The following is a 144,179-nucleotide window of genomic DNA, read 5'->3' as shown; positions in this document are numbered from 1 at the left end:
CGGTGGTTCAGTTATCCTGACTGGGCCTCATATGACGTCCAGCAGGATAACAGCTGCCGCGCGCTCGTGGGGGCGTGCATCACGGCGATCGGTGGTGTGTCAGTCAGGCACACCGTTACAGCGATCTCGGTAAAGAGCCTCTGCCGGAGGCTCTTTACCACGTGATCAGCCATATCCAATCGCGACTGATCACGATGTAAACAGGAAGAGCCGTTTATCGGCTTTTCCTCATTTACGTCTGATAGACACGAGTAGAGGAGAGCCAATCGGCGGCTATCCTGACAGGGTGGGTCCCCCGTGGATGCCCACACTGGACCACCAGGGACACCACCAGGACCATCAGGGATGCCCACAACACATGGATGACCAGGGATGCCACCCTAGACCGCCAGCGATGCCAGTAAGTGCCCAAATTATGCCAATCAGTGCCTACACGTCTTGCCAGTCAGTCAGTGCCTGCCAGATGTCTCCTCATCAGCGATGCCCACAAGTGCCATCTATCAGTGTCCATAAGTGCCACCCATCAGTGTCCATCAGTGCCACCTATCAGTGCCCATCCCGGACATCCCAACCTGCAAAAACTCATTTCAGGGAGGTGGTAAACTCATTTCAGGGAGGTGGAGCACCCCCCCGTGGCAAAATATTTTTTAAATCACCTTTTTAATATTTTTCCACAGTGCTTCTGGGGAAGGGGGTGGGTGGTATGTGGCAGTGGATGGTGTCAGTAGTCTTTTTTTATTTTTAATAATTTATTTTTTTACAATTTAATTTGTTTCTTAATTTTTTTCACAATGCTTTTTAGGGGGAGGGGGTTGGGGCAGTGGACAGTGTTGGTAAGGCAAGGGATAGTGGTGTCAGTAGTTTTTTTATTTTATTTTTTTACACTTTTTCATTTTTTAGAATTTTTTTACATTTTTTTTTTTTATATTTTTTGGGGGGCTTTGGTGAGATGTCACCATATACACGTGTTAATGTTTTTTACTTCAAAGCAGATTTTACATATATATATATATAAGGAGACTCAACACAAGAAGATTGTTTGTTCTCCAGCGTTTGTGAATTCTCCCATTAAAATCAATGCAATTTGGTCCCCCACAAAATGGCCGCCAGCCAGAGCCCTAATTACAAGGACAGATTGTTTAGTGTTGATGGGGATGCTAGGAGCGTAAGCTGTTTGCAGAGACGTCTTCATAGCTGTTCCCTTTCATAGCTGTTCCCCGCCACACCGATCATTCCCGGGAGATCGGGAGGCGCTTGTGGGTGTGCAGGAGCCGCCGCAGTAATGCGGGAATCTCCCGCACCTCACGGGAGACTTAAGATGTCTGCCATCCGTGCCCATCAGTGCCCACCCCTGCCACCTATCAGTGCCACCCATAAGTACCCATCAGTGCCCATCAGTGCCGCCTATCAATGCCCATCAGTACTACGTACCAGTGCCACCTATCAGTGCCCATCAGTGCCGCCTCTCAGTGCCCATCATCAGTGCCCATCAGTGCCACCTCATCAACTCATTGGTGTCACCTCATGAGTGCCCATCAGTGCCACCTTATCAGTGCCCATTAGTACAGCCTTATCAGTGCCTGTCAGTAAAGGAGAAAACTTATTTATTTATAAAATTTTATAACAGAAACAAAGAAAAACTTTTTTTTTTCAAAATTGTTGGTCTTTTTTTATTTGTTGCGCAAAAAATAAAAATGCCAGCAGTGATCAAATACAACCAAAATAAGGCTCTATTTGTGAGAACAAAATGATAAAAAATTTGGTAGAGTGTAGCATGACCACGCAATTGTCATTCAAAGTGCCACAGCGCTGAAAGCTGAAAATTGGCCTGGGCAGGAAGGGACAAAAGTGCCTGGTATTGTGGTCAATTACCAGCAGAATTACCAGGGTCGCAACAGTCACACTTGCAACTGGGCCCGGCATTCTGCCACTGTGGGGGGGACCCAGCGGGGTTGCTCTTCACACACGGCTCTGAGCGGAGATCGTGTGTCATGGAACAGTAGCACAGAGACACTGGCGGCATTAATGTTCTATTTGCCCATCCATCCTCTCTGGCAGGGGATGAGAGAGGACACACAGCTGATCTCACGGCTCCCCCTTCTCCCCCCTCCCTCTCCTGTGTGTTCCGTGGGAAATGTGAGCTCCTTAGCTTCACACTTGACTGCCCGCGGAACACACAGGAGAGGGAGGGGGGAGAAGGGGGAGCCGTGAGATCAGCTGTGTGTCCTCTCTCATCCCCTGCCAGAGAGGATGGACGGGCAAATAGAACATTAATGCCACCAGTGTCTCTGTGCTACTGTTCCATGACACACGAACTCCGCTCAGAGCCGTGCTGTCCTGAGAAGGCAGACGGCACTGATGGAAATGAATAGCATTCACTGATGAGCACTGTTGGAAGGCACTGATGAGCACTAATAGAAGGCACTGATGAGCACTGATGGGCACTGATAGAAGGCACTGATGGGCATTGATGGGCACTGATAGAAGGCACTGATGAGCACTGATAGGAGGCACTGATGGGCACTGATAGAAGGCACTGATGGGCACTGATAGAAGGCACTGATGGGCACTGATAGAAGGCACTGATGGGCACTGATAGAAGACACTGATGGGCACTGATAGAAGGCACTGATGAGCACTGATAGAAGGCACTGGTGAGCACTGATAGAAGGCACTGATGGGCACTGATAGAAGGCACTGATGAGCACTGATAGAAGGCACTGATGGGCACTGATAGACGGCACTGATGAGCACTGATAGAAGGCACTAATGGGCACTGATAGGAGGCATTTATGGGCACTGATAGGAGGCACTGATAAAAGGCACTGATGGACACTGATAGGAGGTATTTATGGGCACTGATAGAAGGCACTGATGGGCACTGATAGAAGGCACTAATGGGCACTGAAAGAAGGCATTTATGGGCACTGATAGGAGGCATTAATAAAAGGCACTGATGGGCACTGATAGAAGGCACTGATGGGCATTGATGGGCACTGATAGAAGGCACTGATGAGCACTGATAGAAGGCACTGATGGGCACTGATAGAAGGCACTGATGAGCACTAATAGAAGGAAGTGATGGGCACTGATAGAAGGCACTGATGGGCACTGATAGAAGGCACTGATGAGCACTGATAGAAGGCACTGATGGGCACTGATAGAAGGCACTGATGAGCACTGATAGAAGGCACTGATGAGCACTGATAGAAGGCACTGATGGGCACTGATGAGCACTGATAGATGGCACTGATGAGCACTGATAGAAGGCACTAATAGGAGGCATGTATGGGCACTGATAGGAGGCACTGATAAAAGGCACTGATGGGCACTGATAGAAGGCACTAATGGGCACTGATAGAAGGCACTGATAGAAGGCACTAATGGGCACTGAAAGAAGGCATTTATGGGCACTGATAGGAGGCACTGATAAAAGGCACTGATGGGCACTGATAGAAGGCACTAATGGGCACTGATAGAAGGCATTGATGAGCACTGATAGAAGGCACTGATGAGCACTGATAGAAGGCACTGATGGGCACTGATAGAAGGCACTGATGAGCACTGATAGAAGGCACTGATGGGCACTGATGAGTACTGATAGACGGCATTGATGAGCACTGATAGAGGCACTGATGGACACTGATAGGAGGCATTTATGGGCACTGATAAAAGGCACTGATGGGCACTGATAGAAGGCACTAATGGGCACTGATAGGAGGCACTAATGGTCACTGATAGAAGGCACTGATGGACACTGATAAAAGGCACTGATGGGCACTGATTGGAGGCATTTATGTGCACTGATAGGCAGCACTGATAGGAGGCACTAATGTGCACTGATAGGTGGCATTGATGGGCACTGATAGGTGGTACTGATGGGCACTGAGGAACACTGATAGGCAGAACTCAGCCAGTATTGATGGGCTTTGATGGTCAGAATTGAAGAGTACTGATAGGTGGCACTGATGGACGCTGTTAGGCGGCATTAATGAGCACTGATAGGTGGTGCTGATAGGCAGAATTGATGGGCACTAATAGGAGGTATTAATGAGCACTGATAGGTAACACTTGTAGGTGGAAATGATGGGCACTGATAGGCGGCATTGATGAGCACTGATAGGCAGCACTGATGGGCACTGATAGATGGTACTGATGATTGGGGCACTGATTATCAGTGTAAACAATTTACTGACATTCTTGACAGTTAACGGCAGTCCTTTCCTAACACAGACACAGCGTGTGAGGAAAGGGCTGTGGATAACCGGCAAAGGGCCGATGTGATTGCGCTGGATGCACATCCCAGGGGTCATGCAGGAAGCACGGTTTTGGGAGGATGTCCATGGACACCCTCTCAAAATTGGAAGCCCGGGGCTCGGATGGAAGGGGGGCCCATCATGGTTTCTTGCACTGGGGCCCTGAAGGTTCTAGTTACGCCTCTGGAAGTGGTTAAAGTGTTGAAGCCAGAGGCATCCAGGCACCTAGCCTCCTCAGACAATGACGTGCCTGCCAACAGAGGTCTATGAATAAAGTGACACTTGTGGTGTCAGGAGAAATGGGACACACCGTGGTGTCATCACCTCCGATCACCAATCCACCAACTGTCACTCTATTAATGAGTAAACCACGATGCGTTTCCATAGAGACCTCCCCCCCACTTCCCCCGGAAGGCGTGGCCCTCCCGCCGCTCATTGGCTGCGAGCTATTTTCTTCCAAGTTTGAGCAGTGATGGCCCCGCCCCACGGAAGCGGAAGTAGTCCGGAGTGGTGAGGGATCCCGGTGAGGGGGAGAGAGAAGATGGTGTCGTGGATGATCTCCCGGGTGGTGGTGTGAGTACCGATCCCCCCTGTACAGTACACATAGGAGGAGGGACTACAAGGCCCAGCATTCCCACCTCCTCCACCCTGAGACTTGTATATCCTCTATGCCCTCTCCATCCGGGGATCTGTGTCCTCCTCCTTCATTGTTTGTAAAGAGGACCTGTCATGGCCTTAGAGCCCCTTGTCAGCCCTGTATTACCCTGCAGGGAGGGAGAGGCGCCTGTTGTGGATGGGCTGATCCAGATATTTAGGCTGAAATGATATAATAGTAATAATGATGATGTGCTTCTTGGCCTGTCCCCTGGGTTGTGCTCGTTGAGGATCCTTTAACCTCTATGTAGGTGTAGCAGTGCATTTAGGGGCATCCCTACATGTGAAAATTACAGCAAGAAAGTGCAAGCACCTTATATTTATTTATATCATGCTGTACTGAAATACATGATCCTTCACCATGTGTATTGGCACAGAATAGCGAGGTGCATTGGGGTGTTATTACGAATTAATGGCACCACCGTAAGCCTGCAAAAGGAATGCACTTTTTTTTTGTGCATTGTGGGAACACGTATGATTTTTGCACACGTTCCCACATTGCACAATGGTGAACCTGGCCCTTATGCTTCTATAGGGATCAGTGAGATCTCAAGTAGGGGGATTTGCATTTTCATACACCCTTGCTTGTGAATGCGGGTCAGGAGGAGTCCAGAACCTCCTGTCAATGAGTTCTGAATGATCCCAGTAGAATCACAGACTGATGTCATTGATAGGCGCCCCCCCCCCCCCCCCCGGATGTGGGCCCTTCCTGTGTCTGAAGAGGTCTCTGGGTCCCGGGAGTCACAGGTAACCTGAAGTCTGACAGTTGAGTCTCTGCCAACTGCCGCTTCTTCAGGTGGTAACTGACGCAGTCTGCTCCGGAGCTGTGGTGAACTTGGGTGTGTTCGGACTAGGATCTGAACCAATGTGTGTGAGCCCACCAGAAGGCTGTCTCCTGTAGAGGCCAATCATGGGAGGCTGAGGCTATCCCCATCCCACAGCCACACATGCCCAATGTATACATGGGGGTGGCCATGCCCCAACCACAGATGATTGGCCCCTACAGGTCACAGCTTCCTGGTGGGCTCATATCCTAGTTTAAACCAGAGTTCCACCCAAAAAAATGGGAGCTCTGCTTATCTGCGCTGCCCCCCAGTTGCCTGTTTTGACAGGTACCCCACTTCCAAGAGATCTTGCAGCGGCGAGATCACTAGAAAGTTCGGCTTCCCTCGTCGCCAGGCCGTTCAGGCAGTGCCCTTTGCACATGTGCAGTAGCGAACCGGCTTTGAAGCTTAACTTATGGTTTCCGTTACCATGAATGGCGGCGGCAGCACCTGAGAGACGATGAAAGCGGCTGCGGTGCCAACATCGCTGGATTCCAGGACATGTAAGTGTCCTAATAAGTCAGCAGCTACAGTATGTGTAGCTGCTGACTCATAACTTTTTTAGGTGGGGGAGGAGCGGAACTCTGCTTTAAACATGCCCAAGCTTGTCTCTACTTAGGACCATGTCACCATGACCATCCTGTAGCTGGTGGGTTAAGGATCACTAAGACCTCATTCCCTTGGTCCTCCTGTGTTTTATATAATCGTAGGAGACATTGATCTGTTAAGTATAGTACTGTATTTGTTTTAGGTTTACATGCAAAATGTATGTGTGTTTATTGTGCGTTTAGGTCCTGTTCACACAGGCTGGCAGTTCTTCTGCATGGAAGACCAAGTCACTGCTAAGGCAATTGTTTTCTATGCACCCTGTTCACACTGCAACAAAAACTGGAGGTGCGGTGCAGTAAAATGCAGACATGCCTCATTTTATCGCAATGCACAGGAAGGCAATGCACCATGCCTCTGTGCGGCAAAATGAGTGAAGTGCACAAACAATGTTGACAAAAGGAACTGCGTGATGTGTTGAAATCTGCATCACACCACCCCCTTCACTGCGTCTCACTGCAGCTGAATCTAACAGTTGAACGCACACTAAGCCACTCCAGTTTAGTGTGCAGACAGTCTGAATGGCCCCTGAATTGTATTACACATATTTAGGCACATGTACATTGGAACGCTTCTGGCAGCAGAAAAACACTAAACACTGCAAAAAACCAGTTTAGCGCTTAGATCAGGGGTCTTCAAACTGCAGCCCTCCAGTTGTTTAGGAACTGCAATTCCCATCATGACTAGCCATGTTTGTGAATGTCAACGTTTTACAATGCCTCATGGGATGTGTATTTCAGCAACAGCTGGAGGGCCATATTATGAGGATCCCTGGCTTAGATGTTTGTTCATTTCATTGGCCAGAGTACTAGCCATAAAAATAAACGCCCAAGCGCTAAACATGGCTAGTGCTTAGGCATGTTTAAATGCGTTGTTGTGGTTTTTTTTTTTTTTGGTTTTTTTTGTTTAGCCAAAACTTTCCTCTCCTGAGTGTGATTCTTCTGTGTTCAGGTGAGGGACATTTTAACTGCCCCTATATTCTGCTGCTCCTCAACTCGAGTAAAAGCTTGGTATGCTTTGGTCCTTTGGCACGTACTATGTCCCTGAATTCTGTGTTTCCCCTTAACTTGGAGCCTACTCAGTCCAGTGAGGGAAAATATTCTTTAGGGCTTGCTCATACATACAGCAGCCCTGGTGCCCCTCTGAAAAGAAATCCATGGTGGATAACGTTGAGGAGCATTTGACATGTCCCCTCCTCCTCCTGTGCCTCTCTTAACTCTGAAAATGCTTTGCATGTGGTTGTGGCGCAGCCAAATTCACTTAAATGGATCACGTTCATCCGTACCGCTTGGCAAATGCGATGTGCTGTTTAATTTTTGCTGCAAAGCACAGTAGCATGTTTACATTTGAGTAGCTGCACGTCTTTGTTCAGGTGTATGGTCAGAGGGCGGTAAAACTGCAACTCGACCACCTGGTTTTACCGCCCTCCGGCCAACTGTGTGATCGAGCCCTAAATTTGGCCATAGATCAGATCTTGGCCAGTTCAGCAGGGACCGGCTCCATCTATGGGCAGGCCAGACTGCCGGATGTTTTTCATGCGATAGCTGGCAGCAGTGACCATTTTGGTTTGCTGGCAGGGAAGGCTTCCCGCTGGCAAAACACAATAGCGCTGCGAGAGGGATTCCCTTATCAACAGTCAGTGTGGTGGAAGGAAAGGAACCTGCATAATCTATGGGCTACTTTAGACTGCCTTCTAACAGTTAAAGTGGCTCTAAAGCTTAAACATTTTTTACCTTAAAAGAGAAATCTGGGATTTATTTTTATTTATTTTTTTAGGAATCATACTTGCCTAGGTGGATGCTGCATCTGTCCCCCGGCGCCTCTGCACTGAGAACAGAGTGATAAAACACCGCTGATCGTTCGGTTTTCAGAGCTCTGTGAGTAGAGAGCTGTAGACTGCCGATCACAGCTCTCTGCTCCCTCAACGCTTATTGGATCGCTGAGCCGTGGAAGGGGTGGCCAGCTCAAGCTTGCTGAGAGGCTGAGCCAGATGTCAGTCCAGGGATCTGGTGGATCTGGATTCCATGGTTGTGATGATGTGGGCCCTGGACCGACTTCTGTGACGTCAGCAGAGAGCAGACTTCAGCCCGCTCTCTGCTGAAAATGGGTCACAGGAGTGCAGAACGAACTGCACTCCTGTGATCCATAGAAGTCCCAGCCAAACAAGCTTTGGCTGGACTTCTCCTTTTAAATGTAGTCCTTGAATTAAGGTAAAAAATGTTTAGGCATCAGTACAGACACACGCCCATGCTTTTACTTACCGGAGCCCTCATTTGATCCAGCGCTGTGAAAGTCTGCAGCTCTTCCCTTCCCTCACTTCCATGTCTCACTGGCTTTGCTGGGACATCGGGAGCCATTGCTTCCCACTGCTCTCGATCAAAACCAGTCAACAGGGAGCAGGGGATGGGGCCAAATCCCACTGTCTATCATTGGATGCAGCAGCGGGGTGTGGGAGCGAGCATGCACAAGGCACTGGAAAGAGGAGGAGCCAGGAGCGCCAGTGGGTGACCCGAGAAGAGGAAGTTCCATTGCACAGAACAGGTAAGTATAGAGATGTTTGGTTTTTTTTTTTGTTTTTTTTTTTTTTCTTTACAATCATTTTAAACTGAATGCATATGCACAGTGTGCATCATACCATTTAAAATCATTTGATGCATTTATATGTATATATAAATGTCCTATAAATACATATAAATGTATATAATTTAATGCGTTACTGCCAGTGTGATTGAGGCCTATGAGAACATACTCACTTTCTCCTCCGGCATCACTTCTATGTCAGCATTTTGAACCCCTGTCTGCCAGGCCCGGTAGTATGAAGAGCATATGACATATCGCTGCAACCCAGCAATGGGTGCCTGATCGGCCAATTACCGTGCTTTAATGTAGCACTAAACCACACACACACACACGATCACATAGCTCCCAATTTTTACCTATCAGAAAGTGTTTTCCAGCGCTAAACCTTTCATCCGATTTCTAAATTGCTGCCTTTGTAAATTCCAAAAGCCAATTTAAAGAAATAGTAGTGGTAAAAAAAACATCACTTGTGGGTTTAACCAATCTTGATTTCTTTGTACAATTCTCCTTTAAGGGGGTGTGGCAAGGGGTGTGTCCTATGCCTACTTACTTTTGCTGATAGGTGCCCCTCATTCCCATCTCAAAAAGTTGGGAGGTAAGCGATCAGGCCCTGAAAAAAAATAATTTTAATCCTTGGGCAAACCTGTCTCTGTGTATTTACTCATGTATAAAAATTGAAAATGGCAATCAATTATTAAACCTACTTACAGAGAGACAGAATAATTGTTATTGTACTTAACTAGAATGTTACTCATCGAATGTAATGTGTACAGCATGAGTCACCACTGGATTTACTTGAGGAGGAGCTGCATCTGTTTGTATATGATGTATGGAGGCCTGATGTGATAACATGGTGAGAGATCTGTGATGTAACCAAAGATAAGATTTTAGATTCGTAATAGATGCAAAAAACAAAAAAAAGACCAGGTACTTGCAGATCTACAAACTAAGCCATCTCTCATATGCTGACAACACAAATTCTCTATGTTAACAAATGGTAGAGTTAGTATCAGTAGGTGTTTAGTTTTAAGTTCAAGTGTATGTAAGCCAAAAATATAAATATCAATCAACCTGGTATTCATCATGAATGGAATAAATAAAAAAGCAGAAGATTACTATGAGAAAGATGTGCATGCTCAAACACACACTGATTTTAAAGATCATTGTCAGTATAAGGGGTATACTGACTTCACCCAAATTTTTCAGGACTTCAATTTTCTGGAGCTATGCAAACTGCATTGATTTAATCAATGGTCAGAAGGAGGCCTTGCATACATCCTGCAACTATATCGGGGTCAACATTTGAAAGATTTTCAGACCTAGCAGGAGGAGTTCGGTCTACCTACCAAAAGTTTTTTTTTTTTTTTCCTCCAATATTTGCAGCTCAGGCATGCTATCCAAACCCAGTCTAGACATATGCCCTGGGATTATGTTACACTCACAATTCTTAACTAAAGTCTAGCAGCGACATCTAAGAGGGGGCCAAATAAGGCTTTATGTATAATGCACTGCAAAAAAAAAAACGTCAAAATCAAATTCTCCTATATGCAGATCATATTGGCAAATGGATATCGCCCCCCTGAATTGTGGGGCGTGGTCTGACATTCTTTATAATGCAGAACAGGTATCACTTCCTGCAATCTGAGACTTACCCGATTGTTCGTTACATACCCCCCTGAAACTTTTTAAGGGACATAAAAGGGAAACTCCTCTGTCCACGATGTGAAAGGCATGTTGGGATGCTGGTGCTTGAGATGTGGAGACATCCTAAGCTGGTTAGATAATGGACTTGTGGATTGGACAATTAATGTGTCTAGTGTCAATATTCCAATGGAACCCAAGATGTGTAATATGAGGGTGTGGAGGGAGAAGTATATACCACATAAATCTGTATAGCAATCCTTAGACTGCTATTTGTAGCAAGAAAATTGATAGAGCAGAAATGGATCCCCACGGCTCCCCCAACCCACTCTCTATGGGTAAAAACAGTAAATGAAGTCTTTCAAAGAGAGTATATGGTTTATCAACATAGGGGTTGCCCAGATAGATTTACAAAACTGTGGTGCAACAGGCTGGACATGCCAGGATTAACTCCAGTAGAGTTTGTTAGGAACAGGTTGCTAGGGTGAAGTACATAAGGGGGTATTCTCGTGTGGGTGGTTTTTTTTTTTATTTATTTTTTTATTTTTTTGTGTGTGGTAGATAATATTGTGGGTAGTAAACTGTTAGTAGTTGAGGGATTTAAGATAGTGGAAATGAATGGATGGAAAGTATGGGGTTGTCACAGATACAAATAGGGGTGAAAGGATATGTTGCACTTGGAAAGTTGAATTATCAATTACCAAGTAAGTGTAATTTTGGGAAAAATGGGGAGAATCCCCTTCTCAGACATTTAGAGAGTCTTAAATAAATGTTTTATTTAAATAAAGGGAAAAACACTTAATAATGTATTGTATATAATATAATTCAAAGCTGTAGTAAACCACAGCTTTAAAAAAAAAATCCCCTGCAAGCCAATGTAGTAATGTGCTAGTATGCACGCATACTATCACATTATTTGAGACTTGCCTTAAAATGAAGCCCTCCAGTGGCTTGCTGTCACCGCTGACAGGGCTTCCATCCTCCTCTGGTCTCCCGTCTGTGTTCATGGCCTCCAGCTACATGAGTGGCTGGGGCTGCGTTGACGTCACTCCCACGCATTCCACATGGGAGCCCTCGGCTACAGCACAGAGCTGCGCACGGTATGCCGGACCTTCAGAGTGCATGCATCGGCTGCATGGAGTGTGAATATCTCCTAAACAGTGCAAGTTTAGTAGATATTCACTGTACCTACAGGCAAGCCTTATTCTAGGCTTACCTGTAGGAACAAGTTAAAAAACGGAGTTTACTACCACTTTAAAACGTTTTGAAGGGATTGGGTCTCAAGAGGGCGAATGGAGTCTGTCTGTTGATAGATCTATATGTATATATTGTAGTCCATGAAATATTTAAAAACTAGGAAAACTGGAGTCAAAAGTCTGGTTAAAGAGAAGCCCCAGGCTCCTTCAGAAAAAGTGTAAAAGTCAGTAGCCACAAAAAATGTAGCTGCTGCTGACTTTTAATAGGGCACTTATCTGTCCAGGAATCCAGCGTGTCATCACCCGAGCCAATTATTTAATCAGATGTCGGCTGCTGCACTTTGTGAATGGGCCGCAGTATTCTAGGACCTGTGAAGTGACCCAGAAGGCTGCGGGGGAAGGAGGAGGGGTGGGCGGGCCGGCCGAACTTCCGGGTCAGTTTGTCATGGCAATTTACCACCCCGAAAAGGAGCCAAATGTCAGTGGAGAGGGGGGGGGAGGGAGGCAGACAAGCGAAGTTTCCCCCTTTTGGGTTGAGCTCCGCTTTAATGTGAATTGTGTCTGTTTTGTGAAAATGGAAAAGAAAAATTTAATAAAGATGATCTGATTAAGACCCCTTTCACACTGAGGCAGTTTTCAGGCATTTTAGCGCTAGAAATAGCACCTATAAAACGCCTAAAAACTGCCTCCGATGCCACCCGAGTGTTTTCACACTGGGGCAGTGTACTTTCAAGACATTAGAAAAAGTCCTGCAAGCAGCATCTTTGGTGCGGTTTGGAACGCCCTTGCCCATTGCAATGAATGAGCAGCGCTTTCGAAGCGCCTGAAAATCAACTCGGAAGCGCCGCAACACAGGCCGTATTTAACCTCTTCTTTGGGGTTAAAAGCACCCCACGAGCGGCCTAGCCTAAGGGGTCTAACCACTTCCCGCCATATAGCAGAATGACAGCCGGAAAGTGGTTTCACTATCCTGACATGACATCCAGCAGGAGAAGCCGCGATCGCGCGCCGATCGTTGGTGTGGTGTGTCAGTCTGACACACCGCATCACCGATCTCGATAAAGAGCCTCTGACGTAGGCTCTTTACAATGTTTTCAGCTGTATCCAGTCACAGCGTAAACAGGAAGAGCCATTTTTAGACCTTTTCTCCACTCACACTGACAGACGCAAGTAGAGGAGAGCCGATAGGCTGCTCTCCTGATGGGGGGGCGAGGGGCTTCGCTGATTATCAGTGCAGCCCCCCCCCCCAGGATGCCCATCCATGACCACCAGGGTTGCCAATCAGTACCCATCAGTAATGCCTGCCAGTGCCTCATCAGTGCTGACAATCAGAGCCATCAATTGGTGCCCGTCAGTGTGGCCTTTTAGTGCCACCTCATCAGTGCCTGTCAGTGAAGGAGAAAACTTAATCATTTACAGAATTTTATAACAAACAAAGACTTTTTTGTTTTTGTTTTTTAGCAAAAAATAAAAACCCCAGTGGTGATCAAATACCGCCAAAAGAAAGCTCTATTTGTGGAAACAAAATGATTGTGTTTCATGACTGCGCAATTGTCATTTTAAAATGTGACAGCGCTGAAAGCTGAAAATTGGCCTGGGCAAGAAGGGGGGAAAGTGCCCAGTATTGAAGTGGTTAAAAAAAAAAAAAAAAAAAAAAATCACACACAGATTTAAAAAAAAAAAAAAAAGATTGGGATAACACACTGCTGTTGTTGATGGTAAGGCTTCGTTCACACAGGGAATACTATACCATACGCTCATGCAGAGCTGAGTTTACCTGCATGGGGATGCACATGGGGATGTTCCGTGCAGGCACCCCCATTGATGTCATATTGGGACACAGCTGCTGCATGGGCACAGCCGCTGCGTCCCAGTATGACGTCTGTGTGGATGTGTGTCACAGGGTGAGCTCGGGGACATGCACCCGCACACACCTGCACCCACAAAGATGTCATATTAGGACACAGTGACTGTGTGACATTAATAGGACTGCCTGCATGGGGTTGCACGGTACACCTTTGCATTTCTATGCAGGTAAACACGGCCTGCACAATTGTATACAGTATAGTACGCCCTGTGTGAACGAGGCCTAAGATTCTCCAGTTCTGCCCAGCCTCAGTGATGTCATTCAGACACCGGGCTGATCTCTTCTTGTGTCTACAGCTATTAGACTCTTTATTGCCTGACATATCCACCTTCCACAATGGGAAGGTTCTGTTTGCTCTCAGTAAAAACAGAAAATGAATCTGAATACAGAAATTACTATATGGCCCAGGTCATTTAGTCTACAGGGGTTTTACTTGATGAATATTGTGTCTATGAATTGTTTTATTAGTATACAAGCAATACAAGAGGGAGGCCTCAGTCTACGGTGAGTCATGTTTTACATGGCGTCTCTTTGGTAACATGAGCTCTCCTGAATGTGGGACAGGAGCAGTAAACAAGAGTAAGCTGGAGGGATTTAATAGAAGTGATCGTATCAAAGCAGAAGACTTTAGTTGGATGATGCTGGTAAGTGCCCCATGATCATTTGTATACAGGACAGTAGATATGGGTGTTTCTGAAAGCCATATTCTTCAGACTGGTGTGGGGCACAGACAGGTAATTCCCTTCTGGTGTATGTATACAGTCACAACACGGTGTGTTTGTACTGGCATCATCTAACTCTGATGGGTGGTGTATGACGTATGAACCTTGTGTGTATTGGTTGCAGGATACTGTAAACGTATAATAAACACGGAGTACATACACCTGTACCTGAGTGCTGGTTTCACTTTATAGTTTTTGTAAACATTGTATACAATTGTCTGTTCCTAACTTTTTTTTTTTTTATTGTTTTAACAGCCTTTCATTCGGTTTGTTGTACCCAGCATATTCATCATACAAGGCTGTCAAAACCAAGAATGTTCGAGAATATGTGAGTATTTCTCACCTTATAAAGTCCAAGTGGAAGCTCCAGTAGTCAACCTTGTGGTGATTGTGGGGATGCACCGTCTCTCTGCCTGGGGTTCTCTGCTCTTGATTGGATCAATAGCAGTGCAGCCTTTGGCTCCCGCTGCTGTCAATCAAATCCAATGACGCGGGGGGCGGGACCAAGTCATACATACCTGTAATCGGGAGCGGTGATCAGTGTTGTGTCACACATAGCCACGCCCCCCATAGTTAGAATCACTCCCTAGGACACACTTAACCCCTACAGCGTCACCTAATGGTTAACCCCTTCACTGCTATACACATTTACACAGTAATCAATGTATTTTTAATCGCACTGATCGCTGTATAAATGTGAATGGTCCCAAAATAGCGCCAATAGTGTCCGATCTGTCTGCAATAATACAAAACAGATTACAGCGCACACATACAATAATGGCATTTATCCTGCAAGGCTAGTTAAAAACATCTGAACATATTCAAAAATACGGGGGTTTGTTCACACTATATGGTCATATAGTGCTAAGCCCACTTACTGCGACAAAATACTCCGAATTAGTGGGTCCTAATAGAATGAAAGTACCTGTGTCTCAACCATGGGAGATAAACTCCTCTATGTGGAAGAACTTAAGGGATTCCTTCTATGCAATGGTGGCCACTAATAAGAGATAATGTTGCAGTCACGATAAAAATCGCTGATCACCGCCATGACTATTAAAAAAAAAAAAAAAATTAATAAAAATTCCACAAAACTATCCCCTACTTTGTAGACACTATAACTTTTGCGCAAACCAATCAATAAACGCTTATTGCGATTTTTTTTTTTTTCCAAAAATATGTAGGATACGTATCGGCCTAAACTGAGGAAAAAAATTTTTTTTATATATTTTTGGGGGATTTTTTTATTATAGTAAAAAATATAGCTTTTTTTTTTTTTTTTTTTTCAAAATTGTCCGCTCTTTTTTGTTTATAGCGCAAAAAAAAAAAACGCAGAGGTTATCAAATACCACCAAAAGAAAGCTCTATTTGTTGGAAAAAAAGGATGTCAATTTTGTTTGGGAGCCACGTCGCACGACCGCGCAATTGTCAATTAAAGCGACGCAGTGCCGAATCGCAAAAAGTGCTCTGGTCTTCGGCCAGCCAAATGGTCCGAGCCTTGAGTGGTTAAATAAAGTCTGTTGCGCCGCATTTGCATTTTTAGAAGTGTGTGTGTGTGTGTGTGTGTGTGTGTGTGTGTTTTTTTTTTTTTTTTTTTTAATAGTCACAAATTAAAAACACCTGTAAACGAAACGCGGCTAAATGCGGGTTAGCCAATCAGCTTCTAGCTTCATCTTGTTCAACTAAGCTTTGACAGTAAAACCTGGAAGCTGATTGGTTTCTCTGCAAAGTTGCACCAGATTTTGCATGCTTCAGTTGTAGTAAATCTCCCGTGTTGGCTCTTTTGTGTAGAATCCTCTAACAATGAGACCGGAAGCAGGGTGTTCAGGGAAGGGAACAGATCATTTGTGGAACTTTATGGTGTTGGGAGGAAAGCATAATCGTACAGGATAGCTCTGTCTCCAGATTTAATAGGCTTGGGTGGATGTCTTTTGTGTGCTTTAGCTTTGTAACCCTGCATTACGAGTGGCGTTGCATGTTATATTGTATACCTCGTTAAACATTCAACAATGTACAATTCCTTAAAGTTTCAACAAGTTATTGAACCTCAAACAATGTAGAATAGTAATGTTCACTTAGTTTCTGTTCTCTTACGAAAAACCATATAGTATAACCATTTTATAACGACATATAGTCCTATGGATGAGGAGCCACAATTCCAAAAACATATGCCATGCTATGTCTGCTAATTTCCGTCAAGTTACTTTTAACAATTTGATAACGTTTGTCCATATTTTCTTTTCCTGAATTACCAAGGACATGTTTCTGCTTTAATACAGCTGTAAAACCTTGTCTATCAGTATGTTGTATTACACCATTCCAGATCTAATCTATTTCAGTAACTATATGTACTGCTAATATAGGTAGGTATTTCTGTTGGTGTATTTTTATTAGGGCTGTGGAAATTAAAGATTAGTTCCTCGATTAATCGATTAATTTTTTTGATCGATCAAAATTTTTTTGATTGGTACTCATCTCTCTGCCGGCTTCCGGGTCTTCAGGGAGTTCCGTTGGAGATCCGGTGACGTCACAGACTTCGATGTCACCGTACTCCCCCCCCCCTTCCCCGAGTGCCTCCGTCCCCTAACGAAGGGAAGGGGGGAGAAGTCCGGTGACGTTGAAGTTCTGATTGAACGTAAAGTGTATGGGGGAGGAACTACTCATGACGTCGCCCGCTGCTGCCCTACAGAACTAACACGATTGTCGGCTTTACATGCTGTGTTTTTATCATCTTTATGTGAGTAGTTTGTGTTTGAACACAAAAATAAAATCTTATACTTAAACGGTGAGTGCTTAGATCTTTTCTTTCTACCCATGACCTGGCCCCCTCGCTGAGATCTAAGGAGACGTAAGAGAAGTTTATGGTCCGTGTTAACCCTTTTGATACCCGCTTGCATGACCACCTGTTTGCACAGGGGTCCATGCCATAAGGTGAGAGTGATTAGTTAGACCGGAGGTGGAGGGATTGTCACGCTATTGTGGAAAAAAAAATTGCTTACGTCAGTGCTACAGTTTGAATTTAAAACGTTTTTGTGTGAACTGTGAAGTTAAGTCATGGATTATGGAAACTAACTAGTGTCGGGTGATTGTGTATAGTGTATACCACATATACCACTGACTAATGCAGAGTTGCAATGCAAGGAGATCAGCTAAAAGTGTATGTGCGTTATAATTAATTGAAATTAATCGATTAAAAAAAAATCGATTAATCAAACACGAACATTTTAATCAGTAACAGCTCTAATTTTTATGGTACATTTTATTTCAGGTGCGCTGGATGATGTACTGGATCGTGTTCGCACTCTTTATGACAGTAGAAACGTTTACAGATGTTTTTCTTTCATGGTAAGATAACCCCCACACCCCTATCCACCCGGATGTATAAACCTGTCACATTTGCATTATCCAAACAGCATCAACTGTCATCCTCCGGCAGTATCATCTGTCATCCTCTTAATGACCTATGCACAGTGAATTACCTACTTTATTTTACCACTTAGTTAAATGTGTAAGCTATTTTACACTCTAAGGCCTCTTGCACATGATACTCCTGAGCATCTACTTTTTCAGATGTATTTTTTTTTTTGTATGAATTTGCGCGCACTCGCGCATTTTCGTGTAAATGTGTTAAAACGTATTCTTGTGTTTTGGTTCTGCTCAATATGTAAATGAGCATTTGTGTGCATTCGCACGTATTTGCGCGCATGAAGCATAAATTACTGACCAAAAAAGTTGATTTCTCAATATTTTTATTTTTTATTTTTTTGAAGTGTGCATAGACACATTACAATGAATGGGCTGTATTTTAGCTCCGTAAAAAGAAAAAGCTGTACTGAGCTTTTTCAAGCTGCATTGTGCAAGAGAACTTATACCCCCCCCCAAACCAAACAGGGTGCTTGCTTTTGTCTTTGTAAACAGAAATCCTGTACACCAGGGTTATGCAATTAGCGGACCTCCAGCTGTTGCAAAACTACAAGTCCCATCATGCCTCTGGGTGTCATGCTTGTAGCTGTCAAGAGTCTTGCTATGCCTCATGGGACTTGTAGTTCTGCAACAGCTGGAGGCCCGCTAATTGCATCTCCCTTCTGTACACCTTTTTATACTAGAATCTTTTGTTGATAGGGAGGGGGGGGCCTGACTTTAGGATGATGACCTAATGCTGACTTCCATTCTGTTGTCAAATGACACAGGCATTATTTGCTGCCTGGGCACTCCTATTGAATTGGGGGATGTAAGATGACTGAGCCTGAGGCCAGGCCCAATAGTAGCAAAGTGAAACTAGTTTCAGAGGATAGGGTAGTACGCTTCTTAATTAAAAAAAAAAAAAAATAGAACATAGTTTTCTCTAAGCGTCTTTCAGGACAGCCCATGAGGCCTAGGGCTTCCCCTACCAGGACAGGAAACGTGTTTACCCCCACTAGATAAGAGGGCGGTCCTCCAGGCCCCATGTCAGTATTAGTGTTTCCTCCAGACGGGGCGGTGTTTAACATGTTTCCTGGAACTGGTTCCCCTAAGTCTCATGAGCGTGGTTCCTGTGGTGATGGGGTGGTATTCCTACCTTCTTAGGTCCCAGAGCGGCACATCCATTGGGGGAGTAGGTTTGTGGCTGCTGTCCCTGCTTCGCAGTGCATGGGGGAATGCCAGCACCGCGGTGTTCATCTGATCTCCTGCCCGCGAGCCGCATGGCAGCAGTCGGCTTGTTTTCCCTGCTAAACAGCTTGGCTGGAGTATGCAGGGGAAGAGAGGAAGCTGTGCGCGTGGAGGAGCGGAACTTGCGTTCCAAGCTGGTCCACAGGAAGTACCCGGCGGGGTCACCTCTGGGGCGTGTGAAGTCATCAGCAGGCGCCTGAGACGCTAGTTCCGGTCTCTGAACGGCGCGATCATGGCCGATGGGAGGCTGGTGGCTTTAAAAACAGTGAAACCCAGCAGAGGCTGCAGACCACTACAGGGGCCGGATGGAATCTTCTGCGATACCTGCACAGGTAGCGGAAGCAGGCCCCAACACCAGCACCTCACAGGTAAGCTTGAAGTGTATTTAACTTGCTTGCACATCCTGTGAGTGTTCTCCCCCTTGTAACCAGTAGGGACTAGGTGAAGGGGGCACATATTCCTTTTCTCCTGCACGGGGTGTTATGGAGTGTATGTGGCGTAAAATTTATTGGGGTCATTTGTTCTCTTGCTGGCCAAGACTCAGGACAAGACCCAAGCGCAGCCACCAAAAAGGAAATGTGCGGTTTGCGAAAAACAAATTGAGCTCCTCATGGAGCAAAGCAGTTTGCCGAACCTGTATAGACAGCCTAGTTAAGGATAACCAGGTTGTCTCCTGTCAGAAAATGCTAACTTCTGTTTAGTGATGAGCTTGCGTCTACGTTTAGCTCATTTAAAACTCTAATTGACAAGATTCATGTCCATCTCCAGTTAGTTCCTATTGCTCCACAGCAGAGTGCGGAGAGTGAAGACTCTGAGGCTGAAGCCGGATCCGCCCATTCTTCTCCAAAAGAATCAGGGTCAGATACAGGTCCCAGGGATAGAGAATCCGCAAGGGGCTCGAGGTTTAAGTTATTATTGGAAGATGTAGATGACTTATTAAAGGCTATCTATACGACACTTAATATAGAAGAGAAGGCACAATTGTCCATACATGACCTTATGTACAAAGGTTTGCATAAGAAAAAGGCTAGAATTTTTCCCGTGCATAGTTCCCTTCTTGATTCTATCAAGCTGGAGAGGGAAAATCCAGAGAGAAAACCTTTCTTTTCCGGTAACCTAAAAAGGTTTCCATTTGAAGTGGACACAGCGCAGCCATGTAACAAAAATCCTAAGTTAGACGCACCTCTTTCAGAAGTTTCATAAACTCGGACCTAGCGTATGACGATATGGGCGCGCTTTGGGATCCGATGGATACAAGAGGAGATATCCTTCACAGAGCCTGGGACTCGGCCATTGGGAATCTTTAAACCAGCTCTGGCCTCCATTTGTGTAGCCAGAAATTTAGAAGTATGGTTGACACAGATACAAACACATTTGTTGGCAGGTACCTCTAGAGAGCAGATTCTGAAATCTTTCCCTCTCCTCTTTCGTACAGTGGTGTTTTTGGCTGATTCTTCCGCAGAGTCTGTAGGAATGACAGGACAGCTAAAACCTCGGCCTTGATGAATTCGGCCAGAAGAAGCCTATGACTTAAAATCTGGTCAGATGATGCTGCCTCAAAGTTGCGCCTATGTGGTCTTCCCTTTAACAGGAGATCGTCTTTTTGGCCCAGGTCTGCAAGAGGCGCTGGAACGCACGGCCGATAGAAAAAAGGCCTTTCCAGAGAACAAGAAAAGGCCGTCGGCCAGAAAAATTTTGTGGCCAAAGTAGGCAGCAAGGTCCTAGAGAAAGGGACAATAGGCCCAAAAAACATTGGCCAGGGCACAAGGGCATAGGTAGAGGGAGGTGGCATCTTGTTTAACCCTCCTCAACAACCCACCAAGCCACAGTGACCCGTGCCTCCCAGTGGCAGGAAGATTGAGGGCTTTTCTCCCACTGTGGGCAGCAGACACTTCAAGTCCATTCATCCTGGACCTAGTGACCAATGGGTACAGGCTGGAATTTTCTTGCTAGCCACCAGAGCGATTATTGGTCGCCTTCCCTCCCCAAGATCGGGTAAAAGCGAGGGCCCTGGGTCTCCAAGCTGGAGACTTGTTAGATCAAAAGGTCCTAATCCCGGTTGCCCGGTCGGATCAGGGCAAAGGATTTTATACCCATATTTGTCATCAGAAAGCCGTTAGGAAAATATCGTCTTATCCAGAACCTCTGGTCTCCTAGTGGTGGCGGAGTCATAACAAAAGTTATTAGCGCATCTCCAGACTATACAGGACTTCCTTCAGTCTCTAGACTGGTTATTAAAAACAAAGAAGTCTTCCTTAATTCTGGCCCAGAAAGTGTCATACCTGGGGTATAAATTTTTGCTCAGTAGATCAAAACATTTTTCTCCCGCAGGAGAAGGTCTCAAGAATGATGCAAACAATGTCAGCCTTACAGACCAATCAGTTGGTCTCGCTGAGAGAGGTTTCAAGAGCAGTGGGTCTGATGACCACTTGCTTTCCCGCAGTGCCATGGGCAAGATTTCATCAACACCCATTACAACTGTTTCTACTAAGGAACAGGGATGGAGACGCAAGTTCCCTGGAATTAAGGGTCTTGTTACCCTCCAGGGTAAAAAGAAGCTTGTGGTGGACACACCTGCACCTAACAAGAGGTCTACCATGGTCCATTCCTATATCCCAGAGGATCGCAACGGATGCGAGTTCCTGGGGATCGGGAGCCCACCTCAGCCATACAATGGGGGTTATTTACTCAAGGCAAATCCACGTTGCACTGCAAGTGCACTTGGAAGTAAAGTCGCTGGAGATCCGAGGGGGACATGCAAGGAAAATAAAAAACAGCATTTTAGCTTGCACATGATTGGATGATAAAATCAGCTGAGCTTCCACTCATTTCAGATCTACCCCTTAGATTTAGAGCTACTGCACTTCCAAGTGCACTTTCAAGTGCACTTGCAGTGCAAAGTGGATTTGCCTTTCGTAAATAACCCCAAATGGCACAGGGAGAATGGTCCTCAAAGAAAGCAAGTGCTTCATCGAATCGGAGAGCTTCTAGCGGTTCAGAGAGCCTTGCAGGCATTTCGGACGGAAATCGGGGGTCACAATCTCCAGATTCTATCCGACAACTTTGCAACGGTTGCGTACCTCAACAAACAGGGAGGCACAATGAGTTGGATACTTCAATCTATTGCCCAGGAGATTTTATCATGGCAGAAGGGAATCTAGCCTCAATTATAGCAGTGCACCTAAGGGGGACACAAAACTGTCTGGCAGATTATCTCAGCCGCTACCGGTTATGTCTAGACAATTGGTCCCTTCATCCCAAAATCTTTATGGGTCTCGCCAACAGATTGGGATGTCCCGAAGTGGACCTGTTTGCAGATCGGAACAATTGCAAGACAGAAGTTCTTTTCTCTGAACCCAGCGGATCGATGATCTGGCGAATCAGTGGCCATTCTGCAGTTCTGCCTTCCTGCCGATCAGGCTAATTCGGGAAGTCCTCCAGAAGTTTCTTCTAGAAGAAACAGATCTTATCCTAATACCCCCTTTCTGGCCCAAGAGGCCATAGTTTTCCCTGTTACAGACTCTGGTCTCAGAGCCTCCACTGAGTCTTCCTGAAGAGAGAAGACTTATTATTGCAGGGTCCAGTGTCGCACCCACAGGTGGTTTCCTTAAGCTTGACGGCCTGGTGTCTGAATAAAACATACCAAGCTCCCAGGGGTTCTCTGACAAAGTAGTCAAGACCCTGGTAAATTGCAAAAAAACAGTCACTAGAGCCATATATTCCAAGGTTTGGAAGAAATTTAACTGTTATCTGGAAATCAAAGATTAACTCACAATGTTCCTTCAATTTTGGAGTTTTTTCAAGAGGGTGACGACAAAGGTCTTTCAGTTAGTACCTTAAAGGTACAGGCGGCAGCTATCAGTGTTTTTCTCCAATTTTCTCTCTTGGAAAATCCCACTATAGCTAGATTCTTCAAATCAATTTCTAGGTTCAGGCCAGTAGTGGTTAGAAGTTGTCCAACCTAGGACCTGTCCCTGGTGCTTCAAACGGGCGCCTTGTTTGTCCTCTTTTTCAGGAGCAAAGAAGGGAAAGAGTGCGTCTAAAGCCACCTTGGCTAGATGGATAAAGTAAGCTGTTTCTGAAACTTACAAAATTAGGGGAGTTCCTCTGCCTTTTGTCATTGCGCACTCAACAAGAGCCTTGTCTGCGTCTTGGGCTGAGAGGGCTGGAGCCTCACCGTAACAAATTTGCAGAGTTGTCACATGGTCCAGTTTTTCGACCTTCATTAAGCATTATCGCCTAGATCTCCTATCTGCTCAGGAGCAGGCATTTGGCCTTAAGGTCCTTGAGGCAGTTGTCCCTCCCTAGACTGGTAAGTTCTGGCTCATCGTCTCATGGGCTGTCCTGGAAGACGCTTAGAGAAAAGCTGAGTTAGACTTACCGGTAACTCCTTTTCTGGGAGTCTTCCAGGACAGCCGGATTCCCACCCGGTTTTGTCTTGAAGTTATGTGTATTCTGCATATATTTTACAGGGACGTCCTATGGTTCTCGAATACTGACATAGGGCCTGGAGGACCGCCCTTTTTATCTGGTGGGGGTTAACGTGTTTCCTGTCCTGGTAGGAGGAGACCTAGGTCTCATGGGCTGTCCTGGAAGACTCTCAGAAAAGGACTTATTGGTAAGTCTAACTCAACTTTTTCCAACATCTAAACATTGTCCAAAAATGAAAGTGTGTTCCAAAATGATTATAGTTTTTCTTCGATACATACATTTGTAGTGAATTCTGAATGCACTTTTGGTGCCCATTAAGATTGTAAAATGTGTAGCTAAAGTATAAAGGTTGGAAAAGAGCTGTCAGACCATTATAGCGCAGTCTTGTATGTTTGCAGATACTGGTGCCCACTTAATGACATTTTAATACATAATCTCTACATTAGGTGTCCTTTTTTTTTTTCAGTTTTGATAGAAACGAAAGGGAGATAAGTCATTGGCGTATTTGCTAAATGTGTCTAGTTGCTGCTTTACTCTGTGCTCCGTGTTCTGTTTTCATTGGTTCTCATTCTCTGGTTTTGCAGGTTCCCATTCTACTATGAGATAAAAATGGCATTTGTCATCTGGTTGCTGTCCCCATACACAAAAGGGGCCAGCCTGCTGTACAGGAAGTGTATTCATCCTGCTCTGTCCCTAAGGGAAAAGGTAATTAGAGTATCCATTCTGTTTCTCTCCCCCTGTATGTAAACGTATAGCATGCCCATATATCTACCCTGGGGCTGGCAGAGTTTAATCCTTCTGTGAAGTTATAGCAGAAGTAAAGACATTACCTGATTTTCAACAATTGAAGCTTCCACTTGAAGGTACCCTGTCCTGCTTCCAGAAGCTTACTTTATTGCTCGGTTATATTATTCAGCAAAAATTCCATTTACAGTATATCAGGGCCCAGAGATAGTGAACATCTGACTAGAGATAAGTAGATGACTCCTAGTCTTGCTGTAGCATTTAGAAAGTTTATTATGTGATTAGTCCTCTAGGTTTTTAGTCTACTGTCGTATATTTATTTTCCAGCTTTTTAGACTGTTTTTCTTAGATTGTCATGTGGAATGAATATCTCTACATCAGTAAAAAATAACTATTGCACTGAACATTGAAATGTGATGATATACAGTCAGTGTATTAAAGGGGAGGTCCGCCACTGCAAGAATTAAAAGCCAGCAGCTACACATACTGCAGCTGCTGACTTTTAATAATAGAACAATTACCTGTCCTGGAATCCAGCGATATTGGCACGGCAGCTGATGTTTCCATCAGCTGTCGGGTGCTGCCTCCGCCATAGTCAGTAAGGGAACCCGGTAGTGAAGCATTACGGCTTCACGCCGGGTCCCTACTACACATACGTGAGGCACCCGCTGCACTCTCCTACTGGCCTGGCGGCAGGGGGAAGGAGGAGGAAGCCGAGTGGTGACGTCAGCGGCTGAGACTTCCGGAACTGGGGACAACGTACCTGTCAAAGACCAGTATCCACACTCCCCACCCCACTTTTTACCACTTTTGGGTGGAACACCGCTTCCATTTCTGAATCCTTTGTGCTGGTGGTTGTATCAGCTCACTGTCACAGATCAGGGATCCCTCGCTGACTCAGTGCCAGTTCACACAGGGGCGACTTGTCAGGCGACCTAGCCGCCTGACAAGTTGCCTCCCGTTCTGTACAATGGAACTGTTCTAATAGGAGCGACGCAAGTCGCTCCGACTTAGAAAAAGGTTCCTGTACTACTTTGGGGGCGACTTGCATAGACTTCTATACAGAAGTCGTTTTGCAAGTCGCCCTGGAAGTCGTGTGCAGGTCGCCTCGGTGAGGCGACCTGCAAGTCGTGCCTCCCCTGTGTGAACCGGGGCTCACTCTTTAGGGAATGTACATGTGTGGGCGATCAAAATTTAGGTGGGATCGTTGCAGGAGTAAACCGTGACCTTGTCTGTAAGGCCTCCTCATGTACACGGCTGCTGGTAAGGCTTTTTTTTTCAGCTGCCCCTAAACTCTCCTCTGTTATCTTATCAGTACATGTACACAGGGTCGTTTAGTCGTTTCTAGGCAGTTGAGTTTATAGGCATTTTTTTGGAATGCAAAAAAAAAATGCGTTCAGAAGCTGAGTTTACAGGCATTTCAAGCGCCAAACGCTTCTAAACGCGGTAATTCGTGTTTAGCAACGTTTCTTTTACAGGCGTTTTTCATTTTTGGCTATTTTTTTTTTTTTTTTTTAAACGCGGCAAAACTAACGTTTTAAGCAGAATGTAAACAATGGAGCTCTCATTTAAACATTTTAAACTGTGGGGCCCTTTTAGGTCCTGTATGGATTTCAAGGGGGACTTCACACCAATAGAAAAAAAAAATAAAAAATTTGTGCCAGGTCTGAAGTAGTTAAGCATACTGTAATAGTCTAATAAAGCAAATGAAAAAATCAGGTTCTGCAGTCATAGCAACCAGTAGATTCCATCATTCATTTTAGAGCAGACACATAATGAACTATGCATTGCCATAATTATGGTTGTTAATGCATGCTTTAAAGATTTGTGAACTCGCTCTGCAGTGACGATCTGCTTTTCAAGATTTGGCATGATTACTGTGTGTGTGTTTTTGTTTTTTTTGTTTGTTTGTTTTTTAATGCACTTTTGTATGGGGGTTTTAAAATACAACTTCCACATTATCAGAATCCCTACTCTGATTCCCCTACAAAGAGTAATATTTGACTAATATTTATTTTATAATACTGACAATTTATGTGGCACTTTACATACAGTCCATTCACTCCAGTCCTTGGGCTCCCTCCCCTGTCACCATTTTTCTCTTGGTGTCAGAAAAACTTGTTAGAAGTGATTCATGCTGATAGCAGAGGAACGGGGCAGCAGACAGAAATGACGCTAAGGGCTCATTTACATTTGCTTCAACATACATTAAAGTGCCTAAAGTGACATGGGGTATTTGTGAAGCAAAGAAAAAGCAAGGTGTAAACAGGACTGTAAGCTAACCATTTTATTTAGTAACAGCAAGTGTAAATGAGCCCTTAGTGCTTTTAATTGAGACAAGTACACATTATAGAGGGATATGCTTTGTTTATATTTCATGTCTGAGGTTTACAACCAGTATTAACAAAAAAAAAACTTTTAGTAGTGCTTAGATAATGCATTTTGCAGTGACACATTCTTTCATGCCTCTGTTTTATATCCCCCTTTTCTGTGTCTGCTGTTCTGCATGTCTTCATTATTCTCCCATGCTTACTGGGCCATTCACTCCTGTTATGGTCTACTAAGTACTCAATCCTGACTGCTAACCTGTGTTCTTTCTCACATACTTTAGGTGCCTCTTTTATGTGTTAGTTTTGTATGGCTGATAACAGTACACATAGCAGATACTGACAGTGTACAATAGCTGTGTGTAATTTTTTTTCTATTTTCTATACCTGCTTTGATAAGATGACACATGACAAAGACACTTGGTTTGAACTCTGTAGAAGGTTTAGCAGTGATTGTTGTGCTGGTATGGGCCTCTCCACACTGGCCTGTGATATGAGGAATCCTCAGTGATGGAGCTCCCCTCAGGCTACTCCCAGATTCCATCAGCTTCTTCTGTCCTGACCTGTTTCTCAGCTCAGAACAGCTGTGGGAAGAGCGTCTGAGACCTGCAAATACCTCCACGTTAACCTCTTCCCTGCTGAGCAGGACTCATGACCTGAATATGTGTTTTTATTTTATTATTTTTTTCTTTCTAGGAGATAGATTCTTATATTGTACAAGCAAAGGAACGAGGCTACGAGTCTGTGGTCACTCTTGGTCGAAGGGGTCTGAATATTGCAGCTACTGCTGCCGTGCAGGCTGCCACTAAGGTACTTCATAAGTCTATTTGGGAGATTTTCTTATTAAACTACAAAGTGGATTGGTGAAAAAAAGTAATTATTTTTTAAAGGGCTTAAGAAAGCTAAAACCATTCATAAAATGCAGGCCCCAATGTGTAGCCTTTGGAATTCCATGGCATTCTCTCTGGTTAACACAGCAAAGAGAACTTTGATTGAGAGGCTGGTCATATGATCATGACGGGTCAGGTAACTGGGCTTTGTCGTGTGTGTGTGTGTGTGTGTGTTTTTGTTTTTGTGTGTGTGTGTTTAGTGTGTGTTTTTTTGTTTTTCCTATTTCTTTTGTTTTTGTTTTTTTTTTGTTTTTTTGGTGTGTGTGTGTGTGTTTGTGTGTGTTTTTTTTTTTTTTTTTAAATGAATAAATGGAATTGCAATGCAATCTATTCTACAGTTAAAACAAATGCGAACATAAGTCAGAATGAAAATCCTCAACATCTCCAAGTAGATAGGGGCTTTACAACCAGTTTATTTATAGAACAATATCATGGTAGAAACTAGACGGAATACCAAAAACAACATACAAGCTTTTAAAACAGAACCCGTGACTCTGAGGAGTCTAAATTACAGACAGCCACAACTTTCAGGTAACTTGGTTCCCCCTGGTGGTGAATTTTCAAATCGAATAAATGTGTAGTATGGTGTAATTTATTATTATTATTATTATTATTATACAGGATTTATATAGCGCCAACAGTTTACGCAGTGCTTTACACCATTAGGGCAGACAGTACAGTTTCAATACAGGGGGAAATCAGAGAGCCCTGCTCGTTAGAGCTTACAATCTAGGAGGGAGGGTCAAGTTATACAAAAGGGTAATAGCTATGGGGGATGAGCTAATGGAGAAAGTAGTACAGTTGTTAGATGGAGGCAGGATAGGCTTCTCTGAAGAGGAAGGTTTTCAGGGATCGCCTAATACACATGAGCAGACTTTCCGGCAGACTTGGTCCGGCGGACCGGACTCCGTCGGACAATTCGATCGTGTGTGGGCTCCAGCTGACTTTTTTTTTCCCCCCCAAAATTCTGACGGACCTAGAAATAAAACATGTCTCAAATCTTTCCGACGGACTCGAGTCCGGTTGAAAAATCCGCTCGTCTGTATGCTAGTCCAACAGATTAAAACCGGCGCTAGGGCAGCTATTGGCTACTGGCTATCAACTCCCTTATTTTAGTCCGGTCGTACGTCATCACGTACAAATCTGTCGACTTTGGTGTGTTTGTGTGTAGGCAAGTCCGTTCATTGGGGAAGTCCGCCGATAGTCCGTCGGACCAGTCTGGTCGAAAAGTCCGCTCGTGTGTACGCGGCTTAAAAGTGGATAAATGTGGAGACAGTCTGACAGATTGGGGTAGCGAATTCCGGAGGATGGGCAAGGCTCAAGAGAAGTCCTGGAGGCGGATATGGGAGGAGGTGATGAATTTATTCAAAGGACCACGTGTAACAGCTTGGCTAAAATACAAATTAAATTATTTATGGACTTTATTGCGGTAGTAAATTCTTGACGCACAAAAAAAATGTATCCCGCAAGGCAATATCATAATGTGCTAATATGCACTGCATACTAGCACATTATGAAAGATTTGCCTTGAAACGAAGCCCTCCGGCACATAGCTGTACTGTTCCTTCATGCGCTGGTGATGTCTCTGGCTGCTGCTTGCCAGAATAATATTCAGATATTCATTTTACCAACAGGTACGTTTTTTATCATAAGCTTACCTGTAGGTAAAAATCAATGTGCATTTTATTACAACTTTAAAGCAGTAATAAACCCAGAAGCAAACTTTTATTATATTGCAACTTGCCAATTCTTGTGATGTGATGACTTTTTTTTTTTTTTTTGTTTTGTTTTCTTTTTTTCTTTTTTCACCTGGTGCTCCAGCCAGTAAGTTGTCTTTTCAACAGAACAAGTTGTCCTGCATATGTAGCAGTTCAGAGAAACCATTTACCACTGACGGGTGCTTAACAATGGTCCCCTTTTTATTTTATATATGTATCACATTTATCCTATAAGCAAAAAAAACAAAACAAAACTTGTGACTGCTTATAAAGTGTTAGCTGGAGTTCAGCTTCAATTTCTTAGTGTATCAAAGTCTACTAGTCCATCTAACACTGCCCTCCCCCAGACTAACAATGCTGCTGTCCAAAGGTGCCCCCTGTGCTCCTTCATCCAGAGTGGAGCCACTATAATACAGGAGGCGTGTCACTGGCCAGATCACCAGGTGAATACATAAGGGAAAGAAGCCAAAAAACGAATTGGTAAGCTGTAATATTACATTTTTGATTTTGGGTTTAATACTGCTTTAAGGTAGATGTGGACATGATCAATGTAGTTTATGGATGGATAATTACATTATATTATGTGGCAAAGAGTTTGTCATCAAGTATAGAAAATTTAGTTTGGTATGATTGGCTGAGCACAGACACTACAGATCCAGGCAATGCCAGGCTATTCCTCCTGAGGGCTCCAAAAAAAGTTTTTTACTGGATCACACCTTTGCTGTAGCACATAACATGCTGCTGCTTTACAGGGCTATACTTTTTGTATGGCACCCCATGCAGTATGGCAATACACCTACATTGCAGCACACAGTAGTGCGTTGTGTTAGGAAAAAAAGGCGTCATCTGCGATTTTCCGCACTTTGGGTGCACTGGGAGTCCAGGTAGGCCCCTTGCACATAGGCGTCATAATTTACCGATTGTTTACTCAGGTGTTAAGACATGAGTAATGTTGAGTATAGGCGAGTAAAATTCTTCATTACCAGTATTGTAATATAGTCACTTATACTCACATAAACATTAAACGAGTAAACTCGTGTATGAGAGTAAATTACTGCACTCAAATGAGACATTTTTTATTTGTTTTACTGCTCTATACTCAAAACTGTATTACTGATCTCTTTACAGCTGAGTGCAACGTCCCATAGAGAACAATGCATCTCATTTCAGATCAGTAAAAAAACTCAGCTTTTTTTACTCCCGTGTGCAAGAGGCCTTATAGATGCAGATAACAAAGAATTATCCCCCTTGGGAACGTGACTTTCAAGGCGACATGAACACCAATAGTTAAAGTACAAATTTTATTACAAAAGAAATTGAAACATAATGATAAAATCTTGTCTCTGCAAAGACAAATGCATAAATAAAAAAAATAAATTGTTGTGATACATATAGAGATACTTTGGAAGGGAGATCTGTATTCGTATAATGGTTCATTTAACATATTATATGGTCATGCATTTGATAATAAAAAGACCTGTATAGGGTCAGTTGTACATGGAGAAATAGCTGCCCACGAGGTCAATATTACCCCTACGGAGGTCCACAGATGTAAGGCATCAGACAATTTACCCTGGATCACTATGTTTAGTTTCCAACTAAAGAGCTGCAACGGACGAGACATCAATCACACTGAGCCTGGGGATGCCAGGGTAATGCCCATTAGGTAGGGAATTTCTCAAAGGCCCGTGCCTACTATAATGGTTGGTGTCACTGAATTTGCTAAGGTTTATTATTACTATATGTTGTATACTGAAATCTAGCAAAGTTTTTCTGTAACTAATTAATACATTTTTATGTTTAGGGACAAGGAGCCCTGGTTGGGCGTCTGCGCAGTTTCAGCATGCAAGATCTAAGGGAGCTCCCGGATGATACCCCACTAAACTACAGAGACCCACTTTATCCAGATGGAGCTGATCTCCAGCGACGCCCCATTAGTGAGTCATGACTGGGGGGGAATCCCTATATTTTATAGCAGTAGCTGTAAATCTGTTGTTTTTTTTTGTAGTTTTATATAGCTGTGGTTAAGTAACTACCATAAATATAAATCTAGAAAATGAATAAATCATTAAATCACATATTGAAATGACCGAATACTTCTCTCTCCCTTTCCTTTTTTCTTCTCTGTCCCCTGTTCATGGAGGCCCTGACAACTAAAACTGAAAGTCTTGACTTTCCTCTGTGCAAGGCCCAACTCTCATATTTACTCCCTAGATTGTCTCCCGGTTTACCGCCATTATACACTTACACCCCCTCCCCAATTCCCCTTTCCTACCTATTGGTGTAGGTCATAGAATGTGTATTGTTACTGTAAACCTAACTTATATTATGCCATACATATTGATCTGAGTCATCATAACCGTTACTGTTTTCTATGGCTCATAGCCACACTCGGTACCTTTTTTACTATGTTGATTACATTTGTACAGATCATACAATATATCTTCCAAAACTTTAATACAGACCTTTTGATAGTAAAATTACCAAATACATTTTCAGCATTGAAAAAAGAACCATAGGAAAGGATCAAGCAGTCAGCCTGCTTCGTTTTGTGACGTTGACACAGCTGTGCTAGCTACAGGTTATAATAATGTATGCAGTCTGTTCAGCGCTGGGATGTGCTTAAAAATAGTGCAGTGAATTGAAAATAAAAGCAGCTGTCTGTTTTGGACCCAGACATCTGCAGGTAATCTGATTTGGCTCTGCCTTTATCGAAGGATGCCAGTGCAGACACTTTATCGGGGGGGGGGAATTTACTAAAACTGGAGAGTGCAAAATCTGGTGCAGCTGTGCATGGTAGCCAGTCGGCTTCCAGGTTTTATTGTCAAAGCTTCATTGAACAAGCTGAAGTTAGAAGCTGATTGGCTACCATGTACAGCTGCACCAGATTTTCCACTTCCAGTTTAGTAAATCTCCCACTATGTAATTTATTATGGTGAGTGGGTTACACCAGAAGTGTTGCTTTTATCTGCCATGTTTTCCTGGTTTAATCCAGCAGACAGAAGACACTTACGTATTAGCAGGGTCAGTGTAACCAACTGAAAGAAGGCAACAGAATAGAGCAAAAGTTTAACAAAGTTGTTCTTTCAGGACAGTCTACTGCAATAAGGGGATTTTCATTACTCCTGGAGTTCTACAGTAGTAAGGAAGTTGTGTGTTTTTGTTTTTTTTTTTTTTTGTTTTTTTTTTTTTCCTGTCGCCCACACTACTTTCCAAGTATGCCAACTACAGGCATAAAAAATTCAGTAGCACGTGTAGAAAGTAGAATGCGGTTTATCTGCCTCTGCTTGTGGTTTGGATGCACTATTTTGGAAGCAACAGTGTTGTTGAAAGTAGTAGTGGGCTTGTGGCAGGATATGGATCTTGTCTGCAATGTCAAGTTTTCGGGGCAGTAATGAGAACCATACTGGTGTGAGTGGGTTGAGTCAGTGGATGGGGTCTTGCGTATTTGAAATTAATACGGTACTATTGTGCCTCCTATAAGCAAACCTGTTTCTTGGCTAGTATGGTCAAAGTACAGGTTTGCTCTTTGTACCTTCCTTGAATAAGGCAGGGTGTACAGTACAAGAAGGGGCGAGAATTTAAAGTTTTCTTTAAAGTGCTGAATTATAAAGCTTGTCAGAGTTCAGAAAAAAAGGGGACAGCGAGCTGAAGTTATACTCTGGAGAGCTCTAATTAGAAGGAAGGGACACGCCCCCCTTCACATGGCACCCAGGAACAGAGCTGAGGCTGTCAATCAGCTGGAGTTCCCTCCCCATCACCATTTTTCTCTTGGTGTCGGGAAAACTTGTCAGAAGTGACTTATGCTGATAGTAGAGGAACGAAGCTGGAGACAGAAATGACAATTAGTGCTCTTAATTGAGACAAATACACACTATAGAGGGATATTCTTTGTTCATATTAAAGCAAGTGTAAGCCTCGGACATGAAATATCAGTTAGACTGATAAAATTACTTTAAAAATCCAGTTTCGATGACGACATGGAATTTTCCATCTGTTTACTTTCTACAGTACTTTATTTTGCTGGTTTGGGAGTCTCTATGTAATGTTGAAGTGATTTCTTGGGATTTGCTAAAACTTGTTTTGTGTGTTGGTTTTTTTTTTTTTGGAAGGTTATACCACTCAGTCCCAAGCTGACAGTGACTCTATGGATGAGAGGTGGTCGGATTCAGAAAACAGAACTTCAGCGAGAACACGGGGCGGTTTGCCTTCAAAACCATTGCAGAGGAGCCAAAGCCTGAAGGTCAGCAAGAAGAAGGGGCTGAGTAGAGAGGTGAGAATCGGCCTGTTTACACTATGCTGCTGTATTGTGCTTGATATGCAGAGAACACCGCACTTAAGCACTGTACAGCATGCCATATAAATGGTCCTGTATTGCTGTATCTTGGCGCCCTTTACACAGTCCTATGTTATGCTAGATCACACACATCATGTGGTTGTGCATACATTTTACCGCAGAATGCAATAGTACTGGGATGTGGGCATAGCATGCTGCTGTTTTGACTAAAGGCAAAAAAGGCTAAATACAAAACAGAAATGGCTACAAATGCGGATTTACCAGCCAATGGACTTTCTATGTCTTGTCCTTTGCACATACTTGCCATACTGCATGTCTAGGCATGTGACTTCACATTTTTCTATCACAGTTTTGCAGCATTCTGTGTTACCTGCCTGCTGATTTGACAGTGTGCCAATATATCACCAATGGGATGATGCACTTTGTAGCTCAGTAAGTAGCCAGGTGAAGCAGGAAGCCTCAGTAGCGAAAAGTAATGATACCTGCCAGGCTATGCCTTGTGGTAGAGATATCTAAATCACAATATGGGCTGAAATATGTAGCGTAGAATTAAAGGCAAAATTATTATTTTTTTCTTTCAACTTTTTCATGTTGTATCAAATAAGGGAGGGTTATAACCCCTGTCTGCTTTTTGTTACCTTATCCCTTGTAAAAGAAATAAGCATGACAGGTCCTCTTAATGTAGAGATCTGGGGTCAGAAAAATATAGATTTATTTATTTTTATTTATTTTTTTTGCTTTAAAAAAAAATTGTTTATTTCCACCCTAGACCAGGAGTGACAATGTCACCTTGTCTGTCTGGTCCTGCAAGGCCATAGAGGCGATGAAAGACCTTCTGGTCTTTTATCGCCTCTGTGACCAGGCATCTGCACCGTCGGATCGTTTCTCGGGCACACTGGTAAAAAGGTTAAGTCCGAGAAACAGTGGCGGGAAAGTGAGTATGAGCTGCTTGGCACGCATTCGTGAGACAGCCACTGGCTGAAAAAATAAAATACCGGCGTTATGGCTGCCATAACCCCTGGTAAACCACTTCAAAGCAGCAATGTATATATACATATTGTGGTCTTGAAGTGGTTGAGTACAGATTCTCAAATCCTTTAGTAAATCGGCCTTGATGTGGTGATATTGACATGTCATGTTCCTAGGTCCTCATAGCGGTGTTTAACGCTTTCTATTCTGATCCATGTAGCTGTTTATTCTGATATGGCAGTACATCCATAATAATCTGGGTATAGGAGCTATATAATACAGATATGATGTGAGGTAATGGCTGTGTATTTGACATATGGATGTCTTCTATCCTGATTTTCATGGCTGTTTTTAAATGTTGTATACCCTGACCTTCATTGCTGTTCTGTGTTACCCTGATCTTCATGGCTGTATTGTGTATATGTATTTATTCCCTGATTTTCATGGCTGTATAAGAGCTACCCCTCCCCATCCAGTCTTTACCAACCCTGCAGCATTTCATTCAGTGCCTGACCTCTTGTAATTGTGTGATGAATTGCAGGCATCTGTAAAGAGCAGCAGAACGCGAGTGAAGAAGAAGGTGGTTCAGTCTGATGCAGAGATGTAACCAATGGAAACTAGGAGTATACCGGAGGAACTAGCTCCACTCGTGCCCTCAATAAAGAAAGCTGAAAACACTGAATTTTATTTTCCTGCTCACACTGGCTGTGTGTTACAAGGCATGCCTTCACAGTGTGCGTCGTCTGTAAATATTGGATATGTGTTGCTGTCTGTCACTATGTCTGATGGGATATGTCCATGTATACAAGTACATGCAGATCTATGGATATGTCTCTCTACAGATACAATTGTTTTTTCTTTAAATTTCCATTTATCCTTTTGCCTGGAAAGCCATAATTCTCATTGCTACCAGTCTTTAGATCATAATTCATCAGTAATAGCGGGAGTGGTTTACGGAGGCCCCTCCCTCTGCTGTACAGTGCTGTTAACCCATGACTACATGGAAGGGCAGGATTCCTGTAACAATTTAAATGGATGGGGCTAAATCCCTTAACTCTCTATATATTCTATCTGTTCCTATCACATTCCCTTACTCTTAATTCGTTAATTTTTCATTTTGGGAGAATAAAGTCTTACTTCCAGGCATCCAGGTAGAGACTAATCTCTAATGAACTCGGTTTGATTGGAATTCTGCATGTTTGGAACTGATGGGGAAATTGCCACTTCCATTTTAAGAGCGATTTTCTTATGCAATTCCCCCATACCCTGCATTTTTTTTTTTTGTCTATACTAAACTTTTACACCTCAACCAGGAGTCAGAGAAGCCGCTACACTGCTGTACACCACCATGACAGACTGCGCGCCTCCATGCACGCTTCATTACTGAACAACTTGTGTAAGACTGCACTACAAACTTTGTATGTTGAACACTGCCAAAAAATTTAGTATATGTCTCCTGTACCATATAAGTGTGTTACTCTTTATTGAGTTTTTTTTTTTTTTTCCTTAAGTTTTTCTCACTTTGGGAATTGGGGATTCTGGTTCTGTCTCCTGAAGATCTTTTATCTTTGCTGTTTGATCCCTTAGATGCACCTTCCGATTCTCAGCATTGGGCCACATGTTCTAGAGACTTTCATGCTATGCATTTTTCGTAGTGAAGCAGCTGACGAAAATCCAAAGAGATGTGAGCTGTCTCTGGGGAACATGCAGCTCAGGATTGACTTATGTGTATAGCAAACTTTTAATGTGTGTCGTCGCAGCATCAGAATTCTGGAGTTTTGCAGCTAGACAAGCCTAAGGGCTCTTTCACATGGGGCGGATCAGTGATGATCCGCCCCAAGAACATCCGCTTGCTCAGCGGGGATCGCTCCGCCGATCCCCGCTGAGCAGGAAGATGACAGGTCCGTCGCTGCACACTGCAGAGACGGACCTGTCAGAGCGCCGCTCTCCCCTATGGGGGATTGGGTGATGACGGACCGTAGAGTCCGTCGCCACCTGATCCGATCCGAAAACGGATGGAAAAGTAGAGTTTTCCTCCGTTACACTTTTTTGGATCAGAGCGGGTCGGATGTCACCGCTGACATCCGACGCTCCATAGACCTCCATGGAGTGTCCATTCAGGTCCGCCTAAAAAACTGACAGGCAGACCTGAACGGACAGTCCGTGTGAAAGAGGCCAAAATGTTCCATACTTTGTTTTATATAGTACAGCTGAACTCATTTCGGGCAAAAGCTGAGGGAGGTTTGTAGTTAGTGCAATGTGATTGCAGAGCTCTACTGTCATTGCCAGTTTTGGCATTTATTTACATGTGTGGGTTTATTCTTTGAATAATGCAAAGAGCCTAGTCACTTTACTAAAATCAGACCAATATAAAATGGATTGTGATTGGTTGTTGTGGGTCCATCAGTTTTATTCCCTGCTCTTGTTTTAGAATAAGCCCCGTAGTCATTAACAATGCAGTCCTGCAGACATTGTGTTCCATATACATAGATTTTGGGTGCCCATTAGCGGGGTTTTGGGAGTTTTTGCCTTTTAGTAAAATGTTACACAAGGCCTGAATGAGCTGTTAGCACCTATTGGTGCTTTTTGCATAGATCAGCATAAATCTACCTACACTAAAGTACGAAGTCACCTTTTATTCAGCACAAGTAGGCGGGGCAGACAAATTCTCAATAAATGGTGTTCTACATCATGTTCTGTTTTGTCCTTTTGTACCCAGTAAGAAACAATCAGTTTGTTGTCTTGTGGGAAGTGTTGTATAGAAGTTATTACAATTTGAAGTTGGTCTCATTGGATACATCTTCAGCCTTTACATGCATAGCCAAACAATGAATCCTACTTGTATTGCATTTGTTTTTTCCCTGCCTTACTAAATCAAGATTGTCACAAGATGGAATTAGATTTTATAGGGAACCCTATGGTTGCCACCTCGTCCCTTTAAACCCAAACACATATTAATTACACAGGATCTGTGGCTGATTAAGGTGGTAATTAAACTCACTTGGTGCCTTATCTGCATTTAATTAGCCTCAGAACCTGTGTAATTCAAATGTGTTCGGGTTTAAAGGGATGAGGTGGCAACTCAAGGGAACCAGCCTTTGCCTAAAGTAATACAAGCTTGTAGTGCAGGCACCTTTTAATGCCAGCAAGTAGTTGTAACCTAGCATGGCAGGAAGCTGCACACCACTGTTGCATTGGGCATAACAAACTTTATTGTTCCAGCTCCTCTCTCTGGCATGCTTCACCCCCTACAGGGGCTTGATTGTTGAGATGTGAGCATCTGATATTGTGATAGGTATGGGCCTTTGAGCGCTACAGGGGACACTAGGTACTTGTGTTGGCCTTTAAATGATCTGTACACAGGGTTCTTCTCAAACCAAGACTAACCTCAGTCCCCTCTGCATGCTATGCCCCACCGCTGTCAGTCAGATACACAGCATGTTCTGTCACCTGAATGACAGGGGCAGGCTTGGCACTGGGAAGGGGTAGTACTTAATCTTGACTTGTAAAGTGTTGCGTCTCTGTGTACAGCCTTGGTCTAGGATTCATGGGGATCCACAGACTCCTGGATTTCTAATGGGATTGACCGATGTCTGCACTACAGACTTTATTGTTGGCTTAAGCACACTTAACAAAATCAAGTTGTCAGAAGGTCAGGTTTACTTTAGGCTCCGCTGATTAGCGATGGACTACCAGCCACAGGGCTTGTTTTAAAGATCATCTCCAAGCAATACGTGAAAACTGACAAGAAGTGCCTTAAGTTTAATCAAGTAATCTTAATATATGTTTTTACGCGTCTGTTTCAGCAAACCTGTGGCTTTTTGTCTCGTTACTCTTTGCTGTGCACATTCCCCTTTCTCTGTCTGAAACACAATAAGAGCTCTACAATACATTTGCAATCTCAGGAATTGGTGTTCCCAGAATTCAAATAGTCAAGTGGGCTGGTGCCCTCAAGTTGTGTATGGGTGAAAAACAAGGCCTGGGCTAGTAGGATGCACCTTTTTTAAGGCTTTTTTACATTTTTAAAAAGTAAATTTAGATTTCTAGCATGTTGTAGAGCTGGGCAAAATATTTGATTCATGCTGTAAACTATTTTGCAATCAGAATATAGTCACATTGTGCACAGAATACTTTTTCTTTCTTGCAAATGTGCCTCTGTTGCTTGCCGGATACACAGTTGCTGTACACTTCTTCTTTCAGTTATTGTGAAGGTATGTGTGTACAACATTTTTTGGGTGCACTAATTTATTTTAACTGTTTCATATTTGTTATTTGAATAGTATTTGATCATTTTGATTTAAACATTAATTTGTTGTACTGATTTAAACCAATAATTGCAATATTTGTACGTAAGAAAACCTTTAACACGCTAACCTTTAAAATTGGACCCTTCTCCATTTGGAAATTCAAAAACAAATTTGATTTTATATATTGTGTATCTTTGTTGTTTTATGGCTGTACCTTGAATGCGCTATTGATGCCCCAGTAGAAATCTTCATACACTGCCATGGAGAAACTAGATGCATAGAAACCTGGCTCTGTAAATGAGCTGTAGTTAGGAGCTGAGAGCCGTGTCTGTAAGTTTGTAAGCCACATCTGAACATACTCAAATGCTCTGTACATGTTAAAACTATAAACTAAATATACATTTAGTTGAGGGGAACCTAAACCTGACTTCTATGTAACACGTGATTTTCATGTCTGGATTGGCAGACAATGTGTGCAGGCAACTAAACAAAGTTTTTATATAGGACTTGTATAGATGCAAGCCTCCTGGCTGAGAAGACCACAAAAGCAGAAGCTTTTTCAGACCACATGCTTATTTTAGATCTGGGATTCAGTGAATTGGTTCAGCTTCACTGCCCTGGAACCAGCAAGTGGCATCTAAGTTGGGGAGAAGCCAATACCAGTACAGCCTTCTCCATACAATTGTTTTGCCCTGTTGAAGGTCCTCTTTAGGAAGATGCAGAGGGTGATCTTACCCTTCATGTGCAGGCTATTCACTCTTTGCTTTATAAATCTTTTACCACCTGTAGGATATTTTGGAAATTCCAATTGCCCACAATGGTGTAACGACCATGAAAGTCTTTTGTTTATAAAGATACAGAACATTGTTTTATGTTTATTTTCTTAGTTTTTCTTTTTGATCTGGGAAAATTTTAGTTTTGAGAGGGACTTGGGAACATGTTAATTTTGGGAGGGACTTGAGTTACAAATTTGCACTCTCTCCCTTGTCCTAAAATTCTGATCCCACGTCTATGCAAAAGAGAACTACAAAGGTCCTTTGTCTTTTGTCTTTTGTTGTTTTTTTTTTCTATGTATTTATATATGTTAAATGTCTACTGTAATATGAAGCTGCTCGGTGTTCTGTTAATGGAACAGCGTAATGATTTTCCAAATGCAATGAATTCCATGTATTGTGAAAATGCACATTCATTATGCAGGTGCCAAAGTTTTAGCGCCTCTGGTGCTGTCACCTGATGAACAAAGTGTCCTTTTCTCTTGTCAAATCTATGTTTACAAGATGATCCTTATGTAGCTTGCGGTCTTCACCTCAAGTGCCTGCTATTTTTTACCAGTTTTATATTGTTGGCAACTGTTATCTTTTTTTTTTTTTTGTTGATATCCCTGTAAATAAACTTTTTTTTGTTTTTGTTTTGGTTTCATTGAAATTGTGTAGTTGACTTCTTTTCTATTAGCTGATTATTTTTAAGTGAAATGGTTGATGTGAAAAGTTGTGGGGTGTGTTTTTTTTATTTTTTTTATAAATACCTTTTTGATAAGCTGGATATGTATGCCTGATCATCTTGTGGGTGATGCATGCTCTAATTTATGGCAGTGTGTGTGTGTGTGTGTGTGTGTGTGTGTGTGGTCAATACAATGTGAGGTAAAAGCAGGTTTTGGTCATAGTTACAGGTACAGTGTGCTTGGGTTACTTAGTGTTACTAAACCCAGGAACTTGCATTCACTATATCTGGTCTCCCACAGTACACAGAACATGGTAATGCAATTATTTTAGTAAACTGCTAAATGCCTTTTCTCATCAGCAGTACATAAGTCTTGTGACTTCTATAAGTGTCTGGTTAAAGCTTGTAGGAGGAGTTAATTATTTTTACTCTTGACTGTCCTATATGGCTGCAGGACCCCTGACCCTCTGGACAGTGCTGATGGCATGGACTTTCCCAAGAGAAAAAGATTCTAGCAATACACACCAAACTGAGCAACTGAGCATGTGCAGCTTGACCCCCCCCCCCCCAGGCTCTGTTCTATCAGCAGATTGGGGACAGTGGGAGAAGGGGAGGTTAAGAGAAGATCAAACATCCTTTTTACACAATGCAGGAGATTAATCACTTCCCGCCCGTCCTATAGCAGAATGATGGCCGGGAAGTGGTTCAGTTATCCTGACTGGGCGGTCATATGACATCCAGCAGTATAAGCCATGACCGCATGGTGATCGGTGGTGTCAGTCTGAGACACCGCGTCTCCGATCTAGGTAAAGAGCCTCTGACGGAGGCTTGTTACCATGTGATCAGCTGTGTCCAATCACAGCTCATCACCTTGGGACATGTAATACAGAGGTATTGCCTTTTTTCCCCCTCTGTCATGAGGACTTCCTCCCTGCCATTTTGGGTATTGCCAGTTGGTCCCATGAACCCATTCTTCTTTTTTCTGATGGAATTCTGCTCAAGCTTGGCTTGCATAAACACAGTCACACAAAAGTTCTCTGAACTTTCGACTGTCAAGAACGTGGTGATGTACAACATGTACGACGGTACTAGAAAAGGGAAGTTCCATATGAAGCGCGCCACCCTTTGGGCTCCTTCTGCTAATCCAGACCGAATGCTTCCATCTCGTACTTGATTCTGAGCATGCGTGGTTTTTGCGCGTCGGAATTGCATACACAGAATTTTCCGATGGAAAAATAGAGAACCTGCTCTGTCTTTTGCTGGCTGTCATAAATGCTTCTGCCTGTCCGATGTAATGTACATTGAGCCTAGCATGTGCAGCTTTTAGCGTGCATTAACCCACATGATCCATGCTGTGATGGTGTGACTCCTGTGTGCATGCACGGGAGTGGCGTGATCATGGCCAGGCCATTCATGTGGCTGAAGAGATGGAACACAGAAGGAAGACTGAGCGAAAATGGAAGTGCCTGGGACCTGCAGAATCAGTGACAGTGCTGGAGGGCACATTATAGCATTAGCCTGCAGGTGCTATGATAAAAAAAAAAAAAATAATTACTACTGCTTTAGGAGATGACAGCATTTCGTTAGTAGGCTTCTAAAAGAGGGAAGTCAGTACTGCATCCTTTCTACCAATTAGGGGGTAGAGAAGGTTCCTGCAAAAGTGTACTGGACTGAAAATTTCTACCTCAAAAATTTGCCATGGAGAGTTCCACGTCTGGCTTGATAGAAACCAGGAGCTCTGCATCTGATAAGGAATTGGGTAAAGGTAGAGGACACCTTTTGTGCCACCCCCCCCCCCCCCCCCAATGGTCTCATTACAACACAAGCTGAAAATGTGACATATCCTTGCATGGCAAAGAAAAAGGATTCAACAGTGAGATAACTAGTCGCAGATGCATGTGATGGCTCTTGGAAAGCCTCACAGTAGTGCCATACTATATAGTTGAGTGGGAAAAGGAACTGGAGCGTATAATATCACTAGATTGCATTACTAAATCATTTATGTGGACTCATAAATTGTCCACGGCCAGTAGAATACAAGAAAATAACTTTATTATCAAGCTGGTACCAATACCTGGTAAGATTGCACAGACTATTAACTCATTACCCTTTTGGTCAGCTGTATTTGACAAATACAAATCTATAACGAGTGCAGGAAATGTCTCAACTTCGCAGATTGCATTGCTGTCCATCATCCCAAACTCTGTTAGGGGATCAAGGAGGGTCTCTTACATTTTTTCTTAATGGCTGCAAAGGCTGTCATACCAAAGTATTGGAAATCTTCTGACTCCCTAAAATAGTGGAATGGGTGGAGGAGATGTAACACCTGCGGAGAATGGAGGAATTGACTGCATTGTTAAGTGATAACTATGAGAAATTTTACTGCAGTGTGGTCACCGTGGATATATTTTTGTGCATCCTTGGAGGTGAGGGAACTGGTTGAAGATGAATATATTGTAAAAAAAAAAGTAAAGCAGAATAGGGGCGTAAAGAGGTATGTGTCCCTGAATAGGTGTGTGGGGTGGGGGGCGGCAAAGTTGAGACAATGATATATTACTATTTTTTTCTCTGTTTTGGCTCTTTGTAGGATGAGTGGCAAGAACCTTTAAAATACGAGGAATATAAGCATTAAGGTGGTCTTCTCATGATATTAATAGTTGGTCGCATTACAGTTTGTATAATGAAATCTAAGGACTTGCTCTTTCTCTTTAAAAGTTTATACAAATGTTGTGTTAAATTTGGTGTAAAACTTAATAAAAAATATATATAATTTGCAAAAAAAAAAAAAAGTGGTCACACACATATATATATATATATATATATATATATATATATATATATATATATACACACACAGTATCATACAAAAGTGAGTACACCCTCACATTATTGTAAACATTTTATTATATCTTTTCATGTGACAACACTGAAGAAATGACACTTTGCTACAATGTAAAGTAGTGAGTGTACAGCTTGTATAACAGTGTAAATTTGCTGTCCCCTCAATAACTCAACATACAGTCATTAATGTCTAAACTGCTGGCAACAACAAAGTGAAAATGTCCAAATTGGGCCCAAAGTATCAATATTTTGTGTGGTAACCATTATTTTCCAGCACTGCCTTAACCCTCTTGGGCATGGAATTCACCAGAGCTTCACAGGTTGCCACTGGAGTCTTCTTCCACTCCTCCATGATGACATCACGGAGCTGGTGGATGTTAGAGACCCTGCACTCCTCCATCTTCTGTTTGAGGATACCCCACAGATGCTCAATAGGGTTTAGGTCTGGATACATGCTGGGTCAGTCCATCACCTTTACCCTCAGCTTCTTTAGCAAGGCAGTGGTCGTCTTGGAGGTGTGTTTGGGGTCGTGATGTTGGAATACTGCCCTGCGGCCCAGTCTCTGAAGGGAGGGGATCATGCTCTGCTTCAGTATGTCACAGTACATGTTGGCATTTATGGTTCCCTCAATAAACTCCCCAGTGCCAGCAGCACTCATGCAGCCCCAGACCATGACACTCCCACCACCATGCATGACTGTAGGCAAGACACACTTGTCTTTGTACCCATCCTCTGTTCGCCGCCACACACGCTTGACACCATCTGAACCAAATAAGTTTATCTTGGTCTCATCAGACCACAGGACATGCTTCCAGTAATCCATGTCCTTAGTCTGCTTGTCTTCAGCAAACTGTTTGCAGGCTTTCTTGTGCATCATCTTTAGAAGAGGCTTCCTTCTGGGACAACAGCTTTGCAGACCAATTTGATGCAGTGTATGGTCTGAGGACTGACAGGCTGAGCCCCCACCCCTACAACCTCTGCAACAATGCTGGCAGCACTCGTACGTCTATTTCCCAAAGACAACCTCTGGATATGACGCTGAGCACGTGCACTCAACTTCTTTGGTCAACCATGGCAAGGCCTGTTCTGAGTGGAACCTGTCCTGTTAAACCGCTGTATGGTCTTAGCCACCGTGCTGCAGCTTATTTTCAAGGACTTACCAATCTTCTTATAGCCTAGGCTATCCTTATGTAGAGGAACAATTCTTTTTTTTTTTTCAGATCCTCTGAGGGTTCTTTGCCATGAGGTGCCTTGTTGAACTTCCAGTGACCAGTATGAGAGAGTGAGAGCGATAAACACCAAATTTAACACACCCGCTCTCCATTCACACCTGAGACCTTGTAAGACTAACGAGTCACATGACACCGGGGAGGGAAAATGGCAAATTGGGCCCAGTTTGGACATTTTCACTTAGGGGTGTACTCACTTTTGTTGCCAGCAATTTAGACATTAATGGCTGTGTGTTGAGTTATTTTTGAGGGGACAGTAAATTTACACTGTTATACAAGCTTTACACTTACCACTTTACATTGTAGCAAAGTGTCATTTCTTCAGTGTTGTCACATGAAAAGATAGAATAAAATAGTTACAAAAATGTAAGGGGTGTACTCACTTTTGTGAGATACTGTGTGTGTGTGTATGTATATATATATAAAATGTATTATTATACAGGCTATAGTGGCAACAGTTTGCACAGCTCTTTATATAACAGAAGATGACCGTCTAGCTACAACACCATAGGATAAAAGAGGGATCAGAGTGCAATGCTCCTGAGTATAGGGAGTCTATTCACTACTAGTCATTCAATCTATGCCATGCTCACTTTTGTTATAAGCTGACAATTAGAAAAAGAAAATGTTAATAAAAAGAGATAATAAAATACAAACAGTAAAATGAATGGTGATGAGTGATCATGACTCCTCCAGACATGTAAGTGTTATCAATCCAATAGTGAGGTTGTATACCTTTAAACGTAGACACGCCCCACAGAGTCTTCTATTGTCCAGTAAGAAATAGAGGCTCGACCGCTCACCCCCAATGAGCGCAGAGAGAGGCGAGTCCACTACTTCCGGGTTGGATGGAATCAGGTGAGATGATGGGACTCTTGTATGGGGGAATCAATTAATGGGGAGCAGAGGGAGGGGGCGGAGCCGGGAGATCTACACTGTCAGCCCCGGGGAGAGCAAGGAGTGTGCATGGATCGGGAACCTGGGGGAGGGGGGAGGCTGTGCATCAATGGAGAGCGGGGTGATCACGATCTCTCTGCCTGTGCTGTATATACACAACACAGGCAGAGAGAGCGTGTCATTCATTATATACAGCGCAGAAAAAGAGAGAGCCTGGTATGTATCATAGACATAGAGTGATTCTGTCATTATATACAGCACAGGGAGAGAGGGATCATGCCATTATTTATATAGATCTATATATAGATATAGATATAGATCTATCTATATCTATATATATATATATATATATATCTCAAGGAAGGGATCCTGGTGTATGCAGGAGATGGAGATCCTTTCATTATATACAGCACAGGGAGGGAGGGATCCTGTCATTATATATACAGCATAGGGAAATGATCCTGTTATGTACCATGGAGGGATTGTGTCAATGTATACAGAACAGGGAGGGGGGATCCTGTCATTATATACAGGATGCTTATCATCTATATGAAGAAATGTGTGTGTGTGTGTATGTATGTGTGTACACACACACACACACACACACACACACACACACACACACACACACACACGCACAGAATGTCTCTGCTGTTTTTCAGAGATGTCTTCAGATCTGGAGGAAGAATTAAACGCTCTGTTAAGCGGGGGAGCTGCCCCACTACCTGACCAATATGATATGATGTCGGAGAGTCCTCGGCCCCTTAAATTGAGACACAATGTCTGCTACATTGTGGTGGGTGTATTACTAAATGAGCAGGTGAGTTACTTTGTGGTTTCTGTAACATTTGTCAGAAAGTACTGTGTATTTTTAACAAGTGACATAATTGTGTTTTTTTTTTTTTTTTTTTTTATATCATTTGTTGCTGATCTCCCTTGGCTCCTTTGCAGCCATTTCTTGTCTATGTGCGCTCCAGCAACGGTTGGGTCATGCCCATGCAATGTGTGATGTGACAGGGTGACAATGCAGGATACAGAGACAGGGTTTGAACTAGAAATGCCTAATCCAGGATCAATAGATTTTTCTTTTAGTGAAAGCTGCAGATTTAAAATACTGAAAATGTTTGTTGAAGTTACTGTAACATGTTAAAGCCGCACTGTCAACGTAAAAGACCATCACTCACCCCTTTGGTGGCCCCTGCCTGCTATCTCCTTCCCATTCCAGCCTATGTCAGCCTCTTCGGCATTTCATACTTTCAAGGGTTCCTCCATGTTAAAAAAAGGTTGAGACAGGTTGGAGGGTGAAGCAGACATCTGACCCTCCTGGAAGTGACAAATGCTAAAGAGATTTGCAGAGGCTGCAGCACTGGAACAGACGGAAGTTGGGGGACGCGGTCATTACAGGGTGAGTATATTGCGAGGTTCAGATCTTTGCGTGTCGGGAATACACACAATATGACATGCAGGGAAACGCACTGCCAATTAGCAGAGAATCGGCATCTCTAATAATTGTTAATGGTACCCCTACGCATCTACATATGAACTCCTTTTCGTGCACACCCAGGGCCGCCATCAGGGGGGTACAGCCGTTACAACTGTAAGGGCCCGAGGGGCACACCCGGACCAGAAGATGGCAGGACTGGTGAAGGGGATCCATGCTGTGCAGTATAGAAACAATCTCACAGTTTCTGCAGTTCTTGTGTCATTGATTTTAGACATCAAGCTCTGTACTGCCACCTCTGGCTACTATGTGCATGTGCACCCCTCGTGTGACAGTGATCTGCCTGTACTATGCTTCTTAGCAACATGTCAGCTTTGTAAAAACGAGCTGGGACCAGGTAGGAAGCTACAAGTAGGGGCTGTGAAGGAAAAGGAGGGGGGCTGCTTGTGTGTGTACACATTTGTGTATGTGGGGATGCCATTTATATATATATGTGTGTGTGTGTGTGGGGGGGGGGGGGGGCTGAAATATATACAGGTGTGTGTGTGTGGGGGGCTGATGTATATACAGGTGTGCGGGGGGGGGAGAGCGCTAAAATATATACAGGTGTGTGTGTGGGGGGGGGCGCTGACATATATACAGGTGTGTGTGTGTGTGTGTGTGTGTGTGTGTGTCTGACATATATACAGGATTGAGGGGGGGCTGAGTGCATACAGGTGAGGTGGCCGGTGTGCACATTCGGTAGGGTGGCCCATAGGCAAGCCCTGGGGAATGTTGGTGGTCAGGCTCGGGGGGGGGGCAGGTCTAAAGCTGTGTAAGGTGCCCAAAAATTTCTGATGGCTGCCCTATGCACACCAATCGTTTTTGGTGCAGCATGTTTTTAGGGAAGAGTCAAGGACTTCTGTTCAACGTTTTCTGTGTGTAGGGCACACCTTTTAAAATGCCCGTGGTCAGTCGCACCTGTAGGTGTAATCCAAACCTAAGGCTAAGTTTACAGCTGATTAGCCTTTGAAAAGCAATTCGTGGTGGATTGGAGGGGATCCTAAATGCATGTTACTTTTTTTTTTTTGCGAATGACAGTTTACCACGGGAATAATGCGTCGTGACCCTGAGCCAAGGTATTTGGCTCACAGTTGCAGTGCGGCTCCACTGATTTGAATAGGGGAGTTTGACAAGTGGTACTGCCTGTCAACTTGACGTACCACGTTAAGTTTGTTTTGAAGCATCACAGGCACGGCATGTGAACAACTGCCCCTATGCCGTATTGTAGGCTTCAAGTGGGCGCTAAAACTGCAGCTCAACCGCCTGTTTTTACTGCCCATGCGAAGAGGCTCTTCTCTTGAAGGGACTGGAATTTAGGACTATTTATTACCTTTATAGACTTTAGTTTGTGCAAGAACAGTGCACAGCAAGCATTTACAACATATTTGTAAAGATTTTAGCAAGCTTTGAGCAGATTTGTTAAAGCATTTCATGAGAAAACTTTATTTCTAATATGGTGATGGATAACCTAGCTCTTAATGGGAGTGCTGACTGTCACTTTAACCAAGCTGCTGATAGGTAACAGTCACACTCCCATTGAGTTAAATCCCATACAGGAGTTACATTTGTGCTTTAAAGACTTCAGCAAAGCTGCTCAAAAGCTTTGTAAGGCCTGTTTCACACGGGCTTCAGCTTGTATAAGTGCAGTGTGAACAGCAAGCTTTGATGAAGCATGTGCAGAGATTTCAGAAAGCTTTGTTCAAGCTTTCAGGCCGGGTTCACACCATCGCCGCATGCGGCTCCCAGCAAGGGTCACTTTAAGCAAGCTTCATGAAGTGCTGAAGCCTACAGCAACTTGTTCAAAGTGGCCATCAGCAATCCCATTGGGATCTGTGTTCAGCATTTACAAACTGGAGCTGAACGGTACTTTTAATTCTTCAATAAAGCTTGCTGAAAGCTCCGCAAATGTTTTATCAAAGCTTGCTGTTCCCACTGCTCTTATATAAGCTGACGCCAATGTGAAGCTTGATGCACACACCTCTCTTCTATAGGCTGACACCTGTGTAAGCCAGGCCTTAGGAGAACATAGATGGGACTTTATGAATTCTGGTCAAAGCTGGGTCCCTTCATGCTCCTGGGGCAAAGGGCCTAGTAGCGATATTTGGGATGGTACTCATTTAAGAAGTTGCAATGCAAGTTCTTACAAGAAGTTGCAAAATTTTGTATATATATTATAATTTGTGTTCTGCTCTGCAGGATGAGGTGCTGATGATGCAGGAGGCCAAAGCTGAGTGCCTAGGTACCTGGTATCTCCCCGCTGGACGTCTGGAGAGAGGTGAGACCCTGGTGGATGGCCTGTGCCGGGAGGTCAAAGAGGAGACTGGATTAACCTGTGAGCCCATCACTCTGCTGGCTGTAGAGGAGAGAGGAGCCGCCTGGGTGCGATTTGTATTCCTCGCCCAACATACAGGTACGCAGAGATGTATTTAAAGTATATGTTCATCAAAAACCTCCAGATGTTTTAAAAGTTCTGCATGGGTGTGAGTATCTTCTTTCCTTCTTATGAAGGATTCTCCATTCAGAACTAAGTTTTTCAGTCCTGAATGGTGTCCCCTTTTTAACATATGGTACCTGCAGGCTTGTGCAAAAAAAAATGGGCTATTATGTGTATGTGGTAATAATACCTTGAGTAGTATTTGTTTCTATATTCCTTCAAATGTATATTTGCCTTCACATAACTCTTGGTTTCACATGCAATTACATGCATACAATTTGCACACGTATGCAACTGATATCTTATGCTTATACAGGTAACATTTGTTAGGTAGCACAGCTGAGTGCTGAGAATTAGTGCTCTGCATTTTAATCGAACTGCCCACACTGTGTAAATTTTTGTTTATTGAAAATCCTACAAATATACAACATAATAAAAACATATTTACATATATACAGAATAAATAAAAATATATATAAATAAACAAAAAATAGCTTACTTCAGCATAGAAAAACAGAAAATGGCTTTTTTGACAGAAAAAAAAACATTAAAACAACTAAATATACAAACCAAGACACATGTTGTCAGCGTCGAACCTAACCTCCACCTAAACACTCCCTCAGGCTAAGAAACGATCACACATTTATCCCATGCATGCAGCCTTTTTTTAAAAATCTGATTGTAACAAAATCTAGGTGATGTGAAAGGACAGAAAGAAAAGCCGCACACCCAGAGATTGAGAGAATGCAGCTACGGCCACCCAACATTACTCCACGCCCTTGTCCAGGCTCTTGTCCAGGCCCTTGACCGCCACCTGTCCTTCTCAAGGCCCCAAATCTTCCCAACCTCACCCAGAATGTTGTGTACCACCACCTCAACAGGAAGGACTTTTTTGTGAGTGGAAACCTGACACTGTGCATTCCACGGGAAGTAACGGACTACTAAGCTAACTAAAAAGAAGTGTCTCAAAATCCAAATCCCAAAGGGTCTCAAAAGACCCGTACAATCACTCTGCATAACTCAAGCACGAAAGGAAAGGGATACCCAGACCCCCACCCATCCGCTTATAGACTTCTACATTGAAGGGGCACTGAGGCAAGAAATGGTCCATGGTCTCCACCACACCGCCATACTCCACTTTTGGTCACAGTTCTCCACTGAGCGATGCTTAAGGTTGCCCATCACATGGGCAACCTTAAGCATCGTCTGGCCAAATCCCAAAACTTTAAAGGGATTCTCTCCAGATTAATCAAATGCAGACCCTCCCTCATAACAGGGCCTGGCCAATCCCTCAAGGCCAGTGGCTCGCTAAAGGCAGATTCAACAACCCTCCTTGCCAGGGACTTCCTAGCAAGAGACTTCATTTCCTCTGCCATCACTTGCCACTGCTGAAGCATTTTCAGGCAACAAGCAACCCACACTGTGCCCACACTGTACCTTCCTAGCAGGCTATAAATTAAGGTGTTTGCTCTTTTCTCTTTTAGTAATGCTTGCCTCATCATTTTTCATGACCCCAGAAAGAAGTAACTTTTTCTTTACCTTTTTTTAAGACTACAAGAGTTGCATAGATGGAATATCATTTAAAGCAGATGTGTCAAAGCCACAGTGCCAATAGGACATAGGTGCAAGGGGTAAGGGTGCAGAGCTCCCTCTACTGGTTGTCATGATAAAACTTACAGTATGTGGCTCAGTAGTTGTAGTTCCTAACTGTAGTTCCATCTAGGTTGAGGTGTAGCTCTTGCCTATGTGAATGTACTTGCTTGTTTTGTATTATGACATGCTCTCACTATGATCCTTGTTTTACTTCTAGGGGGCTCTTTAAAGTCTCCGGCCTCAGCAGACAAGGAATCTATCCAGGCCTCCTGGTGGGACAGGGTTTCCCCTCTGCCGCTGCGCTGCAGAGATATCCTTCCTCTCATAAAGCTGGCACTGGAGTACAGGAACCAACCTTCGCACCCCTATATGCTACCTCTGCTGTACCCTTCCCCATTCCTCATCCTGCGGATGCTCCTAGTTTGCTTAACTACCCCAGGAGAATTGTGGGTCCTGCAGAGTGCCAGTTCCCCTGCCCGCCTACCCACTGCTGTCTGTGCCACCCATGGGGGAAGCCTTCTCAACCCCTTGCGCAGCCTGCTGCAAGATCCCCCCAAATCCTACGGCATTTTAGGGGTACAGCATCAAGGCGGGGATGGCGCAGATGGAGTTTGTTTAACCGTCATGGGGGTCTTCAATGGCCTTAAACCACCTCGGGTCAGAGTGCACAGTCTCAGCTGGGTACTGATGGAGAATGAAGAGCTAAAGAATAGCATAGAGAAGGCAACACTCCTGCCATTATACAGCTGAGTCTCAGATGTGTAGGTGTGTAAAGAGCTTTGCATGTATACACCGTTGTGCTGTGAACAAACATTATCATACTTGTATAATAAGGCGAAGTAGATTGCCAGAATAATGTAAAAACGAATCCGATTTTACTGGAGCTAGGCCAAAGGAAGGTGAATTTCAAATAGTCGGGCCAAGCCATTTTGCCTTATTGCATAAGCCTGATTATGTGTATGCTTTGCCTTATGACTAGCTAAGCAAGGCCTGTGGGGGCCATCGCGTAATAAAGCCATTATTGTTTTACCTTAAATAAGGGCTTGAGCAAGGAAATAAGTCAGGATAGAGATATTGCTCAAGAGAAGTTTAGAGGTCATGAGAAGCTTGAATGATATATTATTTACAATTCAGGGATACAGAATTTAAGCACAGTTGTAATGCATCGGTTGCAGCCTTTTTGTGGCATGCATCCCTTTACTGCCCATTCAAAACTGCTATGGTATGGGGCAGAAAATGGCAGACATACTGTGATTGCAGCGTGTGGGGCCATACAAGAGACTGCTCAGGCATGGGGATATTTAAGGAGGTTGTAAAGTCTAAAGATTTTTTACCTTCATGCGACCTACGCATGAAGGTAAAAAATTTAGTATGCAGCTTCCCCCCAACACTAGCCTGAGCGCGTGATGTGCACGAGAGCAGTTGCTGTCCTGGCTGTCTGCCTCCTTATTGGTTCAGACACAGCAGCCAGAGCCATTGGCTTCTCTTATGGACACAGAGTGGGGCTCGGGAGCGAGCTAGCACAAATGCCCCCATAGCAAGCCGCTTGCTATGGGGGAACTCAGCAGGGGCAAGGAGCCCAGGGGTCCGAGGATTGGGGCTGCTCTGCACTTAAGGCTTCCACATAAACAAGTGGCGTGCAGAAGCTTGCAGTGATGCCATTCTTATATAACAGTCAGGATGACATCATCACACACTGATTCTACAGTTATTTAAGGCCTGATTGAACCCTCTTAATGTATTACTGTAAAGTAGTCAGGCAGCATATACAGTGTTATTATACAGGATTTATATAGCGCCAACAGTTTACGCAGCGCTTTTCAATTTAAAAGGGAAGACAGTACAGTTATGCCCTGTACACACGGTCGAACATTCCGGTACAGTTACAATTCAATACAGGAGGAATCAAAGGGCCCTGGTCATTAGAGCTTACAATCTGAAAGGATATAAATATATTTATGTATATGTACATTTCTTTTTTTTCTATCAGCTAAGTGCTACATCAAGTGTTAAAAAAACCACTTGTGCTGCAGCACATAGGAAAGTTGGACCACACTCTTAAAGACACCACTCTCTAGCTGTCCGACACATCCCACTGAACACTTACAGTGCATCCAGAAGGTAATCACAGAGCTTCACTTTTTCCACATTTTATGTTACCGCCTTATTCAAAAATGGAATCAATTCAATATTTTCCTCAAAATCCTACAAACAATGACAATGTGAAAGAAGTTTGTCTGAAATCTGCAAATGTATTAAAAATAAATATCGCACCGCCCCCTTGGGGACAGCTTGGATTTACCTGCTCCTCTGCATCGCCGTGACCCTGTAAACGTTCCAACCAACCTGACACTCTGGGTTCAGACATTATTGCAGCACCTTTCAGTAATAAGACAACACTCAATGAGTTTATACTCTATTAAATTTTACTGGAATACTTCAGATAAGATATTGTTGTACAGGCATACCCTACTTTTAAGTACACTATGGGGCTTATTTACTAAAGCTGAAAAGTGCAAAATCAGGCTCCCTTCTGCATAGAAACCAATGAGCTTCTAACCCCAGCTTGTTCAATTAAGCTTTGGTAATAAAACCTGGTAGCTCATTGGTTTCTATGCAGAAAGGAGCCTGATTTTGCACTTTCCAGCTTTAATAAATAAACGCCATTGTGTACTTAAAAGTGGGGTATGCCTGTACAAAGGAGGTAATGATTCAACTGAGCTTTAAAAAACAGCACAAACTCAGCAGAATGATTCCTCCGGTATGCCAGTTAGGACCGTTGACAAACAACAGGATAATGTATACACATATCTACAATGGTCTGATGAAACAATGATTGAATTCTTTGGCCTGAATGGCAAGCATCATGTCTGGAGGAAACCAGGCACCGCTCATCCCCTGGCCAATACCATCCCTACAGTGAAGCATGGTGGTGGCAGCATCATGCTGTGGGGATGTTTTTCAGTGGCAGGAACTGGGAGACTAGTCAGAATCGAGAGAAAGATGAATGCAGCAATGTAAAGAGACATCCTTGATGAAAACCTGCTTTAGAGCGCTGTGGACTGCAGACTGGGGCAAAGGTTCATCTTCCAACAGCACAACAACCCTAAGCACAGAGCCAATATAACAAAGGAATGGCTACAGAACAACTCTGTGAATGTCCTTGAGTGGCCCAGCCAGAGCCCAGGCTTGAACCCGATTGAACATCTCTGGAGAGATCTGAAAATTGGCTGTGCACCGACGCTCCCCATCCAATCTGATGGAGCTTGAGAGGTCCTGCAAAGAAGAATGGGAGAAACTGCGCGAAAATAGGAATGCCAAGCTTGTAGCATCATACTCAAAAAAAAACTTGAGGCTGTAATTGGTGCCAAAGGTGCTTCAACAAAGTATTGAGCAAAGGCTGTGAATACTTATGTACATGGGATTTTTTTTTTAACATTTTTTATTTTTACTAAATTTGCAAAGATTTCAAACAAACTTCTTTCACGTTGTCATTATGGGGTATTGTTTGTAGAATTTTAAGGAAAATAATTAATTTAATCCATTTTGGAATAAGGATGTAACATAACAAAATGTGGAAAAAGTGAAGCGCTGTTATATGGAAGAGCAGCAGTCGGACTCTCCTAGAGCTGTTAGTACAGGATTTTATTTTTTATTCGTTTTGCAAAGAAAATACAAATCAGTGCCTCTGGGCATACGCAGCTCAAAACAACAATAAGAAAAGAAAACATAAGATTACATAACATAATCTAACAAAACAGATGCTAAATACAAGATTGTTGCTGAGAATAATCTATAGTATCGGTCGTCTTTGATGTTCAATCGGTTAGGATTATATGCACCTTTGAAGCTACTGGGTACACAGTTAAGTCATAATGTCACTATAGAGCATAAGTCCACAAACACTGGATGTATCCAAAAGAGCTTAATATCTCCGGCAGAAAGCCTCCTAATTTGTTTTTTTATGATGGAATATTTGAAGGGTAGTAGGATAAGTTGGGTTTTTGGTGGAAGGGGGGTGTAAAGCACAATGAACAAATTTCATTTGGAGGAAGAGGAGAGACGAGAGGGTATAATTAGAAATAAAAATTTTTTTTTTTGGTTATCATTTTGTTTTTTGTTTTTTTAAGAGGGGGAGATAGTGGTTATGGATAAGGATGTATCTATTTTGATAAATACCGTATATGAATATTTGTGATATGAATTCTGTTTTAGTGGATATGTTGAAAATTAATAAAATTTAATAATACAAAAAAAAATATCTCAGGCAGAAGCTGTCAAGGGAGATTCAAGCCAGATATCCCATGCTTTAGAGAATATATTAGGACATCCATGGGAGAGGTATGTTGCTTTATATAACGGCAATACAGCATTCACTAAGGACTGCCAGAAAATTATTGGTACAGGATTTTTAACACTTGCTTCAGCACTTAGCAGGTAAATAAAAGGAAAAGATAGATACATTCTCTACTGTAGCTGCAGCCTGACTGCATTACAGTATTACAAGGATTCAATTGGGCTTTAAAGGCATAGTTCACCTTTACCTAAAACTGCCTATTCAGATAAGGGACATCAAAAGATAAAAACAAACTGCAGCTTTGATCAAAGTTTAATAAAGCCCTTGCTATAGGTGTAGGCCATTTACCTACTTCATGAAGCCTGACTAGAAAACATCTAGGATGTTGCTAAGGGAAGCCTAATGTTACTGTTCACCTTCATCATCAAAGGAGTAACATTAGGCTTCTCTTAGCAACGTCCAAGTATTCCAGCCAGGCTTCATGAGGTATGTAAATGGCCTGCACCCTGTAGTGTATTTAGGTTTTGTGCTGCCCTAGGCCTGACTAAACTTGTGCACCCCCTAATTTAAATATGACCCACCCCTTCCTGTCAAGGCCACACCCCTTGCTGTTTAAGACCCGCCCTGAAATTTTCAGGTGGGGGCACTAGTTCTGAGGGCCTTGGGGGGGGGCAGGCAATGGATTCCCTTAATTTGCATAGATTTCCTCTCACTTCCTATGGGGCAGGAAGTGAAGAGAAATCTCTGCAACGGGACAGGGATGGTAAAAAAAAAAAAACTGACAGGGGCTATAACCCTATCCAAAACGGGAAAAAAAAGTGTTGCCTATAGTTCTACTTTAAGCACAAATTTCCGATAATTTTATGGAGAGGAGTAAGAACATATAACCATGTCAATAGTGCAGCAGAAAACATAGCACAGTGAGGAAGGTTTGTGGTCCAGGAGGATAGGACAGTCAAAATTAGACGCCCCTCACCACAGTTGCGGAATGCCGGCCTCCCACATACCGTAAGCAGTGCGGCCGCTAGACTAATTTCCCTCTCAGCCCACTCCGCCCCATAAGACTGGCGCTACACTAACAGTGTAGCACAAGCCGGCGGGGACTCTTTCCATGCTGCCCCCCCCCTACAAAGTGCTGCCCTAAGCCTGGGCCTTGTTGGCCTAGGGCAGGATACAGTGTTGCCTACACCTATAGCAAGGGCATTATTTAACTTTGGTCAAAGCTGCACAGCTTGTTTTTATCTACAGACTACTTATCTGCATAAGCAGCTATTTGATGAAGGTGAACTAACCCTTTAACTTCTGTTATGGCAAGTAAAGGTATGCCCTGCAATTCACCGGTATGTGGAATCAAGTCATACAGCACTTATTTCATGCCTGAGCCCTGCAATATGTGAATCCATCATTTGCCTTTCTGGTGGCTTGTGCTACTATGTGTTCACTGATTTCTATAGAGCTGAAATGTTGAAGTTTAGCAAAAAACAAAAATTCCCTATATCTTTAGCGAGCTAACTTACCTGTAATGAAGTATGTCCCATGTTGTGCAGACATCTGGATCCTGGAGAAATCTTCTTTGCAGGGATGCCTTGTGTTCTTCTTGTCTCTCTTGGTTATTAGGCATTCTTTGAAATAGTCATGGACGAAGACCTACCTTCTCCACTTTTTCATGTAACATGATCTGTGAATGGGGGAGAGAATCCTGGGACTCATCAGACTCCCCCCCCCCCCCCATTCACAGATAGTGTTACAGAAGTGAAAGATCATTTATCAATGATGTTTATCGGGAGGTAGGTTCTCCTTGGAGACATTTTTACAGAAGACCTCAAACTAACTTCTGCATCACCAAAAGGTCTGAGACCGGAAGAGGACGGGGCATCCCTGCAGTGAAGATTTTTATTAATCCCTGCAGGATATTATTATTATACAGGATTTATATAGCGCCAACAGTTTGTGCAGCACTTTACAACAGTAGAGCAGACAGTACAATTACAATACAATTCAATACAGAAGGAATCAGAGGGCCCTGTTCATTAGACATCCTTCATTACAAGTTAGCTCACTAAAACGATTTTGTTTATGGTTGAATTTCAGATTTAATTTTATGTGCCAAATGGGTCCTCCTGCTGCTTCTTTGCAGCCTGGTCCAGCCAAAGAATTTAAACTGAATGTGATACTTTATGATTTACGGCAGGGATCTACAATTAGCAGACCTCCAGCTGTTGCAGAACTACAAGTCCCATGAGGCATAGCAAGACTCTGACAGCCACAAGCATGAGGAGGCAGATGCATGATGGGACTTGTAGTTTTGCAACAGCTGGAGGCCTGCTAATTGCATATCCCTGATCTATGGCTTTAGCCCTAGTTCACACCTATGCAGGTTGCAGTTTGCATATCCCAGGTGCATTTTGTGTTTTTCAATACACGTTTTTGATCCATTGAAGTCTATGGAACCAAAAACCAGAAAAAAGCCCCTGGCCCTTTCCATAAAATGCACAGATGTGAACTACATCCATAGGAAACCAAGTTAAATGGACTGTAGTGTGTTTCTGCAAAACTGAAAACGCACTAAAAAATGCAAAAGTGTGGACCAGGTCTAACTTCTTGACATGATTCTACTGTTGACAATTTTGGAAACACCTTTTTATGGCAAAGCTGAACTGTAGCCATTTAAAAAAAAATGTAATGGATTGCAGCTGGCCTGTTTTTTAATAGAAAAATGTCATCCCTATGTTAAGTACTTATTGGCTTCAGTATCACTTGATCAAGAATCAGCTCCTGTCCAGCAATCTGGCTGCACAGTGGCAATACAGGTGCTGATCTATGGGGGAGATTCAGGAAAACATGCTCTGCCTACTCAGAAATGCCCATTGCATTGTCTGCTATGGATGATAGGTGGGGACTGTGATTCACAGGAGATCAGACATTCCCCATGCTACCCTGCGAGGGCTGTCAACAAGGGAAAGTGCAAGTGATTCCATATAGAAAGCCTTCGCGTTAATGGTTAATAAATAAATTTCATACCATACCTCGGCAATAGAATTATAATTGTACTGGGGTGGCTACAAATCAGCATTAAAATGTGAAAGTTGTGAGACAATCATTACATATTTAAAATATTTTTTAGAAATATATTTTATAAATGCTAATCCAAAAAAGTGCTGTAGTAATTTTGGAATTAGGCAGATCTCAGAACATCTAATGCGGCTCCTTAAAGCTATTTTTTGCAGTTTGTCGCTTGCTTTCAGTTCCTACCAGCTAGACGGAGCGCACCGGTAGTACCGTCAGGCTTTAGCACTACACACAAGTCAGAAGACCACGTCCTGCTAGCTTGAGTTCAGCACTGAGAGCTTTCTGTCTACATTAGAGGAACACTCCCCACAGGATTGAGCGACATGGTACACTGGGGAACCCCCTGCGTATGCTTATCTATAGCCTGCTTGAGCTGCTTAGTTTAATTATTATGAGCTGTGCAATATAACTTTACACATATAAAGAATGATGTAAACCTTAAAGTGGAACTAAACTCATCTCCTCTTGCAGGCGTCTTTGCCTCATCATTTTCCAGGCTTGGGATCTTCAGCCACCTTCATCGGGGATGAGCCGAGGCGTGTTCTGACACAAGTCCGAACCAGCCCAAGCTTATCCTGCCAGGAAGCTGTCAAAGCAGGTCAATCATAGATAGTGGAGGCATGCTCTGCAGTTGTGTGTTTAAATGCCCCTTGCCTACATGCATCTGCAGGGCAGGGAATGCCTCCTATGCCTTGCTGTCTGTTGTGATCGCGTCCTGTTGGATAGCTTGGGCGGGTTTGTCCAAACATGCAGCTCAAGCTCATCTCTAATCTTGATTTGCCAGAATGGTGTAACTTCCACGCATGTGCACGGGAGTTCATGCTAGCAGGCAAGTTTGTTTTTTTGCAGAAAGGACATATGTCTCTTTTGCAATAAGGAGTGTGCCTGCTCACATTTTAATGTTATAGTTTAGTTCTGCTTTAATGTAAGAGAATATAGGATATGTTGTAAACCTTTATATTTTCATAAAGTGTTGTACAAATTTTGTTGGTGTGCTTGAATATAGTAAACTATACAACCTCCACCCATGTGTATGTCATTTTATATGTATGTAGTTGAAGAGGTAGAGTGCTTTTAATACCCATGTAGTTGGAAAGGTATGGTGGTTTTAACATGAATCTGCAGTTTTTGAACTCTCCTGCTTGGAGTAGCCAGATTTTCCCACTCATTTTTAAACCAGTACTGGAAAAATGGCAGATGAATCGCTGCTAGGGGCCATTCAGACAAAAAGTGGTACATATAACACATGATAAGCAACACCCCAGAGCAGACAAGGGAGAATGGACATATGAGGTTAATTAAAACTGGAGAGTGAACCCGTGCATGGTAGCCAATCAGTTTCTAACTTGAGCTTGTTCAATTAAGCTTTGATGATTAAAAAAAACAGGAGCTAATTGGTTTCTGCACAGCTGCACCAGATTTTGCACTCTCCAGTTTTAGTAAATCAACCCTCATCTGAAGCAGGCCATCACAACATCTGCAATCTCACAACATTGCAGAATGGTTTCCAAAACCTGTCCTTGAGTCTCATGTTATTAAGATGGTAAAATTGCATTGCCGTGACCCATCACCAATATTGGATAGGAAGGTAGAGGAGAAATCACCGCTCCAGGTGTGCCAAGGAGATCCCACAGCAGGTAACGCCACAGGTGCTGGCCCGGCTCACCACGTGACAAACAAGGAAGAGGTAGCCGCACACCGCAACGGGATACCACTAAAACTTCTCTATTGTAATGCAGACAGATGTAGTCACAGGAATGACGGGAAGGTTAAAGCAAAGCTCCACCCAAAAGGGGAAACTCCGCTTGTTCGCACCCCCCCCTCCACTGCCATATTTGGCACTTTTTTTGGGGGGGGGGACAGATACCTGTTAAAACCAGGTACCCGCTCCCACTTCTGGGTAAGGTTGCCACGATCATCGCACAAAACTTCTGGCCCAGCCCCCCCAGCTGCCTTCTGGGAGACGCATAGGTCCCAGAAGACAGCGGAACCATTCAGAATGCGCAGTAGGAAGCAGGCTGTAAAGCCGCAAGGCTTCACTTCCTGTTTCCCTTAATGAAGATGCCGGCGCCTACACCCGACGCCGATTAACAAATTGGCTAGGAGTGCCGACACCAGTTAATTGGCTAGGGGGTGCTGACAGGGAAGTGTCCTTATATTAAAAAATTCAGCAGCTACAGTATTTGTAGCTGCTGGACTTTTATTATATATTTTTTACAGGCCGGAACTCCTCTTTAACATGTTTCACACATCTTGTGCTTAGTCATAACTGAATATTGGATATATGAGGTTACCAGGAAAACATGTACTAAACACAGGAGTTGACCACAGGTTTGGGATCATTTCTGTAGATCCTATGTAAGGCAAAATACTAAAGGATAAGTGCACTTTAAAACAAAGTGCAATTATCCTTTTTGACCACCTTTCCCTAACCTAGCAAAACCCCCTCCTACCCCACATACATACCTCTATCTAATGGCCATGGTCTCCAGTGTTTGTTCACATTCTGACTGTGCCCGTACATGGGTTTGGTCAGGGGCAAAAAAGGGATGGATGCACTCTGTTTTAAAGTGCCCTTATCATTTAATGTGGACTCCAACTCCCAAATCCAATAACTTTTTTTTTTTTTTTTTTTTTTTAGGAACAGAGTGCTATAACCAATGAAAAAAAAATACCGATCTAATGGTCTGTGTGTTGCTGTTTGGTTTGATTTCCCCTAACTTCATATAAGGACAAGAGGTGATAGAAAATCTCTATAGTGGGAACACAGATTATAACAACTTTTATTCCAAACAAATGGGGATGTCATGTTATTATTATTACTGTTTGCCTTACTTTTGTCCTGCTGTTACAGGGGCAGGATGTCCTGCTCCCTACCATGGGCTCATTGGAAGTATCTACTCTTCTCATTTATCAAAACGAAAAAATAAAATATAAAGTTACCGGTGCCACTAGTGAATTTTAAATGCTAGCAAGATCAAAAATAGTGTTTTGTTTTTATTTGGTCCTCCTGAACCTAGTAATTTTAAAATTTTACTAGAAAAATCTGCACTTCTTGTAACCAAGGAAAAATGTCCTCACTTGGCATTTTCTGATTCATACGATTGTTTCACAATTCAGTATTAATTCTATAGGCAATCATGACAGAAGTGAAATAAAATAAAAGTGCAGCGCTAATGTGCAATATTAGAATGAGCTAAAATTGAATATTGTGTAATAAACAATGAAAAGAACTTGAATAATAAAAGACAATACTTATGAAAAAACCCTTAAAAGGGACATGACACACAGTACAAATATATTGTGTACAAAAAAAGCGAACGTGATATCCACAGGAAAGAAAGTCAAAATGTATGAATGAATCCAAGTCCATAAATGAATTGTCATGGCATTATTGCGACTTCAAAAGGAGATATATAGAGAGGTTGCGAGTAGATAGTCCACCACCAATTATGTGAAGGCTTACCGGAAGGCTTAGATTCAGAGAATGAGTCAATCGAGCTTATGGTGCAACACAGCAAAAATTGCAGGCATCCATATAAACTACCTCTGGCTGGGAGTCAGATATTCCTATGGTCTTTCCAATGGCTCTCCAGATTAGTAACCCCCCAAATGGTTAGTCGAGGAGCAAAATAATTGTGTGGTATGGTTAAAAAGCAAAAAGATAGGAGGGCTACATAGTGTAATTCCATTAAGAAAAAGGAGTATTTTATTAAGTAAAAAGAACACTCACATTTGTGAAGATAAAAAAGTGCTTTGGTAAAATGTGACGCAAAGGCATCAGTTGAGCCCATCTGACGCGTTTTGTCTAATGGGACATCATCTGCGCTTTTTTAGCTTCAAAAAAATGTGAGTGTTTCTTTTACTTAATAAAATACTCCTTTTTCTTAATGGACTTACACTATGTGGCCCTCTAAGAAAAAGGAGTATTTTATTAAGTAAAAGGAACGGGCTCTACTGATGCCATTGCGTCATGTTACCAAAGCGCTTTTTTATCTTCACAAATGTCTGAGTCCAAGCCTTCCGGTAATCCTTCACATAATTGGTGGTGGACTATCTATCTACTTGCAACCTCTCTATATATCTCCTTTTGAAGCCACAATGATGCCAGGACAATTAATTTATGAACTTGGATTCATTCGCATGTTTGATTTTCTTCCCTGTGGATATCACGTTCACTTTTTTATATATAATATATTTGCACTGTGGCTTTATGTACTGTGTGTCATGTCCCTTTAAGGGTTTTTTCATAAGCATGGTCTTTTATTATTCAAGTTCTTTTCATTGTTTATTACACAATATTCAATTTTAGTTCAATCTAATATTGCACATTAGCGCTGCACTTTTATTTTATTTCACGTTATTTGCAATTGTTCTTTTACTGTGCTGGCTGCTGTTCACCCTTTAAAGAGACAGCGTGGTATATTCTTTATGTTAATCATTACAGAAGTGAAAATCCTAGGATAATATAAAAAGATATGAAAAAATTACACTATTCATTTTTTTTTTTTTTTGAAAATCTTTTTATTGAATTCATTTTTTTTTTTTAAATGTACTTTATATGTTACAGTCTTCCATACATCACTGTAAGAATGATCCCATAAATTTACATTAAATTAGGTTTCTGAACTTACAAAAAAAGCCATTACAGAAATGAGGCAATGCTTTTTTTATGCAGAGTTTTACATAAAAACATACTTTAGGATATTGACCCCCTTCACACAGATTTAGAGTGTTTTTCAGAAAGATTTACAAAGCACGGACTATTAAAAAGGAGGATCAATCACATTTCTAATATTACCTTGTACACTGTGCAGTCAGATAAAAGGATTTGTGAGCCCCTCTCTGCTCATTATCGAAATACGCATAGAATTATTACAGTAAAATTACACACATATTACACGCATATTGCACATTTACAAAGTTGGAGAGTGGTAAGGCATTTGGCGTAGAATACATCAAAACGAGTATTTTTGTGGGTCAAATTAAGAAAATGCAACGGACAGTAACACTTCTAATGGTTAATTGTAGCAATAATCACAGCAAATTTTCCAAGCACAAGGTCCCCTTATCTGGATAATTATCATAAAACGTCACTATGAATGGCAGCGTCTGGAACAATGCTGAACAATATACTTCCCACTGCCAGAGAAAGGCCCTGCATTTTGCACAGAGCGTGGGAGGCTTTCTAAGCAGGGTGGGGGATGGAAAACCACTGCTCTTTCTTCATTTATTGCTTTGTAAAAGGGAATATTTATAATGGACCTGTTTATTATAAAATGCACCACACATCTATTTCTGAATAATACCAACCACCCACTTACAATCTATTTACAAATGATAAAAAGGTGCTCTGGGAGGACGGAAATGTAAAAAAAAAAAAAAAAAAAAAAAAGGATTTTGCTGCAAGAGAAAAGGGGTCAGTGTCCACATCTAGAGAGGAAGAAGACCTCATAAAGATCTCTTGAAAGCCTCTGGACATCAGTATACATGCCTTTGTATGCTTAGGGGCCGGTTCACACTGCTGCGATGCGGGAACCCTGCGAATCCACTGCGGGTTCCCGCATTGCATGTTTCCCGGCGGCAGTTCACACTGCCCTATGCAAACTGCTGGGAGTGTAGGTAAAAGTTAATGACACCCCAAAATCAATATCGCAGTACAATCTGCAAACTCGGACAGGAATCGGATTGCATGTGTGTGAAAACCCATGCGATCCGATTCTGCTGCGGACAAAAAAAAAGGGTCCTGTGCGAGTTTGATGCAAATTCAGCTATACAATCTTTATGGCTGAAATCGCACCACACAGAGATCGCATGTGATTTTCACTGCAGTACGAATCACATCTGATCTCTGACATCGCACCAGTATGAACCGGCCCTTATTGCAGCAAGTCCTCTACAGGTCTCACAACCTTGTGTATAAGAACGTGACTTCACTTATGCATCTTTATGTCAACTACAGCCATAACCACCTAAAGACCGGAAGGATGAATGACCAGGCCATTTATTGTGATACTGCACTGCGTCGCTTTAACTGACAATTGCGCAGTCATGCGACGTTGTACCCAAACAAAACTGACGTCTTTTTGGTAAAAAAAAATAAAATAAACTTTTAAAAAAAAAATCCCAATAAATGTATATTGATTGGTTTGCGCAAAAGTAATAATGTCTACAAAATAGGGGATAGATTTATGGCATTTTTATTATTCATTTTTTTTTAATAGTAATGGCAGTGATCAGCGATTTTTAGCGGGACGCGACACTGCGGTGGACAATTCGGACACTTGACACTTTTTTGGGACCAGTGACATTTAGACAGCGATCAGAGCTAAAAATAGCCAATGATTACTGTATAAATGTCACTGGCATGGAAGGGGTTAACACTAGGGGGTGATCAAGGGGTTAAGCGTTCACTAGGGAGGTGTTTCTAACTGTGGGGGGGAGTGTACTGACCGGGAGTAGAGAGAGATCGCTGTTCCTGATCACTAGGAACAGCAGATCTCTCTCTCTCCTCCCGTCAGAACGGGGATTTGTCTGTCAACATTGACAGATCCCCAGTCTGGCTCTCCGAGAAGCGATCGCGGGTGGCCGGCAGACATTGTGGCCGCCGGCCATGTGCATCGGCTCTTACGATGCGACGCTGGCGCGTGCCCCCTGTACCCCTCAAAGCATCCGTCGTACAGCTATGGAGATTCACACAGGGGAGCCAACCTGCCGCCGTAAAACGACAGCAGCTAATCGGCAAGTAGTTAAAGTAGAACTATAACCAACATGAAAAAAAAAAAGGCTTGCCTAGAGTAAGGGAGGATTATAACTCAGCTAAGGTTTATTTTTGCCATCTTTGTCCCATTGGGGAGATTTCCCTTCACTTCCTGTCTCATAGCCAAACAGGATGTGGAAGGAAATCCCTGCAAATGAAGGGAATCTCTTTGGGACCCCCAGGTCACCAGAACTATCCCTATTGGAAGATTTCCTCTCCATTACTTTTCTGGGTTCAAGAAAGAGAGGGGTAGCCCCCAGAAGTTGCATATCTAAGATGGAAATGTAAAGCCCTTGCGCTACTATGCTAAATACGTGGATAAATTTAATTAGTGAAAACTTAAATAAACGTGATCGAATCCTAAAGTGCCTATAGTGCATAAATGTGCAATCACAAAATAGACAGTAACTGCCTGCAGCAGAACCTATAGTGTATCACAATCCACTCACAATGATGATTATAAAAGTGATTCCGCGCTACAGTATAATAAATGATAATAACAGATAATTGAATCATTCAATAAATAAATCAATAAAAGTGTCAAAGCTTGCTACAAGGTTAAATTAGTGTACACAGTGTTAAAAATAAAAATAAAAATTCATGTATTCCAACAAATCCAGGGCAGGTGATTTAGAGTATGTTCAGTCTCTTGACCACATTATCAAAAAGATGTGAAGTTTTTGTCCATAAATAATATTAAAAGGAAGGAATTTTAGTCTTCTAATATATTTTAATAGATCAAAAAGGAAGTAGGGGTTAAAAAAGGGTTAAAAAAGTCTACAAGTAATGGTCACAGAGCCCTCACCTTCATACACTGTCCAAAACTGCATATATTGGTGATCTAAAGTCCGTTGTCTGACGTTATTTCAACTTCCACCACTAGGGGGTCCTCCGTGCCAGCATAAGCAAAATGCAATTAACCAAAGTGTCAGCATAAAACCATATATACGTAAAAATGTCATCCGTTGTATTTATTTCCACCACCAGGGGGTCCTCTCCTTCATCCACCAAATCTCCCAGATAATATTGCACATCCAAAGTCTTCTTATACCTTGTATCCTCCGCAAAAAGGGGGGGAGGGACGGCAGCAAACAAGGGTGGGAGAGAGAGAGAAAAAGCCCCAATAGTGTAGTAAGGTTAGGATACACAGGTTTTATTATAAGGTTTAAAAATGGACTCTTACAATGAAAAACAAAGAAATAGGGATCCCCTGAAGAAGTCACGTGATGACGTAACGCGTAGGGAGTGGCCGGAGAGACTGAGCGATACCAGGAAGTGTTGTGAGAGCGGCGCTCAGACGCCTTAGCAACTGTTTATGCCTATTTCTTTGTTTTTCATTGTAAGAGTCCATTTTTAAACCTTATAATAAAACCTGTGTATCCTAACCTTACTACACTATTGGGGCTTTTTCTCTCTCTCCCACCCTTGTTTGCTGACGTCCCTCCCCCCCCGTTTTGCGGAGGATACAAGGTATAAGAAGACTTTGGATGTGCAATATTATCTGGGAGATTTGGTGGATGAAGGAGAGGACCCCCTGGTGGTGGAAATAAATACAACGGATGACATTTTTACATATATATGGTTTTATGCTGACACTTTGGTTAATTGCAATTTTGCTTATGCTGGCACGGAGGACCCCCTAGTGGTGGAAGTTGAAATAACGTCAGACAACGGACTTTAGATCACCAATATATGCAGTTTTGGCCAGTGTATGAAGGTGAGGCCTCTGTGACCATTACTTGTAGACTTTAACCCCTTTTTAACCCCTACTTCCTTTTTGATCTATTAAAATATATTAGAAGACTAAAATTCCTTCCTTTTAATATTATTTATGGACAAAAACTTCACATCTTTTTATCTTTTTGATAATGTGGCCAAGAGACTGAACATACTCTAAATCACCTGCCCTGGATTTGTTGGAATACATGAATTTTTATTTTTAACACTGTGTACACTAATTTAACCTTGTAGCAAGCTTTGACACTTTTATTGATTTATTTATTGAATGATTCGTTTATCTGTTATTATCATTTATTACACTGTAGCGCGGAATCACTTGCATATCTAAGATGTCTTAGAGAGGTGAAAAGACCTCAGCCTGGACACCAACCAGGCCATGCCCCCAATATGTTTCATTTCGCCCCACGGAGCTTCTAGTGTCCCCTTTGGAAAATTTTCACTTTATTACTTTCTTGGGGGCAAAAAGGCTGGACTTGCACGATTTCAAGCCCGCATTTCAGTGCGAGTTCAGGGGCGATTTAAAAGACATCTGTGTGGGTTCATGCACAGATGTCTATTGAAATCGCCCCTGAAGTTGCCAAAAGTAGGGCAGGAACTACTTTTGGAAAATCGGTGCGGCGCCGCAATGTTGGCGTTGCATCGACTGGGACAGTGCCTTGCCGGCAATAGGATGTGAATGGGGGCTCAATGATAATGGTAAACAGGACAAATAAGTATTAAGAAATGACAGGTGTTCTAATCCAACTCCACTCTATCCAAAACTAACAAAAAAAGTTTTTCCTTTGGTTATACTTTAAAGGGGTTGTAAACCCTCGTGTTTTTTTCACCTTAATGCATCAAGGTGAAAAAACACCTGGCAGTGACCGGCCCCCCAGCCCCCCTGTTTTATTTACCTGAGCCCTGGAACTTGACCCGACGGGGACGCACTGTCTCTCTGCCCGGGGGTTCTCGGCTCTTGATTGGATAGATTTGATAGCAGCGCAGCCATTGGCTCCGGCTGCTGTCAATCAAATCCAATGACGCTGGCGCCGGGGCAGGACTCGGGAGTACACCCGCAAGGTAACCCCCTCAGGAGAGTGATTCTCCTAGTGGGTTATCTGATGTGGGGCGGAGCCGAGAGAGCCGCCGGGGGCCCCAGAAGAGGATGTTCGGAGCCACTCTGTGCAAGACGAGCTGCACAGTGGAGGGAAGTATGACATGTTTGTTATTTAAAAAATTAAAATAAAAGAACCCTTACAATCACTTTAAGAGCAAAGTAGTTTGCTATCTGGGCTCATACAGACACGCTATCAAGCAGCATGAGCACACCCCAGAATACGTTTATGAAAGACACAATCTGTCAAGCATGTACAGTGTATATATATCAGCACGCCAGGTGAGAATGCACTTTCAGGTGGCACCCTGGAGGCAAAGGGCAAGATTGTCATCTTACTTTTTGACCCGCAGCTGGATGAAGAGCCTACAGAACACGTTCCATCTTGTACGCCACTAGGTAAATGAAAAAGCACTGGCTATGCATGTAGTGTTCATTGTACAGGGTTACCAAAGAAAATGGGTAGTGAATATTAAAGTACAAGTTCTCTTACAGAGAAAAAAAAAATACACACACACACACAACACAGCCTATTCTCCCTTTTCTCCTAACCAAAACCTGCTTGCCTCTCCACAACAGCAGGTGCCTCATCCTCTGTCCCCTTTTTTTTTCGCCCCCACTTCTTTAGTGCTGACAAGCGCGTCCAATGTAACTCTCCATAGACTTGAATGTGGTTGTTCTCCCAACACTAAAGACACAAGGGGTATGGTACAATATAAATCTACGGGGAGGCACTGCCCTGGAGCAGCCAGTGCTGAAGATGATTTAGGTCTCAAGGATGTAGACCGCTGCTGACATTTATTTATTACATGCGCTTGCATAGCGCCATCAATTTACACAGCACTTTACATATACTGTATACATTCAGGGAGCTTACAATCTAACAATAATACATACAATAATACATACACATACTAGGGCCAATTTAGACAGGAGCCAATTAACCTACCAGCATGTCTTTGGAGTGTGGGAGGAAACTGGAGTACCCAAAAGGAAACCTATGCAGGTACAGGGAGACCATGCAAACCTCAGAATGGTAGTATCATGTTGGGATTTGAACAGACGACCCTAGCGCTGCTAAGTGAAAGTGCTAACCACTTAGCCATTGTGCTGCCCTGCCATGGCAGGACTCTAGGTTAGGGTGACTTAGATTATGGGATCTTGGTAGCATGGGCTACCAAGATCCCATTTTTTTTTAAGTGAACTTGTAATTTAGGCAATTTAAAAATGCCAGTAAACATGGTCAAGAAACACTAAGCACTCAACTTAGCCCCCAGCTTTTGGAGTTGTGGTGTAAATTTAGAGCCACACACCTTAAACCATGCCTTGTGCTAGGGGCTAGTACTGCTTTTTCAGTAATCCAGAAATTGAATCAGTTCATGGAAAAAAGGTCATCGGCACTCAGGACTTCATAGGATTTTTTTTAAAAGCCTAACCCCATGTTTAATGTCCCTTTAAATAGTTTGTTTGGGCCAAGCTGGCCCAAACAAACTATTTACTGCACTAACAGGTGCACTTGCTGGGCGTGCTGTGTTCTGTAGGCAATAGGAGGAGAACTTCCCGTCCCACTCCCAGAACAAAATAGAGTCGGGCTGTGCGCTGCTCAGCCATTCACAGGAAACTTTGTATTCTAAGAATGAATACAAAGCTTCATTTGACTGGCTGAGGTGAAGAGGTGGGTGAATGATGTAATGCTATCCGCCTCAGCCAATCAGAGAAAGCTTTGTATCCATTCATAAGATGCAAAGCCTCCCATGAATGGCTCAAAAGCACTCAGCCTGTTTTTTTCTGGGAATGGATCAGGAAGTTCTCTCCTACTGCTGGAACACTGCTGTATATTATTATACAGGATTTATATAGCGCCAACAGTTTGCGCAGCGCTTAACAAAATGAAGGCAGACATTACAGTTACATTTACAGTATATACTGTATGCAACGAAGGCAACCTACAGTTAATACAGCAAGCTCACCTGTTAGTGCAGTATATAGTTTGTTTGGTCCAGCTTGCCCCAAACTAACTATTTAAAGAGACATTAGGGCCTCATGCACAGGACAGTTTTTTTAACTCTCCTAGAAGCCAGCAGCGTTTTTGCAGAAAAAATGCCCGACGCTTGTGTCTAAAGCTTTCAGGTTTCAAGCTCTTGGGCGGTAATTCATTTCATTGGCCAGAATAAATTATTTATTCTGCCCATTGAAATAAATTAACGCCCAAGCACTAGCGTTTAGCAGCTTGAGGCTGGGTTCGCACTATTGTGAATTGGATGCGACTTACACCACATCCAATTCAGAGAACATTTGCAAACATGTCGTTTACAATGGGTATGGTTCACATATGTATGTTGCATCCACACTCCACATTGCACAAAGATCGTGTGAGTTTTCTAGGCAGGGCGGTGCGAATTGCAGGCACATAATCTTCAACGGGAAAGCATCGGATTCGCAGAGGTGTTCTGTTCTGAACAGGAATGCTCTCCACCTCCTCCTACAACTTCCTCCTCTCCCAGGTCAGCTGATCCACAGCTACAATGAAGAGGAACCGCTGAATGAATCATTTTTTCTTTGCACAGAAAATGGAGCTGCAATTTGCACCGGACTAGTGTGAGCCCAGCCTCAACTCTGCTGCTCCTGGACGCACTGGCAGTGGGGTTTTTTTACTGCCTCTATAAGCTCCTGCCACTAAACACTGCTAAAAGCCTATGTGTGCACGGACACATAGGCTAACATGGAGGGGCATTTAGAGGCAAAGAGAAAAAAATAAAACAACCAGACACCCCTAGAGGAAGCTGTAAAAATGGTTCAGTGTGCATGAGGCCCAAATGTGGAGTTAGGCTTTAAAATAGTACAAAAAAAAAAAAAAAAAAAGAAGTTCTCTCTGGGCTTTTTTCTCAATCTCAGAGCCTGGCTTTGCTACAGATTAAAAGAGTTTTCTCATTTTTGTACTGCTGGTTTAAATATTAATAAAATATCTATTTTAAAGAGTTCCTGAGAAGTCTTGAGTTCCAATTTTTTTTTCTATGGACCGATTTAACTCCTGGATTACTGAAAATTAGTATTGTGGTTTAGGGTGCGTGTTCTGAAACCCGGGGTCGGCAACCCGTCAATCGCAGATAGGTGAAGGTTATCTTGCGTCTCTGCATTGCCAACCCCGGTCTAAGCTGCTCCTCCCCAGTGAGATCTCTATCATGAGGAACATTGCTGGGGGGTGAATTGCACTAAGCAGAGGGTCATTTTGGTGGTACTTTGTAGAGTGGTCTGTGTGTTAGGGCTCGTTTACACTAGGGGTTGGAGGAGGGGGGGGCAGTAAAACCCCTCAGCTGAGCTGCAGTTTTACCACCTCCCAACCACTTTACCTGCAGAGGCAGTGCAATGTATTTTTCTATAAATAAAAAGGCGCACCCCGTTGATCTTTGATCTCCTTCATGTTGTTCAGGCAGATCGCCACCTCTTAAAGGTTGCCTACTCCTACTCTAAATCAGCTCAACCGGGGTGCCATCTGAGGTCATCAGGGGTGCCACTGCATTTTGAGGCCCTAGAGAATAAAATGGCAATCATTGCAATTTTTTATGTCACACGTTACATGTGTAGCTTTTTTTCCAACTACATTTTTGTGGAAAAAATACACTTTTTGGAATTTTAATGCAAAAAAACACAATTTCATAATACAATATTTTTGTAAAAGATGATGTTACGTCTATAAAATAGATACATGTCACGCTTTAAAACTGCGCATGACTATACAACGGGGACAAATGCTGTAAATTTTACTATCCATAGGCGGCGGTTTAAAAGCCTTTACAGCAGGGGCCTCAAACTGTCGGCCCTCCAGCTGTTGCAAAACTACAAGTCCCATCATGCCTCTGCTTGTGGGAGTCATGCTTGTAACTGTCAGCCTTGCAATGCCTCATGGGACTTGTAGTTTTGCAACAGCTGGAGGGCCCCCAGTTTGAGACCCCTGCTTTACAGGTTACTACTTTAGATGTACGGAGAAGGTCTGGTGCTAGAATTACTGCCCATGATCTGATGTTCACAGCGATACCTCATATGTGTGAGACGATCGCTGTTTGCGTGTGTGAGGGACCAATGCGTGTGTTCACCTTTGCACGCAAGCAGGGGGGCTCTTTCATTTTTTTTAAATATTAATTTATTTATTTTTTCCACACTTTAAGTTTTTTTTTTTTCATCACTTTTATTGCTTTTACAAAGAATGTAAACAGGACCCCTCCCGCTGCTTGTAAAAGAAGTTTAGCTGCTAGGACTGCTTTTATAAGGGAGCCTACCGCCTGTTCTAAAAAAAAACGGTACCAGGGAAATGCCCGTGGCTGCTCTGGGAGTCTTATGGACACACAGAGTTGGCTCGAGAGTGAGCATGCACGAGTGCCCCCATAGAAAGCAGCTTGCTATGGTGGGCATTTGGTGGGGGGGAGGGGCCAGGAGCGCCAGTGGGAGACCCATGAAGTGGAAGATTGGGGCTTCTCAAGTATAATGCCTAAAACAACATAAAAACACAATTTTGACACACAAAAAGCGACTGTGTACACAAACTCCAATAGGAGATTAAAAACTGCCCAGCGCATTAAAAGGATTAGATTAAACAACACTGCAGGGTTGCAGATTAAAATATATACAAAGAAATAAAATCAATATGCAGAAAACTTGTAGCAGCACAGAGATATAAAGTATTGCAGCAACACGAAGCTCAGTATCTACAGGTAGATGACTTGAGAGGCCACATCAACATGAGGATGGTAAGGCACAGTACCAATTGTCAAGCTTCCTTCCTAGCTTGTGAATAGGTAGAACAGAACATAAGGCACATGGAGGTATAAAAGCAGTCTTTGATGTCCCTATAACAGAGACATTATTAGAAATATATTGCACTGGAATTCATGGCTATATCCAAGTCCCTGATTAGACACCAAGTGGATGACGGGTGACACAAGCTGCTGCTGCCAACTCTTTACAGAACTCCTCCAGCACCACAACCCCACGACACAGGGTCTCATGGCCCAGCCTGCCAAGGGAAACCAACAAAAAGTTATACTTAAAAGCTATTCAATTATACTACTAATAATAATATATTAGCAGGATTAACAAACTATAACAAAAGCCTCTCCACACATTTGTCCTTACATATCTAAAAGCCTTTCATGACACCATTGGGGTCTAGATTACAGTGACTGGGATGACCATGGAGGAAGAAAAAAAGAAGAAACTTGGATGAAGACTTTTAAATAAATGACATTATTATTATTATACAGGATTTATATAGCGCCAACAGTTTACGCAGCGCTTTACAACATTAGGGCAGACAGTACAAGTACAATACAATTCAATACAGGAGGAATCAGAGGGCCCTGCTCGTTAGAGCTTACAATCTAGGAGGAAGGGTCAAGTTATACAAAAGGGTAATAGCTGTGGGGGATGAGCTAATGGAGAAAATAGTGCAGTTGTTAGATGGAGGCAGGATAGGCTTCTCTGAAGAGGAAAGTTTTCAGGGATCGCCTAAAGGTGGATAAATTTGGATGGGAGAGGCTCGGAAGAAGTCCTGGAGGTGGATATGGGAGGAGGTCCTGGGAGGAACGGAGATGGCGATTAGGTTGGTATTTTGAGACTAGGCTAGTGATGTAGCTGGGGGCAGAGTTGTGGATGGCTTTTTAACTTATTGTTAGCATTTTGAATTTAATTCGTTGGGTGAGTGGAAGCCAGTAGAGGGATTGGCAGAGAGGGGTAGCAGACACTGAGCGGTTTGTAAGGTGGATGAGTCTGGCAGCAGCATTCATGATGGACTGAAGGGGGGATAGTCTATTTAAAAGGTAAGCCAATGAGGAGGGAGTTGCAGTAGTCAAGGTGGGAGATAACCAGGGAGCTTTGTGGTTTCATTGGTTAGAAAGGGACGAGGGACGTAGAGATGTTGCGGAGGTTGAGGTTGTAAAATCCAGTATAAATAGGATATGGACAAAAGCAGACAGACTTCACTCTTTGTATCTATATTAGGGAGTTGTAGAGCCGTGTCCGCTTGCAATCTACATACAATAAACTTAAAAGTATAACTAAAGGCAAAACTTTTTTATTTTTTTAGCTTTGTATAGAGTGGAGAGGGATTAGAACACCTGTCAAGTTTTATTGCTGTCTGTGCCCCCATTAAGGAGATTCACCTTCTCTATTTGTCCGGTTTACCATTATCATTGAAAGTAAAAGAAAATGCCAAATTTTGGGTTGTCCCCAGAAAAGTAATAGAGGGAAGATCTTCCAATGGGGACACTAGTTCTGGTGACCTGGGGTCCCCAAAGAATTCCCTTAGCTTGCAGGGATTTCCTCTCACTTCCTGTTTGGCTATGGGACAGGAAGTGAAGGGAAATCTCTGCAATGGGACACAGATGATGAAAAAAAAAACTGACAGGGTTATAACCCTCCCTTGCTGTATCCAAAGTGTAAAAAAAAAAAAAAAAAGTTTTGCCTACAGTTCTACTTTAATTTAAAGAAAAAAATAGAAACAAAAGGCAAAACTCAAGAAAGAAACACTAACAATGTAACCCTCACACATGAACTTTTGGAAAAGGTGGAAAATTTTTGGTCTGAGATTATATATATATATATATATATACACACATACATATACACACACACATATACATACATACACACACACACACACACATATACCGTATTTATCGGCGTATAACACGCACTTTTTTCCCCTTAAAATCAGGGGAAAGTCGTGGGTGCGTGTTATACGCCGATCCCCGCTATCGCTATGTGAATTTCGGCGATCGCCGCTGACATTCACATAGCGAGTAGTTTGAAATATGGCGCTGCGGAGTTCGGAAGGACTCGGCGGTGCTGTACGAGCGCCGCCGAAATCACAGAGCCGAGATACACATAGTCGAGTGTATTCGGCTCTTTCCGGCGCCGCTCACAGTCACGCCCAGTCCCGCCATTGGACCTGTGTTATGTCCATCATAGGGCGGGACTGGGCGGGACTGTGAGCGGCGCCGGAAAGAGCCGAGAACCCTCGGCTATGTGTATCTCGGCGGCGTTCGTTCACTTCCGCCGGCCCCGAGTCCCTCCGAACTCCGCGGCGCCATATTTAAAAGTACTAGTATGTGTATGGCGGCGGGGACAAGGCTGCAGGGACACTGGGGACAAGGCTGCTCTGGGGACAAGGCTGCTCTGGGGACAAGGCTGCTCTGGGGACAAGGCTGCACTGACAAGGCTGCACTGACAAGGCTGCACTGGGGCAAAGCTGCACTGACACTGAAAAGGCTGCAATGACACTAACAAGGCTGCATTGATGGGCATTTTAATGTAAGTTTCTTTTCCTTAAACTTCCCTCCTAAAAGTTTTTTTCCTTAAAATTCTCTCCTAAACTTGGGGTGCGTGTTATACGCCGGCGCGTGTTATACGCCGATAAATACGGTATATATGAAGCATTTTTAAAAAATATATCTGTGAGTGAAACAAATACCAAGTTACCTTGCCAGAAATAATTTTAGATGATACTTCCTGTGCTCTCAGACTCTGGCAGTTTACAATTTTCACAGCTCTCTATGAGGACTATGTAACCATATCCCTTCATGTCATGGAGAAGAGAAAAGGGACAGGGTTCTGTAGTCCCTTTCTGTTGTCCTGATACAGTACAATCAAAGGAGCATTGTCACTCTGTTACTGGACTGGAAGTGGGTTAATGGTAAGATCACCGTGTGAAAATGCATTAAAGAGAAAACGAATAAAGCCATCACATCTAAGGACTTTATTGTTTTTAGGTTTATTTATTTATTACAGGTTCTTATATAGCTCTGTAAATGTAAGCAGCACTTTACATTTACAGTATATTGTACATTCACATCAGTCCTTGCCCTCAAGGAGCTTACAGTCTAACTCCCATTCATACATTTAACATTTTTGCAGGGTTGCTGGCTAAGAGCCTAAAAGTCTGTTGATTAGTGTTATATTTTTGTATAATAAAGAATTTCCATATCTCCATGAAATACCGCTGTTGGTCCTGAATCAAAACATCCTTTTGCGAGTGGTCGTCCTTGACCCTCGGTTTTTGTTATATGTAGTTGTTGCTGTTTTAAGGATCCCACCTATTCGGTGAGATGGCTTTTGATCCACGTTATCCTCTTTTCAAATATTATTATCCACATTCATACATACACATGCTAGGGCCAATTTAGACAGGAGCCAATTACCCTACCAGTATGTCTTTGGAGTGTGGGAGGAAACCTGCGCAGGCACAAGGAGAAGATGAAAACTCCAGGCAGGTAAGTGTCATGGTTGGGATTCGAACATACAACCCTAGTGCTGCTAGGCCGAAGTGCTAACCACTTAGCCCCTGTGACCTTCAATATACTGCAGCTTACCAGAAATATTTCCTTTTTCCAATAATTTTTATTAGAATTTTTGCATGTATACAAACAATAAAACAAAAAAAAAAAAAAAAAAAAAAAAAAAGAGAAAGAAAATAAGAGCAGCAGAAATAAAAGAAAACTTTGTCAGTGGTCAGACCACCCATGAGATATTCACATGTCATCACAATAAACATACATGTAGACTTCCAGCCCTACAGTAACTATGTTTAACTTAAACAGGTGTCTATACAAAACTTAGAGAAACTATATGTAGGGTTTTACCATATTGTATATCGGGTATTAGCTCAACTAAATTTGACCATTTACAAGGCATGAAAAATTATTAATGTTACCCATTAGGAGAGCCACAGTGTTTCTCAATAGCGCCCCTAAACAACTAACCTCCTTCCTTGCTAGGATTTATAAACATTATATGCCAGTCTAGCTACTAGAGTAAGCTTACCAGAACTTAGATATAATGGCTGCGTTAGTTTCTTTCCTAAGTCATTTTTTTTTCCATCTGGTAATCCTACCAGTAACGCACTTCCTGTCCTAGGTTGACAACGCTCACTTACCCCATTATATCTATGAGAGCGGCAGTGCTGAGGACCCAAGACAGAAAGAAGGTGCATTTCTGTAGTGCACAGAAAGAACATGGGCAGAAAGATGAAACTGATTGAGAGAACTGCAGAATGCACAGGATAACACTGGATTTTGTCAGGATCAATATGTATTTTTTGCACTAAACTGATATTTAAAAAATGCTTACTGGACAGTCTATTGTGTTGGGGTGGTGAGTTGCATTGTTTACATACTGTTCTTTTTAAATTTTATCAAAGTGTCATAAAATGACGGGTGGTGCGTTCAAATGTAATATGGTAAGTTGCACTATATAAAAATGAAGACATGCAACGTTTTTCTGCAACGCGCCTCATCTCAGTGTTGTGTGAACAGGACACATGGAAAACAATTGCTTTCTATGTGCCCTAGTGTTGATGATCTGTACAGATCAATGCAGATGGTGTGATCAATCCCTTACAGGCTTCAATAACCCAAGCTGTAATTTACACACAACTGAATAAGCCAGAGCAGTGAATAATAAGTTAAAGAAAACAAATCTGTAAAAATGTATATAAAAACTTATAAACTTGAAAAATTAAAAAAAGTAATATAATTGAAAGCCATTAAAATTTACTGAAGGTACAAGATTCCAGGGCACTTTTTCATGCAAACAGGTCAATGGCAAGGTTGTTGTTAGCCTAGATTTATAGCAGCAATAAAAGGAGATAAAAAAAGGTGAGTGCCCTGTAATCTTTTTAACTCTTAAATCAAAGTGGATTATTGGGGGTTATTTACTAAAGGCAAATCCACTGTAGATCTGAGGGGAAGATCTGAAATGAGGGGAAGCATGTCCCCCTCAGATCTACAACAACTGCACTTGAAAGTGTACTTTTAGTGCAAAGTGGATTTGCCTTTTGTAAATTCTGGAGTGCACTAAAAAAGGTAATAAACACAGAAAAGGGGTCTGTCGGTGGCCCATTCATGAAACCATATTTTTCCCATATCATCCTCAAATCTTCGCGGTAACGCGTCTCATCGCAACACTTTACCAGTGACTTTAGCGATTTGTCACCGATATGCATCGGACTATATAGTTTCCCCATTTTTGCCATCTCATTATCGTTTTTACCTCCTTTACGCATCTCTGGCAGATGGTCGATTCTAATTAGATGAAGCCGGCACCTTTCCAGCCTCAGTCTATTATTTATCTTACCCCACTGTTTATTCTAAAACTTGACCACTTGGTGTTTAATACTCTCTGCCAATAGATGCCATTTCCAGCCTTATTATAGCATGTCATATAATGTCGAAAAAATTTAATTTTGTATGTCTACGGCTTTTACAGGTAAAAACGTGTGTACGAGACAATAGATGCACATTACAGTTTTATGGCAAGATAGGTCTCCTTAATGTCTGGAGCGCTTCAGTATAGAAATCACTGGACTAATTTCCTGTATCTGCACACTTGCTGTGGCCATTTTTAGCTGCTCCCCTTCTACCTGTTGGATTGGGATGCCTGGAGCTGGCTCAGCCCACCTTCCAGCTATAACTGAAACATAGGTACTTACATTGCCTCAGGGGTTTCCCCTAGCAGCTGTCGTCTCATAAGGTGCAACATCTCCTGGAAATTGGACACTCGCAGGGAGCGCTGAGCAAGATCTCCAACCACCTGCAGCATCACCAAGTGTTAGTTAAATGTGGCGGGTCACAACAATGCTACAAAAAGTAACAGATATTTCCAGCTAATTCCAATCAGAATTAAAAATCAGTCACATGTCTGAAAAAAATCCCTATCCTTGTGTTAAAACGGAACTAAACCCACCGATTTAACTGCTTACCAAAACAGTTACAGTCAAGGCATGCCATGATGGAGAACTCTTAAGGGTGCATTCACACCCGTGAATGCACCCACTCTCCAATTAGATGCGAGAACCCCAGATGGGATTCCCGCAATTAGCTGCGGGAGGCAGCAGCCAAGAAAGCAATCAAAGGCTGCCAGCTCTCGTAGTCAATCATGGCCACTCGCATGTAATTGCTTATGGCAGGATCACATGAGAGTAGTAGGTAGTGTACTACAGGTAGGCTGCATCCAGGGACGATCACTCATTTGTGATCGCTGTGGAAGAGAATTATATGGGCTTGGACTTTATAGGCACGATAACAAGTATTGTACAGTTAAAAACTAAAATTTATTAAACATAGAAAACATTGTTTAAAAGAACAACAAGTACAGAAATCTGTACAAAATCAGTCCATAGAAATGGTTACAGTGATACAGTGCATTCATAACTCAGTGAAGTAACAGACAATTCAAGGATCAAATACCAATCATTCCATCATAGAAATATTATACTCAAGGAAGAGTTATGTAGTTGGTAGAAGTTGATATCTACAGCTCAACATGTTACGCGCATAGCGCTTCTTCAGGAGCATGGAACAGATTTACTGAAATACAAAACATTTAATACATATAACAAATAATGGATACGCCTGAAGAATAAACCAAAAATATTAATAACAAGATATAAGTATACATTGCGAATTGGGTAAGCTGAGATGGAAACCCGTAAAGGCCAGTACTAGCCAGGAAAGGCTCGGGAAGTATTCGTCCACTATGGGGACGTATGCAACATAATAACAAAAAGTATTATATATACTCGCATTGTAGTTAGCAATATCAGCATGTAAAAATAAACATCAATCGGGTATTCCTAGAATAGTAGTGTAGCAACTGGCAATGAAAAAAGAGGGGGAGAGGAGAAAGGGGGGGGGGGTTGGCAGGGAGAGGGGACAGGAAGGAAGGGGGAAAGGAAAGGGGGAAGAGAGGTGGGGAAGAAAGGAATGGAGGGAGAAAGGAAAAGGGGAGGGACAAGAGAGTACTACCCAGGAATAATGATGGAATGATTGGTATTTCATTCTTGAATTGTCTATGTTACTTCACTGAGTTATGTATGGACTGTATCACTGTAACCATTTCTATGGACTGATTTTGTACAGATTTCTGTACTTGTTGTTCTTTTAAACAATGTTTTCTATGTTTAATAAATTTTAGTTTTTAATTGTACAATACTTGTTATCGTGCCTATAAAGTCCAAGCCCATATAATTCTCTTCCACAATAATCAATTATAGGACGTGGCACTTAGTACCTCCTACGTATCCGCAGTACCACTCTGCATTGATACAAAAATTCTTGAATCCTTTGTGATCGCTCCATGAGTAATTACATGTAAATGGCCGTTACAGCTACTATTGTGCTCAACCGAACAGTCAAGCCATCAAATGGCTGATGTCATAGCTGATCACATGTGCAGCACCATGACAAATGCAGATTGAACAGAGGCCAAGATGGCAACTTCATTGGCTGTCAATAATAAAAGGGTTTAGTTCTGCTTTAAATCTTTATGAATTGAGCAATACAACACAATATAAGGTGTATTAAGGTACTCAAAGACTTGAGACAATTATCTCGTATTGTCATTTTTGGATTGGCTGGTCAACAACTGTCATGTCTATGGGTAGCATTCCCCAAATATTAAGGCTGGTTTTAGTTACTTCTGGCTGCCCTCTATATCCCCAAAGGCCTATGTACCAAGGGCATGGGAGCATGCATATTTACAGAGGAAACTTCAGAAAGAATGATCTTTTAGTGGTTGTATTGTACCCACAGCTCCAATTACTACACATTACTTATGGCTACAAAGAACAATGCTGATCCAATAACTTCAGTGTTTTCTAAGTTTCTGACCCAGAACAAGCATACAAACTTCACTCTGCCATTCCTGTTCTCCAATGCTTGTTCCAGGTGAGTTTCTCAAAGTACTGAAGCCTGAGAAAGCCAAAAAAACTAGCTTTCTTAAAAAGGCCAGTAATGGCAGCATCCAAATTTACACATTAGAGGAAAGTTTGAGGACTCTTCACCATCACGCTTTAAGGCTAAAAGTATGTGGACAAGCCTCCAAATTATCAAGTTTATGTGTTTATAGAGAGGGGCACCAATAAAAATACAGCAACCAAAGACATTTTAGAAAATTGTGCACTTCCAACCTTTTGGCAACAGTTTGAGGAAAGTCCTATACTGTTCCAGAATGACTATACCTGTGAAAAAAGCCAGGTCCATAAGGACATTGTTTGGCAAATTGATATGGAGGAACACAAGTGGCCTGCACAGAGCCTGGACCTCAAACCAATTGGACACACCTTTGAGGTAAACTGGAATGCCAATTTTGAGACAGGTATTCTCTATCAACATTAGAACCTGACCTTAATAAATGTTCCTTTGCCTTAATAGGCATATGACTTGTTGGAACGGAATGTCCAAAAAGCTTAAACAGATGTAATAGACAGGTGTCTACATAGTGTATCTCTGTACAGGTTTCCTTGAACTGGAAGAAAACAAACAACATGTATTGTACAAGTAGGCTTTGGTTAAGGTCTCACCCGTACGAGCACAGAAAACAGAGATCGGGCCCCCGGGGCCAGGTTAATGTAAGGATCAAGAAGATACTCCTGGATGTGCGGGTGAGGAAACAGGGCAATGCGGGTGAGTAAAGAAGTGACTTGTAGATTCATCTCGTATGGCTGAAAAACAACCAGGAGAAACAGATGGGTTACAAGAAAGTTACACAATGCTTGGATAACATGGGTAATCAATTGTTCATGCATATTAACATACAGTGCAGGGATCACAGATATTTATAGTCATTAAAGAGTATTAAGTATATTTTCCCCTCTGGTTGCTATATGTAAATTGCAGGGGCTTTAACAAACTTTGTGTCTATGTGGAAACTAGATCTAATGGAAGTGTCTTTACAATGATCAATCAGCTGCTGCACTAGCAGAGTTCTAATGAGAAAAGTGTTGCATCCCTTTAGACGTGACTTCCCTTTGAGAGTATCTCACCATAAAATGCCATTGGGAGTAGCTCACAATAAAATGCCATTTTTTTTGCAGGGGATGCCCAAAATCTTTCTTTTATCTTAGAGCAGACTTCTGGGAAAATCATACAAGCAGGAAATGATATATCTGGGGGGCATTCTGTAAATGGGTTTTGTACTCCGGGTTGCCTTATTGCATTTTACAGAAAATTACATGAGCTGCAGATTGAATGTTATTAAAAATTACCTAGTTTTTCAATTACAATACAACTTGTGTAGTAATTGTATATGCTATATTATGGATTTTATTCGCCATTATTGTTTCCCCACGAAAGTGGAGTTACCCTTAAAGTAAGCAGTTATATGTTGCTTTAGAATATGAAACCCATGTTCCTGCACAATAATACTCCCACATGATTCAGTGCACACCACACTTTGAAAAGATGCTAGTTAATATCAGCAAGTGATGTCCTGGCCAGAGACGATAAAATGCAATACCTGATCCAGGATTCCCCCTAGTCGATCAAACACGACCTGCAGGAACTGACCCTCATAGAATTCCTCTCCAGTGGGGCTGGTGCTCAAGGACTGTGAAGCTGATGGCCAATTCCAATGTGATGCCAGCTTACAACAACTTTGGTGCTATGTAGATGAGATAACACAGTGACTATCTACTAAACACACAATAAAATGTAATCATCCTATCCAGAGTTGACATTCTCAAAATGATTCTAGACTAAAGGACTAAAACAATTTTATGACATACAGATTATGGATCTGCATTAAAAGGGTTGGTTCACCTTTACTGACTTTTGCCATGAACCTCCCTATGCATTACTGAGTCCTCAATACATTAAAGAGGAGGTCCCGCCAAAGAAAAAAAAAAAAGAAAAATTTAAAAAGTCAGCAGCTACAAATACTGTAGCTGCTGATTTTTAACCACTTGACAACTGGGCACTTAAACCCCCTTCCTAACCAGACCAATTTTCAGCTTTTGGTGCTCTCACATTTTGAATGACAATTACTCAGTCATGCAACACTGTATCTATATGAAATTTTTGTCCTTTTTTTCACACAAATAGAGCTTTCTTTTGGTGGTATTTAATCACCGCTGGGTTCTTTATTTTTTGCGCCGTAAAAGAAAAAAGACCGAAAAATCTGTAAAAAAATACATTTTTCTTCATTTCTGTTATAATATTTTGCAAATTAGTAAATTTTCTTCATATATTTTGGCCAAAATTTATACCGCTACATATCTTTGGTAAAAATAACCCAAATTGGTGGATATTATTTGGTCTTTTTGAAAGTTATAGAGTCCAAAAGCTATGGTGTGAATATCTGAAAATTGATCACACCTGAAGTACTGACGGCCTATCTCATTTCTTGAGACCCTAACATGCCAGAAAAGTACAAATACCCCCCAAATGACCCCTTTTTGGAAAGAAGACATTCTAAGGTATTTAGAAAGATGCATGGTGAGTTTTTTGAAGTTGTAATTTTTTCCCACAATTCTTTGCAAAATCAAGGTTTTTTTTTTTACTTTTTTTTTTTTTTCCACAAAATTGTCATATTAGCAGGGTATTTCTCACAGACCGCATATGCATACCACAAATTACACCCCAAAACACATTCTGCTATTACTCCCGAGTACGGCGATACCACATGTGTGAGACTTTTACACAGCGTGGCCACATACAGAGGCCCAACATGTAGGGGAGCACCTTCAGGCGTTCTGGAGCACCCAGGCCAATTCTGACATTTTTCTCCTACATGTAAAAATCATCATTTATTAGCTAGAAAATTACATAGAACCCCAAAACATTATATATGTTTTTTTAGCAAAGACCCTAGAGAATACAATGGTGGTCATTGCAACTTTTTATCTCGCATGGTATTTGCGCAGCAATTTTTTTAACGTGTTTTTTTTGGAAAAAAAACTGTTTTGTGCTTTACCAAAACAGTAAAGTTAGCCCAATGTTTTTGCATAATGTGAAAGATGAAGTTACGCCGGGTAAATAGATACCCAACATGTCACCCTTCAAAATTGCACACGCTCGTGGAATGGCGCCAAACTTTGCTACTCAAAAATCCCCATAGGCGACGCTTTCAAATTTTTTACTTGTTACATGTTTTGAGTTACAGAGGAGGTCTAGGGCCAAAATTATTGCTCTCGCTCTACCGATCGCAGCGATACCTCACATGTGTGGTTTGAACACCGTTTTCATATGTGGGCGGGACTTACGTATGCGTTCGCTTCTGCATGCGAGCACACAGGGACAGGGGCGCTTTAAAATTTTTATTTTTTTTTTATTGTTCATTTTACTTTATTTATTTTAGTTTGATGCTTTTTTCCAAAAAAAAAAATTTGACCACTTTTATTCCTATTACAAGGAATGTAAACATCCTTGTAATAGGAATATGGCATGACAGGTCCTCTTTACAGTGAGATATGGGGTCAATAAGACCCCACATCTCACCTCTAGGCTGGGAAGCCTGAAATTAAAAAAAAAAAAAAAAAAACGATCCTGGCTTCGATTGTAGCTGTGAGTCGGTAGAAGCGCGGGAGGGGGGGACATCCCCTCTCGCCTCCCGTAAGAACGATCAAGCAGTGGAACAGCCGCTATGATCGTTCTTATGGTGTAGGGAATCGCTGGCTGAAAAAGCTGATATCAGAATGATGCCTGTAGCTGCAGGCATCATTCAGATATCCCCGCACAAAGTCAAGGACGTTGTATGACGGCCGGCGGGCGGGAAGTGGTTAAAACGCATTTTTTTTTTAACACAAAGTTGTCCATTTATACAATATTTCTAACACATAGCATGTACATAGCAAAAATGACACCCCAAAATAGATTCTCCTGCTCCTCCTGAGTACGGCGATACCACATGTGTGAGACTTCCACAGCCTGGCCACATACAGAGGCCGAGTACAGCCGAGCATGGCGGGGTATGGCGGGGTATGGCAGAGTATGGCGGGGTATGGCAGAGTATGGCGGGGTATGGCAGAGTATGGCGGGGTATGGCAGAGTATGGCGGGGTATGGCAGAGTATGGCGGGGTATGGCAGAGTATGGCGGGGTATGGCAGAGTATGGCAGAGTATGGCGGGGTATGGCAGAGTATGGCGGGGTATGGCAGAGTATGGCGGGGTATGGCAGAGTATGGCGGGGTATGGCAGAGTATGGCGGGGTATGGCAGAGTATGGCGGGGTATGGCAGAGTATGGCGGGGTATGGCAGAGTATGGCGGGGTATGGCAGAGTATGGCAGAGTATGGCGGGGTATGGCAGAGTATGGCGGGGTATGGCAGAGTATGGCGGGGTATGGCAGAGTATGGCGGGGTATGGCAGAGTATGGCGGGGTATGGCAGAGTATGGCGGGGTATGGCAGAGTATGGCGGGGTATGGCAGAGTATGGCGGGGTATGGCAGAGTATGGCGGGGTATGGCAGAGTATGGCGGGGTATGGCAGAGTATGGCGGGGTATGGCAGAGTATGGCGGGGTATGGCAGAGTATGGCGGGGTATGGCAGAGTATGGCGGGGTATGGCAGAGTATGGCGGGGTATGGCAGAGTATGGCGGGGTATGGCAGAGTATGGCGGGGTATGGCAGAGTATGGCGGGGTATGGCAGAGTATGGCGGGGTATGGCAGAGTATGGCGGGGTATGGCGGGGTATGGCAGAGTATGGCGGGGTATGGCAGAGTATGGCGGGGTATGGCAGAGTATGGCAGGGCTTTGCAGAGTATTGTGGGGGTATTGCAGTGTATTGTAGGGGTATTGCAGAGTAATGTGGGGTATTGCAGAGTATTGTGGGGTATTGCAGAGTATTGTGGGGTATTGCAGAGTATTGTGGGGGTATTGCAGAGTATTGTGGGGGTATTGCAGAGTAATGTGGGCTTTGCAGAGTATTATGGGGGTATTGCAGAGTAATGTGGGCTTTGCAGAGTATTATGGGGGTATTGCAGAGTAATGTGGGCTTTGCAGAGTATTATGGGGGTATTGCAGAGTAATGTGGGCTTTGCAGAGTATTATGGGGGTATTGCAGAGTATTGCACAGCAGAAGGGATGGCTGAGGATGGATGGATGGCTGGATGTCTCTGTGCAGCGCTGTGGGCACTACACATCCAGCCCACAGCGTTGCAGCCATCCATCCATCCATCTCCCTCTCCTCCACAGTGTACCGATCGGTACACAGGAGGGGAGGAGAGGAACCGGCGTCATCAGATGACGCCGGTCTGTTTACATGTGATCGCGCCGTCATTTGACGGCGCGATCACATGGTAAACGGCCGCGATCAGCGGCCATTTACCGGGATCCGTGAGAGGACCCGGCGGTCACGGATGTGCTCGGGTGCGCGCCCCTGGGGCGCGCGAGAGGGGAATTCCGGGAGGACGTCATAGTACGTCCTCCCAGAGTTAAGCAACCGCCCTGCAGCCATCATTCTAGTATGGGCCGGTTGTTAAGTGGTTAATATTAGAGCACTTACCTGTCCAGGGAGCACACGATGTCGGCACCCCAGCCGATCTTCGGATCAACTCCCGGGTGCTGTCGCCGCCATTCCTAGTGAGGGGACCAGGGTCAATACTGCTCATGCGTGAAGCGCACTGCACTTTCCAATTCGCCTTGTGGCGGGGGAAGGAGGAAGGGCCAAACTTCCTGGGAGATCGGGCCGCGGCCTGTCTCCCGGAAGTGTGGAAGGGGACCTGTCATAAAATGGGTCCCCATTCCCTCCTCTCCCCTGAAAGGTGCCAAATCTGACACTGGAGAGGGGGAGGAAGCATATAAGCGGAAGTTCCACTTTTGAGTCAAACTCCGCTATAACATGGTATTTTTAGTAAAGTAATTCGTACTTTCAGCTGTTAATTTCGTTGCCCTCCACCCTGCCATCTGCAGGACAGAGGAGAAGGCAATGGAATAAGCAGCTAAAAAAGTAAGCATTCTTTTACAAAAAGGTATGGTAATGCAGTGTGGATACTGTAATGCGTAGGGAAATTAGTGGCAAAAATCGGTACAAGCGAACCAATCCTGTGTGTCGTTTATATCTGCCTAGAGTTAAAGCGGAACTTTACCCATAACAACTTGATAAATGATGCTCTTTAGCAAGGAACATACATTCCACATTAAAAATTATGCTACCAAAATGAGTGTGTGCTGTAAATTGCCTCCAGCATTGCTCCTGTTTCTTCTTGCTGAAGGCTGGCATTTTGTTGAAGCCCAAAGCCCCTGAACAGCAGTAAATCATAAAGCAGAACTAAACCTGTTGAAGTAGGTAAAATAAATATTTCCTAAACGTGCACCATTTAGGAGATATTCACCCTGAATGCAACCAGTGGCATCACTGGCGCATGCGCTCTGAAGGTCCGGCATATCTTGCCAGAACTTCAGAGCTTCGTATCGGAACTGAGGGCCCCCACATGCATGTGCGGGAGTGACGTCATCACAGATCTGGCCAATCACATAGCCGGAGCTCGCGAACCCGGAAGATGGGGGAACATGTTAGCCCTCGCAGCGGTGACTTTACAGAGCTGGAGGGCTTCATTCCAAGGTGAGTATTTCATAACGTGCTGGTATGTGATGCATACTAGCACATTATGCCATTGCCTTGCAGATTTTTTTTTTTTTAACATATGCAGTTTACAACTGCTTTAAAAGGTTTTAGGAAAAAAATCCAGAAATGCCGGGATTGCTAACAGTCAGATTTGCTTCTGTCCTCAAACCATCAAATGGCTGGTGTCACAGCTAATCACGTGTGCAGCACCATGGCAGTTGCAGATCAAACAGAAGCAGGTTCCTTGGCTGTTAAGAATAGGAGGGCGTAATTTCGTTTTAAGGCTATCAGCAGATGGGCCTCTACAAATTTGGCAGTGTCTATAAATAGAGAGCAACTGAGCATGTGCAGTGCAGGATGAGACAGTGTATTACTGGATTTTAAACAGAATAGCCCCTTATTATTAATGTTTTACATAGCTATACCTGCAAAAGGGTGATCTGAAGTGATCTAGCAGGACTTAACTTTCCGAGTAAAGGTCCACTTTAAGCTTTAATTGCAACAGTCTTACCTGGACTAGAGCATCCTGCAGATAACTGTCAAATCCAGAGTCTGAAGACTTCATCTCCTCTGGAACCAGGGAAAGGAAACTAGAAAGGCAAAAGCAGAATGGATCTGAGAAATGTATTTACAGCATTATACTCCTTTTTTATTCTATATATTATATCCAATACCCATCAACCGAACCTTTTTTGCTGTTAAAACTAGCTCCTTTAGCTTTAGGATACACAAACCAGATAATTATTGTATTCTTAAAGAATATTCAATAAATATTGTTTGCTAAAATAATAGAGTTAAGTACAGGAACATAATTTGGGATTGTTTAATGTGACCCATGCCACTGCAGAGTAATCAGTCACATCTTTCTTAAATGTATTTGATTTGTGGGAATCTCATGAAAGATCTTCTTTTTGGTTTGCTTATCACCACGTGGTTAGTCTACCCTTACCTGTGTATACAAAATATGCGTGCTGATTCATTTACCAAAAAACATTAATCTAAAATAACAAAATAACAAATGAATCAGAAGTGAGCTAACTATAAACATGTGTGTAATTATAATCCAACATCACCGCATAACAGTTCTTTATTTATATATCCGTGAATAAAACTGTGACACACAATCTGCCAATCATGATCCACAGTCCACTTAGACGGTTCAATTTGGACAGTTTATGTAATAACAGACACCTCCACCAAACCCCATTTGGATACAAGCTCACCTTATGGATTGACCATCATTGCAAAGGTAATATTGCACCTTTAATCAAATCAATCAGTCTCCATAAACCCAGCTACACTCTCCCAAGGCTCAAGCCATCCTCCCCAGAACTCTCACTTGGTAATTTCAGCAATCCTCTCAACTCAGGTAATAAAGCATGTCAGTTCTCAAAAGGAAACAAAAACTGGCATAGCGCTCACTAAGGTATTTTTTTTTTTAAGACAAAAAAGAAAAAATGCACTCAAATAGCAGATGAATAAAAATGCCAATATCCCTTTAAAACCATTTCAATGCTGCTCCGGTAGATGGTTCTAACATTGGCAATATACAGATATCTCCGGCTGCACGGAACCCTCGCTCTCTTGCAGGGTGCTACCAAGCCACGCCCTACGTGTTTCGTCATTCTAGTGCTGTTTTCTGGTGATGTTGAATTATAATTACACATATCTATAGTTGACCAAATTCTGATTTAAATGGATTTAGTACTTTATGTTAAAGTGGTTGTAACCCTAAAAAAAAAAAAATAAAAAAAAAATTATCCTGATCCTTTACAGTAGGATACACAACATAGTGCTTGTGCTGTGTCATTTGTCCCTCTCTATGTTCTAAAACCTGGTTGATCCTGCCAGTTCCTGAGTCCCCCTTGGTGTGCTGACCATGGTAATCATGGCTGCTGATCCCTGATTACCATGGTCAGTTTACATGGCTCCTTGTCAGAAACCATGAATAAGACCGAGACAGAAGTACAGTTAAATCACACTTGTTTAATAATAAAAGTAAATAGAACAAACGTAGTCAAAACAAAGCCAAAGTTCGGTAACCGGAACAGATAGACAAGCCAGAAAGTCAGGAAGCCAGGGAACAGTGTAGTGGAACAGCAAGCAGGATCTGGAGCCAGAAGGTATGTCAGCCAAGCAAGTCTTTAACAGGAACGCAGGAGACGTTCTGGACGGCTTAAGTAGACAGGACTGATGAGCAGGATATCATCAATAGGTGAGTCACTGTGGAGAGATAGGAGCTGGCAATTAGCCGACAGCTGAGCAGCCAGCTCATAGAAGGAAGGGCTGAGCCCAGCCCTGACACTTCTTCATCCTTGCTCCCTCTTCCCCTGGCTGACGTCAGTGGGGAAACACAGCCCCACCCACTGTAGTGTTCGGATCAAGGAGGTAGAGCGCCGGCAGGTCATGTAAATAAGGTATTTCCCTGAATCATTTTTACAAAATACACACACTGCACATTAGATCTTCACGTAAGAAAGGGGATTTCATGATTTGGTATAGGTAGCTTATCAACCACTATAATGTTTTTTTGCTATATGAATCAGTGCAGCATATTTTTACACAGATATGTTGAGTGATTTTTCACTTTCATGCTTGCAGCTTTAGTTTACTTCACTACTGGTGCGCAGAGTAACATTTTTCACTTAACCCTTACCGCCTGCTGTGCCTCCTCACCTTCTCATGCTTTGCTCAGCCCCCCGGGACTCTCCATGACTTCTCTGGCTTCTTCCCATCATCGGTAGACCTGTATCCGGGAGCCCATCTGTGAAATAAGGGTCTTCTTCAAGCTCACTGCGGGTGATAATTACGTTTGTAAAGTTTAGGCATAAACATCCATTGCATATATTAGAAAAGTAACTATAGATCATATTATCTACAGTTGCTTTCAGACCATAAGGAACATCTTCAAACTTTTCCGCCACACCATAGAAAACAAATGGCTTCCTCAGTGAGTAAAGTACTGTGCAGAGCCATTATAGGCTGCAGACTAGAGCAGGAATTTATTACCCCGTCTCTTTTGGTCAAGTAAATTTGACCAAACCTTAAAAACCCTCAAATGTGGAAAATATTTCCCAGACATTTAGGAACAAAAAAAAAAAAAGAAAAAAAAAAAAAAAAAAAAAAAAAGAGACATTTTCTTATGGATGGACCAAAAAAAATAATTTTTTTATCACAGAGAACCAATATACAAATGTAGATTTGCTGGACCAATGGCTATGCGACTTCTTACAAAATTGACTGCTATGTGTGTATGTTTTTCATAAAATCTTCAATTCTTAATGTAAACCTGTACTTTGCCCATGCCTGCAGCAAAGACAGATAACCTGGTTTTCTTGAATATGGTGAGCAAGTCACTTTCTCCTCTTCCTTGCACAATGAGTGGCCAATTACCTGGCACCAAGCCTGTCATGAAAATGCGTGCCTTACAATAGTCCGAGGTCCACAAGGTCCCTCATCTGCATCTTCTCTTCGTCATCGGCGCATGCACCGTAAAGAAAGGGCACTACTGTGCCTTTCTATAGGGCCCGTACCATGACCGTCAGCTCCCATGCGCATGAGTGACGTCACGCGACTCCGGCCAGTCACAGAGCCGGAGTTCACGCCCCCCGGAAAGAAGAGGGGTGATAGACGCGGCCACCAGCAGAGACATCGCGGGCTTCGTTTGCAGGTGAGTGGCTCATAATGGGCTAGTATGTGATGCATATTAGTCTATTATGCTTTTACTTTGCAGTGGAATAAAGAGGAAGTAAAACCCATCAGGGTTTACTTCCTCTATAATTGGCTGGTGCGGGATGAAGTCACTCCCGCGCATGAAGAGGAGTGCAGCCATCCCAGCACACAAGCACTGTGCATGTACTGCTCAGTGTACATTCTACAGAGGATTACAAGTGGGCATGGCCTGACACATGGAGCAGTAAGACGTGCAGTGTCTCGGCTCCAGGACCCAGCGGCTCTACATGGCTCCTACACGACACGAAACTCCGTCCACATTGCTCCCATGGGGAAGGAAAAGTACAAAGATCAGAAGGGGACCTTGGGGGGGTGTGTCTCTCGCCAGGGGGGTGATTTGGGGCATTTTTTCCACCCGATCCTCGGCCGCGGCCCAGCGCCAGCCTGAATCCAAGATGGCACCAGCGCCTCTGTCCCCGGCTTGCTCCGAGTCAGCCCTGGACTCTCTGTCCCTTACACAGGCCCACCATCCACCCCCTGGAGACCTGGATTGCTCTACTAGACAATCCAGGAGCCACTCAACACCCACCTGAGATCTGAGAACGGATGGGACATAGCATCCCAAAAAAAAATACCTGCATAGCTATATCCGCTCTCTCCCCACAAAGGCTGATTTTGAGCAGTGTGTAAAATGGATCGAAAAGACATGCAAGAAGGAAATCTCTAACCTTAAAAAAAAAAAAAAGACATTGGTGCCCGTTTGGAGGATATAGAAAACACCACAGAGGACCTCCATGCGGCTCTGCAATCCCATGAAGAAATCCTCAACACTTACACGGTCATGCTGCAGCACCTCTTACCAACAAGACATTGAGAATAAAAATAGGCACAATAATATCCACTGAATACCTGAGTCAGCTGAACCCAAAGATCTCCCTCAGGCCGTGTCATCCATTTTCAATCAGCTATTGCACCTGCCCAAGGACAATCACCTTGAACTTGACCGTGTCCATAGAACATCCGGCCCAAGAAAACCTGACCCCTCATTTGTACATGATACTCTCTGCAGGGTTAACTTTTACAACATCAAGGAAGCCATTATGTGTGTTGCAAGCACACAGGATTCTATACTCAACGATACTCCGGTGATGCTTCTCCAAGACTTCTCCTGCCAGACTTTGACCATGAGGAAAGCTCTGAAGCTGTTCACACAACTCCTGCAATCACACCAGATGAAATACCAGTGGCGTTTCTCATTCCAACTACGAATCCACCATGAGGGAAAGACGGCCAGTTTTCGCACTCTTGGAGACCTTCCTGCTTTCCTTAGCACCCTGGGACTCCCACACGTTGCCCTGCCTGACTGGCCTTTCCACCCACCCACTCCTGGCCTGCCTTTCCTACCGCAGTGGCAAAAAACAAGGCCGCAAACGACACTCCAGATCCTCCTCGCACAAGGACCCCAACGATTGACTCACCCTGATTGGTCGATAGTCTGTCCCAGTTTAGCAGGACTGTTTCCTGCGATTTCCCCGAATCTCCGGTGTACATTTCCCTGTGAATCCCCACTTCATGTTTTGCATAATTCATTGTTTTTTGCATCTTACTATTTGATTTTCAGGGATAAACTCTTGGCCTATGTTTGCTGCCAAGTTCACTTATAATAATATCTATGTTCTAATGCTTATTCTCAGGTTTATTACACGTTGTTAAACCCCCCCCCCCCCCTCTATTGCATGATATTAGATCAACGTCACTTTATCTCCCGGACAGCGACACCTGGATGCTATGCTTACGGATATGTTCCTTTTTTTTTTTTTTTAATTCAATGCCATTGCATGTTATCCAGGTCTCGCCATGATCCCCATGTTTTTGTAATGCTCGTATACCTATATAGAAGGAGTTTGTAATTTTATGCATTTGCATTTGCATCTTTTGTCTTGTTTCTCAAGACTATTACTCTTCCATGGCATATTTTGATGTTACAGTTTACCTACTGCCCTGTGGAGCCCGGGCCCTGGGGTCCTCTCCAGGCTTCCCCCTTACCCCCACCTCTTAGGCATATTCAGTTCCCACCCCTGGCACTGTTCTTGGTTCAGATATGTCCCCTATAGTACCTTATTATGACTATTTGTATTTGACCATTTGGTGCCACCTAGTGGCCTACTCATGTAATTTTCTCTCCCCTCTGCTTTCCTGGTCTCTACCCTCAGTGGTCAGGTATACCTCGAACCCCTCTGTTACATTATCGACACTGAGGCCCGAGACATTCTTTTCTATAGCCTCATACTGCTTTTTCTTTTACCTATCCTTCTCACCAGTTTTCCTCCCCTCTCTTCCCTTCCCTCTGCTGGGAGATATTGTCACCCGAAGGGCCCATATCCACTCCCCTGCCCCCAACCCACATTCCCCATCATGGCAGACACACAACCTCTTAACCTAGCATCCTATAAATTGTAGGGGATTCAACACCCCAGAGAAGCGCAGCCAGATCCTTTACCACTTCCACAAAATGCAATCCAGTATCCTGCTACTACAGGAGATGCATTTTCGCTCTGGCTCAGTACCAGTAGTCTGTAACCGCTACTATCCTACGTGGTTCCATAGCACTAACCCCCAAGCTAAGTCCAAAGCGGTTTCCATTGCATTCCATAGATATTTTCATCCTGAATTTCTTTATTCCTACATTGATGACTGTGGTCGCTTTATATTTCTCAAAATTGAAACGAAATAATTTTCTCTTTACAGTGGCCAATGTCTACGCTCCCAATATGGACCAGGCTCGCTTCCTTTCCTCCACTCTCACCTTACTATCTTCCTTCGGGGGTCCCTGCGTCATTGTTGGAGAGGATCTTAAATGTTGCTCTGTCCCCGTCTGCCGACACATCCTCTGGTAAGTCTTCTGCAGCCTCTATATCACGTATAAAATCCCTATTGCACTCACATCACTTGGTAGATGTCTGGTGCATACACCACCCCACTGAGAAAGATTACAGCTATTTTTCCATAGCCCATAACTCCTACAGCAGATTAGACTACTACCTCATTTCCCAATCTCTCCTAGACACCCCGCTACAGTCCTCCCTGGGGAATACCCTCTGGTCTGATCATTCCCCTGTTTATTTGTCCTTTGCCCACCCACCGCCATCCCACAGAGATGCATCCTGGCGCCTCATTGATAACCTCCTCCGGGATTCAGTGTGTATAGCCGAAGTCACTAAGGCGATCTGACACTTTGTATCTGACCACTCCTCTGACACTACCACCCCGCTTATCCAGTGGGAGGCTCTGAAATGTGTGGTCCGAGGCGTCCTTATACAGAACAGTTCTCGCCTAAAAAAGATTAGATCAGATGAAATTCGGTGCCTTTTGACCACCATCTCGGACCTTTGTCACTTTATCGAACGCACGTCGTGACCGCCTCCAATTACTGGACTCTTTGATAGCCAGTGATCAAGCAAGCAATTACCATTATTCCGAGGCCAATAAGTGTGGTCAGCACCTAGCCCGGGTTATTCATCCTAGACCCCCCTGCCACTCCATTCCTTTCATTACTACTATTACTACTTATTAGGCATATCCTCTTCTTTTCAGACACTTCTATTCCCTCTGCTCCCCTTTCATCACTAAAATTATGTCTCTTTACTCACACCCACCTGCCTCAGTCTTGGTAAATGGCCTCTGGTTCGATATGTTGAACCAGAGGCGTTCAACATATCGAATGGCACCCGCCAAGGTTTCCCCCTTTCTCCGCTCCTCTTTGTCATTGTAATTGAACAGCTGGCGTGTGCCATCCGTCAGAACGCCTCCATACAAGGAGTCCAAACTCCCTCTGAAACCATAAACTGTGCCTTTACGCAGATGATCTGTTGATATACGCCCGGCAACCCCATACGACCCTGCCCTCACTCTTTTCTGAGTTCAAGCACTTTGGCTCTTTTAGTAACTTTAAGCTCAATATCTCCAAAACAGAGGCCCTCAACATCTCCTTATCCGCCCCTGCAATGTCCTCACTTTGCTCCAACTACCCCTTCCAATGGCAGACCAAGGGCATCTAACGTCTCCGGAAAGGCTTAGCTTCCTGGGGGGGCACTGCCCTACCCTGGTTCCTCCGAATCAAAACCATTAAAATGGATACTCTCCCCACATTACTGTACCTTTTCCAAACTGTACCCATACTAATTCCTAAATCCTTTTTTTCTGCCCTACGTTGCCTCTCCATCTGCTTTATCTGGAACCAGGGACTATCTAGAGACAAGTGCAAACAGCTCACCCGCCCAAAGCTACAGGGAGGCACGGGACTCCTTGATTACGATTTATACTACAAAGCTACTCTTATGGCGCGCACACTAGAGTGGTTCCCACGCCCTTTTTAAAAAGCCTGTCATGGTCGAGCAGGATCTGGCTCCAGCTGATTTACGTGCCCTCCTATGGGGTTAAAAAAATAGCTTCTCCAGCCTATCCTGCGCCTCGCCTCTAACCACCGCTGTCCTCACACTCTGGCATCAGAGGGGGCTATGTGAGGTCCTCTCCCCTATCCTCCCTATATGACAATCCGGCCCTTCCCCAGGGCATCGGGGTCCCTACATTGGGTTCATTTCACTGCCCCTCCTGGCCCCAGGCCCATACTTTCATCCGCCCAGGACTTGGGACCCCAATCGTCCCTGAAGGCACCCCAGACTGGCTCACTTCCCTACACTTGCCCTCCTTGGCAAAACACCTATTCCTCTCCTCTCAAATACATTGTCTGCTTTCTGAATTTGAACATTTAAGCTCCTTCCATGATATGCCCAGACATCCATTTACCTCCCTCTACGGCTTAATCCAAGCCCTCACACAGGATGACCTACCCCCTTACACTAGGATGTGGTCGGCAGACCTGGGGAAAAAAACCTTTCTAGAGCGGATTGGCAGACTGCGTTCCACTTCACACATAAATCCTCCTGGCTGACATGCTTCCCCCCGGAGCTCAGTTCAACCTTTGCCATGAATTTATTAATGTGTGATGATGGTCCTCACTAGTCGAGTTACTGTTTTTTGGGTTTTTTTTCTACTCCATGCTCTCCCAGTAGATTCCCTCTCTCCTCCCCCCTCCTTTCTTCCTCCTTTCCCATGCTTTTCTCTCCCTATCCTTTTTCCTTTCTCTTTTCTCCCCTTATTATCCATTGTTTGATATAATTTGCACTCATCTATGTTTATGATGTTATACAGCGCAAGCACCGCTGTAGGCCATAGCCACTTGGCCCACTCGCTGCCACTTTACTCTAATTGATATATCAGTCATGTCATTGGTATGCTGTTTATACTACCAATGAAAACATTTTCAACCCTACAGAGGATTACAAACAGGCAGGTAAATGTTTTTTTAATGCAGAAGAGACATTGCATGTCTCTTCTGCACTAAAGAGCCTGTCTGTTCGCATTTTTTTTTTCACTTTAGTTCCACTTTAAGCTCTAACGGGAGCATCTTGAAACGTACACAGGGCTTATTCTCATCACTGAAAAGACAGGAGTTCAAAAGGAAGACCAGTATAAATTCTTTCCATACAGGGAAAAGCAGCAGGTTTACAAACAGGTCACCCTCCCCAGCTGCATATACTCATCTTCAGTTCACTTTCCTGATGATCTGCTCATCTCTCGGGAGTGAAGAGAAATATCCAGAGCATGGGACCATTCTTTCCACATGACTGCAATGGTGACTGGCCAGGCAAACATAAAGCAATGTTACTTGCACCTGAGAAGTCTACAACCCTGTATAATGTTCAACTTGTGACTTGAACCTTACACAGGGCTTCCTTTCTTTACATCTACAAGCTCAATGGAGTGGCAAGAGAGTGAAGAGAACTGGAGTATGTGCAGCTGGGGAAGGGGACAGTTAAGCAAACCAGTCGCCCTGCTTCGCATGGGCAAAGCAAAAGTTCTCTTCAGGGCCAGTTGACACCACATGCAGTCCAATGCGTTTTTTTTTTTTCTGCATCAAAAAGGCATAAAAAGTAGGTTACATGGTTTGCAATGGCATAGTTCACACCAGTGATTGCAGTTCTAGTGCGTTCCAGTAAAAAAGTAGAACATGCTGCATTTTTCCTGCACTACACTGTATTGGAACGCTGTAAAAAGAATCAAAAACACACTGAAACGCACCGGAATGCATTGGAACACACGTTCTTATTTAAGGTTAAGAAAAAAAAGGAGGGAAAATTTGCACTGTACTGCATCAAAAACGCACTGGAACGCAATCAAAAACGCGCATGCAGAAAAGCATCTGCGTTTCTGTGGTGTGAACTGGCCCTTAGCGTTTTCCATTACCACCTCTAACAACGCAGTAACTTACTCTGTGCCTTCAAAGGATTCCATATCCTGCACTCGGCTCTCTTCACTTCCCCCTGACAGGTAATGCCGATTCTCCAGGTTACGGAGCACCAGACTGTTAAGGGCCATCTCATCAGATGACTGGAACATCTCCTCAAACATGCGCATTGTGGTGAGACTTATCTGAAAGAAAAAAAAAAGTCATGCTTTTTGAACTGATAGGACTTTATTCTCGGTGTGTTTACTTGGCTGTCTCAGTTAGCTATAAGACAGACAGTGGCAAGGAGGAGAGGGTAGGGCCATCGGGCAATGACTTACACATTATTTTAAAGTGTATCCAAACTCAAAAAAATAAAATGTACTTTATATTGCAGCCTACCCGTCAGACATGGTAGCCTAGTTTTTTTTTTTTTTTAAGGCTTTTTTCCCCCTCTTTATTTTTACCTAGTGATCCCACAAATAAAACATTTCATGTTCCTTCAGAGCTACACTTATTTTCTCCACTGTACTTATACAGGAAGCCATGGTTCTCACACAGGCTGGACTTTTAAAATTGTCCATCATTGTTCATCTACTACATGGCTGGATTGGTAGGACTAGTAGTTTATACAAGAAAGAAAAAAAAAAAATGTATGGCCTTTCTAGGCTTTCTTTTCCTAGGACTAGGCAGATACCACAGCAAATTACTAAGTGTCCCACCTCTCCTAGTGGGGTTTTCCATTTATTTATATTGTAAATCACGCAAAAGAGGAAACACTCAACGCATAGAAATGCGCCAGACTACATCTATAAACAAAAAATAAATATTTTTGGCTTGACCAACCATTTAAAGAAGACATCAGCATGTTATACTTGAACCAGCTTGGGCCAATGTAACTATGTACATACACAATACCTGGTTAATGCCCCTGGAAGCTTGACATAACTGAAATGGACACCGCTACTCCAGTGATCTCCACTTGTTTTCAGGATCCCAAGCGACTACACTCTGCACTCTAAATGCAGGAGGTTGGCCACTCTTCACGGACGCCACTCAGAGAATGCTTTGCATTCATTCAGAAGATGCCACTCTGGAATAGCGATGTCTACTCTAGTAACTTTCCAGCAATATTGACCAGGTGTGGTATAGAATTAGTTACATTGGTCCAAGCTGGAGCAATGTAACTATGTACAATATGCAGATGCCTAGAATTCTTTTTTAAAGTGTCACTAAGCCCACATCATAAAAAAAAAAAACTAATCGATAAAAAGTGTATTACATGCCGTTCATACTCAATCACTATAGGATTCACTTTCTGTATTCTGCAAAAAAACTGGTTGATCCTGCTGCTCTCCGTCGCCACCTTCTGTCCAAGTCCCCAATTCAGCTAGGGATTTGGCAGCTCTGGTGGCAACTCTGCACATGCTCAGTTTTCAGTGAGTTTCTATGATGAGCATTTCCTCCCTGTCACAGGTATACAGGTATACACAGTGGCAAATGACAGCCCACTCCCTCCCTCCTTCATGCCCACTAACAAGCTAAACACAATGGGGGCTTCACCTCCATCCTATTTTAAGACACAAGCTGGAGGGGTGTGACACAGCCTGTGACTGGCCGAAACTCTCCCACATTATGTTATTGCCAAAATAAAATTAAGATTTGATTTCAAACATATTTATATGACAATTCAACCACTTGACCGCTGGGCACTTAAACCCACTTCCTAACCAGACCAATTTTCAGCTTTCGGTGCTCTCACACTTCGAATGACAATTACTCAGTCATGCAAAACTGTACCTATACGAAATGTTTGTCCATTTTTTATCACAAATAGAGCTTTCTTTTGGTGGTATTTAATCACCGCTGTTTTTTTTTCTATTTTTTGCGCTATAAATCAAAAAAACCTGAAAATTCAGTAAAAGAAAAAAAAATTCTTTGTTTCTGTTAAAATTTATTGTAGAGTATTGGCGAGTATTGGCAGAGTACTGCAGATTATTGGCAGAGTATTGCAGAGTATGGGCAGAGTATGGGCAGAGTATGGGCAGAGTATGGGCAGAGTATGGGCAGAGTATGGGCAGAGTATGGGCAGAGTATGGGCAGAGTATGGGCAGAGTATGGGCAGAGTATGGGCATAGTACTGCAGACTATGGGCACTACAGAACGAGCCCACAGCGCTGCTGCAAACGATCTCTCCCCCTCTCTCCCCTCGCACTGTACAGATCAGTACAGAGAGGGGAGGGAGGAACCAGCGTCATGGCATGACGCCGGTTTGTTTAGAAGTGATCGCACCGTCATTTGACGGAGCGATCACATGGTAAACGGCCGATATCAGTGGCCGTTTACCGTGATCCGTGGTGCGCCGGGTCGTCTGGACCCGGCGGTCACGGATGTTCCCGGGTGCGGATGTTTTCTTATTTTGAACATGTGACCAGCCGCAGACGACTAGAAGCTCCTCCTGCTTACGTTTCCCTGCAAACATGCTGGGAAAGGTCTGGGTCATGTGACAGCTGTAGATTGATTAGGAAAAAAGGTACTTGGATATTTTTTTTTATTAAAATAATTACAGTGTCATCATCCACATACAGAAATAGAAGTGACAAAGTAAATGAAACAGTGTGTGTTTAGTATAATTTTAAGGACTTTCTAAATCTGACCCACTGTTGCAATGAAGTATACTAGGCATGTAGTAGTGTAACAGCGTGAGCTGGTTACCTCATCAGAGAGATGGTTGCACCTCTGGATAAGCTGGTATCGAAGCTGTGGAGATTTGTCACTCCTCCTCTCTGGGCCTTTCTCCTCTCCTAGCAGGAAAATGAGAAGCTGATGCAGTAATGGCGGGGAGTTCAGATGTTGGAGCAGAGCAGTGAGTAGAGCCGTGCTTCTCAGAATATGTAGTTCTGATCTACAGGAAAAACACGGTTGTGTATTATCAATGTGTGCACATCCCTTTCCGACACATCATGGCATAGTGCTAGAGAGTTTAACACCACACTGCAGTATGAATAACCAATGACAAATGTCAGAGCTTGGTCAGCCAATGTACTGTACTTAAAATGGTTGTAAAGGCTGAAGGTTTTTACTTTCATGCATTTGAAGCATGAAGGTAAAAAAAAACCTTCTGTGTGCCCCCCTAATACTCACCTGAGCTCCCTCTCAATCCAGCGATGTGCACAAGTGCCTCGGTTGCCACGGGTCTCTCTCTCTCCCCTCACTGGCTGAGACAGCAGCGAGAGCCAATGACTCCCACTGCTGTCAATTCACAGTCAGTGAGCCAACAAGGAGAAAGCAGGGGGCGGGGCTGAGCCACAGCTCTATGTGTCTTAATAACGAATAGAGCAGGGCTCGGGAGTGAGCACACACCAGTGCCCCAGAACAAGCAGCTTGCGATTAGGTACACTGGTCAAGGGGGAGGAGCCAGGAGCCCCAGTGGGGGGGACCCAGGAAGAAGAGGATGGGGGCTGCTCTATGCAAAACAACTGCACAGAGCAGGCAAGTATAACATGTGTGGTACATTTTTTTTTTTTTTTTTTTTTTAAAGCTGAACCTATAATAACACTTTAAAAAAAAGTTCAGCTGGTACAAACCCTTTTAAAGCTAATTATGTTGCTGTTAATAGATGTTCAGGCTTTCTGGCCCTTTGATGAGACTTGCTGGCATGTTTGTACAGGATCCTCTCCCCTGTACTGAAATGGCTTACTCTGATTTCACTTCTTATGCCCCGTACACACGATCGGATTTTCCGATGGAAAATGTGTGATAGGACCTTGTTGTCGGAAATTCCGACCATGTGTAGGCTCCATCACACATTTTCCATCGGATTTTCCAACACACAAAGTTTGAGGGCAGGCTATAAAAACAAAATCCGTTGTCGGAAATTCCGATCGTGTGTACACAAATCCGACGGACAAAGTGCCACGCATGCTCAGAATAAATAAAGAGATGAAAGCTATTGGCCACTGCCCCGTTTATAGTCCCGACGTACGTGTTTTACGTCACCGCGTTTAGAACGATCGGATTTTCCGACAACTTTGTGTGACCGTGTGTATGCAAGACAAGTTTGAGCCAACATCCGTCGGAAAAAATCCTAGGATTTTGTTGTCGGAATGTCCGAACAAAGTCTGACCGTGTGTACGGGGCATTAGAGTGTGCATTAGAAGCTGCAGTAAGTCAGATAAAGCACATCTCATTTCCTGGCTCTCTTTATATCCATCACCCAGTATCAATATCCCCATAACAAAATCACAACATCCCACACCTCTACATGCTGACAAATTTCTGACACTCACACTTGCAGCAGTTCGTCTTGGAGCTTTCCCCGCAGGTAGACTTCTGTAATTGCATTTGCTATGGACACAGCAATCATCTGTGATAGGGAAACGAAAGAGGGTTAGGCTTGGTACATTCAGATACAGCAAAAAAGATCCTAGAGAAACACAGAGTTCAAAATTTGTTTTACCTCATGGGACTCCTGTAATAAAGAGTTACAGAACCTTAACCAGCACAGAAACCTCCGCACGGCGGCCATCTCTGGTGGCATGGTGTCATACTCTTCTTTGCTGACTTCTGTCCTGCAAAGCCGAGAGAACAGATTTAAGAATTATGTAACATTATTATATATAAAACATTGGCAGTAGTCCTGCAACCCACAATCTACTATAAAACCAAGTGTATCTATTGTTTTTCTTTATTTTTCCACCTTGTGACCATGACAGTGACACACTTGTTCGAGGGGTGACAGTGGTCTCTCACTGCTCTGAGTCTATGGAATAGCAGCGTTGCTAGCCTAAGAAATGTGTCAGGCCTACAGAAAACCTTCCTCTTTCCTCATCTCAATAAATAGAGGGCAAAAGTCTGTAGTTTAGAAAGTGAAACAAACAAGGATGCTGTGCAGGTGCCCATCACCATCCTTTTCAACCAATGGCATCATTGGTTGTTAGGACGCGGCTGAAAAACTGTAATGGTGCACATGTAGGACACCCAACATTAGAGGAGATTTATTCTTCCAAAGCAAATACAGCTTTGCTCACTCGTACTGGACTAGTATTCCAGCATCTCTTTTCTTACTCCATTTCTCCCCTTCACTCAGATAATGACCCCCAGTGCTGATGAAGAGAGGCAGGGAAGGGGAAACAAGGATGCTGTGCAGGCACCTTATGTCCTCCTTACCAGCCAATGACATTACTCATTGTTAGGACGCTGGCGGCTAGAAGGTTGTGATGAAAACCTGTGGCTTTGCGTAACTAAAAGGCAAGCTTGTTCCAACTGCTAGCCTGTATACTATTTTTTGGCCAATTCGCAGCCATTTTGCCAAGGGACCCCTAAAGAAACCTCAAAGCACCCTGGTTAAAAGAGACTGGCTTAAGCCACAGACTGAGGTCATGCTAAAAGATTATACATGCATGAAACAATTTTATAGCGCCTACCCCGGCGAATCCTAAGACAGCCCGTTTTTCTATACACAAGCACAGCCATCTTTTGCCGAGCCCAACTTTATGAATGTGGCACCAGGCGTCCAATCATTCCAGGTGGTAGGATGAGCAGGGCATGAGTGACGCTATATGGGAGTAAAATGTTAAAGCTGCAGTCCAGGTAAGATCTGTATTGCATACCTACATTGGTCCAGCTTTAGAAGACTTGCCACCATCTTATCCAAAGAACACCTTGTATTCAATAAAAACAATACAATGGTGAATGGCAGCAGTGCTGAGCAAGCCAGCCCCTGTAGTCAATGTGCAGCGTGGAAACCACTCAGCAATGGATCTGGAAGATCACCGCTATTACTTTAGTACCGTCAGCTACTACAGCAATTATCAGCTTCTCCAGCAGTCCCTGAATATGAAATATGTTGGGCCAATGCAAGTATGCAATTCAGATCACACCTGGAATTCAGGTTTTTTCCTATAAAAATAACAAACATATTATACTTACCTGCTCTGTGCAGTGGATTTTCACAGAGCAGCCCAGATCATCCTCTTCTCAGGTCCCTCTTCTGTGATCCTGGCCCCTTCCTCCTGTTCAGTGCCCCCACAGCAAGCATTTTGCTATAGGGCACTTGAGCCGAGTCACCACTCCCTGTGTCCATTCAGACATGGAGCCCTGATCCGTCCCTGCCCCTCTCTCCTCCGATGGGCTAGCCGTTTTTGATTGACAGCAGCAGGAGCCAATGGCCAATCAGGAAGGAGAATATTGGACGGTTGAGACTCTTGTGGACATCGCTGGACAGAAAGGGACATCAGGTAAGTATTACGGAGGGCTGCAGCACACAGAAGGCTTTTTATTTTACTGCATAGAATGCATTAAGATAAAAAACATTCTGCCTTTACAACCACTTTTAAGTGGTTGTTAATCCACATATTGTTGTTGCTACCATCCCCTCTGTTTTAAATGCTGTACACCGCTGTATGTGTTTTCTAAAAAATCTGCGACAAATACCTTATTTTATAGCGCCGATCGGCGCTCATGTGTCCAGCCGTCTCTCTCCTCTCCAGGTCTGGCGGCAAAGCGGGTGGAGCCGAGAAACTCTCCCTGACGTCAGCCCGAAGGAGGAGAGTAGGAGAGACGGCTGGTCACATGACCGCCGAGCGGCACTATAGAATAAGGTATTTATCGGTGGGGTTTTTACAAAATATACACAGTGGGGCACAGCATTTATTATAACAGAGGGGATGGTAACTACAACATCATCTTATGATACCAGCAGGTTGGGGGGCACTGGTATGAGCAGACAGGCAGGGAGGGAGGTGGGGGGGGGAGAGAACACAGGAGCACAGAGGAGAGCAGGGCTGAGGATGACGGAGGCACGTAAACTGACAATGGTGTCACGGCTCAGCATCCATGATATACCATGGTCAGTTTATAAGGGGGGGGGGGTATAGCCAGGCAGGATCAATCAGATATTTCATGTGTTACAAATGACCCAGCACAAGCACTGTGCTGTATAACATGCTTTAAGGGAACAGGATCCAATTTAAAAAATTTTTTTTTTTTTTTTTTAGGTTAAACACTCTAAGTAGGCAGCCAAGGCAAACCTCACTATGATCACGCTTTTTTTTTTTTTTAATAGGAAAAATCTATTTTTGAAAAGGATCTTGTTTCAATAGGAATAAGATGCAGTGGAATGATCTTTAAAAAAAAAAAAAAAAAAAAAAAAAAAAAAAAAAAATGAGATACCAATTAGAAACACAGTTTTAGGGAAAGGAATGTGTATAGAATGATTCCAATCTGACCTCCAATCAGTGTCCTCTTGGCTGGTGATATCACATGGGTGAGTGCTCAGAGGGATGTCATTGTGCAAGTCACATAGTCGTTCTGACAGTTGCTGGCTCAGGTCGCTGTGTGCAATAATTCGTGCTGGACCCTCCTGCTGGGCGGTGCGGAGGACCCCAAGAAGAGTCTCTTTTGCTCGAACTGCTAGACGACCTTTCTGTGACTGAAGAGAATACAAGTCAGATGCTTGCTGTAAAAACAATATAACCCATATCGTTAATTGGAGTAGACTTAAAAATATACGCCAAAATACTTTCCAAAAGATTGCAGGCGCTGCTCCACCGCCTCATACACCTGGATCAGGTGGGTTTTGTAAGTGGTCGGGAAGCAAGGGACAACACTTTGAAAACTCTGCTTCTTACTGACTATGCTCCCACCCATGACGTCCCTCTATGCCTTTTGACGGTCGATGCCAAAAAAGCATTTGACCGGGTTGACTGGCAATTCCTCCAGATGTCTCTGGCTCAGATAGGTCTGGGCCCCAATATGCTATCCCGAATTATGTTCCTATACTCCTCTCCCTATACTCCTCTCCCTAGAATTCAGATGAATGGCTCATTGTCCCCTACATTCTCCATCCACAAAGGGACACGACAAGGCTGTCCTTTTTTCCCCCCCTTCTCTATCTCCTTGTCACTGAACACCTGGCAATTGCCTTGCGCAATAACCCCAACATCTCAGGCGTGTCGGTAGGCCCCACTCATTCTAAACTGTCTCTCTTTGCAGATGACCTGTTAATGTTTGTAACCCAACCCCATCTATCCTTACCACATATCATGCAGGAATTTATGAGGTTTGGGAAGCTGAGCAACTTCAAAGTAAATCATACTAAGTCAGAAATCTTGAACATCTCACTGTCCCAGGAGGCCCTACGCCAAGTCTCCACTAAGTTTCCCTTTAAAACATATTTGGAATGTATAATGCGCTAATATTAATCTCCCAATATAACACGGTGTAACCTCCTAATGGTTAATCAGTGAATCATGTGCAAAATAATCAAATAGAGCCTATTATAAATAACATAACATCCTTCACCATAACAAAATCCTATAACTAAATATCAATGTGACATTCTGAATATATACACAACACTTTTTGTGTGATATTAGTTCACATACACAATAATTGCAGCTATATTATTTGGTCATCTTCCAGTATTCCATCTAGGTTCCACCATTCCTCCACCAAATTATGGGTACAAATAGAGAGCCATCTCAATCCAATAGATTTCTGCAATTTGCCGTGGACGCTTGCTGAAGGGCGGGATACCCCTTGGCAATCTCACTCAACACACTATACAAATATGGACCGGCATGAATTCCTCCAAGACCCTATCTCCACTAAAAGGACCCATGACACCACTGTTTGGGACTCCGGCTTTTCCACTGGCCATACAGGGAGTGAGTTTTGGACCTTGGTGTAAAGAGGAACACAGACAACTTTCCCAAGACCTACGCTCAGACTCCTCTCTGACTACAGACATTCCCTCTGGCCCTTCTCTTCATATTTCGATGCATTGGCTGCAGAGGCAACAAGTGATATCCTACATTCATAACTTCCCATCCCTGCCTGATATACTTACTGACTTAACAGACTTGGAGACCATGCTGCTTCAGACCGACCCTCCTACCCATGTGGTCTCTCAACTATACTCTCTCCTACATATGGTTTCTAATCCCGACCTCCCCACATACACACAGACATGGAAGGAAGATTTGGGTCACTCCATTTCACCAGTTGACTGGCAAAAGTGCTTCATTCTGACTCACAAAATATCCTTAGCCTCCAAAGCTCAAGAAAAAGGGTTCAAGCTGTTGATCCATTGGTACAGATGCCCCTTAACTTTGCACTGGATAAACCCAGCGCTCCTGGATACCTGCTGGTGTTGCTTGTCATCCAAGGGAACATTGCTCCACATTTGGTGAGAATGCCCTCCTGTGTGGAGGTTCTAGCAAAAGATCCTCGACCTGTACTGCAGACTCACGGCGACATCAATCACACCCTCTCCTGAGGTAGCTCTGCTATCTATGCTCCCTGGACCGCTTAAATCGGTCAAAGAAGACGTTCTGCGCCACTTTCTGGCAGCAGCTAGAATGGTTCTGCCCTGGGGGTGTGGGTAATTGAAGTGGACCGAATCAATAACTTAGAACGCATGTTGTCGCAGGAAATGGGTAAAGAAGAGCACAGACCTCGTGGTCTATGTTTCGATATTCCTCAGAATTTATTCCTTGGGCTGCAGAGGAATCCACCAACGCAACTGTCTAGCCTAAGTGGAATGTCTCCCTCTTACTATCTACCTACCATACTGCCTTGACCCCTCTATCCTCATCTTCATCCCCCTCTTCACTTCATATGTTACAGTGCTACACGACCACCCAAAACATGATCTTTAGTCTCATCAGACGGAAACTGTCACACACATAGAGTTTCACCCTAAGAGAAATCGCGATTAGCACAACAACAAAAGCACCATATTTGTAATAAGTGGGCATCGCTCATTGACCCTTAATAAGTCATGATTGACGATATAACTACACAGGCTTGTATATCAAACTAGATTAATTGACACTAACAAATTCCACACTACATGAGATGTTTTGGCACCGTAATTAAAATGATGTTTATCTCTTTATATGTGTTATTAAATGACATATTTGTGCACTGAACACTTTTCCTTTCTCAATAAAATAAGATTGAATTAAAACAATATAACCCCTTCCCCTTCAATGTTAAACCTTTGTACCTGGCACAGAGACAGCCTGAGTAAAGCTTTGAATAACGTCTGTTTAGGTTTACAACTAGCAGATCCAGTAGTTGGCTCATTAGTTTCTTCAGTGGAAGTCGCCCTCTTCACAATCTCGCCCTGTAGTAGGAATATACAATGAATTTCCTGAACATACAAACTTGTGTGTTTTGTCTAGTGACAGGAGTATAAACATTATTTTTTAATACATGCACCAGCCTTCTTCTAGCCTTTTATACATATCACTTAACTAAGTACTGTATATCATGGCTAACTTAAATGGAGCTTTTATGGCAATAAAAATGTATAGTGTGGTCCCTCGCGCTAAAATGAGTAAATAGGTTGTGTAAATATCCTCGTGGTTGACTGAAATAACGGATGATGAAAAATGTGAATAGAAAAAATGTGAATAGAAAAACTAATGATAATGTGTGGAAGGTGATGATGTCTCTATGGACTGCAGCAAAATCGAAAGTGTTCACTTACACTCAACAATAACAGTACTAATACAGTGATTTCGCGCTTCAAAATCTATCACCTCAAAGTATAATTCATACAATTTAAAAATAAATAGAATAAGTTCTATAAGTGCAACATCATAAAAGTGCTCAATAGTGAAATAAATAATCATCAAAAGTGCTGTCGTGCATCAACATTAAAACATAGTAAAAGAGTTTATATTGTGTATCAATATTTTAAAAGTTTAAATTGTGCTTTTCCACTGGGATCGTGTGATGGAGAAGAGAAGTGGTGATGATCTTAAAATTAAGTGTTCCGGTCACATCGGGCTCTCTGGACTCTCACCTTAAATAAAATCAATATGGGCATCAAAAACAGGATCTTTGTTCTTAGTAGTATAATGCCATTCAGGTAGGGCTTCTCTGGTGGTGTAGCGGTTCTTCTGGTAAAAAGCACCTATCAGATATGGGAACAAAGAGGGGTTGCCCACTTGGGCTCCACCAGTCCGGTGGTATGGATAGGGAAGGGAGAGAAAAAGTGCCTCCAATGGTGTAGTATGTTGATTAAAAATAACTATTTATTAAAATATAGGTGGTCTCTTACATTATAAATGATTAAAACAGCATAAACAGTAAACAGAGGTTGCGGAGCGGCGTCTGAGGCGCCTCCTTACTGACTTCCGGTTTCGTCTGCACTCGGCCACGCCCTACGCGTTACGTCACCGCTCGTGACTTCAACTGGGGAACCGGATTGGTCCGAGAGGGATGTCTTTTATATGATGAATTGGAACATCTTATACAATTGGGAATAAAAAAAGAAATACTCAACAAGAAAGAATCAAGATATCTAATCCCAGAGGCATGCAGAATAGCTGTTATTTACACTGTCCCCAAGATTCATAAGTCCAGAGAAAATCCACCGGGGAGGCCCATTGTGAATGGGATAGACTCCCTCACATCTAGAGTAGGACAATACCTAGATGAATTCATACAACCAGCAGTACAACAGACACCAGCTTATCTACAAGATACAAAACATGTTTTACAGTTACTAACCGAAACACCAGTCTTGGAAGGAAGAACGATACTAGCCACAGCGGATGTTAGTTCGCTATACACCATAGTACAACACCAAGATGCATGTTCAGCCACTAAGTGGCTTCTCAGGAAATATAGCAATCTGGTTTGCAAACAGAGAAAATTCCTGATTAAATGCCTAGACACCTGCCTTAAAAACAATTATTTTTGGCATAATCAAGCCTACTATAAACAAATTACAGGTATAGCAATGGGTGCCAAGTTCGCACCGAGCGTGGCCAACGCGTTCATGGCCCAGTGGGAAGAACAATCTATATACACAGATACCCCACCAGAACTCACGCTATACAGAAGATACATCGACGATGTAATTATAGTATGGAATGGCAGAAGAGAGGCACTAGAACAATTTCTAGAAAAACTCAATCGAAATGAAAAGAACATACATCTATCATGGAATATAGATGAAAAAACTGTGGAATTCCTAGATTTACAAATCAGTCTAGAACAAGACAAATTAGTCACGAAAACATTTTTTAAACAAGTGGACACCAACAGCTATCTATCGTTACAGTTGCCACCATAAAACGTGGCTATATAATATACCCAAAGGACAACTAGTCCGAATAAAAAGAAACTGTACGAGTGAAAATGACTATAAAGAACAGGCTAAACTCATAGGATCCAGATTCACTGAAAAAGGTTATGAACCCACTTGGATACAACAACAAATAGAAGAAGTTAATAGGATGGACAGAACAAAAATGCTGGAAAAGAATTCTAGAGCTACATTCCACCAAGAAGCACCAAGTCTCATCTTTGACTACAGTGTACAATACAAACAGGTATCAAGCATAATCCAACGATATTGGCATATTCTTCGGAACGATAAAGATTTGAACCAAATATTACCAACAAAACCAAATATTATATACAAAAAAGCACCAACGGTGAAAAATATGGTAGTCCAATCAGTTGTAGAACCTCCAAAACAAGCAACATACTCCTTTTTTTCAGGCAAAGGATTTTACCCGTGTAGAAACTGCTACGCATGCAGCCATGCAAAGAAATTTCAAGGCAAAAGACAAGAATTTACATGCACCACAACACAGCAGTCATACAAAATCAAAGACTTTGCAGGATGCCACACAGAGGGGGTAGTTTATGTACTTCAGTGCAGTTGCCAACTACAATATGTAGGAAGAACCAAAAGAGCTCTCAAAGTAAGAATTAAGGAACATATCCAAAATATTTTAAAGGGTAACCCCAAGCACAATGTATCGAAACATTCTGCGATAGCACATAACCGAGATCCTTCACATCTTCAATTTTGGGGTATTGAAAAATATAAAGGTGCATGGAGAGGCAGTCACAAAATTAGAAACATAAGCCAAAGAGAGTCATATTGGATACACACTTTACGTACACTTACACCTAGAGGCATGAACGTAGAGTTCGACTTAAATTGTTTTTTAAGCAGTTTTTAATCTGTATGATCTTTTTTGTACGTTTTTATTGGTATCAATAATTATTGTAGGTGTAATACAATTATCCATTTTTTCAATATTTAACATAGTAGGTCTATGTACTAGACTAGCCATCTGCTTCATTATTTATTGGAATATGTGTACTTATTGATTATTTCAACAATTTTATCGAAATTATAGTTGTATATATATTGTAATTACGATAGAAGGACTGAGACACCTCCTTAGGGACCCAGGTAGCGACTGACGGACCCTATCATCATTCAATATACAACACGTCTATTGTAGACAGTAAGATGGCGGACAACAACACTATTTCCTTCTAAAAGGTCCGCCACCTATATGACCAGATCGACATTAAGGCCGGATATAGTTCTAAAGACTACAAGAAAATGGCCGACATACAGTATCATCTTTAGCTTTAATTTTTTATATAATGATGAAATAACATCAATACATTAATTCTCTGTATACATCCACACTGACTTTTATATCTTTCATGTTTTTAATTGCCAAGAGAAATAGAATACAACTAGAGTCCGTACAATACAGCGTTCTATGTTTGACTTGACCCCCCTTAATATGGCCGCTATCCTGTATACATTGCCACCTGTAAGATGGCCGCGATAGTACAAGCGCACTTTACAAGTTTAAAATGGCCACTAAGAAGACCATTAACAATATAAGGGCACTGTACCACAACAAAAATGGCCGTCATACAACTTCCGGTATCATCATATAAAAGACATCCCTCTCGGACCAATCCGGTTCCCCAGTTGAAGTCATGAGCGGTGACGTAACGCGTAGGGCGTGGCCGAGTGCAGACGAAACCGGAAGTCAGTAAGGAGGCGCCTCAGACGCCGCTCCGCAACCTCTGTTTACTGTTTATGCTGTTTTAATCATTTATAATGTAAGAGACCACCTATATTTTAATAAATAGTTATTTTTAATCAACATACTACACCATTGGAGGCACTTTTTCTCTCCCTTCCCTATCCATACCACCGGACTGGTGGAGCCCAAGTGGGCAACCCCTCTTTGTTCCCATATCTAATAGGTGCTTTTTACCAGAAGAACCGCTACACCACCAGAGAAGCCCTACCTGAATGGCATTATACTACTAAGAACAAAGATCCTGTTTTTGATGCCCATATTGATTTTATTTAAGGTGAGAGTCCAGAGAGCCCGGTGTCACCGGAACACTTAATTTTAAGATCATCACCACTTCTCTTCTCCATCACACGATCCCAGTGGAAAAGCACAATTTAAACTTTTAAAATATTGATACACAATATAAACTCTTTTACTATGTTTTAATGTTGATGCACGACAGCACTTTTGATGATTATTTATTTCACTATTGAGCACTTTTATGATGTTGCACTTATAGAACTTATTCTATTTATTTTTAAATTGTATGAATTATACTTTGAGGTGATAGATTTTGAAGCGCGAAATCACTGTATTAGTACTTTTATGGCAATGTCCCTGCCACAGCCTGACAAAGGTTAAAGCCACTGAAGATGAATAAACATATTGAAAATTACAGTATGTATGTTAAAGTTGTTGTAAAGCTCTGAAATTAACAAAACATATCCATCTAGAGTGTGTGCCTGCTTCAATCTAAAGCACCAAGTGTAATTTCTGTCTGCAATCTCCTTCCTTTGCTATCTGCAGGAGTCATTTATGACAAGATGTGCTGACTACAAGTGATCTACAGGGACAAGGAGGGGGCCTCTAATACCCAGCCTATGATTGACAGCCTCAGCTGTGCATGTTTCCCTATAATATTGTGTATATAGAGGTGTGACTCTTCCCCTCACTCAGGTCTCAGATTACATACGGCTATCCTCTCAGAACTGTGCAGTGTGTGACATCAGACCCCCCCCCCCGCCGCTTCTGGATGCTCAGAAAAGCTGTGTAAATTGTGTACTTTAAAGGCCAAGTTCACTTTTGGAACATGTTACAACTGTATGTAGGGTGTAATATGTAACCTGATCCAGCTCCCCCCCCCCTCACCTTCCCCTTGTGACAGCGGGCGGACGTTCCTCTCCCCTGCAGTCCCTGTCATATTTACAAATCGGCATGACTGTACGGTGCTCTGCCAACACAGTCGGCGTCATTTATTCACAGGGATCTGTAAATAAACTCAAAATCCAATCGCCCACTGCGGCAGATAGACTTGTAGTTAGCCGATAAGCAGGTACAACTTACAGTATGTAGGAGTATTTGTTTGATCTCAGTTTAACTTTTTCAGGGCTGAATGCTTGCCTGCTCTACACATTCCTATTAGGCCCTTATTATAATAAACAGCTCAATGGCCAATAGTAATGCACAGGAGGCAAGAAGAACAGGCAAGGTATAATCGGGAGGTGGCAAATCTTCAGAGAACGGAGAGAAGCTCATTTACATTTTGCTTTAAGTCACAAAGTGAGGTTTTCTAATAGCTCTGGGTGTAAAGTTTAGATTTTTACAAAATAACACAATAACATGGTCAAAAAAGCCAAAAAAGTGACATTGCATAGCTCTGGGTTTAAAGTGCATTAGGGATATCAACTTCTCAGTTTCTCAATATTAAAATATCAGTTTCATTCCTTTTACCAGTGTGTATACCTCTAGAATGTGTACAATAAGTGAAGAGTCATTCTCTAGTTTACTGCAGACTGAGGCCAGGAACTGTATTTCCTCCTTATGTGCGGTGACCCCAACAGAATCTCCACCAAGGGTGATCAGTTTCTGTAAACAGAAGAGATGACAGTTATGTGTCAGAATGGTTCTGTCTTTAACATCTATCGATCTATCATTAGCATAAACTTAACAAGTTTGTTTTTCTGAGCTCCCCTGTAATATACTTTTATTACCAGTTGATCTTGCTAGTTGATCCATCATTTTTCTATTTCCTAACACAGGCAGACAATGCTCATGCTAAAGCTGCTTTCACACTGATCCGCTGCAAAAACTTAACAAAACGCATATGTGTTTTTGTTGTGATTTAAAAAAAAACATGAGACCCAAAAACCGCCCCAAAAAACGCACCACGGTGCGTTTTTGCTCTGTTTTTACCGTGTTTTCCTTTGCTTTTAATGGGAAGGTGTGTTTTTGGTGCAGTTTTTTTTAACTCCCCGAAAATGCTGCAACGGAAGCGCACCAGCCCAGTGTAAACCCATTCATTAATTTTAAGGGGAAGTGTTTTTTTGAGCTTTTCAGGCACTTTTTTAAATGCAAAAGCCCTTGAAAAACTCCTCGGTGTGAAAGCAGTCAAACTGCAAGGCAGTGACTCAGCATTGTCCACCTACTACAAGTCAAACATGCTGAAAAAGAAATCTATATACTGTAAGAGACAAAAAAATTAAAGCCTGACCCATTTCGAGCAGTTACAGTAGTAGGGAAAAAAAAAAAGGTTAAAACTATAAAATAAAACCTGGCTGTTTTAAGTCCCCTTTAACTGCCACTTTTACTGGAAAGCTTGACCTTTTAAAGGAAGTTGAAATAAAATCATTACAGCAGGACTAAAAAAAAACAAAAAACTGCTTTGTTATTGAAAAACTGCATCATACGGTGTATGCAATCTTTGCCCAAAATTCCACTTTAATGAGGAACCTCACTCAATTTCTTAAAAATTAAAAGTCAGCAGCTGCAAATACTGTAGCTTTTAACAAACAAACATCGAGTCCAACGAGGTCCTCCTCAGAGACACCATCTTGGATGCGACTTCCTGATGTCTCACAGTTGAGGTGACATAACTCTTGCCTAGGCAAGGATTAAAGCTGGCCATTTTAGTTATAAACTGGGGCGAGAAAGACAATGGCTGAAGTTCCACCTTATTGTTAGTATAGATACTCATTAGCTGGGAGGATGAAAGTAGGAGGTGTTGCAAGACAGCAACTATCAAAGGTTTCCTGTACCCTAAATATTCCAACAAACTGGTTTAGACAATTACAAAAAATAAATGATTAATTGGTATGCTTTAACTACTCACTTGTACGGGCCGATGGACATTATTATAGTGCAGAAGGGGACGATGGACCTTAGACAAAAGGCGACTGAAGAAGAGCAGAACCTGCTGCCGCATTCCAGGGGGGTACTGTGATGAAGAAAGAAAGACAGAGATTTGAGCAGGCTGTGCAATTACTACAAGATTATAAATACAGTAAATATAATATTTATATATATATACACACACACACACACACACACACACACAGTATCTCACAAAAGTGAGTACACCCCTCACATTTTTGTAAATATTTTATTTTATCTTTTCATGTGACAACACTAAAGAAATGACACTTTGCTACAATGTAAAGTAGTTGAGTGTACAGCTTGAATAACAATGTAAATTTTCTAAAACGCTGGCAACAAAAGTGAGTACACTCCTAAGTGAAAATGTCCAAATTGGGCCCAATTAGCCATTTTCCCTCCTTGGTGTCATGTGACTCGTTAGTGTTACAAGGTCTAGGTTTGAATGTGGAGCAGGTGTGTTAAATTTGGTGTTGTCACTCTCTCTCATACTAGTCACTGGAAGTTCAACATGGCACCTCATGGCAAAGAACTCTCTGAGGATATGAAAAAAAGAATTGTTGCTCTACATAAAGATGGCCTAGGCTATAAGAAGATTGCCAAGACCCTGAAACTGAGCTGCAGCATGGTGGCCAAGACCATACAGCGGTTTAACAGGATAGATTCCATAAATAGCCTCACCATGGTCAACCAATATATCCAGAAGTTGTCTTTGGGAGTGCTGGCAGGATTGCTTCAAAGGTTGAGGGGGTGGGGGGGGTCAGCCTGTCAGTGCTCAGACCATACTCCGCACACTGCATCAAATTGGTCTGCATGGCTGTCGTCCCACAAGAAAGCACGCAGTTTGCTGAAGACAAGTAGACTAAGGGCATGGATTACTGGAACCATGTCCTGTGGTCTGATGAGACCAAGATAAACTTATTTGGTTCAGATTGTGTCAAACAAGTGTGGCAGCAACCAGGTGAGGAGTACAAAGACAAGTGTGTCTTGCCTACAGTCAAGCATGGTGGTGGGAGTGTCATGGTCTGGGGCTGCATGAGTGCTACTGACACTGGGGATCCACAATTCATTGAGGAAACCATGAATGCCAACATGTACTGTGACATACTGAAGCAAAGCATGATCCCCTCCCTTCGGAGACTGGGCCACAGGGCAGTATTCCAAAATGATAACGACTCCAAACACACCTCCAAGACGACCATGCCTTGCTAAAGAAGCTGAAGTTAAAGGCGATGGACTGGCCAAGCATGTCTCCAGACCTAAACCCCATTGAGCATCTGTGGGGCATCCTCAAATGAAAGGTGGAGGAGCACAAGGTCTCTAACATCCACCAGCTCAGTGATGTCGTAATGGAGGAGTGGAAGAGGACTCCAGTGGCAACCTGTGAAGCTCTGGTAAACTCCATGCCCAAGAGGGTTAAGGCAGTGCTGGAAAATAATGGTGGCCACACAAAATATGGACACTTTGGACATTTTCACTTAGGGATGTACTCATTTTTGTTGCCAGCGGTTTAGACATTAATGGCTGTGTGTTGAGTTATTTTGAGGGGGCAGCAAATTTACACTGTTATACAAGCTGTACACTCACTACTTTACATTGTAGCATTTACATGTGTCATTTCTTCAGTGTTGTCACATGAAAAGATAGAATAAAATATTTACAAAAATGTGAGGGGTGTACTCACTTTTGGGGGATACTGTGTGTATATATTTATTTTTTTACATATTGTATATCTCAATTAATGGCACCAGTGTCAGAGGTGTGATGTCAGACATCAATTCTCTACATGAAAAACGTATTTTTATCTTCAATATAATCATCTCTGATATTTTAGGACATCGCTCATAATCAAGGTGGACTTCCCATTGGTTCTGGTATTCATGACCAATACAATATTCCCATTGCACATGTTCCTGGAAATGGTTTGTAATAAGTGGGGTACCCAGCTGAAGTCTTTGTAGACGAAACACGTCAGTCGACGAGTCCTTTCCATGCCATTTCGCCTTTTTGAATTTTATGCTTTTGTGATCACAGAGATTTTTTACTTGATGCACTACATATTGGAATCTATGTAAAGCCTTTTTATTCCAAAGAAACCCGTAACCATGCGTTTTTTTTACTATGTGGAAGCTTTCTGTTTTTTTATGGACGCTGTTAGCCATAAACCTACCAAACGGTTCTGGGGTGGAAAGAGGTTTTTTACCATCTGGGACATCCCAATCCATATTCTGACATGCCAGGTCGAGGTTCCCTGAGGTGGCTCAGCTGAGGAGGAAGAATTGCACCACTCGCTATCCAGAGCTTTGATATCACATGCCTGATTGATGCTACCTTCTGGTAAGCGTATTTAATCTTCTCCCCTGGGTGGTGGATGCACACGCGGCGATTACTCCTTTAGTCCTACACTCCTGGATTCCTTCCCAACAATATATACTAATGGATATAATGTTTTAATCACCAATGGGACTATACTACCAATGTTGATTTACAATTTGCACAGTGCACTTTATTTGTAGACACTATCAAGCAGATGATGGTGTTAGTGTTTTTTGTATAAGCTAATCACAATTTATTTTGTATATCACAGTATGTTGATATATCAATACTCAACATTTGATTCTTAAACAGCATACATACGAGCAGTTTTTCCAATAGTAATTAGTTCCGTCGGAAAAATATAGAACATGTTCTCTATCTAAATCTGTCTGAATTTGACGGAAAAGATGGGGCATACACGCGGTCGGAATATACGATGAAAAGCTCCCATCGGACTTTTTCTGACGGACATTCCGCTCGTGTGTACGCGGCATTAGCGCTGCAGTGTTTTCACTTTATTCATTCACACAATTTTTGTTAAGATTGTAGTGCTGGCTGCCATCGGATGATGAACTGGATACAAGCCATCTACTCCCATCCCTCAGCTCAAGTAAAAGTGAATGGCCACCTCTCCTCCCCTCTTGGGATAACTAATGGGACGAGGCAGGGCTGCCCCCAGTCTCCTTTGATATTCACCTTGACCCTCGAACCCTTTCTCCATACGGTGAGAGACAACCCTGAAATATCAGGACTTCACCTAAGTAACACTCTATCCCCAAAAATTGCAGCTTTTGCTGATGACCTATTATTTTACATACCCAATCCCCTGGTATCTATACCAAAATTGCTGGCAGAATTGAAGATGTATGGAGCATTGTCCTTCTTCAAGGTTAACTACCAGAAATCTGAGGCGTTAAACGTCTCCATGCCGGCCTCTCTAGACACTCTGCTACAGGCGGATTTCCCTTTTAAATGGGCAGGGTCCTACATTAAATACCTGGACATCTTTCTGCCCTGTAGGATGGAGGATATTTTTCCTCTCAACTTTCCCCCTCTTTTGACAGCTATCAAAAAAGACCTACAGACTTGGCAGAAGGGTATGTTCTCCTGGTTTGGACGAAGTAGCATAATAAAAACGAACATTATGCCCAGGCTATTATATCACTTGCAGGCCCACCCTGTTAGGATTCCGAGTGCCTTCCTTAGAGCGGGGAATCAAGCTCTTGCCACGTTCATTTTGGCCCAGAAACTCCCGCAGCTGGCCCAATCGATTTTACGACTGCCGAAGCTGGCGGAATGGCTCTACCAGACGTAAATCTTTATCACGTGGCCTGTCATATGATGCAAGTTATAGACTGGCAAATGCTCTGATGCCTAATCTGATACCTGGACAGTCAGGGGTGATCGGTGTGGCGCTGGGGAGGAGTTAAAAATCACCAATCTCCCTGTATAGATTTCAATAAAGCAGCTGACAGCCGTTTCTCCTCCTCTCCCTCCCGTGGCTTTCAGCTGCTTTATTGAAATCTATACAGGGAGGTCGGTGATTGTAACTCCTCCCCAGTGCCGCACTGATCACCGCTGACTGTCCTCCATATCCTCCTCCGGTCCCCCTCCGTGCTCGATCGGTCAGGATGGAGAGCTGAGAAAGGAGCCGGTAAATATGTCATTTACATGCTCCTTCCTTTTCCAAATGCAGCGATTTACAACTGTCACTGAGCATCCTAAACTGTGTTTACGATGCTTCAGTTTATGAATGGAGAGGAGCCTCTGTCTCCTCTCTATTCATCTTCAGTGCAGCTGAGGCTGCAAAGAAAGGGACTGGGAAATCTCTGTTCTCAGTCCCTTTTCCTGTCTCAAAAGGGAGATGTCAGGGGTCTGTTAAGTCCCCTGATATCCCCACCCCCCCAACAGGGCTAATAAAAAAAAATAAAAAAAAGGAATTGTAATAAATAAATATTGAAAAAGGTTAAATTGTAAAAATAATAAAAAATAAAAAACACACTAACACCGTGTACCCCCCAACCCCCCCCCCAAAAAAAATTGTAAGAAAAACAAAACAAAAAAAATAAAAATTGTAAAAAATAAAATTACAAAACAAACTTAAATAAATAAATAAAAACTACTGACACAGTCCATGCGTCATTAGTGATGCTTGTTAATGCCACTGTAACATGACATATAAAAAAAAGGTATCAATAATCGGTATCGGCGAGTACTTGAAAAAAAAAGAAGTATCGGTACTTGTACTCGGTCTTAAAAAAGTAGTATCAGGACAACCCTGGATGTAATACTTACCTTATCTCTTCGCTTGGGCATGTTCCTTCCATCTGGTGCCACGAACCTTCATCTATAAGGCGTTCCCAGAATGTGGTCACCTGCTTTCCTCCTCACATAGTATGAGGACTACAAGCCCTACATTGTACATGGTGACGCAGAATGACCACCCACAACCCAAAGTATTTGATAAGAGGACAGTGCTGAAGCGGGGAATATAGTAAGTAATACTACTTCTTTCTCTACCTCAATCTCTCAAAACGTTTTTTTACTAGTACTGAATATCCAGATTCTTGCATGAATGGACTTGAGATTCACTTTTATAGTAACAGAGGTTACCACTCCAATGCCCCTTACACACGACACACGATCCAAAAAGCGAACGACAGATCGTCCATTTTTTTTTTTTTGCATGCTAGTTGTATATCGAACCTGAAGAGTTTACTAAAATTATGAAAATTCTCCTACGACAAAATAAAAATCGGAAGTGATGTCTTGTGTTGTAGTGTATTTGTATTGCATTTTCGGACGACAACTGTATTGATTAAACAAAAATCTTATGATCTGCTATCGTACATGTCCGATTAAATGATATCTGATGAACTGTCGTGATCGGCTCTCGAAAGCTCTATACTAACAATCCGATTATTGTACGATCGCGTAGAAAGCGGTATTTTTCATCCGATTTTTGGATCGTGTGTACGGGCCCATAAGACAGCATTACATTTGAAGGAACTCTATATGAGGATGCATGTAGCAGTTATAATTTGATAACATAGTATAGCAAGTACCTCTGCTTTTGCCAGGGTGCAAAGTGTCTCCAATATCTTGTGCTGTAAAAGATATTCCATGCAGGGTCCAGTATTGTCTGCAGGTCCGCTTTTTTCTCCACCCCCTGCGCCTTCTCTGGATGCTAGTTCTCCCTCCTCGTAGACAAGGATGTCCAGGAGCTGGCGGAGCCTCCATGGGATATCTGTATGACGTGCTTGGCAGGATTCATCTGTGGAGAAAACAAAGGCAACAGTAAACACCATGTATGATATAAACAGCATAGTCTCCTCAAAATGGATTCTGGAATATTTAGTGGACACTGGTATGTTTAAATTATAACTGCACGTCTCTGGGGAGTATAATAATAATAAAAAAAATGGAAGTGCTCTATGATTGTTTACATTCCTCCTAAAGTGTCATTGAAAGAAAAAAAAGGATAAAAGAAAAAAGCTGCTTACAAATGTAAAGAAATACAAGACATAAATGATGGGCTGCCTCACTGACAAATAGGAATGTGCACGAAGCAGAAGGTGCCAATAAGAATCAAAGCTACCAAAAATTTAGGAACTTTGCCCAATCAGAACAGCTCAGGATTCAGGCAGAACGGCAGGGACTAAAGCTATGTGCACAGCAAATGAGCGGCACTTTAACTAATAGGAGCCGTTATTTTTTTTGCTGTCATGCACACTCAGGAGCTGTAAAACTATAAGGGTTGAATTACTAAAGGAGTTGAAACTCTATATGCAATAAATTGTTTGAATATTGACTGTAATTATCCTATCATATCAAAAGCAAAATCCCGTTTACTTATTTTATGTGTACATGACTGGATAACTGAAGTGAATATTCAAAACGATTTATTGTGCGGAGAATCTCAACTCCTTTTGTAAATAAACCTGGTTGTGTGAAGTTAGGTAGCTGCCACAGCTACAATTGTCAGACTTCAGGTGCACACTCACCCCTGAAACTGAAAACTCAGACCAATGCCTAGTACACACGATCAGAAAATCGGACAAAAAAATACTGCTTTGAAAGCGATCATATGATAAACTGACCTTTAGTACATGAAAACCGATCACGACAACTCATGCAAAATAATCCGAAGGGACAAGAACAAAAAATTTTCTTCTACGATACCAGATCGAACAGTTTTCGTTTAATCAGTACAGTATTTATCCCCCCCCACAAAAAAATGGAAGACCAAGAGCACGCATATGCTCAGAAACGAAAGAACACATTACATCACTTCCAAAGTTGTATTAATTGCTTAATGGTCCCTATACACTAGACGAAAAATCATTTGAAAATCTGTCGTTTGGACCGTTTGTTCATTTTTCATACAGCTAAAAAGGCACAAAAACAGAAAATCAGTTTTGACTTTTCAGAGCCCAAAAAAAATAAAAAATAAATAAAAGACCAAGAAAACTTCTGCTGAACGAATGATAAATTGAAAGGTTAATGTGATTCTCGCCTGTTAAAAATGTAACTGATGGCACTGCTCATATATTACAAAAACAGATGAAAAATGGATTCATTTATGTCCACAGAACAATTTCTTGTTCAAAATTCAGTCATTACATGTTGGAACTATTGTTTGCTCTTACCACTGAGTATTCGTTATCATTCCTATGTCTAATGCTTGCCATACAATGTACGAAAAATCTTTCAGTGAGTGTACACACATCCAGCTTCATGGAGGTGGGGCTACATATATGCATACCTGTGAGACTGAGCTGTCACTAACGGCTCTTGATCACATGGTCGCTGTGATAACCTGTGACTGGCCGTCACAGTGATCGCTATCTGTACAGCCCACCCCTGTACTTATTATCCTATTGAATGGAGAAAAAGATACATTGTATCTTTTTATCCTTGCTAGAGTAAATAAAAAGAAATAATAAGCGTTAATGGAGAAGTACAGCTAAAGCTTGTTTGGCTGTACTTCTGTGGATCACAGGAGTGCAGTTCATTCTGCACTCCTGCGACTTATTTTCAGCAGACAGCGGGCTGACGTCACAGAGCCGGTCCAGGCTCGGGCTAAATCACGACACTGGGGTTGGGATCCGCCCACATGCCTGGACCGGCCCCCAGATCAGCCTCTCAGGGAGCCACTGATTGCCTGAGCCGGCCGCTCCCGCCCCCTCCATAGCCCAGTGCTCCAATGAGTGAGGAGGGGGCAGAGCAAAGAGTCACTGACTGACAGTGGCCAGCTCTCTGCTCGGGGAGCTGTGAGAAAGAACCCAAGCGATCTGCGGTGTTTGATCGCTAGGTTTTCAGTGTTAGAGTCGGCGGGGGAAAGATGCAGCATTGGATCGATGATAAAATTCTGCAAAGATCCCAAACCCCATACATCTCTTTTAAATAGCTAAATCTAGGTCAGTGTCAGGCTCTTGGCCAAAAACGTCAGTGTGTTTTAGGTAGGATTTAAGAAAAAAAAAAAAAAAAAAAAAAACACCTTTTATATTTAGTGTCAGTGTGTTTTAGGTAGGATATAAGAAGCAAAACGTGCACTATTATTTCTGGGCCCTACTACGGGTATAAAAAAACAAAAAGTACATACATATGCAGTTTTGCTGTGATCGTCAGGAGTAGGGGAATTAATTTTGGGTTGTTCTTTTGGTGGCGGGTTTTGGTAATTGCAAGAAATGTATTGCTAAATTACATTTTTTTTTTTTACTATTTTGGCCCAGTTTTATTTTTATAATAAAAAGAAAAACAAAAAAAACAAAACAAAAAAACAACATTTACCACTCAATGAAATCCCAATCTGTGCTGAAAAATAACAAGGTATCATTAACCTGGACATACCAGATTATACAAGGCAATAACAGGCTGTCCACTGCTGCAGGCTTGTATCCTCACATTGAGAGGTTATCTGTGGTTAGGGACAACCGATCAGCCCTGGACATAATCTGCCTGGACACAGGGGGAAATTTAGGCCCCTTTCACACTGGTGCGACGTCAGCGGTAAAGCGCCGCTATTTTTAGCGGCGCTTTACCATCGTATTTGCAGAGGTATTTGGCACCTAGCGGTGCGCTTTTAACACCCGCCAGCGGCCGGAAAAGGGTTAAAACCAGCCGCAGCCGGCGGTATAGCCGCGCTGCCCATTTATTTCACTGGGCAGCAGCGGTGGAGGAGCGGTATACACACTGCTCCTTCTCCGCTCCAAAGATGCTGCTATAGCAGGAATTTTTTTTACCATCCTGCGAGCGCACCGCTCCAGTGTGAAAGCCCTCGGGCTTTCACACTGAAGAGATAGGAGCGGCTCTTTCACGGCGCTTTGCAGGCGCTATTTTTAGCGCTGTAGCGCCTGCAAAGCTCCCCAGTGTGAAAGGGGTCTTACTAAAACAGGTGCATTCAGAATCTGGTGCAGCTGTGCATGGTAGCCAATCAGCTCCAGCTTGTTCAATTAAGGTTTGACAATAAAAAATGGAAGATGATTGGTTTCTATTCAGAGCTGCAGCAGATTTTTCACCATGCAGTTTTAGTAAATAACCTCCAGTCTGCCTCCACTAGAGATGTGAAGGCCCGGAAAAAAAACAGAAAAATTCTGAAAAAAAATGTTTTTTTTCCGTTTTTTTCCTGAAGGCTTTTTTGTTTTTTTCCCAAAAATTGGAAAAATTGAAAATAGAAAAAAAAAATTGTGGAATATTTTATTTTAACATGATGAATAAAATATTTTAAGACAGGGTGTTCAAATATTTTCCAAATCATTTCTAAAAAAAATGTATGACTTCAGATTATTCTAATTTCTGTGCACTGAGTGAGGACAAGCAAGTCCTAGGTAACAAACTGAACCCTCCAATGCAAGAACAGTATGCATTTCTTCCTTTAGGAGGTGCTATGCTGCTATTTTAAGAAAAAGGTTTCAGTTTTGCTTTTGCATGTTAGTGGGTGTGTTTGGTTTGTTCTGTCCTCTTCACTAGGCCTCAAAAGCATTGGAAGAAAATACATAGCAACAAAAAGGACCTGAAAGTATATACTTAATTAACCACTTAAGGACCGGCCACTGTATATATACATGTCATTACTTTAAAGATGGATATCTCGGTAACGGCAGCATCTGCTGCCACAACCGAGGTATCCATCTTTAGGGCCGGCGATTCTGTACACGATAATGGTGGTCTCTGCGGCGGGTTCGCTGCGAGATCACCGTTATCGGCGGCGGGAGAGGTGCCACCCCCCCTCCCGCCGCTCTCCCGCCGCTTACTGGAGCCGTCGGTAGCGGCGGAGGCGATCGGGTCCTTTCTCTTCCTCAGTATAGAGACAAGTGAGGCTAAGATGGTGCCCACCCGTCTCTATACCATAGGACAGCCGGAGCGACGTCATTACGCCGGCTCCGCCCACTTCTCTTAAAGGCACATTTTTTTGTGTCATTTTTTTTAAACGACTTTTTTTTTTTTTTTTTTTGCATATTAGTCTAAATATGAGATCTGAGGACTTTTTGACCCCAGATCTCATATTTAAGAGGACCTGTCATGCCTTTTTCTATTACAAGGGATGTTTACATTCCTTGTAATAGGAATAAAAGTGATTCAAATTTTTTTTTTTTTTTTAAACAGAGAAAAAATAAATAAAATAAAGTAAAATAAATAATAAAAAAAAAAAAATTTTTTTTAAAGCGCCCTGTCCCGACGAGCTCGCGCGCAGAAGCGAACGTATACGTGAGTAGCGAACGCATATGAAAACAGTGGTCAAACCACACATGTGAGGTATCGCCGTGACCGGTAGAGCGAGAGCAATAATTCTAGCCCTAGACCTCCTCTGTAACACAAAACATGCAACCTGTAGAATTTTTTAAACGTCGCCTATGGAGATTTTTAAGGGTAAAATTTTCTATTCCACGAGCGGGTGCAATTTTGAAGCGTGACATGTTGGGTATCAATTTACTTGGCGTAACATTATATTTCACAATATAAAAATAATTGGGCTAACTGTTGTCTTATTTTTTTATTCAAAAAAGTGAATTTTTTCCAAAAAAAGTGCGCTTATAAGACCGCTGCGCAAATACGGTGCAAAAAAAAAAGTATTGCAATGACCTCCATTTTATTCTCTAGGGTGTTAGAAAAAAAACAATATATAATGTTTGGGGGTTCTAAGTAATTTCCTAGCAAAAAAAAACTGTTTTAAACATGTAAACACCTAAAATCCAAAACGAGGCTAGGTATGAGTTTACATTTATCTGATTCTGAATCCAGAAAACTGAATCATTTAACTACATTAGTTTATCTTTATAAACTTTTGTGTAAATAATAATTTAATTACCAGTAATCTGGTTCTTCCCCCACCCCCACACACAACCAAAGATTAGTGTCTTCTTGCAAAATAGCAATTTTTTCTTGTTTTTATTTCCTACTCCCCTCAGAAAAATGGTGAGACCAACATCTAGCATATGGAGGCATTTTCACATTACAAGTTCTTCTGAAAAGAAAATTGTGATTTGCAAATATTATCAGATGAAATATGCATTACCAAATGCTACCAGGATGGCAAAACACATTCTTGTATGTAACAAGTGTCCTGTAGATATTGAAAAATCCTTAATGGATCGAAGTGAAGAGGACAACAATGATGACAATGCACATAGTTTTCGCAACGTTCTCGTAACAGAACGACTTTCAATCTTAAAAAGACAAAAAAGTGCTAATGTAGCATTTTTTTCAATTTTTCCGAAAATTTCATCCCCCCCCCCCCCCAAAAAACGTTTTTTTTTCCGAACTTCATAATTTCCGGAAATTTTACATCTCTAGCCTCCACCCAGGGTGAATCATCTATCCCTGACCGCAGGTATTTGCTCAATGTGCAGATACATGCCCACAGTTTTTTTTTTGTTTTTTTTTAAAGATTCTTGATACAGATATTCACTTTCCAGCCCTAATCACAAGTGTGAATGACCCCTAAATATTCAGATGCTTCCACAAGTTCAATTTAATAAAGGTGCAAAACAGCTGTTTCTTATGGAAGACAGTGAACAAACCGAAGGCTGTCTCCTTCCAAAAATAAAGATGTTATAGATAACAAATGATCAATATAAGTTAGGGATGCACCGAATGGGTTTTTTGGTGCCGAACTCGAAAATAAATCTTCCTTGATCCCGAAAACCGAAACGATACTGAAACAGCACCGAAAGTGATTGTTTTTAAAAAATATTTTTATACAGGCGATGGTCAGAGACTGGGGACGTGCTACAGGTGATCAATGCAGCCTGCCAGTGCCCCACCATGTGCAGCCTGCCAGTGCCCCACCATGTGCAGCCTGCCAGTGCCCCACCATGTGCAGCCTGCCAGTGCCCCACCATGTGCAGCCTGCCAGTGCCCCACCATGTGCAGCCTGCCAGTGCCCCACCATGTGCAGCCTGCCAGTGCCCCACCATGTGCAGCCTGCCAGTGCCCCACCATGTACAGCCTGCCAGTGCCCCACCATGTACAGCCTGCCAGTGCCCCACCATGTACAGCCTGCCAGTGCCCCACCATGTACAGCCTGCCAGTGCCCGTGTTCCTGCAGCCTGCCAGTGGCCCACCATGTACAGCCTGCCAGTGCCCGTGTTCCTGCAGCCTGCCAGTGGCCCACCATGTACAGCCTGCCAGTGCCCGTGTTCCTGCAGCCTGCCAGTGCCCCACCATGTACAGCCTGCCAGTGCCCGTGTTCCTGCAGCCTGCCAGTGCCCCACCATGTACAGCCTGCCAGTGCCCGTGTTCCTGCAGCCTGCCAGTGCCCCACCATGTACAGCCTACCAGTGCCCGTGTCATGCAGCCCGCCAGTGCCGTGTCATGCAGCCCGCCAGTGCCGTGTCATGTACAGCCTGCCAGTGCCCGTGTTCCTGCAGCCTGCCAGTGCCTCACCATGTACAGCCTGCCAGTGCCCGTGTTCCTACAGCCTGCCAGTGCCCCACCATGTACAGCCTGCCAGTGCCCGTGTCATGCAGCCCGCCAGTGCCCCATCATGTACAGCCTGCCAGTGCCCCATCATGTACAGCCTGCCAGTGCCCCATCATGTACAGCCTGCCAGTGCCCCATCATGTACAGCCTGCCAGTGCCCCATCATGTACAGCCTGCCAGTGCCCGTGATCCGCAGCCTGCCAGTGCCCCACCATGTACAGCCTGCCAGTGCCCGTGTTCCGCAGCCTGCCAGTGCCCCACCATGTACAGCCTGCCAGTGCCCGTGTTCCGCAGCCTGACAGTGCCCCATCATGTACAGCAGCCTGCCAGTGTCCCATCATGTACAGCCTGCCCGTGCCCATGTTCCGCAACCTGCCAGTGCCCCATCATGTACAGCCTGCCAGTGTCCCTGTTCCGCAGCCTGCCAGTGCCCCATCATGTACAGTCCGCCAGTGCCCATGTTCCGCAGCCTGCCAGTGCCCCATCATGTACAGCCTGCCAGTGCTCCATCATGTACAGCCTGCCAGTGCCCGTGTTCCGCAGCCTGCCAGTGCCCCATCATGTACAGCCTGCCAGTGCCCGTGTTCCGCAGCCTGCCAGTGCCCCACCATGTACAGCCTGCCAGTGCCCCACCATGTACAGCCTGCCAGTGCCCCACCATGTACAGCCTGCCAGTGCCCGTGTTCCGCAGCCTGCCAGTGCCCATGTTCCGAAGCCTGCCAGTGCCCCACCACGTACAGCCTGCCAGTGCCTGTGTTCCGCAGCCTGCCAGTGCCTGTGTTCCGCAGCCTGCCAGTGCCCCACCACGTACAGCGTGCCAGTGCCTGTGTTCCGCAGCCTGCCAGTGCCTGTGTTCCGCAGCCTGCCAGTGCCCCATCATGTACAGCCTGCCAGTGCCCATGTTCCACAACCTGCCAGTGCCCCATCACGTACAGCCTGCCAGTGCCCCATCACGTACAGCCTGCCAGTGCCCCATCACGTACAGCCTGCCAGTGCCCCATCACGTACAGCCTGCCAGTGCCCCATCACGTACAGCCTGCCAGTGCCCGTGTTCCGCAGCCTGCCAGTGCCCGACCATATACAGACTGCCAGTGCCCCACCATATACAGCCTGCCAGTGCCCCACCATATACAGCCTGCCAGTGCCCGTGTTCCGCAGCCTGCCAGTGCCCCATCATGTACAGCCTGCCAGTGCCCGTGTTCCGCAGCCTGCCAGTGCCCCACCATGTACAGCCTGCCAGTGCCCGTGTTCCGCAGCCTGCCAGTGCCCCACCATGTACAGCCTGCCAGTGCCCGTGTTCCCCAGCCTGCCAGTGCCCCATCATGTACAGCCTGCCAGTGCCCGTGTTCCGCAGCCTGCCAGTGCCCCACCACGTACAGCCTGCCAGTGCCCCACCACGTACAGCCTGCCAGTGCCTGTGTTCCGCAGCCTGCCAGTGCCCCACCATGTACAGCCTGCCAGTGCCCATGTTCCACAGCCTGCCAGTGCCCCATCATGTACAGCCTGAGAGTGCCCATGTTCCGCAGCCTGCCAGTGCCCGTGTTCCGCAGCCTGCCAGTGCCCCATCATGTACAGCCTGCCAGTGCCCGTGTTCCGCAGCCTGTCAGTGCCCCACCATGTACAGCCTGCCAGTGCCCGTGTTCCCCAGCCTGCCAGTGCCCGTGTTCCCCAGCCTGCCAGTGCCCGTGTTCCCCAGCCTGCCAGTGCCCCATTATATACAGCCTGCCAGTGCCCGTGTTCCCCAGCCTGCCAGTGCCCCACCATATACAGCCTGCCAGTGCCCGTGTTCCCCAGCCTGCCAGTGCCCCACCATGTACAGCCTGCCAGTGCCCGTGTTCCGCAGACTGCCAGTGCCCCACCATGTACAGCCTGACAGTGCCCGTTTTACGCAGCCTGCCAGTGCCCATGTTCCGTAGCCTGCCAGTGACCATGTTCCGCAGCCTGGCAGTGCCCCATCATGTACAGCCTGCCAGTGCCCGTGTTCCACAGCCTGGCAGTGCCCCATCATGTACAGCCTGCCAGTGCCCGTGTTCCGCAGCCTGCCAGTGCCCCATGTACAGCCTGCCAGTGCCCGTGTTCCGCAGCCTGCCAGTGCCCCATGTACAGCCTGCCAGTGCCCGTGTTCCGCAGCCTGCCAGTGCCCCATGTACAGCCTGCCAGTGCCCGTGTTCCGCAGCCTGCCAGTGCCCCATGTACAGCCTGCCAGTGCCCCATCATGTACAGCCTGCCAGTGCCCATGTTCCGCAGCCTGCCAGTGCCCCACCATGTACAGCCTGCCAGTGCCCCACCATGTACAGCCTGTCAGTGCCCCACCATGTACAGCCTGTCAGTGCCCGTGCTCCACAGCCTGCCAGTGCCCCATGTACAGCCTGCCAGTGCCCGTGTTCCAAGGCCTGCCAGTGCCCGTGTTCCAAGGCCTGCCAGTGCCCCATGTTGCGCAGCCTGCCAGTGCCCCATGTTGCGCAGCCTGCCAGTGCCCCATGTTGCGCAGCCTGCCAGTGCCCCATGTTGCGCAGCCTGCCAGTGCCCCATGTTGCGCAGCCTGCCAGTGCCCCATGTTGCGCAGCCTGCCAGTGCCCATGTTCCGCAGCCTGCCAGTGCCCCATGTACAGCCTGCCAGTGCCCGTGTTCCGCAGCTTGCCAGTGCCCCATGTACGGCCTGCCAGTGCCTGTGTTCCGCAGCCTGCCAGTGCCCCATCATGTACAGCCTGCCAGTGCCATTGTTCCGCAGCCTGCCAGTGCCCCATCATGTACAGCCTGCCAGTGCCCATGTTCCGCAGCCTGCCAGTGCCCATGTTCCGCAGCCTGCCAGTGCCCCATCATGTACAGCCTGCCAGTGCCCGTGTTCCCCAGCTTGCCAGTGCCCCACCATGTACAGCCTGCCAGTGCCCGTGTTCCGCAGCCTGCCAGTGCCCCACCATGTACAGCCTGACAGTGCCCGTTTTACGCAGCCTGCCAGTGCCCCATCATGTACAGCCTGCCAGTGCCCATGTTCCGTAGAATGCCAGTGACCATGTTCCGCAGCTTGGCAGCAGTGCCCCATCATGTACAGCCTGGCAGTGCCCATGTTCCACAGCCTGGCAGTGCCCCATCATGTACAGCCTGCCAGTGCCCGTGTTCCGCAGCCTGCCAGTGCCCCATGTACAGCCTGCCAGTGCCCCACCATGTACAGCCTGCCAGTGCCCCACCATGTACAGCCTGATGGTGCCCGTGTTCCAAGGCCTGCCAGTGCCCCATCATGTGCAGCCTGCCAGTGCCCCATCATGTGCAGCCTGCCAGTGCCCCATCATGTGCAGCCTGCCAGTGCCCCATCATGTGCAGCCTGCCAGTGCCCCATCATGTGCAGCCTGCCAGTGTCCATGTTCCGCAGCCTGCCAGTGTCCATGTTCCGCAGCCTGCTAGTGCCCATGTTCCGCAGCCTGCCAGTGCCCCATCATGTACAGCCTGCCAGTGCCCGTGTTCTGCAGCCTGCCAGTGCCCGTGTTCCGCAGCCTGCCAGTGCCCCATGTACAGCCTGCCAGTGCCCGTGTTGCGCAGCCTGCCAGTGCCTGTGTTGCGCAGCCTGCCAGTGCCCCACCATGTACAGCCTGCCAGTGCCCCACCATGTACAGCCTGCCAGTGCCCCACCATGTACAGCCTGCCAGTGCCCCATCACGTACAGCCTGCCAGTGCCCCATCACGTACAGCCTGCCAGTGCCCCATCACGTACAGCCTGCCAGTGCCCGTGTTCCGCAGCCTGCCAGTGCCCGACCATATACAGACTGCCAGTGCCCCACCATATACAGCCTGCCAGTGCCCGTGTTCCGCAGCCTGCCAGTGCCCCACCATGTACAGCCTGCCAGTGCCCGTGTTCCGCAGGCTGCCAGTGCCCCACCATGTACAGCCTGCCAGTGCCCGTGTTCCGCAGCCTGCCAGTGCCCCATCATGTACAGCCTGCCAGTGCCCGTGTTCCGCAGCCTGCCAGTGCCCCACCATGTACAGCCTGCCAGTGCCCGTGTTCCGCAGCCTGGCAGTGCCCCATCATGTACAGCCTGCCAGTGCCCGTGTTCCGCAGCCTGGCAGTGCCCCATCATGTACAGCCTGCCAGTGCCCGTGTTCCGCAGCCTGCCAGTGCCCCATGTACAGCCTGCCAGTGCCCGTGTTCCGCAGCCTGCCAGTGCCCCATGTTGCGCAGCCTGCCAGTGCCCCATGTTGCGCAGCCTGCCAGTGCCCCATGTTGCGCAGCCTGCCAGTGCCCCATGTTGCGCAGCCTGCCAGTGCCCCATGTTGCGCAGCCTGCCAGTGCCCCATGTTGCGCAGCCTGCCAGTGCCCCATGTTGCGCAGCCTGCCAGTGCCCCATGTTGCGCAGCCTGCCAGTGCCCCATGTTGCGCAGCCTGCCAGTGCCCCATGTTGCGCAGCCTGCCAGTGCCCCATGTTGCGCAGCCTGCCAGTGCCCCATGTTGCGCAGCCAGCCAGTGCCCCATGTTGCGCAGCCAGCCAGTGCCCCATGTTGCGCAGCCAGCCAGTGCCCCATGTTGCGCAGCCTGCCAGTGCCCCATGTTGCGCAGCCCGCCAGTGCCCGTGTTCCGCAGCCTGCCAGTGCCCGTGTTCCGCAGCCTGCCAGTGCCCGTGTTCCGCAGCCTGCCAGTGCCCGTGTTCCGCAGCCTGCCAGTGCCCCATCATGTACAGCCGCCTGCCAGTGCCCGTGTTCCACAGGCTGCCAGTGCCCCATGTACAGCCTGCCAGTGCCCGTGTTCCGCAGCCTGCCAGTGCCCCATGTACAGCCTGCCAGTGCCCGTGTTCCGCAGCCTGCCAGTGCCCCATGTACGGCCTGCCAGTGCCCGTGTTCCGCAGCCTGCCAGTGCCCCATGTACGGCCTGCCAGTGCCCGTGTTCCGCAGCCTGCCAGTGCCCCATCATGTACAGCCTGCCAGTGCCCATGTTCCGCAGCCTGCCAGTGCCCATGTTCCGCAGCCTGCCAGTGCCCATGTTCCGCAGCCTGCCAGTGCCCCACCATGTACAGCCTGCCAGTGCCCGTGTTCCGCAGCCTGCCAGTGCCCCACCATGTACAGCCTGACAGTGCCCGTTTTACGCAGCCTGCCAGTGCCCCATCATGTACAGCCTGCCAGTGCCCGTGTTCCCCAGCTTGCCAGTGCCCCACCATGTACAGCCTGCCAGTGCCCGTGTTCCGCAGCCTGCCAGTGCCCCACCATGTACAGCCTGACAGTGCCCGTTTTACGCAGCCTGCCAGTGCCCCATCATGTACAGCCTGCCAGTGCCCATGTTCCGTAGAATGCCAGTGACCATGTTCCGCAGCCTGGCAGTGCCCCATCATGTACAGCCTGCCAGTGCCCATGTTCCACAGCCTGGCAGTGCCCCATCATGTACAGCCTGCCAGTGCCCGTGTTCCGCAGCCTGCCAGTGCCCCATGTACAGCCTGCCAGTGCCCCACCATGTACAGCCTGATGGTGCCCGTGTTCCAAGGCCTGCCAGTGCCCCATCATGTGCAGCCTGCCAGTGCCCCATCATGTGCAGCCTGCCAGTGCCCCATCATGTGCAGCCTGCCAGTGCCCCATCATGTGCAGCCTGCCAGTGCCCCATCATGTGCAGCCTTTCAGTGCCCATGTTCCGCAGCCTGCCAGTGCCCCATCATGTACAGCCTGCCTGTGCCCGTGTTCTGCAGCCTGCCAGTGCCCGTGTTCCGCAGCCTGCCAGTGCCCCATGTACAGCCTGCCAGTGCCCGTGTTGCGCAGCCTGCCAGTGCCCCATCATGCGCAGCCTGCCAGTGCCCCATCATGCGCAGCCTGCCAGTGCCCCATCATGCGCAGCCTGCCAGTGCCCCATCATGCGCAGCCTGCCAGTGCCCCATCATGCGCAGCCTGCCAGTGCCCATGTTCTGCAGCCTGCCAGTGCCCATCATGTACAGCCTCCCCAGTGCCTGGTAATGCGATGTCACAATGTGTGTCAGATCTCAATCGTTGTGCAGCCAGTTTTATCCCGGTACGCCCCTCGGAGTCTCCCCTCTCTCCTCCTCCTCTCACTCCTGTCCTACACAGCCTCCCCAGTGCCTGGTAATGAAAGTAGATGTAAACCCAAATTTTTTTTTTTTTTTTTTAAATCATATTGTAGAGTATAAGATTTGCTATCATTTGAGCCCAGTCTTGCCTCACACCTCAGCACGATTTGGCATGCTCAAGTCATGTGGTTACTTTCCTGTCTTTTCATTGGATGTTAGAGATCATAGCAGAAGTTCAGTGTAAGAAATACACAGGAGAAAATGCATATTGACAAGGGGAGTGTAGAGATGGGCGGAGAGTCTACTGACATCACGACTCCACCCACCGAGCTCCAGACAACAGACCCACCCACAGAATCTGCAGTTTTTCGGGTCTCATAACAGACAGAGGGGAGACATTTGACAGGTAAAGATACATGCAGGAGGCATGTATATCCTTATAGATAACCCAATGTCATCCTTTCTAAACTACTGCCATAGGGGTTTACATCCACTTGAATGTCACGCTCACACGCTGTGTGTCAGAGTTGGATCTGAATTGCCGTGCAGCCGATGTCCCGCCTCCTATGAAACGCGGCACAATGACTCCTAGCATTGGATCAGAGTGCCGTCTATCACAAGAGGCGGTCTAGGAGGCGGGACATCGTTACATCCGCTGCACGGCGATTCAGATCTCTGACACACAGCGTGTGAGCATGACATTTATTACCAGGCACTGGGGAGGCTGTGTAGGACAGGAGTGAGAGGAGGAGGAGGAGGAGGAGGAGGAGGGAGGGAAGACTCTGAGGGGCGCGCGGGATGAAACATGTACGGCACCCAGCAGGATGGCCCCGTCCCTTTTTTCGGCAAGAATTCTCTTTGTCCTTTTTACAGAAAGGGCCATTTTCGGCCGATATGTTTCAGTGGCCGAAATTTCGGTGCATCCCTAATATAAATGTTTGATAACAATGAGTAGGTCACACTGACCAGATGGACGTGTTGCGATACTTACTGGTTGTCTCTAGGTAGTACTGAGTCACCCCTCTCCAGTGCTGTACAAAGGACTGCAGCAGGTCCTGGGCCGGCTCACGCTAAACGGCAGAACAAAGAATATTTGAGTCAAAGTTTAGCACACCTTCTCTCAACCTTTATCAGTGTGTAGATCCTAAACTAACCAAACACCAACATTGGTGAATATTTGTGAATTCACTAAGGCCCCTTTCACACTTGTGTGACTTGGGACTGCAAAGTCACATGACAAGTCGTTCCCCATGATTTCCAATGAGTACCATTCATATCTGTGCGACTTCAAAGTAGGCCCTGTACTACTTTGGTCCAACTTTGATGCAAGTTGAGATCCACAGACCTCAAGTATACACAGGCATTCCCTGAAATTGCGGTAAAATCATGCGGCTTTGAAGTTGCAGTAGTGTGAAAGGGGCCGAAGGCTTATTTTTCAAACAATAAATTTCCAGTTGTACTTTTGGGATTTCAAATTGTTTAGTGTGGCCACATGTATACTAGTGTCAAAAAAATGATCGTTATGGTCTGCAAAGCAAACATTTTGAAACAGATCTGAAACATCCTATGGTCTTCTAAGTACATTTGTAGACCTATACAAGCATTTAAAAGCTAAATGTAAGGCCTCATGCACATTGGATGTTTTTACAGCTGCTGTTTTTGGCTTCAGACATTTTTTTCTGCAGCCAATAAACTCTCCAGCATGTTATCCTGTGTATCCATACACACATAGGCTGTTATCAGCAGTTTTTGGCAGGGTTTTCTAGCTGGACAAAAACAAAACTAGTGAGGTTAAAAAAAAGCTGAAAACAGCTTAAAAAACACCAAAAAAACACAGCTATTCTGCGTTTATCAGTGTTTTTGAGCCATAAGCTTTTATAAGAGTATAGTTTTGCTTAAAAAAAAAAAAAAAAAAAAAGCTAAATAAAAAAGCCAAAAAAAATGCTGAAAAACACACTCTACAGCTTTCTACAGCGAATGTTACTGGCTTTTTTTTTTTATATAACATCCAGAGTGCTTGAGGCCTTAAAGTGGAACTAATGAAAAGAAAAGGGGGGAAGGACACCTTAAAGTCGTCCAATAGTAGGTTCTGGGGTGACAAACGGGGGAAGGGGAATTCCCTCCCACTGTGGTAATTAATCAAATTAATATGTCTCTCATGTCACCCGTATCATTATTAATCATATAACTCAGTGGTATGTAGCTGACTAGCTGTCAAACGGTTGTTCAATGGACCATAAAGCATATATAAGAAAGGGAAGGAAGGGGTCAAGAGGAGATCCCCCCAAAAAAAAAAAAGATGGTCCGCTCAAGAACAAACAGTTGAACCTACAAAAACTTTATTGTGTCACAATATGTAGAAACATAATCCAACAACCATGTGTATTTAAAAATAGGGCAGATAAAAGTCCTATTGTGTGCTGGTGGCCACCACAGACATTACACATATATCTCATGCATTCATGCACTCACACTCATCAATTAAAGTCACTAGAGACCCGGGTCTATACTATTTCACTGGAATTCCAGAGCTGGATTGGCTACATAAGTGGGTAGACTAGGTCCTTGTAGGTAAAGTGCAAGTGCTAATACACAACAAAAGTCCCCTCGGATGTGAACCAATGGCTGGTTAGACATATGTATGTGTCAATCAACCAGAGCCAAGGAAGGAAACGGTGTCCTGATTGTGTGGTGAACAATTGCAACTCAAGCAACCTCACATAGAGGGCTTTTAAGGATGGACGGAAAATGGCCATAAACAAAATGCCTCATGAATGTGAGGGTACATTTTAGCTCACCGTCTGACGTCTTCAATGAAGAAGGAGTAGAGCCCAAAGGAGTTGCTGATGGCTGCGTTCGTGTGGGTTTGAAAACACGTTCATGCGGTATTAGCTTGTTGTGGGCATGAGCGGGTTACTTCCGGGTATACTCCGGCAGAAGGTCAAGATTGTTAGTGTCTCATATCCAATGGTATAAGCAATCCGGAGAGACGCTCGGCGTCCGTGTTCACCGCAGAGGTTTCACCTGATATCCCAAATCTTGATTGTTCCGATCAGGATCGTTAGAGATGTTCACATCCAATTTGGAAGGATATTGTAGTTAGAGTGTGAGAGTCTGTGTGCCACCTGCACATGGGTCAAATGCTTAGCATTTGACCCATGTGCAGGTGGCACACAGACTCTCACAGACTCTCACACTCTAACTACAATATCCTTCCAAATTGGATGTGAACATCTCTAACGATCCTGATCGGAACAATCAAGATTTGGGATATCAGGTGAAACCTCTGCGGTGAACACGGACGCCGAGCGTCTCTCCGGATTGCTTATACCATTGGATATGAGACACTAACAATCTTGACCTTCTGCCGGAGTATACCCGGAAGTAACCCGCTCATGCCCACAACAAGCTAATACCGCATGAACGTGTTTTCAAACCCACACGAACGCAGCCATCAGCAACTCCTTTGGGCTCTACTCCTTCTTCATTGAAGACGTCAGACGGTGAGCTAAAATGTACCCTCACATTCATGAGGCATTTTGTTTATGGCCATTTTCCGTCCATCCTTAAAAGCCCTCTATGTGAGGTTGCTTGAGTTGCAATTGTTCACCACACAATCAGGACACCGTTTCCTTCCTTGGCTCTGGTTGATTGACACATACATATGTCTAACCAGCCATTGGTTCACATCCGAGGGGACTTTTGTTGTGTATTAGCACTTGCACTTTACCTACAAGGACCTAGTCTACCCACTTATGTAGCCAATCCAGCTCTGGAATTCCAGTGAAATAGTATAGACCCGGGTCTCTAGTGACTTTAATTGATGAGTGTGAGTGCATGAATGCATGAGATATATGTGTAATGTCTGTGGTGGCCACCAGCACACAATAGGACTTTTATCTGCCCTATTTTTAAATACACATGGTTGTTGGATTATGTTTCTACATATTGTGACACAATAAAGTTTTTGTAGGTTCAACTGTTTGTTCTTGAGCGGACCATCTTTTTTTTTTTTTTTTTTTGGGGGGATCTCCTCTTGACCCCTTCCTTCCCTTTCTTAAAGTGGAACTAAACCTATTAATTTAAAGTGGAATTTTGCCCATAACAACTTGATAAAAAAAAAAAAACGTTCTTTAGCAAGGAACATACAGTGGAGACGAAAAGTATTCAGACCCCCTTACATTTTTCACTCTATGTTATATTGCAGCCATTTGCTAAAATCATTTAAGTTCATTTTTTTCCTCATTAATGTACACACAGCACCCCATATTGACAGAAAAACACAGAATTGTTGACATGTTTGCAGATTTATTAAAAAAGAAAAACTGAAATATCACATGGTCCTAAGTATTCAGACCCTTTTCTGTGACACTCATATTTAACTCAGGTGCTGTCCATTTCTTCTGATCATCCTTGAGATGGTTCTACACCTTCATTTGAGTCCAGCTGTGTTTGATTATTCTGATTGGACTTGATTAGGAAAGCCACACACCTGTCTATATAAGACCTTACAGCTCACAGTGCATTTCAGAGCAAATGAGAATAATGAGGTCAAAGGAACTGCCTGAAGAGCTCAGAGACAGAATTGTGGCAAGGCACAGATCTGGCCAAGGTTACAAAAAAATTTCTGCTGCACTTAAGGTTCCTAAGAGCACGGTGGCCTCCATAATCCTTAAATGGAAGACGTTTGGGACGACCAGAACCCTTCCTAGAGCTGGCCGTCCAGCCAAACTGAGCTACTGGGGGGAGAAGAGCCTTGGTGAGAGAGGTAAAGAAGAACCCAAAGATCACTGTGGCTGAGCTCCAGAGATGCAGTCGGGAGATGGGAGAAAGTTGTAGAAAGTTAACCATCACTGCAGCCCTCCACAAGTCGGGGCTTTATGGCAGAGTGGCCCGACGGAAGCCTCTCCTCAGTGCAAGACACATGAAAGTCCGCATGGAGTTTGCTAAAAACACCTGAAGGACTCCAAGGTGAGAAATAAGATTCTCTGGTCTGATGAGACCAAGATAAAACTCTTTGGCCTTAATTTTAAGCGGTATGTGTGGAGAAAACCAGGCACTGCTCATCACCTGTCCAATACAGTCCCAACAGTGAAGCATGGTGGTGGCAGAATCATGCTGTGGGGGTGTTTTTCAGCTGCAGGGACAGGACGACTGGTTGCAATCGAGGGAAAGATGAATGCAGCCAAGTACAGGGATATCCTGGACAAAAACCTTCTCCAGAATGCTCAGGACCTCAGACTGGGCCGAAGGTTTACCTTCCAACAAGACAATGACCCTAAGCACACAGCTAAAATAACGAAGGAGTGGCTTCACAACAACTCTGTGACTGTTCTTGAATGGCCCAGCCAGAGCCCTGACTTAAACCCAATTGAGCATCTCTGGAGAGACCTAAAAACAGCTGTCCACCAACGTTTACCATCCAACCTGACAGAACTGGAGAGGATCTGCAAGGAGGAATGGCAGAGGATCCCCAAATCCAGGTGTGAAAAACTTGTTGCATCTTTCCTAAAAAGACTCATGGCTGTATTAGATCAAAAGGGTTCTTCTACTAAATACTGAGCAAAGGGTCTGAATACTTAGGACCATGTGATATTTCAGTTTTTCTTTTTTAATAAATCTGCAAAAATGTCAACAATTCTGTGTTTTTCTGTCAATATGGGGTGCTGTGTGTACATTAATGAGGAAAAAAATGAACTTAAATGATTTTAGCAAATGGCTGCAATATAACAAAGAATGAAAAATTTAAGGGGGTCTGAATACTTTCCGTCCCCACTGTACATTCCACATTAATAATTATGCCACCAAAATTGGTGTGTGCTGTAAATTGCCTCCAGCATTGCTCCAGTTTCTTCTTGCTGGAGTCTGCCATTTTGCTGAAGCCCAGAGCCCCGGAACAGTAATAAAAAAAAAAAAAAAAAAAAAAAGTTACATTCCTGGAATGCCGGTGTTCTATGCGAAGTACGCAACGTTACTCCAGCTGATATGTTGGTCAGCTGGCGTGACGTCAACAGCGCATGCGCAGATCATCGGAGGCAGTATCCGATGATCTGCTAAGCGCTGAGAGAGAATGAAATTGTCAGATTTTGCCTCACTGTTGCGGGGCGGGCTTTGGCTGTATTGAGCGGCGTGTTTTCTGTCTGTGTTAAACGGCGGGTTTTGGCTGTGTCTAAGGGCGGGTTAAAACACACAAAACCCGCAATATTGAGGCAGAATCTGACAATTACATTCTCCCTCAGGGCTTAGCAGATAGTTCGGATACTGCCTCCAACGATCTCACCATGCGCTGTGTTGACGTCACACCAGCTGATCAACATATCAGCTGGAGTGACGCTGTGTACTGCGCAGAACCACCGGAGGAATTTTTCGATGGAGGGCATTTCTGGATAGAACACCGGGATTACCAACTGTCATATATGCTTGTGTCCTCAACCAAACTGTCAAACTATCAAATGGCTGGTGTCATAACTGATCACATGTGCAGCACCATGGCAGTTGCAAATCAAAACAGAAGCACCTTCCTTCGCTGTAAAGGATAGGAGGGTTTAATTCCACTTTAAAGTGGAGCTCCACTTGTTCGCACCTTCCCTCCCCTGCCACATTTAGCACTTTTTTTTTGGGGGGGGGGAGCGGATACGTGTCAAAACCAGGTACCTACTCCCACTTCCAAGTAAAATTGCTGCACAATCATCAAGGTGCGATCTCTACGGAATTTCCAGAAGACAGCAGGATCCATTCAGAAGGTGCAGCATGACTCGTGCATGTATGCGCAGTAGGAAACAGGCTGTGAAGCCGCAAGGCTTCACCCCCCGTTTCCCTTAGTAAGGATGCCTGTACTCGAAGCACATGGACAAACAGTTTTTGTAGCTGCTGACTTTAAATTTTTTTTAAATACAGGCTGGAACTCCGCTTTAAAGTGGAACTAGTCTGAAAATGAACAGTTTAAAAAACAGTTAGCAAAACATTTACTGTTGGTGTCAAAAGTGTCCGATGTGTCCGCCATAATGTCGCAGTCACAATAAAAATCGCAGATCGCCACCATTACTAATAAAAGAAATAATAATAAAAATGCTATAAATCTATCCCCTATTTTGTAGACGCTATAACTTTTGCGCAAACCAATCAATATATGCTTATTGCGATTATTTTTAACAAAAATATGTAGAAGAATACATATCGGCCTAAACTGAGGAAAAAAAATAGTTTTTTATATATTTTTTGGGGGATATTTATTATAGCAAAAAGTAAAAAAATATTGCTTTTTTTTTTTTTTTTTTCAAAATTGTTGCTCTTTTTTTGTTTATAGTGCAAAAAATAAAAAACGCAGAGGTGATCAAATACCACCAAAAGAAAGCTCTATTTGTGGAGAAAGAAAAAGGATGTCAATTTTGTTTGGGTGCAGCGCCGCACGGCCGTGCAATTGTCAGTTAAAGCAACGCAGTGCCGAATCGCAAAAAGTGCTCTGGTCAGGAAGGGGGTAAAATCTTCTGGGGCTGAAGTGGTTAAATTGGACACAGCTGAATAGATGTAGACATATCTAAACCTGCTTTAAAACAGGAAGATCTCAATTCAATAAAAAGTAGTCTGGGAAGCAGAAAGCACCTTGCACACAGCCATCTATGAGCAGTGTGTCCCTCCCGGCGTTTTGGTACACCCATAAGGCAGTCTTCCTAATCTGCCTCTTCCTATTCCGCGGCGTGTTCTGCTCCTCGGTGAGCGGCCCCGTTGCCTTCCGGGAACTGTGTGTGTTCCCAGAAAACCACGGGCCATTCACAGAGCGCGCGTGCGCAGTAGGAAACTGGCAGTGAAGCCGCAAGGCTCCACTGCCTGTTTCCCTTACTTAGGATGGCGGTGCCGGGACCCGAGAGCTGAAGGACGGGTCGGCCTCGGACGGCCGACATCGCGGGCACCCAGGACAGGTAAGTACTTATTTAAAGTCAGCAGCTACAGTGTTTATAGCTGCTGACATTTAAAAAAAATTATCCTGGCTGTAATCCCGCTGACAGCTTCCTGGTGGGCTCACTCACGTGGGTTCGGAATAGGATCCAAACATACCCGAGCTCATCATTACTTATGACACCTTTTGCAAAAATGTATTCAATGCAATCACACACAATAAGCCATGTTTTTATTAAATGTTACATTGAAGCCTGCAGAGCTATGCTACGATGGTCAGTGTATTGTAGGCACCATGTATTCACCCCCAGAAGGTACAGGCCTACTACCATAGGGCTGGAGGAAGTAAACAAACTACCAGTGTGGTGATGTCACAATCCCATTCCCTCTGCTGTGGTGACAGTCTTTCCATTCACAGATCCCTGGAAATAGATGACAGAGTAGGCCGAGCCATGTACAGCCATGATATATTCAAATATCCCCAAGGTGCTACAGGGAAAAAAAACACCCCGCAATTCAGGTACATGTGAATGGTGCGATTAGAGCTCACATGCAGGAGACCCAACAGGTGGGCCTAGCGATTATAGCTGCAGCCCAAAGATCCCTTGAGGGCTCGTCCACACCAGAACACAGTGCGAAAACCTTGCAATAAGTGTGCATTTCCCCCACCATGTTCAAAATGCATTGGGTGTGCGATCTGCTATGGGTGTCATATTCCCAACAACACTCCAAACAGAGATCACAAATCAAGTGCATTTACCTGCAAAGGATCGCATGGTACCGCAGTCTAATTGCTTCTAATTATTTTCAAAGGCTGGAGATAAGCACTCATCAAGCCTTGGTTGCTATGGGTGATGGCTGGAGATAAGCACTCATCAATCTTTGGTTGCTATGGGTGATGGCTGGAGATAAGCACTCAACTTTTGCTTTCTATAAGTTGCTAATCACCAGGAACCCCTGAGCCGCCGACTCCTCCTGAATGTAAGCGCTATCAGCTCCATTTGCAAGTGTGAATGGGGCTGTAAAGGACAACTCAAGTATTACCACAACATGAAGGTGAGCACAGGCCCTAAAAGACATGCCAACCCCATACATATGTAATAGGAGATGTGTGTCACTGTAACAAACTTGCAGACAACTGCCATGCCCAGCCATCACCCATAGCAACCAGCGATTGAATGCTCATCTCCAGCCATCACCCAGGGCAACCAGATATTGATAAGTGCTTATCGCCAGCCGTCACTTATAACAACCAATAACCGATGGGTGCTTATCTCAAGTTGTCACCCAGGGCAACCAGCAATTGATAAGTGCTTATCTCCAGCCATCACCCATAGCAACCAGTGCAGTATGACTTCCATAAAAGTAACACGGAGGTCTTCATTATATATCGCAGCCCTGCCCCCGATCTCTGACCATGTCAGCCGGTAGTGCCGTACGGTTGCTGTGACGCTCCGCTGACGATGTGGCATTACCGGGCCGAGTCCTCACTCACCGACTCCACCGCCTGCTGCAGGAAGGCGCCCAGCCGGCTCCACATCCTCCGCACAGGCCTCAGCGCTCCCAGCCTCACCAATAACAATCGGGGCTCATGAGGCCCACTGGGCCCGGTAAAGTCTCCGGTGTTTCCTGAATGTTTCACCGCCCCGCCTTCCCCGGCTCCGCCTCTTCCATGGCGCTGACACGCCCGGGCCTCCTGGGTGCTGCAGGGTGTCAGGACGACAAGAAAGAGCCTGGACTGTGCAGGGAAACTGTGTGTCTATTATGGGATGGATATCATCATGTACCTTCTGTACTCATTACACTATTCACAAGGGACTTACACCTCAACTCCGAGACACAACGTTTAGTTTTAGATGGAGCAGGAAAGGGTTATGCCGCGTAAATGCGATCGGACATTCCAACAACAAAATCCATGGATTTTTTCCGACGGATGTTGGCTCAAACTTGTCTTGCATACACACGGTCACACAAATCTTGTCGGAAATTCTGAACGTCAAGAACGCGGTGACGTACGATGAGCCGAGAAAAATGAAGTTCAATAGCGAGTCTTCTGCTTGATTCCAAGCATGCGTGGAACTTTGTGCGTCGGAATTGTGTACACACAATCGGAATTTACGACAACGTATTTTTTGTCGGAAAATTTGAGAACCAGCTCTCAAAATTTGTGTGACAGAAATGCCGATGGAAAATGTCCGATGGAGCCTACACACGGTCGGAATTTCCGACAACAAGCTCCCATCGAACATTTTCCGTTGGAAAATCCGACCGTGTGTACGGGGCATTAGAGTGTCAGTCGGGTGTTTATGCTGGTTGTGTCCCTGTTTGGTGGAATTCCCCTCACTTCCTGTCAGGAGAACTTTACTATGCTACCTCAGTGTCCCAGGGTCCAGAACATGTCCTGATACCAGTGCTGGACAATTAAATTTCTTGTCTATTGACACTAAAGCTGGAGATGTTTTTACAGCATTGATTGGGAATGTTCCTGTTGCTGGCCACTAACGCTGGGCAAGCTTTCCTTTACAGCCATTAGGACTTTTTCCTCTCATTGACAGCTGACATTGTCCACTCTCCTTTCACTGATGGCCAATGTTGTGGGCACTTGTCCCTTCACTTATAGCAATAGTTGGGGTGCTCATCCTTTCATTGATGATCACCACCAGGGCATTCTTTACCATAACTGATGTCAGTAGTCAGAGTGCTCGTCCCTTCACTGGTGGCCAACACCAGAGAACTCTTCCCTTTTCTGTAGGCCAACATCAGAGCACTCTTCCCTTCACTGGTGGCAGACACCAGAGCACTCTTCCCTTCGCTAGTGGCCAACATCAGATCACTACTCCCTTTACTCGTGGCCAACACCAGAGCACTCTTCCCTTCGCTGGTGGCCAACACCAGAGCACTCTTCCCTTTGCTGGTGGCCAACACCAGAGCACTCTTCCCTTTGCTGGTGGCCAACATCACAGCACTCTTCCCTTCGCTGGTGGCCAATGCCAGAGTACACGTCCCTTCGCTGGTGGCCAACATTAGAGCACTCTTCCCCTTACTGGTGGCCAACATCAGAGCACTCTTCACGTCGCTGGTGGCCAATGTCAGAGTGCTCTTCAGGTAACTCTTCCATTCAGTGATGTTCGATGGCGAGCACATGTCAGGGCACTCTTCCCTTCACAAGTGGCCAGCGCTGAGGCATTGTTCTAATCACTGGTGGCCAATGCTGGGGCACCTGTCTCTTCAGTGATGACCAACACAGGGGCACTCCTTCCTTCACTGATGGCTATAGTCAGAGCACTTTTCCCTTCGCTGATGGCCAACATTTGGTCACTCTTCTTTTCATTGATGGCCAATGCCAGGCAACTTTTTGTTTTGGATAGAGCAGGAAAGGGTTAGAGTGTGTAAACTGTGAGCTGTGTCACTGTTTGGAAGAATCCCCCCTCACTGCCTGTCAGGTAATCTCTACTATGTGCCCACAGTTTTTAGTTACAGGATGGCACCTGGCTTGTTTATCTCACTGATACCAATGCTGAGCAATTACTGTCAGGTCCATAAATATTGGGACATTGACACAATTCTAATCTTTTTGGCTCTATACAACACCACAATGGATTTGAAATGAAATGAATAAGACATGCTTTAACTGCAGACTTTCAGCTTTAATTTGAGGGTATTTACATCCAAATCAGGTGAACGGTTAGGAATTACAACAGTTTGTATATGTGCCTCACACTTTTTAAGGGACCAAAAGTAATGGGACAATTGGCTGCTCAGCTGTTCCATGGCCAGGTGTGTGTTATTCCCTCATTATCCCATTTACAAGGAGCAGATAAAAGGTCCAGAGTTAATTTCAAGTGTGCTATTTGCATTTGTAAGAGCTTGAGATCTGAAGAGCTGTCAATATCAGTGAAGCAAGCCATCATTAGGCTGAAAAAACAAAACAAACCCATCAAAGAGATAGAAAAAACATTAGGTGTGGCCAAATCAACTGTTTGGAACATCCTTAAAAAGAAAGAACGCACCGGTGAGCTCAGCAACACCAAAAGACCCGGAAGACCACAGAAAACAACTGTGGTGGATGACTGAAGAATTCTTTCCTGTTGAAGAAAACACCCTTCACAACAGTTGGCCAGATCAAGAACACTTTCCAGGAGGTAGGTGTCTGTGTGTCAAAGTCAACAATCAAGAGAAGACTTCACCAGAGTGAATACAGAGGGTTCACCACAAGATGTAAACCATTGGTGAGCCTCAAAAACAGGA

The 144,179-nt window shown here is 43.9% G+C and overlaps 3 protein-coding genes across 6 annotated transcripts; 2 read left to right on the top strand and 1 right to left on the bottom strand.

Moving 5' to 3' along the window:
* Positions 1–4,709: 4,709 nt before the first annotated feature.
* On the top strand, positions 4,710–40,044 carry REEP4 (receptor accessory protein 4). The gene is made up of 8 exons (XM_073622268.1): positions 4,710–4,829; positions 14,602–14,674; positions 17,615–17,691; positions 24,012–24,132; positions 27,195–27,308; positions 30,911–31,043; positions 33,219–33,379; positions 34,914–40,044. Exons 1-8 carry the CDS (start codon positions 4,798–4,800, stop codon positions 34,977–34,979), a joined length of 777 nt encoding a protein of 258 aa, XP_073478369.1. The 5' UTR covers positions 4,710–4,797; the 3' UTR covers positions 34,980–40,044.
* Positions 40,045–44,855: 4,811 nt separating this feature from the next.
* On the top strand, positions 44,856–58,926 carry NUDT18 (nudix hydrolase 18). Of its 3 annotated transcripts, XR_012243012.1 has the most exons (5): positions 44,856–44,987; positions 45,689–45,846; positions 48,706–48,919; positions 50,754–51,848; positions 51,894–58,926. XR_012243012.1 is itself a non-coding variant. In XM_073622266.1 (4 exons), the coding sequence occupies exons 1-4, from the start codon at positions 44,978–44,980 to the stop codon at positions 51,284–51,286; spliced, it is 915 nt and encodes a 304-aa protein (XP_073478367.1). In that variant the 5' UTR covers positions 44,856–44,977; the 3' UTR covers positions 51,287–58,926. The 3 variants fall into 3 exon arrangements, 2 of the variants coding, with proteins under 2 accessions (XP_073478367.1, XP_073478368.1); XM_073622266.1 differs by having other exon boundaries at positions 50,754–58,926; XM_073622267.1 differs by lacking the exon at positions 44,856–44,987 and adding an exon at positions 45,034–45,242 and having other exon boundaries at positions 50,754–58,926.
* Positions 58,927–68,276: 9,350 nt separating this feature from the next.
* FHIP2B (FHF complex subunit HOOK interacting protein 2B) lies at positions 68,277–141,694 on the bottom strand. Of its 2 annotated transcripts, XM_073622264.1 has the most exons (17): positions 141,427–141,694; positions 133,027–133,105; positions 119,181–119,389; positions 113,759–113,863; positions 112,393–112,515; positions 106,797–106,916; positions 104,014–104,216; positions 101,244–101,355; positions 101,074–101,150; positions 99,500–99,689; positions 96,830–96,990; positions 89,503–89,619; positions 87,338–87,416; positions 81,782–81,925; positions 80,847–80,987; positions 77,976–78,076; positions 68,277–72,506 (listed from the first exon to the last, which is right to left on the bottom strand). In XM_073622264.1, exons 1-17 carry the CDS (start codon positions 141,469–141,471, stop codon positions 72,404–72,406), a joined length of 2,109 nt encoding a protein of 702 aa, XP_073478365.1. In that variant the 5' UTR covers positions 141,472–141,694; the 3' UTR covers positions 68,277–72,403. The 2 variants fall into 2 exon arrangements, with proteins under 2 accessions (XP_073478365.1, XP_073478366.1); XM_073622265.1 differs by lacking the exon at positions 133,027–133,105.
* Positions 141,695–144,179: the final 2,485 nt, after the last annotated feature.

This window comes from Aquarana catesbeiana, linkage group LG03, assembly GCF_042186555.1.
Source record: "Aquarana catesbeiana isolate 2022-GZ linkage group LG03, ASM4218655v1, whole genome shotgun sequence".
In the NCBI taxonomy this organism is placed as follows: Eukaryota; Metazoa; Chordata; class Amphibia; order Anura; family Ranidae; genus Aquarana; species Aquarana catesbeiana.
Note: the sequence above shows the minus strand (reverse complement) of the source record. Positions and strands in the feature narration are given on the sequence as shown.

What these genes read in the sequence shown, in the direction of transcription:
- REEP4 (XM_073622268.1), top strand. Translation starts at nt 4,798, where the DNA reads ATGGTGTCGTGGATGATCTCCCGGGTGGTGGT. An exon ending in CCGTGCAGGCTGCCACTAAG is followed by an intron (nt 27,309 to 30,910) that starts GTACTTCATAAG and finishes TTTTATGTTTAG; the next exon opens with GGACAAGGAGCCCTGGTTGG. An exon ending in TCTCCAGCGACGCCCCATTA is followed by an intron (nt 31,044 to 33,218) that starts GTGAGTCATGAC and finishes TTTTTTTGGAAG; the next exon opens with GTTATACCACTCAGTCCCAA.
- NUDT18 (XM_073622266.1), top strand. An exon ending in GTGTATTACTAAATGAGCAG is followed by an intron (nt 45,847 to 48,705) that starts GTGAGTTACTTT and finishes TCTGCTCTGCAG; the next exon opens with GATGAGGTGCTGATGATGCA. An exon ending in ATTCCTCGCCCAACATACAG is followed by an intron (nt 48,920 to 50,753) that starts GTACGCAGAGAT and finishes TTTTACTTCTAG; the next exon opens with GGGGCTCTTTAAAGTCTCCG.
- FHIP2B (XM_073622264.1), bottom strand. Translation starts at nt 141,471, where the DNA reads ATGTGGAGCCGGCTGGGCGCCTTCCTGCAGCAGGCGGTGGAGTCG. An exon ending in ATGTCCATCGGCCCGTACAA is followed by an intron (nt 112,516 to 113,758) that starts GTGAGTAGTTAA and finishes TTCTGTTTACAG; the next exon opens with AAACTGATCACCCTTGGTGG. An exon ending in GGGGAAACCCCTGAGGCAAT is followed by an intron (nt 72,507 to 77,975) that starts GTAAGTACCTAT and finishes TTCCCTTGGCAG; the next exon opens with GCTGGGCCATGAGACCCTGT.